Source organism: Sinohyriopsis cumingii, chromosome 1, assembly GCF_028554795.1.
Source record: "Sinohyriopsis cumingii isolate HCF-2022 chromosome 1, ASM2855479v2, whole genome shotgun sequence".
Classification (NCBI taxonomy): Eukaryota; Metazoa; Mollusca; class Bivalvia; order Unionida; family Unionidae; genus Sinohyriopsis; species Sinohyriopsis cumingii.
The window spans coordinates 95551489-95662725 of NC_142961.1; the positions used below are offsets into that span (position 1 = coordinate 95551489).

Genomic DNA, 111237 nt, shown 5'->3' on the forward strand with positions numbered 1-111237 from the left:
AGACAGTCCACGTTTCACAGCCATACAAGAGACACGTGAGGACAACTACATTGTACACTTTCATCTTTGTTGACAGGCGTATGTCCTTGTGCTGCTAGACCTTGGAATGGAGACGTCCGAGTGATTCACTGGCTTTTTGGATCCTCGCAGTGATCAGTTTGTACAGGGAGCAATCACTGGATATTGTGCTGCCAAGGTATTTGAAACTGTCCACATTCTTCAGCTGCGTGTCGCCAATGGTGATGCAGGGTTGTGAAGGTACAGTGTTTGGGGAGGGCTGGAAGAGGACTTCTGTCTTTCCCAGGCTAATTGTGAGTCCAAATATTTTGGAGGCTTCAGAGAACCTGTCCACGATTGCCTGTAGGTGAGTCTCTTCATAAGCCATGAGGGCACAATCATCTGCAAAGGATGCTTTAGTGATAACTCTTTCTAGCGTCTTGGTTTTTTCAGCTATGCCACTTAGATCAAACACTGATCCATCCAGGCAATATCTAATGTAGATACCAAGGTCAATGTCACGGATGGCATAGAGCAGTACCTGTGTGAAGAAGATGTTGAAGAGTATCGGAGAGAGAGTACACAACCCTGCTTGACACCGCTAGATATGGGGGATTTCTCAGAGGTTCACGGTCTGAGAGAATCTCTCCAGTCATGTCATCGTGGAAGAGCCGGATGAAGTTGGTAAACTTCTAAGCTTCTTGAGTACTTCCCACAGTGCGTCTCTGTTGTCTGTATCGAAAGCCTTTATCAGGTCCACAAAAACGGCATACAGATTCATGTTCTACTCAATGCACTTCTCTTGCACTTGTCTCACTGCGAAGATCATGTCAAGGGTGCTGAGGTCTGGGTGCTTTGTTCTTTCTGGCAAGCAGATGTTCTGACACTGCCGCAATAAACCTGTTGAGAATGATGCGAGCAAGTGTTTTACCAGCTATGGAGAGCAAGGAGATGCCTATGTAGTTACTGCAGTCTGCACGTGTGCCTTTATTCTCCTCTTCCGTCCAGATGCTGATTATCCAGAGTCTGTTCACTGAGAACCTTGTACACCTCCGCTGGGATACCATCCTTTCCAGGTGCCCTGCCAGAGCTCATTTGTTTAATGGCCGTCCTCAACTCCTGTATCGTTGGCGGAACATCCATTTGGTCGTGCGTTGGTTGTTGAGGTATTTGGTCAAGAACAGATTGGCTGACCCACGAGGGCAGGTTAATGAGCTGACTAAAGTGTTCCTTCCATCTGTCGTTAATGCCAGCCTTGTCCTTTGTTAGTGTAATGCTATCTGCGGCAAGTAAGGGGGCAGAGCCAGACTTTGAAGGGCTGAAGATTGACTTGATGGCGTTATAGAACTCTTTGGAGTTGTTAGTGTCGGCATAGCGTTGCAATTCGTCAGCTTTTCTTTTCCACCAAAGGTCATGCATCTTGCGGATTTCTCTCCGAGCCTCAGCTTAATAGGATTTGAAGCGGTCTTTTTTGGGGATGAAGTTTGTGTCATTCTGCCAATCTATGAATGCTTTGTTCTTTCTGGCAAGCAGATCTTCGATGGTACCGTTGTTCTCGTCGAACCCGTCCTGATGGGTTCGCTTCTTGGGACCCAGAGTCACCAAAGCTGCTTCTCTTATCGTGTCCTTGCGCTTGTTTCATTTCTAGGTGTTTCCACGTATATGTCCGTTGGTGGACAGCTTGTCATCAAGGCTCTTCGGAACATTGAGCTCGGTGGAAGGCAGCTCAAGTTTGACAATGTTGAATGATATGCGCACAAGCTTAGGACGCCTTGGGTGATGTGGGACAATGCGTAGCTTTAGGGTAGTTCAGACAAGTCTGTGGTCTGTCCAGGATTCTGCTCCTTGCATGGCCTTGGTGATGAGGAAATCCTGGTCATCGCGCCGACATAGTTAAGAAGTGCCATTAGCGAGATCTGGTGTGCTTCCAGTTGTGCTTTTGTTTGTCATTCTGAACATTGAGTTTGTGGTTAGAATGTCAAATTATGTGCATTTACTGAGCATAAGCAGGCCGTTGTTGTTCATCTTGCCGACATCGTACTTTCCACGCAAACTTTTATGTCGTCCATAATCGCAGCCAACACGGGTGTTGAAGTTCCCCAGTAGTATGATCTTGTCGTCAGCTGGAGCTGCGTTAAGTACAGAGCTGAGGTCCTTATAGAACTAATCAATGGATTCCGCTGAGCTCGAGAGGGTAGTGGCGTAGGTGTTGAGGATTGTTGCGTGGCGTTTGTGGCTGATAGGTAGTCGCAGTTTCTTTAGAGTCTCATTGATACCAACAGGCAGGTCTGAAAGCTGCTTCAGAAGACTTGATTTGATAGCAAGGCCGACTCCGTGGATCATGCCCTCGTTTTGGGCTTTTACTTTCTAGTAGAAGTTGTAGCCGCTTGCTAGCCAAGTCAGAGAACCCTCCTCTGCGAATCTGGTTTCACTCAAGGCTGCAATATCGATATTGTAGTGTGAAAGCTCCTTAGCAACTAGGGCTGTTCTCCTGTGAGGTCTTGCTACGTTCTCTTTGTCCATGAGAGTACGGATGTTCCATGTTCCAATAATAAGTGTTTTTCTTTGATGGTTTCAACCGCAAATATGGATGATCTTGCCAGCCGGGTAATGCTGGCCAGATTATGAAGGGCATGCTATTTTTAAGCCACCGATTCTATGCCTCTTCCTATGCAGAGTGAGAAGCGCTGTCCTGAAAAGGTCTGCTCAGTCACCTTGGATGCTGACGAACTGCTCTGCCTCCCTGGGTACAAAGCACAGCGACCACGTGTCCAAGGGCCGCCTACGTGCAGGTCTCTGACTACAACTCCCAGTGGTCATCTCCGCTTATTATGTCGACAGTCGCCCATCGCCGTAGAACTTTTTATAGGTACAAGTAAGGAACGATGAGTGTGATGATGATAAATGATAGGTGCACACCATAACCTGTGCGTGAAGGTGATTAAATTGAAACAGCCTCTGCACATAGACAGCCTCACTCTCTCGGCCTTGGTAGTTGGAACTCAGTGGTACGAAGATTCGTCACGGCTGAGGACTACTAAGGTTGCATTGGATGGCCATGACGCCTTCAGTGCCTTGTCATGCCATACGCTCTCCACAAAGCGTTTGCAGATTCGCCTTCGTGGCCGTTGGATCACTCAGTTGATCTCTTCCGCCCAGTCTGTCGAAGCTGGCTTTGCATACAAGGATAGGCAAGCTCCTAAGTCACAAAGAGTTTGAGGTCCGTGTGCTACCCGCGATCCTTTTTAGATGGCCAGTCGATGCCGTTGCCCGTGGTATTGCCGCTGCGCATGCTACAGCTGTTTGGAGCCACAGGCGAGAGCTGTGCGCCTGGTGGGGATCAAAAGTGGACAAGCTACTCCCGAAGGAGCACGACGTGTCCCCCACCCACCCACCAGAGATACTACCCCTTCCAGAGCACCCCAAACATCACAACAATACGAAAAACACTCCGGAACTATTTGTGTACTTCCAGTGATAACAGGATTTCCGGAAGTAACGTACTGTCGGGAAGTCCCTCAAGTATAGCATTTGTGGTGATGGCTGAATATAGAGAAGATTCAAGCGAATTTACGGTAAATCTGTGATGCTCGTATTGGTCGTGTGAGTAAGGTGAACTCCTAGGACGTAATGAATCTTTAAGAAAATTCTGCTCGCTTAGGTTAGACAGAACCAATTTAAGCCTGAACGAGGCGAGAACGTGGACTAGGACCCTAAAGAGAGCATGGAGCATAATGAGGCTGAGTAGCGCTTGGGCTATTCATTCTGGTAATTATTACTATCATTATTATTATTATTATTATTATTATTATTATTATTATTATTATTATTATTATTATTCATAATGAAAAGAGAAGGGCACGAATTTGGGCGAAAGTTGGATGTCTTCAGAGCAAATTGTCATGTGGGCGTGGTTCATCAGTAACTAGTGGTGTTAGAAGTGAAACACTTAGACACAGACTGTGAGAGGTGTAGAAATAAATATTTTATGAACTTTATGACAAGTTTGTTCTTTTTAACTGTGATGAAATGCAGACCCCGAAAGTACTTTGGTGTGATTGTTTACTACCCTCTATATATTGTAAAATGTAAGAATTTTATTAAAAAGAAAACGTAATCATAGACTTGGTGTATCCAGATGTTCCGCAAGCATATATTTTCTCTGTGGGTCTTGGTGTATAATACTAGTGGCAAAGGAAGTATACATATTTAAGGGGAAACAAATCTTGATATATATAAATTTTTAACATGCAATAACTTCTTATAATTTTACCCGCAACGTTTGCTCTCGAACACAATAATGAATGATGGAATGTATTTACCATGTATATTGGTGTACCTGTGGAAATTGCTGTAGTAAATAAGTAGTCGATAAGTGTCGATGCTGTAAAGGTATTTAATTTTGAATAAGACTGAGGAGGTCAGGGTGGACTGTATTATTGATCATCCAAGATTTCATACAGTTTTCTTGGATGAATATGTACTGCAAGCAGCATACTGTATCTACATTCAAAAATATGGAAATTGCAAGGAAATCCTGTCCTAGTACACGCATACTTGTAGGACAAATATTTTTTTACAGTAGTTATGGTGCCACGATCATGGTCAATTTTGGAACAAGTGATTGCTTTATATGCTTAAAATTCCTTTTAATAAAATCTTTCCTTTATTAACAAAATGTATGAGTACTATCACTTTACTTGAGTGTGGAATTTTTATCCAAACCTTTCATTTTGATAATAGATCGTGCTAAACTCATTCATCCATTATCTTGGAAATTGTCATGAAAATTGTTTTAATCTTCTATATGTCATGTTTGCTCATCCACGTTCGTAAGTCGTGTATAAACTAAGGTATTATTATTGTAAGCCATGTTTGATGTCCGAACATGCCGCAGGCTAGAGTTAATCTCTTACACAAGTTTACCGTGACCAGAGAGACGATCCGACACTTGGATCGACATAGGCGTTAGATCGAGCGACTTTCCACCTAGGTGTTACAGCTTTGTCCAAGATCAGACCCAGGCATGTTCTACATCCGTCCCCACGTGGACAGACAACAAGAAGGACATTGTCCGCTAATTTGACTGGACCGAATCAAAGCGACATCCACTCGGAACTGTGTGATAAAAATTTCGACCTGAATTATAACTTCTAACTAGCAAGCAAAAATGTAGCTTTTCTGGGAAGATTGCTGAGCAAATAGGATTTCTGCGAGAAAGCCACTCGTAATTTGGCGGCAAAACTTAGAGAGGAGATTCTAAGGAAAGACAAAGTTTCGTAAAGAAAGCTTTTTGGGGGACAGAACTTCCGGTTCAGTGAGTCCCGAGTTTCATAGAGGGGAGACGGAAGTAAAACTAGAAGAGCAGTCAGAGTCGACAAGTCTAGTCGGTATAGAGTTGAGGAGGAGGAATAGGAGTCGAGGTGGAGAAAGTGTAGAAGGAGGGGGAGTAACGAGGAGTCCGCGGAGAGAAGGAATTTGGAGAAAGTCGGGAGGGAGAGGAAGAGGAATTGGAGGAATAGGAAAGAAGAATACACAGATGAGTAGAATATAAGGACAGGTGGAAAGCTATCTGACACTACAAATCAAATGATGCAATAGAATATCACAGGGTCGAGCGGAAGGAGAGTACTTGGGAAAGTTTAATCATTTAAATATTGAATTGTCATTAATTTATTAGTTGAATTTCACTTTTTTGTATATTCAATCATTTCACCGTCGGCATTGCTTACTGGTGGCTCGGAGCTTTACATCTATTTTTCACTAATTTAACTTCCAACCAAAATCGATCCTGGGTGGGACTTCTATAATAATTTAAATAAATATTGGAAGCATTCCACCCCACACCTACGACAGTGTCGGCATAACAAGTTCCCCGACACGCTACAGTGGGCGCTTCGTTCGGGATCTGAATTAGACATACATATTATATTTACGACCTAAAGTTTTATTTGTTAGGAAGTATTAGTGAACAGTTGTGAGATATTTTCTATGCTGTGTATTTTGAAGTTTGATTTTTCAACTTGTGTATGTTATATTTTTAAATTTGCATGCTTGGTAGATTTCAGTTACTTGCAGTAATTGTGAAGCAAGTATCGGGCAAAATATATTACCTGAGCGAAGTTATTTATTGTCAACAGGTAAGTATTGGGTTAAGAACGTGTAACACCTGTCCATTGTTCAGTACGTCGAGACAGGGAATCACTTACTGTTAATATCATCATAAAATGGCTACAGAAAGACAGATGATTAAAGAGTATCGCGCCATGGGCTCAGAAGATCTATGGTACGTGGGAGATCGCCTAGCAGCGTTCACAGAGGAGAGAATCAAAGAATGTAGGGCCGAAAAAGTAGCCGAAAGATAGTCACAGAAAGAGCTGGCCAGGATGACCGAAAAATCAGCCGAAAGAGAGCTGGAGCTGGCCAAGATAGCAGCGGTCAGAGAAACACAGAAAGAGCTGCAGCTGGCCAGGATATCAGCGAACGTGAAAGAAAGAGAGATCGCTCGTGCTCTCTAAATGCAGAAATTAAGGGTAGAAGCTAGGACCACAGATAGAGACGACTCCAGTAGGAGTTCTGGGGAAAGCTTACGACCGATTATCGACCACCGAATGGTACAGATAAGTACGCCACGGTTCAATGACAAGATAGAGTCCATTGACGATTGCCTCATGCAATTTGAGAAACTCGTGTGCGTTCATAAAATTCAGTACACGAACAGCGCGCGTGATTCGTTGCCAGTGGCTCTCATTGACCTCGATTCACCCTACGTGAAGGGGAAATTTAAGCTGCGTGCTTGGATGGACTATCACATGACGTCATACTGGGATGTCGTTATATGTTACCACAACCGAATCCCTAAATCTGCACACCGACACCGGTGAGTGCTGTGGAAACCTGGTCCAAGAACCGAAAGGCAGAATCAAGGCCGACGGATGTTACGCCGACACCGGTCAGTAACGTACATCCGGCCGAATTGAGGAAGCTTCAGCAGAAAGACGCAACTCTTGGGCAGTTACATAAACACGCTGCAGAAGGAACGATGAAAGAAACTCCGAATGGCGCGGTGAAGTTCGTATACAAGAATGGGATCTTATATCACCATGCCAGGAAAGGACACGAACACTTCATGCAAGTTGTCGTGCCAAAGGAGAAGCGTTGAAACTCACGCATGAGAGTCTATTGGGAGAACGCATGGGAATTACGAAGACGCATGACCGTCTTTTCAAGGAATTCTATTTGCCAGGGGTCCATGGAAATGTTAAGCGGTGCTGTCTCTCCTGTGACAAGCGTCAGATAATGGCACCGAAAACGGGTCATGGACCCGTCCCCTTGGGGAGTACACCCCGTATCACTGAACCATTTCGACGAATCGAGAAGGATTTGATTGGATCGATGAAACCCACGCTGGCACAAAGAAATTGGTAGAATTCAACGGTTGTAGACCACGCTGCACGCTCTCCATAGGTTGTCGTGTCGCGTACGGCAGTCGGAACTACTCCATATCGGAGAGGGAATGCCTCGGAATCGTGTTCGGGATATCACCGTTCGAGCGGTATTTATACGGGCGGAAGTTCGTATTGGAGACTGATCACCAGCCCCTCGCCTATCTCTCGCAGGCGAAATTGTTGAATGGACGCTTGATGCGATGGTCGCCGTTCTTACAGCAGTACCAGATGCAGATCAGATACGTGAAAGAAACCGGGAACGTAGGCGCTGATCTCATGAACAGGAGCGCTGAAATGGCATGGATCGCTCTGTAGATGACTAAATGTTGTGCTGGATATTCGTGTCCGTGCTTATCGTGTAGCGTCGTTATGATTTTGTTTCTTTTTTGCGTGCAGTAACGCACATTTGCATTTTGGAGCAATTTGGGGGAAACAAAATCCCGATTTTATTCTCAAGCGTGGGTGTGTGTGCCACGTTTGCTCAACCCCGTTCGTAAGTCGTTTATACACTAAAGAATTATTATTGAAAGCCATGTTTGATGTCTGAATCAGGTAATCTCTTACGCAAGGTTACTGTGACCAGGGATACGATCCGACACTTGGAGCGACTTCCCACCTATTTGTTACAGCTTTGTCCAAGTTCAGAGGAACCGCGAGGGAACCGGGGCGTGTTCTATATCCGACCCCACGTGGACAGACAGCGAGAAGGACATTGTCCGCTAAGTTGATTGGATCGAATCAAAGCTAGAAAGCCACTCGTAATTTAGCGGGAAAGCTTAGAGAGGAGATTCTGAGGAAAGACAAAGCTTCGTAAAGGAAGCTTTTTGGGGGACAGTACTTCCGGTTTAGTGAGCCCCGAGTCTCCAAGAGAGGAGACGGAAGTAAAACTAGCAGAGCAGTCGGAGTCGACAAGTCTAGTCGGTATAGAGTCGAGGTGGAGGAAGAAAAGGAGTCGAGGTGGAGAAAGTGGCTTTTGCTGACTGGGGACTCGGAGCTTTCACTACTTCAACTTCCAACCAAAATCGATCCTGGGTGGGACTTCTATAATAATTTAAATAAATATTGGAAGCACCCCACAGCACACCTACAATAGTGTCGGCATAACAACCCCGACACGCCACACTCTGTAATTTCATTTCTTGGACCGATTCTATACTATGACATTAAAACACATATTGCTGTCTATGGTCACAATTAATTCTTTAGCTTCTAACACTGGTTTTAGTAAAATATAAATTTATGCTAAAGGTATTGACTCTGAAAACATGAAATAAGTATCAGAAAAACGGGATACATGAAATAACATTAACTTTATTCAAGTGTAAAAATTTGCTGTATATTCTATTTTCAATCATAATAGATACATGGCTGCATAGAGATGGCAATATCTATCAACTGACTACGGTTTCAAACCACATCCTCCGGATCCATCACTGCCGTCAATTCTTCATTACAGTCTGAAGAAGAAAAAATTGTTACACCAGTAATTCAAGAAACTGAAAAATGCCATTCACTGCTTATATTCATATTGACAATTTACCAAAGAGAATTAATGGAACTGGAAACAAGACTTAATTAGTATTCAGTTTAACATACATATAAAACATTGGTTTAATGAATGAATGAATGGTTAATAATAATAATAATAATAATAATAATAATAATAATAATATTTGCGCTATATGATTTTGAATATGTGCTACAAAAAAAATCCGTGTTAGCTTTGTTTTGATTGAAATATTTCAAGTTCGATTTGCTTTTCTTTAGTTAGTTTCTCCCTTCTGTGTGTGTATGTACAGGGCTGGGGAGGAGGGGGCTCACTGTATTCCTAGTGATATATTCTCTCCAACTGTAATAGAACTTTGAAACGGTATCATTTAGTGCAGTTAAAATTGCAATATCTACATACCTTTGGCTACATATCACACATCATAATAGTGTGTGGCTCTCATATTCTCTCTGATCCATTTCTGTTCTGAATATGCCTGTCTGTAGTAATAGTGTCCACCTCCACACTGTGGTTCTGCAGTTTTTTTATGGCTCTAGAAAGTTGCTCTTTCTCTGAGTGGTAACTACTCTTCACTTCATTGATCTGAAGAAAAGAGAAAAAAATTAACAATACTTCTATTTCTTGAAATGTGACACCATCTGTACATAGCTTAAATGTGTTTACAACAGTTTAAAAATGGACTTATGCATAAGTAACATTGAAAAAGTATGCTCATTTTTTTGCATGAGTGTCATGTATGAATGCTGACAATTACATAAAAGTTTGCAACGCCTTTGCTCATTCTCTTTCCTTGCTGGACATTTACTTTACAACGTGTGTAGTAGGTGAAATTTTAGACGTGTATTCTGATCATCGTCGTTTTCACACAGATGGGGATTTCTCATGAATATATGTGTCATTTAAAGTGTATCATTGCTAAATAATAACAAGTTCACAAGTGCTTGGTCTACCGAGTCAAATGCTTACATAATCATACTGAGTTTAGTTAATACAATGTTATATGTTTCGTTTGCTTGTTTGTTTTTTCTTAAGTATCCTATCACATAATCAGTCTGACTTTGAACAGCAACACTGCATGATGGTGTATCTAGTTCCTGTAATAAGAGTATGGAAAATGTGTTTCATGCCTTTGCAGTAGATATGGTAGGCGCACATGAAGTCTTTTGCATGGCTGAACAATAGTTGACAAATACACCAAACCTTTTTGCTTACTTTTGCAACTAAGGTTTTAACATAAAGTTTGACATATAACCAATACATTGTAGTTCTTCTGCAATAAAAAAATACATAACTTAATTATTGACTCATACGCTGACACAATTTGTGAGGCCTTAGGAATCCATATCAACTATGAGGCTATACAAACCATGTTAATAGGGAATGAATGGAAAGTTCACTGTGACATCAAAATGCACCACAGGATATGTCACACCATCTACTGTCTTTCTCAGTAGTGCAATATCTTCCTGGTGCTGGTTCTCAAAATTCTCATTCAGTACCTATATATATATATATATATATATATATATATATATATATATATATATATATATATATATATATATATATATATATATATATATATATATATATATATATATATATTCCTTTTAACTATGGTTCTGTACATATTGAGAATAATAATACTGTACTCTCCACATTGAACCGACATTAGTATTCACACTCATAAACAATGGGTTGTGGGTTTGACTCTGACCTAGACCGTCATCCATTGACACATTTGTGTATATTCTGGCAAACGTGGTAATTTACTCCCAGTGCCCCAACATGAAGGGAGGTAATTAGCCTTTACAGTTAAACACAACCAATACATCAAGTATTCACAACATTTTGGCTTTAGCAGGAAACTTGTTTTGTCATTTTTATTATTGTTGAACTGGCATGAAATAACCATGGGCATGCAATTTTTTTAAAAAATTTTTTTTGGGGGGGTAATAAAGGGGGAGTGGGCAAAACTAAAATTCAAAGGTCACACACACTCGCGCTCGTCATAGTAAAGCAGGATTCATTTTGGGAGTAGGGGTGGGGCTATTGTAGTTTGCAAACACTCTCCCACTAAAATCGCCCTCTTCGATTGATTTTTCCCGCAAGTACCTTGACAAACACACTGGCACTGGACTTTGCATTGTGCAATTCAGTGCAATTTGGTGCATATTGTCTGCTACCAGCCAAGGTAAGTTTAAATAACAAATGCGACTCAGGTATACGTAAACAGCAACCTTTTTATTAAGTATTTACCGACTTTCCATGGATAAATATTTGTAAATGACGATCAGCTTCACCCATGCATGAAACATGTCGATACCACACTGATCGTGTAAACATCTTTTGAAGAAACTTTTCAAACACCACATTAAGTACATTTTATTCCAAGGGACCGACATTTGATATTCAGGTGTGGCGGGGTTCGAATTTTGTTTCCAAAATGGATATATCTTTTTCGTCACCAGCTATTTTCTTTAAGTAATATGATGCATAAAAATAGTTTAATTTTATACAAACCACAGCAAGAGTATTAAGCTATAAGGGAGCCGGAACTTTTTTTCTCCCAAAACGCCCACCCACCCTCATGCAGTGATAGCTCTCTAACGGTAACTGGGCATAGGGCGGCAAATTAATGTCTTAATAGACTGTGAAATCCCATAATTAGGATATAATGGGAAGGCTATATCATAATCAGAACAGAACAATTTACTTATGTACACAAATCATGAATATGACGAAAACATGCTAAAGGTGTTCACAAATTTACAATAAATGATTATGGTAAGTAGTATCACAATGGGGCTTTTAGATTTCCATTACTAACCTAGATTAAAGCCTTCTATAATCTATCACTTTACTAATGTTCTCCTTCCCGCCACATGCGAGTGTAAAGTGCTACAGCTACAGACTGAGGAAGTAAACACAGGATATCGATGTCTTTTTTTTAGCAGATATAAGGAATAAAAAGAAGTTATGAAATTGTACTTCAATTTTAAGACAGCGAACTCCTGGAAATTTAGGTTGTACCTATGTTTCAATTGTAAGCATATTTTTCATATAAAAATGAAAATATTTTCATCACTTTTAACATATTTCTTGCGTGGATTCATACAGTCAGCATTGCTGGGATGGAGGTATCTGTAAGAACATGACTGAATGGTACAAAAGACTTCAGAAAGTAACATCATTAAGCAACATATTTTAATAATTGTGAGCTTTCTTGTTTCTGTGTTAGTTTTACATTTTGTTTATTTCCACATTCTGAGGTGAATTGTTCTGTGTTGACAAGTTTGCAGTTATTTCATGTAACAGACGCAGGCCAGATTGATTTTCCGGGGCAACCAACAGGTGGCCATTTGTACCCACTGCTGAACGACCAGCAAAGCCTCCTTGCAGAGCATTTGTGCGAAAGAAATTTCAAGTTGTTCCCATGAATACAATATTAACATCAAGACTTATTCTCAAGTCGTAAGTTGATTCATAATTATATTGTGCCCGTACGTGTAGGTGGTGACAACATCGGGGATTACCCACAGCTTGGTGGCATGCGTGCTTAAACTCTCCTTGGTGTATCGGTATACACCATGAAATGTTACAGCGACAGAATACGATTTTCTCTGTGCATGAATTCATACCACTCGCGTAGCAAACACATTTTGGGGCGCAGTCCCACATATTCCTCTTTGGGCTTACCTACGCACTCGTCCTTAAACTTACCAATAACTTTTTAGGTGGTATTGCTAAACAGCGAAAGATCTATTGGATACTCACTTGTGACAAATTCATCTAATAATCATGGTTCAGACGTGCCCGCATGAACGTCAACGGTTATTATGTACATCAACAACGAGTATATGTCCGTGTACAAGATTTTGATATTATCACCTTACCAAGATTTAATCTTATCATAATAGAACTCGAACATCAAGAGTTTGGAAAGACCTAGCACTATCCCGCCAACGTGCATAGGCTTGTCAGCTTCAGTTAGAACTTTTTTATTACTATGAAAGCAGTGAATCAACCGTCAAATGGCTTGCGTGACTGACACGTGCGGTCGCCAAACAAACCTGCGAGGTGTATATTGCTTACTGTCCCAAACAAAGTCAACACTGATTAGCTTTCCAAAGTTTTTCAAAGTTTACGGCATTATTCAAAAGCTTGAAGAAATTCTTTCCAGACTCATTTGTGGCTCCTGTTCGCAGATCTGTATTCATTTTAATGTATGGAGCCATCTACGCACATTGAGGAATTCTGAGCACCCTATAAATTGGCGACATGCTCATTCCTAATCGTACATATAACTGCAAACTGCATATGTCGAATATGCAGTTTAGCTTGGTTTTAGATTCAGGAGAACCTAGGAACATTCTATAAATTGCGTCCGGAGTCATAAAAGGTTCCGCACTGGAACGGTCACCCATGGGATATCACCAACTTTTCCAACGAATAATTGTTGTGTGTGTGGTGAAGTTCATACGGGTATTCCAGGTCAACTTCATAAATATACCCAACATCGCTGTTATGATCGCACCCACACGTCTGTTTTTGTATATCTACAGCTGTATGACCAGTTCACTGAAATTCTTCAGCCCCGGGCTGCATCATTGTCCATCCACATAAAATTTAAATGTCAAGATACATAATGTATATGTTTGGGAACGCCAGATCATATCCATCAACTATCAGATTGTTAGTGCGAGCGTCATGATGGCTCGCCATGGATTCTCTCGTTCAATAAAGAGATGCTCATAAAGATCTATAAGCAATTCAAGCCCCGTTTTCTTTTTTTTTCTTTTTTTTTTTTTGCGAAGGCGCATGTCAAGCCAGTCTCGGGGAAGAAAATTATGTGCAGGATCAAGTTTTTAAACCCTCATAGTGGTATCACGGAAAATCTCAAACACATCAGCAACATATCCAAAAACAGATACAGATTGTGATAGTCGCCAAAGTTTTGATAAACAAGTAAAACACGGAGCATACGTCTTTTGCATGTTCATGATCTTGTTCTGTGATTGGTGGAAAATGGGTCTCGTCAAACTCAACCCAGTCACCCAAAAACTCATCTGGATAAATTCCTTTGCGGGTGAGTGACTTGAACGATTCAGTTTCACACTCCCTGTCTCAGTTAGTAATTTTGATAAGGTCCCCGCCATTTTCTGGGTTGGAATTCAGAAATTTCAGCGAATAAATTAACTGCCGTTGTCCCAGCCGAACTGTCATGTATTATTTGCATATTGTTGGGGATTACACTTATTGGTACATTCGATGGCGTTGCAACTCCAAGCATGGCCAGATTACTATCCCAATTACGCACGTTTAAAGCAATCACGCAGGTTATAAAGCACAGCAGCATTCACTTTTACACTGACGTAAACGAAGAACTAAAACCAAAGAGGGGTACAGAGATGAAAATTGATGACATGATCAATGAAGCCGTTGCAAAGGTTGAACAAGAGCTTGGTAAATTGGCAAGATGGTAGACACACTACATGAAGTATATAAGTATTTGCATGTCCAACACAAAGAATTCTGGTTAAGTTTCACGGCTTTACGAAGTTGTTAAAAGATCAGAAAGCATGCATACATGAAAAGAATAAGTATTATATATGCTTTTTAAGTGGTTGAAAGTGTTTTAAATTTATTAAGGCTCATGTGGGTCGCCCTGAATGAAAGTGAAAATTCAGAAAGAACTTACGTATTTTGAATTAAATCCCAAACAGTTCCAAAAGTTATATCACAAGTCCAAATGCATAGAATTTCGAATGAATTCCAATGGCGTTCAGAATGAATTCCGAATTTAAATCTGCTGATGAGCCAATAGCCTCGAATGTATTAATGTGCCAACAGTCTTGATGTATTAATGTGATATAATACTAAATGAGCTTTAATGAATTCACAGTAAGCCCATAATATTTATTTAGTCCAAAAACACTGTGCACTTTTTGATTTCAATGAATAATTTAAATACTCTCAAAAAAACACAACAAACACAAAAATAAGACTGATTCAACTTCGGATATTATAGTAGGAATAAGTAATTTCTGATGTAAATTTGATATACCTCTCCACTTGACCTATGTAGCAACTACCATTTTCTGAAAATACTCTTGTCATCTTAGTGGAAAAATACTTCAAACTGTAAAAAAAAAGAGAATCAAAATCGAGGTTGTATCTAAAACTCAAATATGAAGTAAACATGTATGCAATTGATAATTATCTTAATGCATAACCAACAGTGATAGACAAATATTAATTATGTGAATACCTACAAAATAAATGTCACTAGTTCAAATTGAGTATACATAATAAAAGATAAAGATATACAAAATCGTGGATAATTTTGTTCGGTTATATTAGTTTTTCCCTTTAATTGATGAAGACGAAAAGAAATTTATATTTCACTTACAGAAACTAAAACTTCTTTAATATCGAAAATAAGTCTTGCTCTGTGAAGACGAAACAAACTGGAACAAGCCACTGCAGATAACTTATTTATATTTCTCGTTGCCATATTTAAGTCAACTTTTGTTCTCTTTTGCAATGCTCAGTTTCCAATTCCCCACTTTTCTCAGCATTACTTCGAATACTTGGATGATAATTCAGACCAAATCTTGAAATGTAGGACCATTTATATGTTCAGAGAAAATCAGTGGGGTTGCAAAACTATTGCCTGGTAAAAACACAATTTCAGGCAGAATTGATTTTACTAATAATGGCCAGTAATTAATCTATTACTAACGGTCAATAATTTCGAATTAGTCTTGCTCGAGTGTGTCCTGTATGAGTTTCGTCTTCTGAGTGCATCTGCTGAGTGTAATCGCTGATTGCGAATAGATTCCATATTCTTAATTATACAAGTATGTTATTACGCATGATGTTGTAAATATCATCACAACAAATTATTGCAAACCAAAACCCTGCAGATATAGTACGTCGTTTCCTTGGTGTGTCAGAATAGCTAAAAAAAATGTAAACACAACTTATAAAAAGATAGGGTAGAACTCGCTAATATATATATATATATATATATATATATATATATATATATATATATATATATATATATATATATATATATATATATATATATATATATATATATATATATATATTCCCGTATTTGTTAGTTATTTCAAGCAGAAAGGATTATTAAAAAGAATAGTTAAAGCAGATAGTAACAACAGCAAAAGCAACTAAACCGCTCCGGTGGCCTAGTGGTTAGAGCGTCCGCCTCGGATGCGGGAGGTCGCAGGTTCGATCACTGGCCGAGTCATACGAAAGAATTATAAAAGTGGTACTAACATCTGCCTCGCTAGGCGCTCAGCATTATGAGGTTAGTGTCAGGACTGGTCGGCCTGGTGTCAAGATAATGTGACTGGGTGGGCCATCATGCTACATGTCTGCGGCATGATGCCCCAGCGCTAGACATCACTATAAACTGCCACACTGCAGTCATCGTAGCGATATGACTGAACATTGTTAAAGCTACGTTAAAAATCCAAATCACTCACACACACACAAGCAACTATAACAACAACAAAATTGCTTTGAATTTCAAATCCCAAATAAACATCTCATATTTCGTATGCATAAATCAATGTATGTAAATCCAAACATTTTGGCCATGAAAGAGAAGAAAGTATTACGGCCAATTAAAAAAAAAATCTGCCTTAACTTTCCCTTAAAGCAGCATGTGTACAGCCTTTACTCTGCTCGACTAGTTCATGTAGGTTAAGTTCCAGGTGAAGGTCAGTAAACAATGGTATTTTTATACACCTGAAGACAGCATAGTGGCAGGTGACTTTCGTCGATGCTATAGATAAGGATCCCGGATCGATTTTTGTCGAAAGTTCAGAAGAGTTTCTTCTCAAGCACTTCTATTTTGGTGCAGATTATGCTCAGCTTTTTAATGATTGACGAAATTCTTGATGAAGAGATATGCCTAAGAAACGGGTAGCACTATACCGGGAAATTGATAATACTGGGAAAATAATGACAGACATGTGTATAAAAAATGATCTTATTATATTAAATGGAAGATGTGGTGACGATATGTGTTACTGACTAATGCTTTGAAGGGTTAATAATGTTTGCATACATGAATTTGACCCATTGTATAATGATGGTCACTCATTATTAATCACTACTTTTTATTTCACCACAAAACTAAACAATTTTTACTTGATGCATAAAAAATATCATCACAAAAACCTAGATGACGAAAAAATAGAAAGGGTGATTTTATTAAAAATATTGATACCTGTAAACTTAAAGAGGTAGTGAAAAGGACTCAGGATGCACATAATTATATGGAATACATATAGAAATATTACATCAACGGTCTATATTCGTCAATATCATCATTATTTAACGGTACTGCTTCAGAATGCTTCTTTTTAAATAACATCAATCAAATTTGTCTTAAAAGTAAAAAACGATGCATTGAAACTAAATGCCGAAAGGCCTTGAGAAAATATCACCTAGCAAGAAAAATACAAACCAAACACGTAGACGTAGGACGTATCTAGTGAACGCAAGATAAATATGCACACACACAAAAACCCAATGAATTTCGACATAACCAGGGAAAACAATTTAACCCAAGAAGTCAAAAGCCAATGGATTATTCGAAAATACAACCACAAAAAAACAACAACCAGGAAATGGGCCAGAGGATAAAACTTTTAAACTCCAAGAAAAATAAATTTTGTATCAATAAGAATATTGACAATTAAATTTTGTAGAAATTGATTCTGAAGATGATATTATTATTAAAATAGATGAGAATGATGAAGTTCTTACATATGAAATTACTGATTCAGAATTTTTTAATTGTAGTAAAAGTCTTAAGAATAGCAAAATTCCATCGTACGATGTTGTATTAAACAAACGTATAAAATAAACTTATAATATGTTGAGGCCCTTATATGTCTCTTTGTTTTTTCAACATAATATTTGACACCGGTCTGATTCCTTACCCATGGCTTGCAGGAACCATCATATTTAAGTAGAATGGGAACCAAGATTACCGGATGATTATAGACCTAATACGAATTTGAACTGATTCACATCTGTACCTGAAAAAAAAAGACTTGACAAGTTACTAGATTTATACGATGTACTTAAAAGAAACCATTCCGGATGCAGACCAGGCTGTTCAACTACAGATCATGTATTTTGTCTTCATCTTCACGGTCTTAATGAATATTTTTTTTTTAAATTGCTCCAATAAACTAGTTAGTACCTTTATTGATTTTAGTAGTGCTTTGGAGGATAGGGCTGCGTATGAAATTATTAGGCAACTATATCAATGGAAATTTATTTAGAATAATATACCACCATGTCGGCCTATTCTGCGCGTCGGGTAATTTTGAGCAACGATACGTCATTTTTGTCAACATTTAATCACGTGTTATTTTGGGTAAAAAATCCATTTTGTATCAAAAACGTACGGTCGTACTTTAATTAAGAAAAGTGGTATTCATAAACTGTATAAAAATATCCCGCATTTTGACTCAAAATGCATATGAAAATGTGATTTCTAAATGCCAACATGAAGACCCAATCCATGACCTTCTTGAACCTGTAACCCAAAAATCCTATTTGCTATGTATCTTTTAGAATCGTACATATAAATACATTATTTAAAAGATGGAAATTTATACCTTGAAAGAATTCTGCATTTGAATCCAAGTTTCCAAGTTTGCAAGACGTTGTTCTACACGTACAAATTCGTCTGCTACCTAACGTGTCAACTTGCCGCAAAAACAGGATTTTCACGAAATTCCCCGGCGTTATACCCTGTTTCTAAATTCTTTAATAATTGTTCCCCATAAACAAGACGTTGTAAACACATTATACCTTTTCATTGCTGTTTCTCTTACACATAATTGCTTCTTTTTTAAATAAAATTTTGAACTTCACAAAAAAAAATTTGCAAGATCAATTAGTTGGCTTAATATTGTTTGCCATTTATTACGTTGAATTTTGTAAAACTAGCTATAAACCTGGCCTAATTACTAGACTGAACTGCTGACAGAAACAGTCCAAAGTAATGTATTGCATTTCTGTAGCCCGATGGATAAATGTTACATCTTTTCAAAGCTGTGCGCAGAATAGGCCGACATATTGCGAGTCATGAAAACACGGGAGTGGTATCCTTGGTGTCCAAAATTAATATTATTTTGAACGGAATATTCTGGTGACAATTGCCTCTTTTCAAATGGTAAGCATTGCAGTATTATATTTTCGTCAATCGGTCGTATTCGGTATGCCTTTTGCTTCGGCATTGGTGACGGAAACCTTAGGTGCGCAGAAATGCCCGACAGTATTGTATATTATTATGCTCATTTATTTTCTCCGTTAAATTTACATTGTCAGAATCGTTCAGTATCTTACGATATTGAAGTCGCGCTCACTTCATATTGCACTCATAAAGAAACTACTTTCTATTGTAAACAAGCAAAGGACGCAGACGCAGCACTTTTGATTTGTAAACAAATCATGTACACTCACGTAGTAGGCGCTTTACGTTTTGGTTGATTAAATTTGTTTCTGATTGAACTAAAGCAGATGTTTCATGGACTGCCACATACCAGGTTTTTTGCTACACTCCGCGTTAAATTTTTTGTTTCGGATTTAGGCGGCGATAGACGCAAGATTTCATAAAATTGCTGGGTGCCTACAAATAACATGCAAGTGACAAGGAACAAACTGCCTTCTTTAGCTGGTAATAAGAATCGCCAAAAAATATACTTGCAGTTTAACTTCATGAATTTCCTCAAAATGTACTTTCATATTTCTGCAAATCCGAATTATATGAGCCACTTCATGGGTTCTCAAGCTTGATTACACATTTCGAAATTGCACTGTAATTTCGACTATATTCCAAATGCAATTACATCCTCCTTACTGCACTCAAAATGAAATAAACATTATATTCCATAGCGTCTTTTTGATAACTGCAATTGAAAGACTTCATATTTTCCCCACATTATGATTTCAAACATTTAATGACATAACAGAAACACACTTGCAGATGTCAACACGCTGTTGAAATCCGATGCACTTCATTAGTAGAATTGGCACAGATAAATCCATTCCATAATCACGAAATTTAGCAGAAACTACAAAAATACCTAAATCTATTAATTCCAGATGAAATGGAAAACTTGTCGCAATGTGCATTCATTCACAATATGACTCCACATTTCAATTTTAAGCAGACCAAAACGCCATTTTCTTTCGAAAGTTATGTCTAGCGCGCGACTATGTTCAATTTATCTGGGCGGAGTTATGTGCGCATTAATAATGTTGTTGTGCAATGACGAATCTGCGCTTGTATATTTAGTTTGGAATACGGCATACATTCAGTTACTTTGTTTCATGTAGCGTATTTTTGTTTACATAATTAAGCCTTAAGTAAAATAAGAAAATGAGCATATAGTTTAAAGGTTACTTCATTTTTATGGGAAAATATTAACTCGTTTTGTCGGATGGATATATTACACTCCCAATGTCGTGCAGTATTTCCATCTGAAAGACTCCTTCATATTTTCCCATACAAATGCAGTAACCTATAAATATGTGCCAAAAAAGTCCAATCTTGTGTTAGATCTACGGGGTAGTAATCCGTTTCCTTTCAGTATAGTAAGGGTGTGAGGCAAGGTGAAAATCCTTCGCCGATTTTATTTATCTTTATTTAATTGACATAGAGAAAAATACTACATGCATGTCATACATGTATCTTAGTAATTATTTAAACCAGAACAAAATTAAATCGGGAACACAAGAACACTGAATAAAAGGTTTCATGCAGAAATCTTTTTTTTTAAATTTATCATACAGCTAAATGACTTAGAAAAGTATCTGTTAGAAACTGCGAAGTTATAATTTTCTGATCGCCCTACGGCCTTTTTTCCACTTTTATACAGCTTTATGCTGATGACTCTGAAATTGCTGGTATTGACAAGAAGTCTTTCCAAAATAATTTAGATATGTTTTAAGAACATTTAGAGCTGTTGAAACTGAGTATCAATTTCGCAAAGACAAATATTTTTAATTTTTGGTACGCTTAAAGATGATGCATATAGATTTAAAATTGGTATCAATCTAATAGAAACGTGTGCTAAATTTAAATATTTACTTGTTATGTTTTCTAAAATTCGATGGATTGTTAAGTCAATTGGTCAACAGCGTTGCCGGTAACTCTACATAGGCCCTTTATCGACTCTGCCAAAATATTAGATTGTTCAGTCATCTCATAGATTTGCAGTGACATCGTTTCGATCATATTATATGACCTATTTTAGTTTATAGGTGTGAAGTTTAAGGATTTGAAAGTATCACAAGTATTGAAAATTTGCAGATCAAATTTTTAAGAATCATTTTAAATCTGAGGAAACGTACTCCCACTTTTATGCTTTATTCCGAACTAGGAATGAAAACGATTGAAATAATTGTCAGATTACAATTATTGGAGTTTATATCTCTGTCATCAATGGTAAAGATTCACTGGTAAATGGGCTAGACTATCCAGACTCTTTTGTCAAATGCTTTTTTTAACGAGACTAATGCTAGTGCTAATACTCATAAATGAATTAATAGCATAAGGCACACTTTGATAATTGTTGGGACACCTATATCATGAATTTATTAATAATCCGGTAGAAACAAAACACATGATAAAAGAAACTTTAAAAGAAATTTACATACAGGAATGGCGTTGCCGGTAACTCTGTCGTGTAGGGGAAAATTTCTACTAATATTTAAAACAAGATTTTAATATGGTAAACTACTTCTTTTGCTACCTAGGAAACTGTATTAACAATTTATACAGTTTAGTACTTTCATTCATATCGACTCCCGGTTGAAAATGGTCGTTTGATCAATGCAGTGTTTGAAAAAAGATGTAATCATTGTGATAAAAAAAAAAAACATCGGAGACGAATCGTATTATTTATTGATTTGTTCCAAATTGCATAAAGAAAGAAGTTACTAAAACCGTTTTATTAATGCAAACCCTCTATTACAAAATTACAACTTTATTTGCAACCAATAATTGCAAAATTCTCCAAAATCTTGCCACGTTTCTTACTCATATAATGAATACAGGATCATAAAGTTTGTACTATTTGTGGGATTGGAAGTTTTTCACAATTCATAATTATATTCTATTGTTTTTCTTCTAATTTACAACTTTTATATACTCCAGGATTGTTATTGTTATCTGCCCTAATAATGTTTTGTTATATATATATATATATATATATATATATATATATATATATATATATATATATATATATATATATATATATATATATATATATATATATAGAGAGAGAGAGAGAGAGAGAGAGAGAGAGAGAGAGAATTAAATGATCATGTTGGGTGTTTATCGAGGTTGGGTATTTATCGATGTGTAAATTTTACCTAATCACTCACAAAGCCGATTCATACCAAAGACTTATAAAAATAGTACAGCTGCCTCGCTAAGCGCTCAGCATTATATACCCAAATAATATATTTATGTACCCAAATGTTATGATCTTGAGTAACCTTTCGCCGCGTCGGAGCTATTTTTCTTCCGCGACAAAAGTACCATAAAGACGTTTGTCAGCAAAGAAAACAATAACTGGTCAGGAGCCATTTCCCCTTCTATGCTAAAATACATATAACGTTTTCGAAGAGGCTTCCCCGTTCTCCGATCCCCGTTTCTGTTTACCCCATCCCCCGTGAAAAAACCCATCACTTATACCATAACCACCACCACCATTCCAAGATTCTAATGTAAATTCTTTCTTTCCCGAACGAAAACGAAAACTACACTAGAATTAGAGTTGGGTTGCTTTTTTCCTTGGGAAAAGTGGCCCTGGGACTGTTCCACATCCATACTGTACATGCTTCCCTTTCTTGGAAGCTATTTACTTTACATGCATTGTTTACTCTCTTATCCACTGCAGATACATCTATACAACCATACACACCACCAATCATTCAAAATTTCATTACAGAACCTACCGAATGGTTCCGATGTTTTGATTGTTCAGACACACGGATGGATGGTCCAAGCGGCTAGTGGGCAGGGAACTAGACTATATCATTGTCTCCCCATCAGCAGAGCTTTTGTATATTAAGGGTATTGAACAGTGTTTAGTATGTGATTTTTTAAATGTAATTACACTAAATCATTCGAACTTTCGAATTATTTCAGACAAGGACGAATCCCATAAGACAGCTTTTACGGGGTCTGTCAATCGACACATGCGAAAGCCCTGCCCTTGTCGCCGTTGCAATCATCAAGTTGCTACAACTCCATGGTCTAAAACAAGTAACAGAAAAACCGATACTAACAATTTTCGTAAAATTCAGATTTATTTCCATAGAATACAAGAAAACACTTACAGTATTGTGAATTAAATCCCAAATAATCCAAAATGTCCTTCAACAAATTCACAAAAATCTGCAAATAATGCTTTAGCCCAGACAATGAGCACTTCAGCAATTCTAATGAATGATTTAAATAATTCCTCTAAACACAGCAGTAAATAATTCATCTGAACACAACGGTAAATAATTCCAGAGACTGAACTTAAAACAGGAATGAATAAATGTTTATCTGTTCTCCTTTGTATTCAGACTATCGCTGACTTATGACGCAATAGTATTTTGAGAAAAAATAATGTGTTAATGGTGTGATTTGTGATTTAGATTTTTAACGTACTTTTACAATTTTTCAGTCATATCGCTACGATATCTGTAGTGTGGCAGTTTATAGTGCTGTCTTGCACTGGGACATCACGATGTACCACCCAGTCACATTATTCTGACACCAGGCCGACCAGTTCTAACACTGGCCTCTTAATACTGAGCGCCAAGCGAGGCAGCTATTAGTACCATTTTTATAAGTCTTTGTATGACTCGGCGGGGGTTCGAACCCGCCACCTCCTTCATCCGAGGCGAACGCTCTAACCGCTAGGCCACCAGAGTGGTCAATGATTTAATGGAAAACTTCACTAACGTGTAAACAAGGTCAAGCCTTAAACTTAAATTCAGGTAAACTCATGACAGTGATCAATAAGACACAACCCTCATCCAATATAATAATCAGGTAGACCAAAACTACACCCTCAATCACGGACAAAGGTTAAGCACAGACTATACATTAAATATACATAACAGAAATCAGAACCATAATAATTGATTTGCGTTACTGGCAGCATCATGCATGTGGATAATGTTCTACACTACTATTTAATAGCAGTTTCTTCAATAAATGCTACATCCATAAGTGTACTGCAAAGACTAGTTTCTTCAGCAAATTTCTACAGCAGATCGTTAATAGTATAAGCATATCTAATGACATGATGAATCACTAATGATATAAATGATTCAATAGAATACTAGGTATAACCCTTGAAGATATACTAGTTACATTCGGAGGCATTAGGAATAACGACTTTTAATGATACAATTGTGTCATCCGGAATTATTATCGTATGTTGCAACCCCTGATGAATCATGTCCTATTAACAAGGAAATCCCCAAAAGTCAGTCAATAACATCAATAACTTCAACAAAAATAACAGTCGGGATATAATATTTTTATTTTCTGCATTTCGATTGTATTGAACGCTGCAGAAATCATGCTACAAAAGTCCACATTAAGTGACAGTAGCTTTAAATTTGGACGTGATGACCTCAAAAGAAATTATAATCCACCCTTTACTGTAGAAATTCTGCATAGCTCGGTAGGCGTTTCATCAAACAACCTGGCATGAATTCGACGCTATACTGTGAAAACAGGCTGCGATGACTGTTCTTCACACCGGCGCACGTGCTATCGCAGTTCTCGGCCCTTGAAGTCAACCACATTATAACCGGAACGGCGCTCTCATGTCAAGAACCTACGTATCCTTTTTACAAGTGTGAGCTTGTAACAAAATGGCCGAGAAGAAAGATATGTAATTAATGCGACAAAAAATAGTTTTCCTTGTTACTATTTATTGTTTCTATCGTTCAAGATAATATGAGAATAACTAGGAAGGGCCACGTTCCTTTCGATCATTTTCATAAAGAAATGTCCTAGTTCAGAACCTTGCGTTTTGTAATAACGTTTAAGAAATTTTCTTGAGTACGCACGAGTTTTCATCTTGATGTTTGAAAAAAAGTCAATTAGTCAATCAATAAAAACCAGTCATTTACATAAGAATACATGCACAGATTCTGTCATAGTTTAGTACATTCTACTAGTTCGTGATCGATGTTCCTATTGTTCAATATAGCCAGTAATATGATCTTCTTGATCAGGATTTCAAGAATGCGTCCTAAGTGTATATAATTATGTGTGATGCAGACTGAAATTTGGCCCTTGTGACCCTAAATAAATAGCAATACACCCTAACTCCTTGAGGCCCTAAATTCCAAGCTTACCGTTGATTCAGAAATCATATAAAAATTGGATTGCAAGAACTGAAGCATGCATAGAAGGACACTTCCGGGGGGGGGTGGCATTTAATTCCCAAACTTTTATGCTTAAGGAATATGAACGACACGGAGAGGAAAGATACCTAAAGCCAGATATGGTATATTATATTTCTAAGGTTACGCTCCACATTTAAAAAAAAACAAAAAAACTGGCACTTTTTGACAAGTGTGTTGTCTGCTTGAGATTCAATCATTCAGATGAAGTTGCGGGAAATGTTTTTTTTTCAACTCGTATGACCCCCACCCCCATATCTTCATCAGTATAGGTAGTGGTTTATTGTATTTTAAGGTCATAATTATTATGCAACCTTTCAAATGCGGCTGCTGAGTTAACAAAATGCTTTTAAAAAGTAGAAATTGGGCATTTTGTACTTGCCCTGTTATACTACCATGGTTACACTACCGTTAATCCCTCTTGGAGATTTAGATACCTGAATTTGCCTTTTTCTACGTTAAATTTGAAGAAAACATTACCCATTTTACTATTTTAATTTAATCTCGAAAATTCTATTCAGATCAATGTTTTCCGAAACTGGAAGTGTACTCTGAGCGCATAGTTTCGCATTCGTTCCTGTGATAAGCTAGGTGATCGATCCAATAATCAATTTTGTTGGACACTTTCTTCTTCTGGTACACACTAAATGTTTAATCCACGACAATATAAGCTTTATGGGATTTTTTCTTTAAATAACAATTAGAACCACGACTCAAATATCGGAATTAGCTTTATTATTAAAAATTCCACCTAGTGCAATAGACGAATTAGACGCAATAGAGGAAACTGCGGAGTGAAACTGGTAAGTACTGTGAGAATCGCCATTTGACGTGCAAGGAAAGTATGTACACTAGATTTGTTTTACTTTCAGTAAAAAAATAAACTCCACATTCACGCATTGCCCTTCGACTCAGGCGATATCAAATACGTTATGTACATGGTTTACCGGCACGTGCGCGCACTTTTTGCTACACACTGCCTGTTAAAGGTTAAGTTATAAAAATGTACTGATAAACATTACAAGAACATAAATGTTTCGACTACGATGCTGAGGCTGCGAGCAAAATGTTGTCAAAAAAGTTGATCTCGCAGTAAGGTGACTGCATACAAAGCCCTAATGCAACAGGTTTTGCTATATAAGTAGGGACTATATCTTGTGGACATTCCTTAAATGAACGTACAACTCAGTATAGCTTGTGAACATTCATTAAAGATAATGTTTGACAAACATTAGAAACACAGCAGCATCGATCTCCAGCAAGTGTCTCATTTATCTCGCCTTTCCCACTATCCTCACCCGTAAGTCTTGTACGTCTTTGAAATACAGAATTGGAAGACTGCTTTGCATGTCTAATCATATTCAAATCTCCGTCTTTAAGGTTACTGGTAACACTAATAAGCTTAACAGGGTGGGTTAGTATGATATAGCTAAATATAACGTATTATAAGGAATAAATGAAAATGTTCAGGTACGATCTTGCGAGAAATGGATTTATATCAGCTAAAATTGACAAACTGATATTCACGCGCAATAGATAATGGCAATGATACAATTATCTTGCTGCATGAAAGATGCAGATGCAACGAGCGTTACAAATTTCGCATATGTTGGGCACTGCGTACGAAGCACGTGGAAAACACCGCGATGCCATGTAAAGGATGCTGCCATATTGAACATTCCAGTCAATCCGGTCCCTTGCCTGGCAATCAAATTACGCGCATACATGTAACCCGATGGCTATCAACTTTTCATATTGAAAGTATTGTTAGGGTATGTACAAATAATAGTGAAGAGAATTCCGAAACGTTCATGAAATGCATACTATAAAATGATTTATTTGCTTGTTTACAGTTTACTTCTTTTCATCTCTTTTTCCACCGCATGTACTTCTCTAACACGAATCCACTCCAAGTGTATATCTTTGGGTATCACCCGCCCTTCGTTCTTAACATCCGACTAAAGATACTAGAAAAGTACTAGTCATTAGCTACCTATCCTAAATTAACCTTATATATATGCACAAATGAGATATATATTGAATTTGCTTGTAAGTATGATACATATTCTAGTTGTGGTATGCGTTTCCGCTTGTGTCCGAGAAGGCACTTTCCGCAAAAAGAAAGAGTGTGATTCAAATTAACAAAAATACAAATTTAAACAAAATTGCAAACTGTCCCGGTAAGATATATGATCAATTACATACTTTAGAAGAAGTTACTTCGTTCAGTTCTTTTGGCTGTCACGATGGTCACTAATAGTAAATGTTAAAGTAGGTATAGCGCAGCATACTAAGTCATGATGAATGTGACATTGTATACATATATATGTCGATGTGCTTTTCTACAATGAATTCTACAGTGTGACGAGTATGCTACGTATGGGGAAAGAGTTGACAATATTTTATACAATTAGTTAAATACAAATTAGTCGTACCAATTAGTGACGTTATTTTCTGTATTTGTGATAATTAGTTATCTTTTGTTGTTTTGTGTATGATAATTGAACACAAAGTAAATTAGTTTTATTGTTGTACAATATAGCCATGTGCAAAGACATGTGGTGCATTTGTAAGCAGGATACAAGGAGGCAGTTTAATATGGCCAGTGATCTACAAATAGGGGAAATGTTAGACCCAAGTCCTGTATTCTGTATATTTTGTCATGAACCCATTATTAGGATACCAAAAAAGTGGTTATAGATTTTAACTCAAGATTCATTAATTAATAAAGTATGGAAAAACTGAATTACTAATTGTGATACAATACATATATAGATGTACAGAAAGACACCTGAGCAGGGAACATGAAAATATTCCATACTGTTCATTTGTGGATCTTCATAATATTTTGAACTAAAAATTGTGCCAGTATGATTTCAATTGCAAAAAAAAATATAAGTAGAATTGTGTTATTGACTTCATTATAAAATACTACCTAAGGCCAAATACAGACCTTCCTACCTTTTTTAGGAACAACTGTCGATGTTGGGCTACAGTCATTTTAATTTGCAAACAGTAAATGCAGAAAAACGGCACATGTTCATGTTCTTCAAGTTTTATACAAATTCCACTTGTCCTTGTCATTTAATTAATTATTCATGAGTGTCAGAGACAGTTCATTTCGCTACGTACAGACTCCTTACTGAGATACCATGCATCAAAGTCTGTGGACAAAAAGGTATGTTTTTTATTTTATAAGTTATATTCCTTCACACAATCATTGCTAAATGTTGCAGGATACTTTATTGAAAGAAATGAGACATCACTATTACATATTTGTTGCCATTTCTCAACAATAAGAATACCATCACCTACCCACCTGCACTGAATTGTGCATTATCAATAGCCCTTAAACGGAATAACGCGAACTTTTGTGAAACATTATAGATGCATGGACAACAAGTGAGCGCTGCAAAATCAGCATCGCACAGGCCAAATGCCGTGTTCAAAAAGGGTGGGATCTAATACAAATTTTAAAGAATAGATCGGGCGTATTATTTCCAAACATTACTGCTTAAAAAATTACCTCAATTTAGTTAAAATTTTGGGAAAGGCAGAAACAGACGTCTTTTGTCCATCATTATACCAGGAGTCAGTTTTCGGTTGCATGTGTCGGTCTTTGATTTGCCTCTAACCCATAATAGGTTTGGTTAATTGCGCATGCGTATTTTTTTAAAGCATTTTTCCTTATACCTCGGATCCGTTGTTACAACTTTTACAGTGTTTATATGTTTCAGTTTAGATTAACAGTGAGTTGGTGAGTGTGTTTTTATTCTTTTAGCAACTGAATTTTACGAACACGACACCATAAAAACAAAAACAAAAGTTTAAAAGAAAATTTTGAACTCAGAATGAGAGCTCGTTGAACGTGAATCCCGTGCTATCACAGCCTTCATCGCCTATCTATTTCACGTCGAATGTTATCTAAAATTTTCACTATGCTTTATATCCCCGTATGATTATCCCTCTCACGCCCTTCCCCATGTTTACCATCTAAAATTTTCACAATATTCAAGTTGCGTTGTCAGACAACCACAACAAGCTTGAGCATATAATTTGAAAATCGCACACACAGACAATATTCAAGAGACGTTGAACGTTATAGCATCCAGTGTGGCTCGTACAGATCGCCAGGTCGACACAATCATGGACAGAATTGGAGAAGTATAGCAGAATCTTGTACATGTAAGGGTGATCTCGGGAACAAAAGAGGTCAAATTATAGTTGTAATATAATCACGAGTTTTCGTGATCATCTCGATGATCTCAGTATCAGACGATGAGGAACATTTTATATTTATACGGGTATATATGAGAACCCATTTCCAGGATCCCAGTCAGATGACAATCAAAATGCATGGCAAGTTAGTATTTCCAATGTGACAAAAGCGAAAAAAGAACCTGTTGACTGTTTTGGAAGGCCAAAGAGAGGCAGATATCATGCCGTTAAAGCCAAATTTTAATTGATATCCAATGGCAGGCCAAATTGTTCAAAATCGATAACTGGACGATCTTAGTATGACCTGGAGTAATCCTAGGGTGAGCTGGAGAAGGCGAAACGCAGATATCGTAGGGTGAACTGCAGTAACCTTAAGGTGAGATGGAGTAATCTTGTGGTGATCTTGGAGAGATCGTAGGGTGAAATGAAGTAATCGCAGGGCGAGCTTGGAGAGACCGTAGGGTGAGCTGAAGTAATCATAGGGTGAGCTGATATTATCGTAGGGTGAGCTGGAGTAATCGTTGGTTGAGCATGGGGAGATCGTAGGGCGAGCCTAGGTAATCGTAGGGTAAGCTAAAGTTATCGTAGGGTAAAGCATGGGGAGGGGGTTGTAGGGTAAGCATGGGGGGGAGGTTGTAGTGTGAACTGAAGTTATCCTTGGGTGAGCTGAAGTAATCGTAGGGTCAGCATGGAGAGAACGTATAAAGGGAGAAACTATACGAAAACAGTGTTAGTTGATATTAGGTTTAAAGCGCTTATCTACAAGGTCCTACCTTTTAATCAAGCCTTTTTAACACTGAAATAGAATTCAAACCCTAGCTACAATATTGGAACCAATATTCATATTTCAAAAGAAAACTAACAAAATTCTTTTTATTATGTAAACCTGGATGTTTTCTGCATGCCCAGTAGTTTTAATTCTTCTTGCATTCCTCAGGATGCTAAATCAAATATTTGTGAATACTGATGGTTTGGAGAGTTTAAGTGAGACTAACTTACATAAATTCTGATGGAAGAGACCAAGTCACATAAATTCTGATGGTAGAGACTAAATTACATACATTCGGATAGAAAGAGACTAAATTACATAAATTCGGATGGCATACACTAAGTTGCATAAAGTCCGATGGCATACACTAAGTTGCATAAATTCGGATGGCATACGCTAAGTTGCATAAATTCGGATGACCTACACTAAATTGCATAAATTTCGATGGCATACAATAAGTTGCATAAATTCTGATGGCATACACTAAGTTGCATAAGGTCTGATGGAAGAACAGAACTATAGAGATATTGCTATTCATGGACCTTTTGTATCGTCATTAACATCCTGCTCTAAATATCTTTGTAATATTTTTGTTGAAGTTTCTTTTCTGTATATGTCACTAGAGAATTTTAAATTAACATTTGAAACATTAGACAAGAAATAAATGTTCTGCTATTATTTTAAGTATTACCACAGGTTAAACAATATCCAAGGGTGATACCTATGTGCAGGTCTAAGCATTTACCCATCAAGGCAACCTCAGCCTTTCCTGTCAAGCCAGAATAAATACATTGGATGTACCAAGCAGACTGATTTCACATTTTGGATGATAAACAAAAATTGAAACAGCATCAAATGCTTGCACCACAAAGTAGTACAGTCAGTGAACTGCTTTCTGCCACGTACAGGTCAACGGTATAGATAAAATGAGAGCACATTGTGACTTTCATTTTAGATTTTAGATTTATTTGAAAAATGACGGTTTGACAAAAGATGGCAAATTGATTTGAATGCTAAGTCCCCCCCCCCCCCAACACTAATGTATAATCTGCTTACTTTTGCCATGTTTGTAATATACCCCTATATTATAAGGAAATTTAACATTTCATTGTTTCGTAAGTGTCAATGTCCAAAACATTATTGATAACGGAACTTGGCACCAAATAACTCGTCCCTTTTGAGAATGCAAACAGTACAATTTGACATCTATCTTACGCTTTGAATACAATTACTTAAATACATTTGGGCATTTAGATCACAAATGTAAACTTTATTTATTTATTTATTTAACGTCTATTACAAAGTACGTTTCTTCATCTTATCCGAAGCCATCTCGATGGCTCAGATTTCGTTACGATGACATCAGTATCCTGGACATTTTGAGGACTAAAGAAACTCCAGTTTAAGCTCAAGATCCGAATTCTTAAAACATACTGAAAGTGCAACTTAAGTATATTAAAAAATTTAGCAAGTTACTGGAGACATCAAAGTAAAGCATATCCGTCAAGTTCCATGATATTATTTTATTTTTGAGTTCCATATCTAGTTGCTTCCTTAAAGAATTTGGATAATACATTATAGGGTCTTTAATGTGGAGGAAGGTAAAAGAACTGCAAGGAACCCGTCGGTGTATGGTTGTCCACCACAAACTTTCAACGTGTCGAAACCAGAGAATCGACCAAACAACTGCAGGATTGCACTGTGAGTGTGTTGCCTCCGCACATCTGGTCGCAAATGAGATGAAAAACCCAAAGTTGTAAAAGATTGATAATGTATATTTCAAGTGAAAAAGACTCTAGCGGAATATATGAAATAGTCCAAGAATTGTAAACAATAAACTACTCTATAGAAAGTTTCTTGGTAAAAAGTAAAAACCATCAGCAAACGTTACTTCTAACCAGAGTCGTATGCAGGTAACATAACCCTCGGCTTCCACTCATGTAATAACTTAACGTTTCATGTATTAACTGACAAAAAGGCTGACAAATGATGGCAAATACATGAAATGGTAGATTATTCACCTCGTTTCCTTTTGCCTTTATCGTCGGGGGTGGGGTGGTTAATGGCATATTAAAAAATATTACAAAATGGAAATGTTAGCCATGAAAGTCACTTCTGTACAACTTAGATAACATTATTATCTGAATAAAAACTGTCCAAATAAGTTCTGCATAAAATAACATATTTGGTGATATTGTTTGTTTGTTTGAATTTTTTGTAATTAGCTTTAAACTTTTAGTCATATCGCTACGATGTCTGCACTGTGGCACTTTATAGTGATGTCTAGCACTGGGGCATCATGCCGCATAGACGTAGCATCATGTCCCACCCAGTCACATTATCCTGACACCAGGCCAACCAGTCCCAACACTAACCTCTTCATGATGAGCGCTAAGCGAGGCAGCTGCGAGTACCGTTTTTCCAAGTCTTTTTGGGGACCCCGAGTGGCCGAGTGGTCAAAAGCTCTCACCGTTCCGGATCACTGCAATTTTCACCTCTGTCTGCGTTGGTTCGAGTCTCAGGCTCGGCTAACGTGGGTACGTGAGAAAGCTTGCCAGTACCTTCTCGTGGGTCCGTGGTTCTTCCCGGGGTTTCCCAGGGTTCGTCCTCTGCCAGTAATACTGGCCGCCATGTATAGCCTATCTTGTGCTGAAAATGGACTTAAACCCTACAACAGCAACAAGTCTTTTTTATGACTCGGCGGGGGTTCGAACCCATGACCTCCCACACCACTTAGGCCACAGTGGCGGTTTCATTTTTGATGATAGTTTTTTTCCATTTGAAATACGTATTGATAATGTTTAGCAAGGTGAACTACCACCATCTTCTCAAAAGGTCTCAAGCAGTGAAGGGGGATAGATTAGCGTCAATGGGAATTAGCATTAAAAACACCCCTGGGACAGATTAGCGTCAATGGAAATTTAACATGGAGAAAAATCGTGGGTCAGATTAGCGTCAAGGGGAATTAACATGGGAATAAATCGTGGGACTGTTGAGCGACAAGGGAATGAACATGGAGAAAAATCGTGGGACTGTTGAGCGTCAAGGGGAATTGAACATGGGAATAGAGTGTGGGTCTATCTAGGGACTAGGGGAATTTAACATATGGAAATTGAACATGGTGGGTCTGTATAGCGTCAAGGGGAATTGAACATGGTGGGATTGTCTAGGGACAATGATGGTAGAGGGTCAAACACAACAGAGACAGAAACATACATACACTAGTACAAGCGTGAGATTTATATATAAAGCATTACCAAGACCTGAAATCTTGCTGGGGTGTTCAAAAATTTGCATAATTGTAATGATGCTATAAATAGCTATAATCAAGGAAATGCTCAACGACAAAATGGATGTGACTAAAAGTAACGTTAAAATGACGAAATTGTCCCAGAATTTAAAGGAAAATAAACATATCCCCGAAAATTAAGTTACAATGGTTTAGACTAAAATGGATAAAATTATTAACTACTTACAATATCAACTTCTGTGACGATCGTGAATAAATACCTATGTATCTATAATCAGCTGAAATTCCTATGAAATCCCACTATCTATTTATAGCTCCAACTTGTGGGTTTTTCCTTTGGAAAATCCCACTATCTTTTTATAGCCTCAGCTTGAGTGACGTTCCTGCTTATGAATTCTAGTATATATGTATAGCTACAAAATGTGGAAATCCCCAAGTCGATATTTATAGTCTCAAAATTTCCAGCGTCAGTGACGTCACTGTACTGAACACTAGGGGATAAATGGCAACAGTGTTGCAAGTGGCTGACCTGAATACGCGCTACTGTAGGTAGGTAGGTAGAGTGTATCTGATAGGGATAAAGTGAGTTTTATAGGGACAAACAGAGACCAATACACACACACTCTCTCTCTCACACACACACACACACACACACACACACACACACACACACACAGAGGGAAGAGGAAAAAACAAACCCCAAATATACTATCAACACAGAAGGGAGATAAAGCAAACCCCAAATAAACTATCCACACAAACGTACGTGAACGCATACAAACCCCAAATATACTATCAACACAGAGTGAAGAAGAAAAAGTTTTTTGAAAGCACCTAAGCCCTCACCTGCAGTTACAAACTCTACCAAACACCTACACCCCACCCTCCCCACCCCCACTCCCAACACTACAAAACCCATTTAACCCGTTATTTTATGGCATCAGTGTGTGATTTAGGAAACATCAAGACACAAAATGATGGATGAAGAGACTGACTATTGTTTACCGACTTGCATGCCTAAAGAGCGTGCGTGAAGGAAAACATCCTTCCATTTCAATTCTAACTAAAACATGATCCAGAGGGATAGAGAGAGGTGAAAGAGCACAATTTCATAAAGTGTGAGTAAAAAACAAAACACGCCATCCTTATTATACAATGTCAAGACCAAGAGACACTTACGTTTTCTTTCTGGTCTATTCTCTTTTAGAAGGTAGTATGAAATTTCACATCAGGGCCAACGCATCGGCTCACATTGTCAATTTTTCCATTTCCATGTCTTTACTGGCACAAGTTCTTCATCATCTTCAATTTCTTCTTCTTCTGAATCCCTCTTCTCTGTTTCGTCTTGTTTTTGTTTCTTCTCTTTTCTCGTAGGGCACTCTGAATTCCAGTGTCCTTTCTCCTGACAAAGATATTAGGTATCTTGACTTTTGTCTCTCTTTCTTAGACGAAGCAGGTATTCTGGAGACAAATACCCATTTACCTTTGCAGATATAGCAAACTTCATTAGCACTTACACACTTTCGTTTGACTCTCATCAAATCAACGCCCAGAAGAGTAAGTTTTGTTGCCACTTTCGCATGTGAATTATGCTTTCGTATGACTTTTAGCAAATATTTGACCAGCAGGTCGATCTGTGCTGACTCTTCCATCTTCTTGATCGTTTGAGAGCGGAATGAATACTCTGACGCTAAGACACTCTCCTTATATACAGAGACCTGCCGCGTATGTAACCTAGTCAAAGTAATTTTGCAATAAGATGAAACGATTTCATTGAGGAAGTAAAAGGCAATGATGTACCATATCGCCTCACACAAAACCTGAAGTGTTAGTTCAAATCCGTGTCAGCGATTTCGAAGACGACATAACTGGGCTTTAATCAATGCTCTCCAATTATGCCACAAAACCACGAGTCCTGATTCACGACAAAAGAAATTTCGTTCGGTCCATAAAAAATAGTATCACATCTGAGAAACGCAAAAACGAACTTCCAGAAAACTGAGAACGACGGCTTACACCTACAACGTAAATGTATGAGTTCAAGTAGTGCGTAAAACTTAGTCAAATTAAATTTTTATAGTCAAGACGAAACGATCTCTTTTCGAAGAAGAAAGCAGACACCAAACGACAATGGCGATCCGTGTCACACAACACTTTTCAAAATGTGTATGATCAGAGGTTTGTTCTAGCGATCTGCACGGTTAAATTAAATGTTGATGTATTTTGCAATAAGACGGACACAATTTCCATGGGATCGCCCATGGTACGATTGTTCGTGCACTAGTTTAATTTTTACAAATATTTTTTTATATAAATCGTCTATAGGATAGACCCAGTAAAGCATGGCCATTCTCGTCACTGTCTGAATAGCTACTCAAGTCAATTCGAAGCGAACGCGATAAGAAAATAAGTATAGCCAATGAAATGGCTTGCAACGGGTGATGCATTGTTTTGTTCTAGGACTGTGTGGCATAATAATCCCTATGTTCTTGCGTTGTTACCATTACAGTGCAGACACTGAAATATGAACTTACAAGCCCTCTTTGTGTGTGTGTGTGTTGTACCATTTCCTCTTACCACATCAAAATACTGAGCGTCACAGTATTGGTTCGCGTTTTCAAGCTGGCTATTTTTTTATATCTCACTTAAACATTTCGACATAAACACTCACACTCACATCGGTAGAGTCAGAACAGACGTGTTACAGTATTGAGGGGCATGTTATCTTTTTTTTTCAAACTAATAAATTTGGGGTTTGTATGAAGTAAAGAAACCAAAGTACAGTGAAACTCAAGGATGATGACCTAATCTGTCTGTCTATTGATGCGTGTATTTACTTAAGAAGAAATATGACCTCTAAAACACAAAGAGATACGGCAAGCATGATTAGATTAAACACAACGATGTTTTTTCCTTCACGCCCGTGTAATTTAGAGTTTCAATCGTCTTTGAAGACAAACTTGGTCTCCTTTTGTAGGGCTTGAAATAATAAAAAAAGCTGAAAAATCTTAAGCACTTTGCTATAGATAATTTCATCAACAGACTAAACAACATAAATACCGTTACAACAATAGAAAGCCTTAAATCTTCTATCAAAAAGAAATGCATGAAAAAAATTAAAGATTAACGATAACTAACCAATGAAACCGAATTTAACAAAGGCAATGACATGTGAAGAAATGCCTCTCACTTTGGAAAGGTAGGCGAATGTACTCTGCCATGCACCATCAACTTGAAAAAAATTATAAACAGAGAGAAACCTGAATTCAAAATTCAGTTGTTTTTTTTTCTTCAAAATTATTTCGTTTCTTTTTTTCTTTTTTTTTTTTGGAACAAATCTAAGCACTAATATAGAGTGGAAAAGGGAAAATGCACATACAAGCTTTGATATTTCTGAAAAAATGAGGGGATATTCCTAACGTTCATAACCACCTATATATGCTTGGACTTGTCTGTGACTTGTCCACAAAACAAGATGTACATATTTCTGGTCAAGCTGCAAGTGTGTGCGTGTTTTTGAAAATGGTAAAACTTGGATATACAATTTTCTCGTGACACTTATAAAGTGAAGAGTCTGTGCAAGTGTCAAAAGCCAAAGTCATATAAGTTTTGTATTTTGTACGGCTTGTAAAGATTTCCACTTAGGAAATGTGAAGTATCACAAGTTATTATCACAAACAGAAGTGGAACATAGGGGCTTGCAAGAAAGAAAATAACCCAGACAGTTGGTGTCATCAAGAGTGCTAGAGACGGTACCCGAACTTGCTTGCTTGCTTACTTGAATTAAAGTGATTTTCGCTCTAATGGAGCATGTATCACTGGTTTAATAACGCACCGCGTGATTTTTAATTACTCCTGGGAAGGAAAGAGAGCCTCATCCCCCAGGCTTTTATGTACTCACAGACTATTTTTAAATTTAGCCACTCAGGTGTAGGACTAACTAGTCCTTAACAACCTGACTGAAAGGCTTTACACATGAGTGGGAATTGTCTCACCACACACTCATTTTTCTGTCCGAGCGTGGTAAAGGAGGAAAAAAGGTGCTCAGCAAGACAGCCATGGATGTTAAGTACTCACCAAAACGCTAGCCCGTACTTATTTCAAATCAAGTCCCGTTTTTTGCTAATCGACAATAATAAGTACCAATAATGTGTTAACCACCTGTGCAATTAGTTCAAATCTAACGAGTCTGTTAAATTTCCTAACATATCTGTCTAATATTAGTACTTAGTGTACATAAAAATAGCCATGCTGATCTTTTTTAAATTATTATGTCTAAGCGACATATACCAGTTTGGTCACTGTTAGGTTTAAAAAGTTAAGTTTGTTGCAGTGTTCCAATGGGTCAAGTTTGTTTCGAGAATAGTTTAGTCAAGGAGGGATACCAAGCCAAATATGGTTCCCTATTTAATAAAAAGCAATCTTTTGGAGCCCTAAAAAAAGTCTGTTTTTTCTGTTAGAAGGTAACACGTCTCTCTTTTGCTTTCACGTTCTTTCCCGCACTCCAAGTCTCATGATTCTTGATATCAGGAAATGCGTAGCCATGATGGGCGGTAATGTAAGCAGCGGCTTCTACCAGTTGACTGAGGGGGTATCCAGTGTAGGTTTGTCTGTAGAATTGGGGAAGAACTCTGACCCCTAATCCCCATTGAGAAGGTCTTGGTTTAAAGGTGTCTAGAGATCTGTAGGCAACGTATTGTATGGCTCTAATAAACTGCCCTGCTATGTTGACGTCATACAATGCTTGATCTAGCCCCATTTCGGTGTACTTTTCAACGAGGGTCAGCATCCCCCTCCTCCTCCTCAACCGCCTCAATTTCCTTTTCTGGTTCTGATACTAATTCTTCAGTTGAGGTAGATAGTTTCAAATCCGCTGCTATGGTGTCTGTCGCTGTTATTGTTGTTGTGGTTGTTATTTCAGCTGAGATTGCCTGTAGTATCGGAGTGAGAAAAGAACGTAGTGCCTCCGATAATTACATTTGAGTTTGCCATACCGTTTGTCTAACATAATTGGCCCTTTGTTTTGCCACCACTCTTTCCGGGACGGGTTGTTTGTTAGGTATTGTCAGCTGTTGACTAGATGTTATTTGTGTTCTCGAGGTGGGTGGAGTGCTAACTGGCAGAAACCGTAAAGTGGGCAAACGACGTGTCAAAGAAGTCAAAGTACGTTGGAAAGGATATCCGACCAGTTATCATTCTTGGATCGACGTTTCGCACGTCATCGACTATAAAAAGAAGTGACCATCATTCCCTTTCACACAGATTCAGCTACTGCGATCACTCCTTCACCCAATTCTTCTCTGCAAGATTTACAAAAACAACCCTTGTGGGTGAGGTATAGAGAACGTGTGCCTAAAACACAAATCGTCTTTTTCTGCCAAATCTTCGTGGTGTATTGTGTCATCGGGGCAGCCATCGCCAATTTGAGTTTGCAACAAGGAGACAAACAATTGTGGACCATTGTATTGAGCAGTTACATCGGTTACCTGCTTCCTAATCCCTCCCTGAAATTCTCCTCGAACGAGAACCACGGGAACCTTGTGTCCAGTGTCAGTGCCGGCCACCACTCCAACAACAAATCCATTTTGGGCGGAGACACTCCTCTGACTTCCAGTATCGCCTCGGAGAGCCACAAAACTCTGGAATTATGAGCAATAACAACAAATTTTACTTAACCTTACCCAGTGACAGTTCCATGGAGGTGTTTCCCAACAACACGTTGTGCTGTTACACGGTCAAATTACCTCAGACCATCCAGTTAGATCACGAAGCCCATTGGGAAGTGGCTTTAGTGGAAATCATTCACCCATCACAAATCAAAAACATCACCGAAAAGCAAAACACTTTCGAGGTGGAAATCCTGAATGCCCAATTGGAGGAAGAAATCAACAAAATCGGGGTTTTAGGGGACACAAGAGCAGCCAGCAATCCAGCCTTCATTATCTACACCTTGAAAATTCCTTCAGGTTATTATTTTAGTGGTGAACATTGGTGGACACTATTGCGGACAGGTTCAACTTAGCCTTTGGCAAAGCACTGAACAGAGCCAAAAAAAGTGTGAAGATTGAGTACCATAAAGTGGCTCATCGTCTCGTGATCAAATTTCAAGATACGGACACATTGTCCCTCAGGTTCAATGGTAGTTTGTTTGAAATTTTGGGTGGACATGCACAAATGGTCGCAAACAATATGAGCCCCAAGATCAAAAGTAATATGGATTTTTACAGAGCTTTTGGAAACCCGGTAGAACTGAACCAAGGACTTAATTTGATCTTTGTGTATTCCGATGTGGTGGAGTACAACGTGGTGGCACACACCTCTGTGCCGTTACTGCGTGTCATTCCTTTCAAAGTGGATAGTACCACAAACAATGACCAGGAAGGTGCAAACACCTATCACGTACGCCGTGAATTTGTACATCCTCACTATTTACCCGTCAGTAAGTCGTATTTAGACACTGTCAACATTGCTATAAAAGGAGATCTGGGACAAAATATTCCCTTCTCCAAAGGGAAAGTTACAGTGAAACTCCATTTTCGAAAACGGTTCTCTAACGAATTGTAAGTCAAGACAGCTACGAGTGACATTTTCACCCTATAAAATCCGGCCAGATGCGTGTGGAATTTCAGTTTGCAGAAAATCTACGCGCAGATAATACGGTGAACGTCCTCCTGTATGCTGAATTGGACAATACGATATAAACCAACAGTTTGAGAGAAGTCATTCTACACTATTAGAAGTCATGGAAGACTTTTATCAATGTTTATATAGTAGGGATTCTTTGGACATGGAATGTGAAGATCCTGAGGAAGGAGAACCCCAAGACAAAGACGAAGAAGTCATCATGATGAAGTCTAGATGGCCAGAACAAGAATCACATATAGTTTCCTGTTATGCTATAGTCTTGACAGAAAAAAAATTAAGGAATTGATCAAGAAAGATTGCTATGGATGTCATAACGATCATCCCAGTCAAATTCAACACGATAAATGCCTAATGCTGAGTCAAGAAGAAAAATTGGACGAATATCTGGACGAAGCTTGGAGTCTCATCTCGGAAGAAGACGTGTTACAACAGTGGTATAAAGGCTTGCGTGAACATTATTGTCCTCCATTAACAACTCAAGAGATCCATCGCATCGAAGCTCTGTTGGATTAGAGTTGGGAGACAAGGCGAAGAAAACGGTTACTTGTCAGACATTTTCAAGCAGAAAGTCAGGATCGAATTGATGACTTAAGAAAAAAAACAAAAAATGGATACCTGAGAACTTTATTACCTTTTGAACCACAGTTCGTACACTGATTCTTGGAATCCTGTCGTCTGTGCTAAAGATGAACTCCCTCATCGCAAACCTCAAAACCATCAAGCTTACGACAGGAACCCACTGGGTAGCCGTTTGCTTTCCTCAAGAAGGATGTGTGAAATATTTCGATTCGTACGGATTGCCCCCTTTGGAAGACGATATCATTGACTTTATGAGAAGAAATGCTTAGACCACCCGATTCAATAATGTGAAATTACAAGGCACAGATTCCTTGGTGTGTGAACAGTACTGTGTGTATTTTCTGCATCATCGCAGCCTGGGCTATTCCTTAGAACATTTAGTGACTCATTTTGATCCTCGTTCTTCTTCAAGAAACGATGTGAAAGTAGATCGATGGTTTTGTGACCAGTATGCTTATCTTTTGTCTCTAACTAGGAAAGGTAGTGTCCATCAATGGCCTAATGACTTCCAACAGTGGAAATCACAATTTCATTCACAACGTTGTCAGCCCTGTTTAAAGTAGAGTGTGAATTGAAAAAAAAATGTTTGGTATTTGAAAAAATGTTTGATGTTATAGTGTTGGATTATTGTTAAAAAAATGTTAGAGTTGTTTGTTAGTATGAATAAAAAATGTTGTGTTTTGAAGAAAAAAATGCCTTTGTGGTTTGTTTGGCTATATGAATCTTGATTCATGCTCTTTGACTTCTCTCTATCCCTCCCATAACACTATTTGAACGTTCCGGCTCGAAAACCGTGTAGTAATGTTTTCCTTCACGTCCGCGCTTTGACCATAAAAACGGGGCAGTCTCCAGTCTGCCCATCCATTGTTAACTTATCTTCCTACGAAGATGTGCTCAAGATTAACCAAGTTGAACGAAGTCTATGTGAATTTGCATAGGGTCATGACAAGTCTGATACCGAGACCTGAAGAGATAGACAATATCATAATGTTGAAAGTCACTGAAGACCTGAAAGAAGATCTCTTCAAGGAGGAATTCAAGAAGGAGAAAGAAGAATGGATGGAGAAGTACAGACTTCATAAACGGCAGAGAGAGCAGCAACAGCAGCAGCATGAACCTGACAGAGGCTTTGTCGATTGTCGTATCGACACCAAAGAGTTCTTCTTCTCTTTTCCGAAGAAGCAGACCTTATCCTGTGAGAAAGCCTGTCATCAGAGGAGGCCGCCATCTTATAACCTAAGCGATCGCCATAGCGTCAAGTTCCCAAAAAAAAATTTCAGGGCTACCCCATACTCTCGAAAAGAAATAACATTCCATTGCCTATGATATGTTAGTCAGTTAGAAGAAAAAATACAGAAGTGAGTCTATCAGCACATGATTTCTTTATCTTGGTTAGAAAGTGTGACTCTAAGTTGTTCGTTTCCGTCGCTTATCATAATTTTACAAATAGTAATGTTCTGTAAAAAAAGTGAGTGAGTGTTTCTTTTAGGTCTGTGCGTTTTTGTTTTATTTTGTTGGTGATAATATGGATAATGTAAGTTCGGGTACAATGAAATTAAAAGAATTAAGCCCAGAACTCAGTGTGGAGGGAAGAAATATACGCAACAGCAGCGGGAGCAAGAAATGCAGACCTAGCCAGTTAGCATTGAGGCATTCTGCGTTTGACAATGCCTTTGATGTCGTACACGTCGTCTTTTTTTGGTGACACGACTTGATTTGAAATAAGTACGGGCTAGCGTTTTGGTGAGTACTTAACATCCATGGCTGTCTTGCTGAGCACCTTTTTTCCTCCTTTACCACGCTCGGACAGAAAAATGAGTGTGTGGTGAGACAATTCCCACTCATGTGTAAAGCCTTTCAGTCAGGTTGTTAAGGACTAGTTAGTCCTACACCTGAGTGGCTAAATTTAAAAATAGTCTGTGAGTACATAAAAGCCTGGGGGATGAGGCTCTCTTTCCTTCCCAGGAGTAATTAAAAATCACGCGGTGCGTTATTAAACCAGTGATACATGCTCCATTAGAGCGAAAATCACTTTAATTCAAGTAAGCAAGCAAGCAAGTTCGGGTACCGTCTCTAGCACTCTTGATGACACCAACTGTCTGGGTTATTTTCTTTCTTGCAAGCCCCTATGTTCCACTTCTGTTTGTGATAATAACTTGTGATACTTCACATTTCCTAAGTGGAAATCTTTACAAGCCGTACAAAATACAAAACTTATATGACTTTGGCTTTTGACACTTGCACAGACTCTTCACTTTATAAGTGTCACGAGAAAATTGTATATCCAAGTTTTACCATTTTCAAAAACACGCACACACTTGCAGCTTGACCAGAAATATGTACATCTTGTTTTGTGGACAAGTCACAGACAAGTCCAAGCATATATAGGTGGTTATGAACGTTAGGAATATCCCCTCATTTTTTCAGAAATATCAAAGCTTGTATGTGCATTTTCCCTTTTCCACTCTATATTAGTGCTTAGATTTGTTCCAAAAAAAAAAAAGAAAAAAAGAAACGAAATAATTTTGAAGAAAAAAAAACAACTGAATTTTGAATTCAGGTTTCTCTCTGTTTATAATTTTTTTCAAGTTGATGGTGCATGGCAGAGTACATTCGCCTACCTTTCCAAAGTGAGAGGCATTTCTTCACATGTCATTGCCTTTGTTAAATTCGGTTTCATTGGTTAGTTATCGTTAATCTTTAATTTTTTTCATGCATTTCTTTTTGATAGAAGATTTAAGGCTTTCTATTGTTGTAACGGTATTTATGTTGTTTAGTCTGTTGATGAAATTATCTATAGCAAAGTGCTTAAGATTTTTCAGCTTTTTTTATTATTTCAAGCCCTACAAAAGGAGACCAAGTTTGTCTTCAAAGACGATTGAAACTCTAAATTACACGGGCGTGAAGGAAAAAACATCGTTGTGTTTAATCTAATCATGCTTGCCGTATCTCTTTGTGTTTTAGAGGTCATATTTCTTCTTAAGTAAATACACGCATCAATAGACAGACAGATTAGGTCATCATCCTTGAGTTTCACTGTACTTTGGTTTCTTTACTTCATACAAACCCCAAATTTATTAGTTTGAAAAAAAAAGATAACATGCCCCTCAATACTGTAACACGTCTGTTCTGACTCTACCGATGTGAGTGTGAGTGTTTATGTCGAAATGTTTAAGTGAGATATAAAAAAATAGCCAGCTTGAAAACGCGAACCAATACTGTGACGCTCAGTATTTTGATGTGGTAAGAGGAAATGGTACAACACACACACACACAAAGAGGGCTTGTAAGTTCATATTTCAGTGTCTGCACTGTAATGGTAACAACGCAAGAACATAGGGATTATTATGCCACACAGTCCTAGAACAAAACAATGCATCACCCGTTGCAAGCCATTTCATTGGCTATACTTATTTTCTTATCGCGTTCGCTTCGAATTGACTTGAGTAGCTATTCAGACAGTGACGAGAATGGCCATGCTTTACTGGGTCTATCCTATAGACGATTTATATAAAAAAATATTTGTAAAAATTAAACTAGTGCACGAACAATCGTACCATGGGCGATCCCATGGAAATTGTGTCCGTCTTATTGCAAAATACATCAACATTTAATTTAACCGTGCAGATCGCTAGAACAAACCTCTGATCATACACATTTTGAAAAGTGTTGTGTGACACGGATCGCCATTGTCGTTTGGTGTCTGCTTTCTTCTTCGAAAAGAGATCGTTTCGTCTTGACTATAAAAATTTAATTTGACTAAGTTTTACGCACTACTTGAACTCATACATTTACGTTGTAGGTGTAAGCCGTCGTTCTCAGTTTTCTGGAAGTTCGTTTTTGCGTTTCTCAGATGTGATACTATTTTTTATGGACCGAACGAAATTTCTTTTGTCGTGAATCAGGACTCGTGGTTTTGTGGCATAATTGGAGAGCATTGATTAAAGCCCAGTTATGTCGTCTTCGAAATCGCTGACACGGATTTGAACTAACACTTCAGGTTTTGTGTGAGGCGATATGGTACATCATTGCCTTTTACTTCCTCAATGAAATCGTTTCATCTTATTGCAAAATTACTTTGACTAGGTTACATACGCGGCAGGTCTCTGTATATAAGGAGAGTGTCTTAGCGTCAGAGTATTCATTCCGCTCTCAAACGATCAAGAAGATGGAAGAGTCAGCACAGATCGACCTGCTGGTCAAATATTTGCTAAAAGTCATACGAAAGCATAATTCACATGCGAAAGTGGCAACAAAACTTACTCTTCTGGGCGTTGATTTGATGAGAGTCAAACGAAAGTGTGTAAGTGCTAATGAAGTTTGCTATATCTGCAAAGGTAAATGGGTATTTGTCTCCAGAATACCTGCTTCGTCTAAGAAAGAGAGACAAAAGTCAAGATACCTAATATCTTTGTCAGGAGAAAGGACACTGGAATTCAGAGTGCCCTACGAGAAAAGAGAAGAAACAAAAACAAGACGAAACAGAGAAGAGGGATTCAGAAGAAGAAGAAATTGAAGATGATGAAGAACTTGTGCCAGTAAAGACATGGAAATGGAAAAATTGACAATGTGAGCCGATGCGTTGGCCCTGATGTGAAATTTCATACTACCTTCTAAAAGAGAATAGACCAGAAAGAAAACGTAAGTGTCTCTTGGTCTTGACATTGTATAATAAGGATGGCGTGTTTTGTTTTTTACTCACACTTTATGAAATTGTGCTCTTTCACCTCTCTCTATCCCTCTGGATCATGTTTTAGTTAGAATTGAAATGGAAGGATGTTTTCCTTCACGCACGCTCTTTAGGCATGCAAGTCGGTAAACAATAGTCAGTCTCTTCATCCATCATTTTGTGTCTTGATGTTTCCTAAATCACACACTGATGCCATAAAATAACGGGTTAAATGGGTTTTGTAGTGTTGGGAGTGGGGGTGGGGAGGGTGGGGTGTAGGTGTTTGGTAGAGTTTGTAACTGCAGGTGAGGGCTTAGGTGCTTTCAAAAAACTTTTTCTTCTTCACTCTGTGTTGATAGTATATTTGGGGTTTGTATGCGTTCGCGTACGTTTGTGTGGATAGTTTATTTGGGGTTTGCATTATCTCCCTTCTGTGTTGATAGTATATTTGGGGTTTGTTTTTTCCTCTTCCCTCTGTGTGTGTGTGTGTGTGTGTGTGAGAGAGTGTGTGTGTGTGTATTGGTCTCTGTTTGTCCCTATAAAACTCACTTTATCCCTATCAGATACACTCTACCTACCTACCTACAGTAGCGCGTATTCAGGTCAGCCACTTGCAACACTGTTGCCATTTATCCCCTAGTGTTCAGTACAGTGACGTCACTGACGCTGGAAATTTTGAGACTATAAATATCGACTTGGGAATTTCCACATTTTGTAGCTATACATATATACTAGAATTCATAAACAGGAACGTCACTCAAGCTGAGGCTATAAAAAATAGTGGGATTTTCCAAAGGAAAAACCCACAAGTTGGAGCTATAAATAGATAGTGGGATTTCATAGGAATTTCAGCTGATTATAGATACATAGGTATTTATTCACGATCGTCACAGAAGTTGATATTGTAAGTAGTTAATAATTTTATCCATTTTAGTCTAAACCATTGTAACTTAATTTTCGGGGATATGTTTATTTTCCTTTAAATTCTGGGACAATTTCGTCATTTTAACGTTACTTTTAGTCACATCCATTTTGTCGTTGAGCATTTCCTTGATTATAGCTATTTATAGCATCATTACAATTATGCAAATTTTTGAACACCCCAGCAAGATTTCAGGTCTTGGTAATGCTTTATATATAAATCTCACGCTTGTACTAGTGTATGTATGTTTCTGTCTCTGTTGTGTTTGACCCTCTACCATCATTGTCCCTAGACAATCCCACCATGTTCAATTCCCCTTGACGCTATACAGACCCACCATGTTCAATTTCCATATGTTAAATTCCCCTAGTCCCTAGATAGACCCACACTCTATTCCCATGTTCAATTCCCCTTGACGCTCAACAGTCCCACGATTTTTCTCCATGTTCATTTCCCTTGTCGCTCAACAGTCCCACGATTTATTCCCATGTTAATTCCCCTTGACGCTAATCTGACCCACGATTTTTCTCCATGTTAAATTTCCATTGACGCTAATCTGTCCCAGGGGTGTTTTTAATGCTAATTCCCATTGACGCTAATCTATCCCCCTTCACTACTGTCTCATAACAATAGAAACTTGTGTCTCATCAGGTAATAATTTTGTACATTTTAAGTTTTTTGGGACACGTCAATAACCGTGCTCAATCCCTATGTGCTTTTGAATAAATTAATACAAATTGCCAATAACTGGCATCCACACTCATCGGATAGCTATATTCTTTGGTCATTATTGACCTGTTTGGGCTGTCTAGGGAACCCAGTATCAGTTTTGTTTTTATATCTCCAGCTCGCCTTTTCCAGCTCTCCTACGATTATTTCAGCTCACCATCCAAGTACTCCAGCTTAACCTAAGATCTCGCCAAGTTTATCCTACGATTACTCAGCTAACCCTACGGCTAATTCAGTTCATCCAACGATTTCTCCAAGTTCACGCTACGATTACTCCAGCTCACCTTACTATTACCTCAGTTCATCCTATGTTCTCTCCAAGCTCACCCTACGATTACTCCAGCTCATCCTATAAATACTGTAGTTCAAACTACGATTATTTCAGCTCACCCAACGATCTCTCCAAGCTCACCCTTCAAATACTCCAGCTCACCCTACCATCATTCCAGCTCACCTTATGATTCCTTCAGCTCACTCTACATTCTCTCCAAACTACCCCTACGATTACTCCAGCTCATACTACGATTACTTCAGTTCATTTTAACGATCTCTCTCTAGTTCGCATTATCCAGCTCACCCTTCAAATACTCCAGCTCACCCTACCATTATTCAAGCTCACCCTATGATTACTTCAATTCACCTTACGATCTCTCCAAGATCACCTTACGATTTCTGCAGCTCACCCTACGATTACTCCAGCTCACCCAAAGATCTCTCGAACCTCACCCTACGATTACTTCAATTCACCACATGATTACATCAGTTCGTCCTACGATCTCTCTAGTTTACCTTCTCCAGCTCACCCTACGATTACTCACTGTCATCCTACGATCGCTCCAGTTCATCCGTTTTGAACGATATGGAGGTCCATGCTATCCAGAGAGCGTGTTTCCGCAGCAGGAAAAGACAAATGGAAAGAAAGTCCTTATCTAGCATCGGCATAATTACCGTCTGATTTTTATAAAGGAAAAGGATCATGAAAAGCAAAACTGTGATGGCAAAAGGGAGAATAGAATTCTGGGCCTTTTGGTAAGGGAAGAATTTCTACATAGATGACGAGATTGTTCTTCCTCCCAAAGTACCTCCTTTCCAGCAAGAATAAGTGCCGGTAGACTTTTAATGGATCATGAGATTGGTAAATTTACCTACACATGTCCCTCTGAAGCGGGAGGTCGTGGGTTCGAACCCCAGCCGAGTCATACCAAAGACTTACAAAATGGTACTAACAGCTGCCTCGCTTGGCGCTCGGCATTAAGAGGTTAGTGTTAGGACTGATCGGCCTGGTGTCAGGATAATGTGACTAGGTGGGACATCATGCTACATGTCTGCGGCATGATGTCACAGTGATGGACATCACTATAAACTGCCACAGTGCAGACATTGTAGCGATATGACTAAAACATTGGTAAGGCTACGTTAAAAATCCTAATCACACACACACACACGTCTTTGTGGATGTAATTTTATAAACTATGTTATACTTATTGATACCAATGTTACATCACTTTTCCTTTTTACGCTCATATTACAAATTATTCCGAGAACTCACTAAAAATGGGATCTGCAATATGCTGCTGTATTTCTTCAAGACTTAGAAAACAATCATGACTCTCATGATAACTATATTGCAAATATATATGTATATATGTTCATGATCAACGGGAGTAGAGATGATATAGCTGTGAGAGTTTACGAATAATTTAAAACCGTATTTTGATATGCCCCATGCAGAAAAAAATCGGTGTACTTTAGTTTACCATCTAAACTAACCAAATCAGATAATGAATGATTTCATGCTTGTTTCTGTTGGTTTTAACGGCGCTTTAAACACTTTGGTGACCACATCGTATCGAGGAAATGAGAGCTATCCCGAAGGACACTCCGAGAGTAGTGAAGTGGGGCGATATAGGGTCTATGGGAATTAGCATTAAAAACACCCCTCTGTCACTATAGGGTCTATGTAAATTTAACATGGACAAAACCCCTGCGTCGATATAGGGTCTATGAGGAATTAGCATTACAGACTTCCCTGGGTCTGTATAGGGTCTATGTAAATTTAACATTAATTACCCTGGGTCTGTATAGGGTCTATGTAAATTTAACATGGACAAAAACCCCTGGGTCTGTATAGGGTCTATGTAAAATTGAAACAGGGAGGGGTCTCTATTTTTTTTAAAAAAATAAAAAAATAAAAAAAGGGGTAGGCAATTGAAAGTCTATCTCTTTTCGAGAGATGTGGGTGGCCCTGGAAAGGGCCTTTGGGTTTCTTCTTCTAATTTCTTCTATTTCTCCACCAGCTTCTTATTTTCTGTCCTACACTTTTCTATTCTTTTCTTTCTTTTCTTCCTCCTTTTTCTTCTTTTTCTCTTCTTTCTGCTTCTCCTCCTCTTCTTTCTTCCTCTTCTCATTTTCTTCTTCTTTTTCAATTTTTTCATTCCATGCTCTCATCCTTATCCTTTCCTCTTCATCCTCCTTCTCCTCCTTTATTTCTTTCAACAGATCACTGATGATTTCCTTTAGTTTTCGTAAGTTGTTAATCTCCATCTTCACTCGATGGGGACTATAAGAATAGTGATCCTCGTTTAGCCTAACTAACATTTGCTCCATCATGCCCAAATTGTCCAGGACGTCTTGCAATTTTTTCATTTTATCAAGGTGGTTCGAAGCCATCTTCTTTTTTATTCTTTGCAGAATGGTGTGAACGACGAACACTGTGGTTCTTATACGAAAAGCGCGGACGTGAAGGAAAACATCCCCCTAAGACCCAAAACTTAGTTAGTTAGTTGGGTTATAGTGGTTTTCGTTCTTTTGAACATGTACCACTTGTTTATTCACGCACTGCGTGATTTTTAATTACTCCTGGGGGAAGGAAAAGGAGCCTCATCCCCCAGGCTTTTATGTACTCAAAGAGTACTTTTTAATTTAGCCACTCAGGTGTAGGACTAACTAGTCCTTAACAACCTGACTGAAAGGCTAATAAACATGAGTGGGAATAGTCACACCACACACTCGTGTTTCTTAGTTGGATTGAAATGCCCCAGGTGTCAAACCAAGCAGTATGTGACTCCCGCTACGATTGGTCGGCAGCGATGACGTCACATTAGGACACCTGGTCTTGTGGCATTGACGAAGTGGCCCACTTTTTTGATATCATCAATTGCCTTTCCCAGTCCCATATTCCGGTAGACAGAGCCTTCCTTTTTTCCACTCTGTTTAGGTGGTGCAGGTTCATCAGCTTCATCGCCGCTGGATGATGATAATTCAAGAGCCGCTGTTAGCGTGGAAGTTTCAGATTCTTCAGGGTCGTCTGCCAACATTGCCTGGATTTGGCTGAGTATGTTTGTAGAAATAGCTGTGGAAGCTTGATTTAAAAGTTCAGCCAGATGTTGTTTTAGAGACAAGGAGACGGTTAGGAGTATTTTGTTTTCTTTTTCTTTTTTTTTTCTTCATGAATTCCTTATTTATTTGATTCCTTATCTTATTGGTTTGGAATGAAAACTTGTTTTATGGTTGTTTGTATGTTATTATGGAGTCCTGTTTGAATTAATTCCTATTTTCCTATTTAAATTTTTTGTGGCCTTAATTGGTTTTTATTATTCGGGCTATGAACGGCTGTGTCAGTTTATGAACCTACGAGACCTAGCAGGCCGTCATAATTCCCAAACAGTGATTTTGTAATATTCGTCCTTAACTGGTTTTTATTATTCGGGCTATGAACGGCTGTGTCAGTCTGTGAACCCACGAGACCGAGCCGGCCGTCATAATTCCCAAACAGTGATTTGTAATATTTTTAACTGATCTTTGATTTACTTTCTTAGATTTTTTTTGATTAGATTGGATTCGTGTATAAAACTTATGATATTTTTGAATGTTAGATTAATATTGGGGTTTGTGTTCATCAAGAATTCTGGGTATGTTGCAGGGGATCCAATATTATGCTGTTTAACTTTAAACTTAGCCCTTTCTTTTTCAGGTGTATGGCAGTTGTTAAAAATATGCTCTATGTCTTCTGGGACCCTGCAGTGGTAGCAGTTAGGGTTATTCAAAACTTATATTACCTAGATTATCACTTAAAATGCGCGGACGTGAAGGAAAACATCCCCTACTTTTCTCATTTCATATTATCTACTATTCACATACGCTAACCAGCAATAAACTAACCCAAAATCTACCATCCACACACGCAAAGCATTAAAATCAAATCCCAATAATCTACTATCCACACTAACCTATGCTAGCCCTTATAAACACACAATCATATACATAAACTCATACACTCACACTAGGAAAAAAAGAGTCAGTTTTTATATTCACACTACTCTACATACACATATTGGCAAATGGATTACTATTTCTTTTCTAAAGGTTTGGGTAGCCCTGAAAAGGGCTGTTTGTTTTGAACTCCAGGGCACCTGGTTAATGATGGCACCTTCCAGGCCTGGCACCACACACACATCTTCTACTCCAATCTCCTTTCACTCTTCTTTTGACTGGGAGCGCAGAGGGAGGATGATTGGCTTCAGCACCCCAATCCTCTGTCTCTGGAATTTTATACAACATCCTCTCTCCTATTTTCTTTTCCTCCTCTTCCCTCTGTCTTCTCTCCTCCTCTTCTTTCTTTACCCTTGCCTCTTCTACTATGGCCTCTGCAGCCAGCTCATTCACTATACGCCTGGCATATTCCAGGTGCATCTGGAGTTCTAGAAGCTTTACAGTTCTTGTATTCATCGTCTTGCTGTTAACAGGTCGACGATGGGTAGCCCAACTGACGATTAGTTTTCAATTTATACTAAAAGCGCGGACGTGAAGGAAAACATCCCCTTAAAACAAAATTTATATTACCTAGATCATGACCAAAACAACGCGCGGACCTAAAAGAAACACTCACTGACTTTTTTATACTACCTATTACTATTCTAAAAAATTTCATTAAACAAATAATATACTATCCACATACGCAAAGCAGTCAAATCAAACCCCAAATCTACTATCCACGCACGTCAAACAGCAAAAAAAAAAAAACATTATCATAATCTACTATCCACACAAACGTACTTGGGCGCTTACAATCACCCACACAAATAAACATATACAATCACACCAGAAAAGAGTGAGTGTTTATATTCACACTACTCTACATACACACATCGGCAAATCGATTGTTCTTTCTTTTCTAGAAATTGGGGTAGCCCTGAAAAGGGCTGTTTTTTTGTGTGCGAAGTTGAAGCTACGGCCATCTTTTAGTTTCTAAGAATGCGACGTCCTCTGACGATAGACTTTCTGACGATAGGTCTACTTCTTCGAAAAGAGAAGAAGAACTCTTTGGTGTCGATACGACAGTCGACAAAGCCTCTGTCAGGTTCAGGTTTCTGTTGCTGCTGTTGTTGTTGCTGTTGCTGCTCTCTCTTCTGCTTCTGAAGTCTGTACGTCTCTGTCCATTCTTCTTTCTCCCTGTTCATTTCTTCTCTGAAGAGCTCTTCTATCAGGTCTTCAGTGACTTTTAACATTCTCACATTCTCTATCTCTTCAGGCTTCGGTATCAGACTGTGTCTGACCCTATGCAAATTCACGTAGGCTTCGTTTAGCTTAGCTAGTTTGGAGCACATCTTCGTAGGAGGATGAGTCGACAATGGATGGTTAGACTGGAAACTACCCCGGTTTTTAAAGTCAAAGCGCGGACGTGAAGGAAAACATCCCCACACGGTTTTCGAGTCGGACCGTTCAATGAGTGTCATGAGAGGGATAGTAAGAAGTCAAAGAGCATGAATCAAGATTCCTATAGCCAAACAAACCACAAAGGCATTTTTTTCTTCAAAACACAACATTTTTTATTCAAAATCACTTAACACTAACAAACAACTCTAACATTTTTAACAATAACCCAACAATATAACATCAAACATTTTTTTCTAATCACAAACATTTTTTTTCAACTAACACATTATTTTGGACAGGGTTGACAACGTTGTGAATGAAATTGTGATTTCCACTTTTGGAAGTCATTAGGCCATTGATGGACACTACGTTTCCTAGCTTGAGACAAAAGATAAGCATAATGGTCACAAAACCATTGATTTACTTTCACATCGTTTCTAGAAGAAGAACGAGGATCAAAATGAGTCACTAAATGTTCTAAGGAATAGCCCAGGCTGCGATGATGCAGAAAATACACACAATATTGTCCACACACCAAGGAATCTGTGCCTTGTAATTTCACATTATTAAATCGGGTGGTCTGAGCATTTCTTCTCATAAAGTCGATGATATTGTCTTCCAAAGGGGGCAATCCATACGAATCGAAATATTCCACACATCCTTCTTGAGGAAAGTAGACGGCTACCCAGTGGGTTCCTGGGAGATGACTGTCGTCCGTGTTGATCACATAAGCTTGATGATCTTGAGGTTTGCGATGAGGGAGTTCATCTTTAGCACAGACGACAGGATTCCAAGAAGCAGTGTACGAGCTGTGGTTCAAAAGGTAATAAAGTTCCCAGGTATCCATGTTTTGTGTGGGTTTTTTTTCTTCTTCTTCACAGGTAATGATAAGTGATCAATTCGATCCTGACTTTTTGCTTGAAAATGTCTGACAAGTAAAAGGCGTTTAGATCCGACTTCTTACTCTGGTCAAAGAGAGATTCGATGCGACGGCACTCCAGAGACGTTAATGGAGGAGAAGAATGTTTATCCAAGCCTTTATACCACTCGTTCAACACGAATGCTATCTCGATGTGACCCCAAGCTTTGTCCAGATATTCGTCCAATTTTTCTTCTTGACTCAACATCAGACATTTGTCGTGTTGAATTTGACTGGGATGATCGTTGTGACATCCATAGCACTCTTCCTTGATCAGTTCTTTCATTATATCTGCCAGGACTGTAGTAAAACAGGAGACTAAATGGGCTTCTTGTTCTGGCCATCTTGACTTCATCTTGATGACTTCTTCGTCTTGGGATTCTTCTTCTTCTTCCACGGTCTCCTCACATTCCATCTTCAAAGTTTCTCCACTAGGTAAAGAGGGATAACAGTCTTCCATAGCTTCTAATAATCTAGAATGACTTCTCTCAAACTGTTGATTTCTATGGTATTGTCAAATTCTGCATACAGGATGACGTTCACTGTGTTCTCTGGGGGCAGTGCACTCGCAAACTGAATTTCCACATGAATCTGGCCGGATTTTATAGGGTGGAAATGTCCCTCGTCGCTGCCTTGGTCTGGAGTGAAATCGAAAGCCCACAAAGCATTGCCTCCTGCGTAATCGTCGTATGTAATGCCATGACTGGTGTTGGTTCCTAACTGTCCAGTAGCTTCGTACAGGGACAAGTACGATCTCAAATAATTCTTCGCGGCACCAAAGTTAGGCTCAAAGGGTCGGGTACACAAGGTCTTGCCATCGCGACTGACTTCAATCTTGGACACATTGTAATGTTGAAACTCAAAAGGATTTTCATGGTAGGCTCCGTTGAAGGCTGAATTATTGACGATACCAAGGATTAAACTTTTGGGTAACTGTCCTTGGAACAGATGATCTTCGATCATGGATCGCTGTCCAGCAGGAATGGTGAACGTTTTCACTTCCACTCTTCGTATCGGATACTTGGCGGTCGTTCTGCTCAACGTCTGACTGACGTCGTTTCCCACTTTAGGTAACACTTCCACACGACGCACGTAGAGTCTGGCTTCTTCGATTTTGGTTTTGTAAGTGGAACCATCAGCAGCCATCAAATGGAAAGCGGCACTGCTACGATTCACTCTCAAGCGGATATCCACCCCGTTCAGCAAATACTTTTCTTGTATGCACATGTCTAGATGCAAGCGATCCATCAGTTCTAAACTACGACTTAGATGAATTTTCGTTCGTCGTTCTACAAATCCCGTTGTATTTTGAGCATCCCCAGCAACTGTAATGCTGTTGAACTTAGTCGCTTTGTCAGGTTTCCATACCACGCAAGCATCCAGATGAGTGTTCTTGGCTTCTTTTCCGTACGTCAAGAGATTTTCCAGGTACGCTCGGTAAGGGTAAGTATCCATGCTGCTGCTGACCAGTTTGTTATTCAAGTACAAGTCCACTTCGCTAAACAAGGAATGCATGAAATTATTGACGGGAGCTACTACATCATCATTGTCTATGTTAGCGTTGGGTGGTTCGATCACTTTCACTTTCAAGTACACGTAACTGCTATTCAGATCGATGTAATCTTCGGGCTGTCCTTTGATTTCAAACTCGATGGGAGCGGAATCCGTCAAAGAGGAGACGGGATGAAATTCCACCCACTGGGATTCTTGCATGGTCATCATGGTGGGGGGGGGCATGGCAAACAGATGCAGTTCCGACTTGGAACAGGCGCAAGACTCTCGGTGCATCATTTTTTTTTCTGTTTTTCAATAATCGAAAACGTCTAAGTCTCGAACGGTTCTTCTTTTCTTTGTCTTTCTAGCTTTAGACGTGTGAAGTCTGGTGAAAGGGTGCTTTCTTCGTCGTCTCTTTCTGCCTTGTCCTTGCTGAATGCCTGACTCGGTAGCGTGCAGGGCATTTATAGGTGTTTCTCGTCGGCCCAAAAGGTCTTTACCCGTTTGCAGCAAGACATTTTTGCCTGCCCTCAAGAAGGCTTCTTTGCGGTTTTGTTTGTCGATGATGACATTTTGGAGATATTCTTTGCCTTGCGTCAGTGCGGCATCTTTCAAGGCGTGCAATCCGCGTGTCACCATCGGTTTCAACACCGGAGCCACCGAACGAAAAGCCGATTTTAACATATCTCCTAAACCGTATCCTCGCTGTCGAGCAACCCCTCGGTACACTGGATACATGACTTACGAGTCGTGAGAGAACCGTTTTCGAAAATGGAGTTTCACTGTAACTTTTCCTTTGGTGAATGAAATATTTTGTCCCAGATCTCCTTTTATAGCAATGTTGACCGTGTCCAAATAAGACTTACTGACAGGCAAATAGTGAGGATGTACAAATTCGCGGTGAACGTGGTAAGTGTTTCCACCTTCCTCGTCAGCGTTCGTGGCAGAATCCACTTTGAAAGGAATGACACGCAGTAACGGCACAGAGGTGTGTCCCACCACGTTGTACTCCACCACATCGGAGTACACAAAGATCAAATTCAGTCCTTGGTTCAGTTCTACTGGGGAACGAAATAGCTTGGCAAAAGAATCGTTGTCGGAAATGACTGCAATTCGTTCTTCTTGAGCATGGCCATCCTCATGTCCATGTCTCCGCCCAACATGCCAAACAAATCAGGACAAAATAAAATGGACATGATTTAACCCCCCTCAGGAAATTTCATCAAGAAGCGACGAGCTACTTTGTGGTATTCCATGGTGACACTTTTTTTGACACTCTCCAAAGCTTTCATAAACACGACATTAAACCTGGAGGCTATGGTGCTCACCAAATGTTGACCACTAAAATAATAGCCTGCGGTAATGGACAAGTGATAGGTGGTGTACTTTTGATTTTTTGTGCCAGGGTTTTTTATGTTATATTTGCCATAGGTATCCAAGTACTGTTGCAATGGTTCGTCATGAACTTCCACATCAAAAAAAGTTTGATTGGGAAGGACACTGAGGACTTGGGTTGGGTGAATGATTTCTACTAAAGCCACTTCCCTGGGTAAGGTTAAGTAAAATTGGTTGTTATTTTTCATAATTCCAGAGTTCTGTGGCTGTCCGAGGGGTTACTGGACGTCAGAGGCGTGTCTCCGTCCAAAATGGCGTTGTTGTTGTTGTTGGAGTGGTGACTGACACTGGCACTGGACACACGGTTACCGTTGTTCCCGTTCGAGGAGAATTTCCGTGAGGGATTGGGAAGCAGGTAACCGATGCAACTGCTGAATAAAATGGTCCACAATTGTTTATCTCCTTGTTGCAAACTCAAATTGGCGATGGCTGCCCCGATGACACAGTACACCACGAAGATTTGGCAGAAAAAGACGATCTGTGTTTTAGGCACACGTTCTCCGAACCACACCCACAAGGGTTGTTTTTGTAAATCTTGCAGAGAAGAACTGGGTGAAGGAGTGGTAGCAGTAGTAGCTGCGTCTGTGTGAAAGGGCATGATGGTCACTTCTTTTTATAGTCGATGACTTGCGAAGCGTCGATCCAAGAATCAAAACTGGGTGGATATCCTTTCCAACGTACCTTGACTTCTTTGACACGTCGTTTGCCCACTTTACGGGTTCTGCGTTCGAGAATGCTTTCGATGTCGTACACGTCGTCTTCTTTTTTCGTGACACGTTGTAACTCGGGCAAATAAAATGTTCCTTTGAGCACTTCTCCGTTCATGTCTTCCAATTTATAGACGGCAGGATGACGGCCATGCACTCGTCCAGTTACACGAAACAATTCGGTCGTCCAGTTAGGTAAGTAACCTTTGTCGAAAGTGCGTTTGGTTTTGTCAATGCGTACCCAATCTCCTACGGCCAACACTCCACTTTTCTTGGGGACAGCCCTCGTCGGGGACGTACCAAACAGGCGCTCAAACACCAACACTTCGTTGTCGGTAGTCACCTCTTGCGGGGCACGTCGAATTCTTCGATGGTAAGATTGGTTGTACGCTTGCACCAGGTGCGGTAAGATGTCGATGTACTTCAGAGTGTGGTGATGCGTAAAATATTTGCACATGCGTTCTTTCAAAGTGCGTTGAAAACGCTCTACGATGCTGGCTTTGGTTTCGGGATTCTCGGTGGTAAAATAATGAATGTCACGTTTCTTTAATTCTTTTTGGAACGCTTGGTTCAGAAATTCGGTGCCTTTGTCCGTTTGCCATCGAAGAGGGTGACGACCGCTTTGTTTCAACACTCGTTGCAGGGCTCGCACTAACTCACTGCTCGATTTGGAAGTCAAGGGTACGATCCAGGCAAATTTGGAAAAGACGTCAATGACACAAAACAAATATTTGTAGCCACGATTGTAGCTGGCCAAATAAGAGACATCGGCTAAATCGGCTTGCCATTGATGATCGATGCCTTCCACTCGGGTGCGACTTCTGGAAAACTTGCGTCGAATGGGTTTGTGTAAAGTGTAGGTAGCTTGTTCTTGTAACCATCGTTGCACTTAAGATAAACGGAGACTTTTCAGTCGCGTTTTGGCAGCACGATACAATTTTTGAACTCCTCCGTAACCTGCAGGATGGGAGGGATCGTAGTAAATGCTGGCTAACACTTTTTCCATTTTTTGTTTGTTTGTTTGTTTGTTAATAAAACACCCACTCTTAAAGGATGCTACTCTTTTTCTCTTGGGGTATTTTCTTGGATTGCAATGCTTTGCGTGTGCGACCGGCAATAGGTGTCGAGGAGGAGGATGTCTGAACAGGGGATATCGGTTCTTGTTTCACTTCTGTCTTCACCTTCTTTTTCTCTTCTGATGAAGAAGGAGTGGTCATCATCATTTTAATCCATCCAATTCTGGAGGTAGGTGGTGTTGTTAACTTACGTACTTTTTCTGGAGGAGTTTGAAACCCTTCTTCTTCTTCTCCTTTTTCTGTCTTGGTCACTGGTGGTGGTTGTAGAGGTGATGGTGCTGGACTTTTCATCAAGGTCTTAAACTCTTTCAGAGTGGGAAGAGCTGTTTCGTCTGAGGCTTTCTGGTGAAAGAGTTGCAGTCGTTGCAAGAGTTGACCATACTTTTGCGATTTTTCTGTTTCGGACAAATCTTGGCGATCCATCAAGGACTGCAATTTGTGTTGTAACTGGGATATCTCGCTCAAATTGGGACTGGGAGGTAAATGCGGGGTGCGTTGTTCTTGCCAACGATGGTATTCCATCCATCGTTTGTAAGGCACTAAAGCTAGTTTTCGTCCTTCCATGGGGTTGACAGGGGTCGATTCTGAGATCTTGGGACTTCAGAGGTCCCTTTTATCTTGCTCCCACCAGTCCTCCCAACATGGTTCCCAAGACTCCTTTCAGCAATGGGCCTAACAAGAGGGGTAAAATTCCTCCACGTTGGACCAACATCTTTTTCTTTTGACGAATGGGGATTTTCTTTTGAACCATTTGGCGAAGAACGTGACGATGTTTGCCTAAGCATTGTTTCTGGTATTTGGACAAAGGGATCGTTCCTTTCAAGATGTTCAAACAACATTCGCATACGGTATCGATGACCTCTTTGGAGGCTGATTGAATGAGTTTTTTTCGTAGGGGTGGAGAAGCTTTGGACAGGACAGATAACATGTCCCCATGTTTGACTAAACGGGGAGGCAGTCCTTTCCTTTTCTTTCCTTGGGTTTTAGAAGAGGGATGTTTTCTGGAGGATGACATCTTTGAGTCTTCAGTACCAAAAAACACTGATACCCTTACTTAGTCACAGGTCTTTTTTATACTGGAACGCGTCGCCACTGATTGTCTTTACGTCGTATCATCTTCAGGACAGGCATGACACGTCGTGCAGGGGTACGCAACGGACTAAATCGAGCCAGTTCTTGCTTGGACAAATCTAGTAAACTTTGTAACATGCCCGATCTCTCTTGGACTTTGATTTTGGGAGAAGGTACTTTGTGAGCAGCGGCCAGTACCACTAAATTGGAGGGTCCTGCCACTGGGGAAGTTCTTGGGGTTATCAACGGAGAAGTTCTTGGTGTGATCAACGTCTCCAAGTACTCTTCAGTTCTTGGTGTCATCAACGGAGAAGTGAATGAACCTGAGACTACCGGAGACGCGGTCACCGCCGTTGCAGGTCGTGGTTTGCGAGTGTAAGGTTGCGTCCTGGCTGAAGTGCCTCTCTTGCGACTAGTTTTCTTCTGTGGACTTTTCTTTTTCTGGGGACTTTTTCTCTGCTTCTTTTTCTGGGGGCTTTTCTTTTTCCGGGGTAGTGTCTGGGAAGAGGAGGGTCCCGCCACTGGAGAAGTTCTTGGAGACACGGGTCTCCTTGGGGACTTGGTCTTGACACCGTGGCTCTTTTTCTTCTTCTTGGAGCTTCGTTTGACTTTTTTCTTGGGGAGAAGTTTGGGAGCATTAGGATCCCATCTTAAGAGAGAGCGAATGATGACCCCTCCTAGAGTACCGCTCCCTCCAGGTTTCAAAATGATTTGTTTTTTGGTTTGAGTGTCGATGCGAGGATCGGCCAGTTGGGTCAAAGCGACTTTGTTTCGATCAAAGAAGCGTTTGGTTTGATGAGGAATCTGAATGATCCCTTGTAGTAATTGACGTGCTGTCACCGTGAACCATCGTAAGACTTCTCTGAGACTAGCTTCTAAGACACGAGCTCGTATTTGTGGATTTTTTTCCCGACTGATGCCATACAAAGCACGAATCAATTTGACGGGAAGATGCGACTGAAGGGACGTCATGTTCAAACTGTGTGAGACAGACGAAAAGTGTCTGAGGTTTTTATAGATTTTTTTGTTGAGTGAAATTAAGTCGAGGACGGAGACGTGTACAGGACAGGCCCTCCGTCTTGGCACCAGTGGTGAAACTATTGGGTACGAAATCGCAAATCATCGGGGGTCGTAGGTTTCAAATCGACGAGTAAATAGGCGTGTGGAGTTTGAGTGGCATCGTCGTACGCACGCCTGAATCAGCCAAGGCGTTCCTAACTGTTTAGCTTGCACTTGCGATTTATCTCGTCATACACGTCTTCGGTAGCTAAAAGTTGACGAATCTTTTTTTCCGTAGACGTCGAGAAGTATCCAGATGAAAACGCAAGGCTTTGAGCAGAAGGAGTCTTTCGTGACCATTTAAGGCCATTTGGGTGGTAAGTACTGTTCGTAAAGAGTCCACAAGGAATCGGGTGGCAAACGAAATCCCAGAAAACAAGTCACTAAGACACACACCACTTGTCGACCCAAATTGATTGGATACAGTTCTTGTAATAATTGATGGTAATGATCCACGGTTTGAATATGGTCATTGAGTTCCTTCCACGGAATCTGTTCAATCACATGTGATAAAAGTCGTGGCATGGCAGCCTGTTTTTATACTCTCTTTGTTTCGGAAACAATACACGTACTTTCTACCCAGAGATCAAACTTCGATTAGAAGTTTCCTCTTCCGCTAAGTAGATTCCACGTAAAATATGTTGGTAATCCTTTAACTTGTCTTCCTCAATGAATTGCACTAGGTGAATCTCGAAGTAACCAAAATTATCAACACGTGGATCATCGGTGGCTTGGAAGTATTGAACATGGCCTGACCATTGAAACAATTTCTGACGAATCAGTTCTCTTATACCATTCAGGTACCAGTGGTTAAAGATCTGGTGACGTAACGGATGCAACTGTTCTTTACGTTTGACTTGTATTTTGACCAGCTCTCGGTAAATGCCTTCTCTCAACTCCACAGGCAAAGCACGAATGTTCTCTTGTAAAGTATCTATGAATAGGTCATACTAAGTCCTGTTTCTGAGACAAGAAATGTACCGTTTGCACAGACATGGTTTTACTTCAGTGTCGAATTTAAATCGTTTAATCACTAATTTACACATTACAATTCGTTCAGAAGTTTCCTCTTTCACTAAGTTGACATTGTGTAAAAGATGTTGGTAATTCGTTAACTCTTCCTCTGGAATTCGATGCAGTAAGTTTACAATGTAGTAGATAGAATCATCAATAGCAAACCAATCCGTTTTAAAACCAGGGGGTCGTTGATCAATGTCTGTCCAATAGAACACTTTCAACTGAATCAGTCCTTGTATAGCATTCAGGTACCAGTGGTTTAAACACCGGTGACGTAACGGATGCAACTGTTCTTTACGTTTGACTTGTATTTTGACCAGTTCTCGGTAAATGCGTTCTCTCAACTCCACAGGCAAAGCAAGAATGTTCTCTTGTAAAGTATCCATGAATAGGTCAGTCCGTACAATTCACAATCTTCTCCTAGAGCAAAAGTAATCAACATAGTGAGTAATTTCTGACCACTGCCATTCAGGGTAATGTTCAAGAATCTCATTGAACTCTTTTGATGTAAACGGTTTAGAGTAATATAATAGGATGAATGCACCCTTGACCCAGAGAAATCTAACGCATTGATTGACTTTTTTCACTTTCCTCTTGTGAATTTCTCGGCACAAAAGTTCTACAGTCACCCATTGAGATTTCACTCTGGCAAGTCCCTTCCAAACTTCCTTGTAAATCTTCTCTTGCAGTTCTTTAGGTAATGATTCAATATCGTTTTTGAAATGGAGTTAAAATACTGGTCTCGGTGATGTCCAACTTTTGACCCCTAGCCAATCTGGTTTCTTCTTCGTCAACGACATGGTAAGTTACTTCAATGTCTCGGTCCCACTAAGGGTAAGTAATGACAATTCGGTGACCATCGAGCATGTTCTAGGTAGGCCGAATCTTGTGGTTCCCAGTGGTGAAGTGACACACCGCAACTGAAGCACTTGACTTTATCCCCTTCGCCCAAGTAGAAAAATCCGGCTCTGGCTAATTCTTCGGGGGTCGGTCCTCCCAGATACTTAGGCCATTTTCCTTTGAACGATTGAAGACGATTTTCAAAGTCGCAGTATTCCGACAAACGCACAGGAAACGAATATTCGTCTTTCACAGGTTCGTTTCGATGAGGGTTGGGTGACATGGACATGAGTTTGCTCAGGGCTGGATGACATCCGTAGGGAGGTAGACGTGAAGGTGGACATCCACGTTTAAAACGAAACCCAGTAAAGTGTCCAAGAGGACGAGCGGCATCGCTTTCGCATCCCTCAGGTTTGACACGCACAGCATCACTTTCCATGATAGGGGTAGTGAGAACAAAGTTCCCATGATGCTTTACGGCATCGCTAAGGTCACAGCGTACAGCATCGTTCCCATCGCAAGGCTCACAATCGCATTCCACTTCAGAAGCCCCAAACTTGAACTGTGCTTGTCTGAACTTGTTTTGTGTTTCTCTGAAAGTATTCATCTTGTTCGTTTGGTCTTGGTAGTCACAATGAACTATCGATCTTGCCTAGGGTTCCTTTTTATATACAGACCAATACCGACGTGTCCATACGGTAAGGTGAAATGATTGGGAAGTCGCACTCGCTTCTGGTACACGATCTGATAGACTTTTTCCAAGGGTCGACTGACGATGTGGTGAGTGGGTTAACGTACAATCTTGTTGGGTTGGTGAGTGGTCACTTTAAAGTTTCCATCCTCTCCAGATTGCAAGGCTTCTTTCAATACCCCAAAGTTGACCACACGACTGGTACGATAATTCAGAGTCAATCCTTTCACTTTACACTTCGTGTGCACTTCTCCTTGTTTGTCCCGATATTCGTAGCCGTAATTTTTTGGACCGCCACTGACGAAACTTAGAATCTTGACGGCGGGATGCTCGTCTGTCCAGGCTCCTAAACGGTCTCCTTCGATGTCAGGGTGATGTTGACTCGGGTGATGGATGTAAATGCAACTGTCCGTGTCAAAGTACAGAACACGTTCCCCTAACAGTTCTAAAGCTTCGTACAATTTTAAGCGAGCATGAGCTGTCACGTAAGCCGCAATGATAACATTTCCAAAGGGGTCGTCTTGTACAAAGTCCAGATCTTCTCCGTAATTGACCAAGATCAAATTCTCGCGAACGACGTCCACGTGTTTCATGAATTTGGTTTTGTCGTGAATCATCTGGAAATAGCGGGAAGGTTCGGTCAAATATTCCGTCTTGGGTAAACACGGTCGTTGTGCCATTTTACCCCACAAGCAATTTAAACATCACTTTGGCAAACGATCGCCTGCCTTCGTTTTTCTTGATGTGATATAAAGTGATGCCTTCTTGTGCCCAGTATTTCTCTTTGAATGTCTTTTGGTCTTCGGGAGTGTGACACCAGGACGGATAGCCACTGGCTTCTTGCTTCAGTTTCAAAAAGGGATCCACGTAGTCTGCGAAAATGCCTTTCTGCTTGGGGTCACCCTTGTGGTACTGTTGTTCTCTTGGGAAAGTGGCAAATTTCGTACACTTCTAACAGTTGGTATCCCATGTCCAGAGCTTTGAACAATTCTACGCTGACCCACGTCCCCGTCAAGGCCCGTTCTTCCTTGGTGTGATGACAAGGTTGATCTTGGTTGCACGTTTCGGCACAAGTACGGCACAAAGGAAACATCACTTTGCCTTGACAATGGTGAGGTAGCACGGGATGGTACAAGTCCGTGGGAGGCAAAACTTTGCACTTGATCAAGCCTTCGTATTGTCGAATGTTTTTCAGGTCGATGTGTTCCGTGAACAATTGCGGGTGCCCTACAGGAAAGCGACAATATTTGCACACGTAGGGATACAGTCCAAGTATTTGATTTCTTCTCCTTTCTCTTCGTCGGCTTGGTACAGCAAACAGGTGGCATTGGTCCTTCCTCCGTACAAACTATTCCTCGGGTTCAGGGGGTCCATTAACTGGTAGCTTTCCACGAGGCGTTTAAACTCGGGATCGGTTTTCAAACGGTGATCGTATTCGTGTTCCCACATTTCCACCACTTGGTATCCTTCCAGTTCTAACTTTAGGCATCGCTGACAAGTGGCCTGGTACAAGTCTTCCATGGTTCGTTGTAAAAACTGATTTTTAGTGCAGCGGTCAGGGTAACAGACGGGACATCCGTGAAATAAGCAACCGTTAAACTCGTACACGATGTTGGGGTTTTCTAAGTCCCAGCCATCGACCGAATGCGTTCCGATGGTCTTTTCGCCTCCTCCGTTGCGGGCATGCTGAATCCACTTGTCTTCCTTGTCGCACAAGTAATGTAACCAGCGTAGGGCTTTGACCGAGTATTGACGTTTGACATAGTTGGTCGTTTGAGGACTGATGACAGCCACAGTGTTTTCAGACATGAATCGTTGTCTGTACACTAAGGAACACGCTTTGGCAATGGTGCAAGCTTCTTTCAAAGGATCGACCCCTCCGTGTTCCATGAACAGTTCTCGAAATTTTCCACAGCAACGCCGTAAAATGTCCACGTCGGAACGACAATACTTTAGCATTTCTTCCTGAAAGTCGAAAGGGTCGGAGGCGTGAGCCTGATACCAAGCGTAGAAATCTTCTCGTTGTTCGGTACGCATGTTGTCGGGGTCGTAATAGTGAGCCTCATGTAAATGGGGTAGAACGGCGTGTTGATTGGCTTCCGTATTGAAAAAGTGTGGAAAGTACCCTTTAGCTATTTCTGTCATTCCAAACGTTTTAGGCATTCGGCTCAAAGGCATGGCCAAGTAACTCATCGAATCTTTAAACTGTACTTCTCCCACTTGCATGAAAATGATTTTGGCTCCGTTCAAAGTCACTTTAGGACGCTCGGTGCCTTGTTCCGTATAGTATCTCTAAAGATACTGTCCATCGTATCCGGAGAAATTGTGAGCCATCACCGTGGCATGACGATGACAATCTCGGTAACGTTCGATGTCCTCTTGGCTCCACGTCTTGTCGATGAGGTCTAAGACCCATCGGGCGAAATCGGCTAGCGTGTTCGGTCCCCGAAAGATTTTTTCACGTCCTCCAGGAATCTTGCTGCAGTGAGGGCAATGACTCAAGATAGGTTCTTGAATGCACTTTTCGCACGCTCGATGAGCCACGCAGAAATTAGGAATGTGAATACCGGTCTCTTGCATGCATTCGAAATCGAAAAAGATGAAATTGCCTTTCTTCTTGTGTCCATCCTCTTTCTCTGTTTGGGATTGGTATTTTTGCACGTAGCATTGATGTTTCAAGTCCACGATGTGGTGACAAATGTGACATTTTTTCTTTCCTGAACATACGTGTGCCTTGGCATTATTGGTACGTATGCCTTGGCCACACGTAGGGCACAATCTCAGGAGTTGACAAGCACATTTCTTCTATGAACCTTGCGTCTTCAAATGTTGTTGGTAACAGGCAGGGCTGACAAACGTGCGCTGACAAGTTGAACAATGCACTGGTTCTTGCCCTTCGCTCAGACAGGGTGGAGAGGCCAAACATGCTGAGCATTTCGATCCACAATGCTTGTGTTGCTCTCGATTGTTATAGCCATAGTCACATTTCTCGCAATAATAAACATATCCCAGGAATCCGGTGATAGTGGTAATGGTATCGAAATGGTCATCGTGATGATAGACATGAATGTATTTTCCATCCTTAAAGTCTTTTCCTCGAAACAACAGAGGCCCACGCATTTCTTGAGGTTGCACTTTCAAGGTGTAGCGTGGAGCTAAAATATCTTGCAATGTTTGCACCTCAGGAATGCCACAGGGTGTGTCTGTGGACAGGCCGGTTTGTTGTAACAGGAGTTCTGCTTCACTTCGTTGTTTGGCTCGGTCCGATTGTCGAATGTTCTCCCAGTCTCTTTTCCATTCTACCGTGTCGTTCTTGTTGGCATAGGTTCGTCCCACCACGATAGCCCTGGCTAAACACATCTGGTCTTGAGAATTGTGAATTTGGACTAGGCTACGCTTAATGCTGCGAAGGTCGTTCACCAATAACATCTTTTTGCGTTGTCCGGTCCCTTGAGGAGGAGAGACGTGGGTCATAAACAGTGTGGCTTTTCTGTCGGTGATGTCAAACTGGTCATTGGATTTTTGTACACTCGATCCAAACAGGGGATTTCAAGCCGTCGTGTTGTACGGAAAGTCTCAAGCGATCGTCTTCTTTGGCTTGATATTGTCGCTTGAGTGTGGTGAGCAAAGAATCCCACATCTCGGTGATGAACCCTTCTGCTTTTTCTAACGGTACGTCGGACTTGAAATTTTTAAACTTCACCCTGTACGTGTAAGCCGTGGTTCTAAATTTTCTAGAGGAGCGCTTTTCTGTCTGTCGAATGGAATAGTACTTTTCAGGGTTGACTAATGGTGGTGAACTTTTTTTAGAGGAAGACTCTCTGGGCTTGAATTCTGGTTCACTCACGTCCTCTTCAAAATCACAGGCATGAATTTGTGCCAAGACTTCAGCCCTGGTACGAGGCGATAGATCACGTTTCTGCCTCTTACTTTCTTCTTCTTTCTTCTCAAATGAATTGGATCGTTTCATCTTGATAGCAAAACGTCAAATGCCTAAAGTTTAAACACCATGGACTAATTTATAGTCCTAGCAGACCGGCGTATATAAAGGGTATGTGTCTTGTCCTTTCACTATTCATTTCACTCTCAAACCGAGCACAACGATGGAAGAGACTACACAGATCGAACATTTCATCAGAGCGTTGCGAGGGGTCATTAGAAAATTTTCTTCAGACCAGCCGACGGACTACTCTCCTTCCTTTCGAGATAAAAGTCAAGATACTTGCTATACCTGTCAGAAGAAAGGGCATTGGTCTTCAGAGTGTCCAGACCGTCAAAAAAGAAAAAAAGGGGCTAGAAAAGACAAAAGTCAAGATACCTGTTATTATTGTCAAGAAAAAGGACATTGGTCTCCAGATTGCCCAAAACAGAAACAAGAAGAGTCAGAAGAAGAGAGGGATTCTTCAGAGGAAGAAGAGGAAGAAGAGGAAGAAAAAAGACAGGTGAAGAAAAAGAAACAGGAGAAGAAAAGAAGAAGGAAAGAAAGTGAGGAGAAAGAGGAGGAAAAGACTGTGACTGTGAAGAAATTGAAAAAACAGAGAGACTAAACAATGAGACAGAAGAAGTGTATGAACTTTTTAAAGTGTTATGTTGTGAATTGTGAATTGAATTGTAAAACTTGTACCAGAATAGAAAGTCTACAAAACGTAAGTGTCTTTGAGTTTTGATTTTAAAACAAGAACCTACACTCACGCACACTCATACACACGTTATATAGGGGTAAAATGTTTTTTTTTTAGTTATTGGCAATTGAAAGTGTATCTCTTTTCGAGAGACGTGGGTGGCCCTGAAAAGGGCCTTTATTTGGTGTAGGGGTGAGTTTAAGCAATCAACTTTAACTGTCTTAAGCCTTTGCCACGGCCAAAGCCTACTTCTGGACTGCGTACTGTTGATGATGATTTGGTTGAAATCACTAAGGGTGGCACGATAGGCTTAGTCACAGGGTTGGAGTGTTTAGCTCGGGAAGGTCGTATTCTCTTTGGTCGTGATAAAGAAGTCTGATACATTTGTTTCAGACTTCTTAACTCCGCTAAAATGTCCAACAGTACCGTGACCGTTTGATTTTCACACCCTTGTTTCTTTGCTGCTGCTTCTTCTTGTTGCTGTTTTTTTCTTACCTCTTCTTCTTGCTGTTGTTGCTGTAGAAGAAAAGCTTGTTCCGCTTCCTTTTGCTGTTGTATAAATTTCTCCAATTCTTCTTTCTGTCTCTGTCTAAAATTTTCCACGTGCGGTAATGAAGAAGGTGACGAAGGTTCCGGAACAAATTCTTGCGAGGTAAGAAAATCCACAAAATCCCAATTTACCTCTTCTGAAAGTAAGTCCGGGTTCCCTTGGGCGGTCTCCACTGCTGGTGCACCCCAATTTATCGTTTTCTGAGTTTCCGTCATGTTGAATAACTGTCGCATGAATTGACTGCGCACAGGCGCTAGCGAATCTATATAGACCACGTGACGTCACAGACTGTTCTCTTCGGATTGGATGCGGGCTGACTGAATTATGTAACGCGTGTTTGGATTGGTCAACGAACTCAATCCGTTTCAATCCTTTCTCTTGCCTATAAATAAGTGCAGTTCACTGCATTCATTCACCTGTTCTCGGCGCCTCAACATGTGGACCGATGTGCAATCTTCTACGCTTGTGTCAACGATGATGTTCAGGACGGACATACCGATGTATGTCCGATCCAAGTGGACAGTTGTCCATAGGACCGACACCAGCCTATGGATACGAAGAGTCTATGTGGAAAGGCAAGGATGCCTCAAAAGAGTACTAATCTATGGCCCTACAGTGAGGCGAAGCTTAAGAAGAAGAAGAAGATGTCACAGATGCCCTTTATGTTAAGGGTGTATTAACATAAACCAAAGGCCCTTTTCAGGGCCACCCACATCTCTCGAAAAGAGATAGACTTTCAATTGCCTACCCCTTTTTTTTAATTTTTTTTTATAAAAAAAATAGAGACCCCTCCCTGTTTAAATTTTACATAGACCCTATACAGACCCAGGGGTTTTTGTCCATGTTAAATTTACATAGACCCTATACAGACCCAGGGAAGTCTGTAATGCTAATTCTTCATAGACCCTATATCGACCCAGGGGTTTTGTCCATGTTAAATTTACATAGACCCTATAGTGACCCAGGGGTGTTTTTAATGCTAATTCCCATAGATCCTATATCGCCCCACTTCACTACTTCCGAGGCAGTCTGAGCATTGGTTCCATAAAGAATGTATGGATAGTTTTAAACATTACGTAAATCAATTAGCAATGTACGGAAAACTGAGCGTAACAGGTATGTTAATAATATTTGGAACAAAAATATAAGAAATGCCTGAAACAAAAGACAAAGTTCAAATACAAAAGTAAATTACTGCATGAGCTATTTATTTGAGATGTTCTAATTAAAGGAAATTTTGGACTTTCTTAACCAAAAGCGTGAATGTAACCTCTGCTGAAAGTATTCTTCGGAAAACTTTTTCAGTTATTTAGCACTTTGCATAATCAAAACAAACGTCTTTTTAAACGAGGAAATTAATCATTTTATACGAAATAACTATGAATCTGGAGTATTGGATCCAAGGACAAATGTTAAAGAACTAGATAACCAAATAACCGATTATGGAATTTCAGAAGCGATAAGAAACTCAAAATGTTATGAAAAAAATGGCAATGTTATCTTTTTGACAGAGTATTACAAGAACAGACAGAAGTATCTTATATCCTATATATAAAATAGTTCATTCAGTAGTGGTCATTTTCCTACGCAATGCGGGAGTTGGTAATTTAATCTTTTTTTCAAAGTCTGATGATGTTTGTAATTCGGGGAATTATAAAGCTAATACTCTACGAAGTTGCTTTTCAAATCTTTTTGACCAGTATTTTACGTGAAAGACCTCTAAATTGTTCGAAGAAGAAGGACAAAACAATCGAATACACAATTTGGTTTAACCGATTCGGCCCCGATCCCGTCTGTAGGCGTCATGAGGCTGTACCCTACTTCCAAGCTCTGCAGCGTCAAGGTCATTTAAGATACACCAACGTGGGTGGTATTAAAAAAAGCAGACAGATATAGCTCTAAAATGATATCAAATAATCTGGAAGTTGTAGTTGCACTACAAAATACAGAGAGAAAAACCTCATTTATTGGACCCGGTTTTTTTTCACTCAAAATTCGCTCGAGATCGGAATGCAATTTTGTGTCCGGATTTTAGACCTTTTGGCCTCACATCTAAGGCATACCGGTCTTAACTGCACACAGACAGGTGAACCTTTGCAAAAACTAGGATAAGGTGGGCATTTGGAATAAATTGCCGTCTCCATACGAAAATGATGGGTCCATTAAGCAAAAAAAAAGTTAAAAATTTAAAACAAAGAACTCCAACTTGTACCCTTCTGCTCATGCGTAAGCAAAATAACCAATGGAAAATGATGTTTCTAATACAACTAGGCATTAGTCTCATGGAAAATCTGTTGAAAGCCGATGTATTACGATGTATTCAGAAATAGCCCCCCAAATGTATTTCCTACGCACATTTCAGACAAAAACGACAAAAACCTCTGGGGCCGAATGAGTTAAAGAAAGGGTTATTAACTACTGGCGCTATTTTTAGTTTACATTGTTTATATTTACGCATGGTTAAAGCTTGTGCGCAGCTATTGCTGATTTTAAAAAGGTATTTGGTATTGTTTATAGAAATGGTTAGTTGTTAAAGAAATTTAGAAAAGATGTAAACCACAAAATGGTCCATGTTTCTTAAGTACCGCTGTTAAATCGTATGTTTGACAATGCAGGCGTCGTAGTACATTAACCTTTTTTAAATATGAAATAGTTTTGATAGAAGTAAAATTTTATCACCGATACAAGATTCGTGTTTTTGTTGAAGCTCTGAAAATGTTATAATGAACGGAAAATGTCTGTTTAGAGTTAAACGAGTTATCTTTGGTTTTGTTACTTTTGATGACTATTTAGTTCTATTTTAAGAAAGCAATGAGGATTTACAAAAACTTACGGATAATTTGCACGATTGCGGTAGTACATGGATGGAAACAAATATTAACCTTGGTAAAGTTATGGTCTTTAGAAAAGATGGTTCATTCAGACAAGACCAGGTATGCAATATGGCTGGAAATAAAATATTATTGTGATGGACAGTTATCTTGCTCTTCTTTACTCCAGCATTGAAAAATTCCACAAAGCTTCATAAATATTGGTTCCTAAGGTTTTAAAGACAGCATGTGTGCTTATTTGTAATCCGAAGAAGAAGAAAACTATTTTCCTTAAATCATAATGTCTGAAACTTGTTAATAGATGTATGTTGTCCGAGTTTATAACTATGTATGAGGTATTGAGTTTCACAACTCTGAAGCTTTTCGACCTCCACAGCGAAAGATGTAATCTATTTTCTAAATGTAAAAAGCATATCTCGATATCTAGTTCTGACGTCGATGCATGCAGTAAACTTAGAAATTACGCTTAAATACATAAGTTCAGTTTAGTTAGTTAAGTATTTGTTTAGAATTTAAAATTCAGTAAATATATTATCATTTTTACAAATATCAAACCCACGACCCGTGGGTTACGAGTAACACGCGCAATTGTATCTCCCTTTACATTTGGAAAGAAAGATAGCAAACGATAAGTGTTTCACAGGCTGCAAGCATGTAAAGACTGCAAGTATAAATGTAAGGAATACTTAATTATGTTACCCTAGCTGCACTGATAAAATTCTTGAATTTTGGCCGGAGTGCCATCATGTGCTGCATGCTTATGTCTACCTATTTACCAAGATTTATTCAAGAAAGTCGTATCGTAGCCATGTTATGCTTACAAAATACATGTTTGCAATGATTGGTTTGTGTCCTTCTTATTCTTAGATGGAAGCTCTAATGTATACGTTAACATTTGTTGAAATTAAGTAGAGCGAGTGAACTAATCTCAACTTCAACTATAGTCTTGAAGTCAGTATATCCACATAATACACCGGAGAAATAAGACCAGGTAACCAGTCCGCAGGCTATTTTTACTAAAATCCTTATCGCATTGATGTCTCAAACTGAATGGACTTATTTTAATGACACGTCGTTACAACTTGAATGCAAGTGGGCAACAACTTAAGCTTGCAAGCCGCACGAGTCATTAATTTGGATTGTAAAATAATAGACCTCAAAAAAGGGAGATTTCATTCAGGTTTCCACTTTTTTCCCGTGTGTCTGAACTAAAGGAACCTTGGGTAAGTGATGCATTTTTGATTTTGTGTGAACCAGCTAATTCCTTTGGGGGGGGGGGGGGTATTTTGTATGTCGAATTCCGATCAGTCATGCAACGTGGATGACTTCTCGTACGTTATGAAAGCAGTCATGGGGGGGGGGCGGGATTAGCCACAACAGTTAATTACCATGATGAAAAATACACACACACACACACACAAACATACATACATACATACATACATACATACATACATAGGAATACACATATCAATATGTCAACATTCCTACAGAGCTGAAGAATAAATGAAGAATGAAAAAATAACAACAACAAAACTCGTGACTTTTGATTGCACAGCCATGGGTACAAATAACGTATTGGAATAGATATATTGGATACTGCATACATATAAGGACACACTCACATTATATCTGAACAAAAAAGTAACATTCCGTTTGGGGAGGCTTCGATACATAATTACAACTGGTCAAAAAGGATTTTTTAAAAATGACCTTTCAATTAAAGAAAGGGAATTCTAATGACATATCAACAGAGAGAGCGAATTCCAAGAACGTAGGTGCTGATACAGTGAAAGAGGTTTTGAAATGGGTAGTTCTCAAACTCAAAATCTGAAATTCGTGGTATGTGGTAGATCTGAGATTACACTGAGTTTTTGATGATCTCAGTTTAATTAGCACAGAGATATAATCTGGAGAAACGTTGTTAAGACACGTGTGTGTCATGATTCCTTGAAAATAAACAATACCTTTTTGTATTGATAGTCACGTCGTCGCATGCAAAGGGCGATAATTCGCATATTCTTCTTCGTCACTCGTTGCTACCTGTGTTGAGATTTCATATTTTGGAGGGAGCATGCATAAAAAAATACGCCATCAACAACACGGCGTAATAATGACGCATCAATGACTGCTTGGAAGAGACAGTCTGACTGTCTTAGCGTGAAAAGTCATGTTTGGTCAGATGGTGAGGAAAATATACTCACGCTCGCTGTAACTTGTTTAACAGGTCAATGCATTGTTTATCAAAAGCGAGACAAGTTCCACGGGCAATGAAGGGACATAGCTGATTACCACCAGTGGCTTGCGACGATGTGTTAGCTATTGTGAACGTGCGAACAAAAAGAAGCGGGGGGGGGGGGTCAACAAGGAAGTTTCATAATTATTCGTGCTACCGTTTTCTTGAGTTTATCAATCATCATATACGTAGTGTAGGTGTTTCCCCATAAGGTACAGACCTAGTCTATTATTTGTAGTATGCATCCCCATAGTACATCGCTAGTCTCTCAGTTGTGGTATGTATCCCCATATAGTACAACCCTAGTCTATCAATTATAGCACATATCCCCATATTTCAATCCTAGTCTATCAGTTATGGTATGTATCCCTATATGTTATAGTCCTATCAGTTATGTTATTTATCCTCATAAAGTACAGCCCAAGTCTATAATTATAGTATGTATCCCCATATAGCACAGTCCTAGTCTATCAGTTATGGTATGTATACCCATAGTACATCCCTGTCTATCAGTTATGGTATGCATTCCCATAGTACATCCCTAGTCTATCAGTTATGGTATGTATTCCCATAGTACAGCCCATGTCTATCATTTATGGTATGTAACCCCAAAATACATCCCTAGTCTATCAGTTATGGTATGTGTCCCCATATAGTACAGTCCTAGTCTGTCAGTTGTGGTGTGTGTCCCCATATAGTACAGCCCTAGTCTATCAGTTGTGGTATGTGTCCCCATATAGTACAGCCCCAGTCTCTCGGTTATGGTATGTATCCCCATATAGTACAGTCCTAGTCTATCAGTTGTGGTATGTGTCCCCATATAGTACAGCCCTAGTCTATCAGTTGTGGTATGTGTCCCCATATAGTACAGCCCCAGTCTATCGGTTATGGTATGTATCCCTATAGTACATTCCTAGTCTTTTCGCTATGGTATGTATATTATGTATCCAGAAAAATAAAGCTGACGTGACGACTGATGTTTAAATTTGGAGAATAATTTTAGGATATTCATTTTTTAGACGTCAATCGTACATAGGTGACAGTTATGTCAATTCCAATGAATGTGTTCATCTATGTAAATATCAATAATTTTGTCTTTAACACTTGGCAGATCTGAGACATTTTGATTGAGAAGTTTGTAAATCTCAATGGATGTGCGCTTTCTTATTCCGACTGTCATTCATTTCGTTTTAGATGCATTAATATACATCCTGTTTTATTTACACCAGACAGCTAAATTGAGAGATATGATTTAGCGCGATATAATTCAACCAGTAATCTGAATTTGAAGACAAATTGGCGACTGATCATTTCTTAATGATTAAATCGAATGTTTTTTTTTTTTGAAAAACCAGCAACGTAGCCGATTATAATCACTAGTAGCCACTAGTTTGTAAGTTTCGTCACAAAAGTCTGTCATGAATGCATTTTTCAGAAACCTGGTTGTGATTTATGGCGGAACTAGTACTTCTGGAGGAGCTGGTACATATGGAGGAGTTAGTACTTAGGGGAAGTTTGGAGGCTTACTAGAAATTGTTTCCAGTGTTGTTTTTTTTTCAAGTGCAGGTTGAGTATACATGGGTCAGTAGTCGGATGGGTCATTCTTTTTATTTTTCTTATTAATTTCGAATACGTTGGCTAATTTCAATTACATTGGAAATTTTCAGGAAATGGGCAGAGAGTGACAGGGCTGAAATTTTCAGAATTTTGGTGTGCATTCCATCTGGATCTGTCGACTTGTTAATGTCAATTTTTGTGATATTGTCAGTAGTGTCAGTGATTGAATTTGGAGGATGCTGAAACTATAATGATAGATTTTTTATTATTTTGGGATTAACGCCATTTTTCATGACGTCTAATGGCTTAACATTAACGGCTAGTATACTAGCAGAGGAAGAACCCGGGAAAACCCATGAAAGAACCACCGACCCACGAGAAGCTACTGACAAGCTTTCTCACATACCCACATTGGCCGAATCCGACTCGAACCCACGCAGACAGAGGTAAGATGGCAGTGATCCGTAACGGAGAGCGCTTTAGACCACTCGGCCACTCGTGGTCCCCCCCCCCCGCCCCAGGCGGACAGAGGTGAGATGATAGGGTTCAGTAAAGGCGAGCTCGTTAGATCACTCGGCCATCAGGGGCTCAGAAAGTAATATGATAGGGTACCCTTTAATTCACAAAGGTAGTAAGTTTATTAGGCTCTATAAATTTTGACATATCAGGCGTTTGAGAAATATTCGTAAAGAAAACAGCAAAGAGGTTCAGTTGCTATGCAGTATTGTGATCGTCCGTGAAACAAGTGCCACTGATCATAAATTCACGTGGACTTGTATGTACTGGTTTCATAGAATTTACTTCAGGTAATTCTAGATGCATCTGCTCTCAGAGTATCAGGCAAGGGTTTATTAACAATCGGGGTTTTGGCTTTGTTAGGCCATTCGCAATACTGCTGAAAATCTTTACATTTATGATACTAGTCTCACTTACATGCATACATACATACAACAAAATAAGCTGTAAAATAAATTTCGACTAATATGAATTTACGAATGCTTGTATTTAAGGATGGATGGATGTGAACTTGCTTATTTGTACGTACATTACATTTTACAACAAGTCGCACAACTTTTTACAAGAAGGTCATGGTTGGAAATTGTCCTCAGCCAGAGACACACAGTATCCTGCGAAGGCTAGTGGTGTGGAATGATGAGAGCTGCGCAAGATCACACTCTGTCTTACGCCAGCACTCCGATCTTTACAGTAGCGTTGATAAGACGCAGCTCTGGTACAGCTAAGTTTGGTTCAGATACCACGCAGTGTTGATCTCCATACACTGATCAGACTTTGGAATACATTTCTAGCCTTGCTTAGTCTGCTATAGATTCGTTCTTTGTGCCTCCATCCTGTCGGATGATTATATGCAAAGTGCGGGTCTTCCAGTGTGGAAAACGGTGTCCATCTGATGTCCCTTGACGTGGCTTCTATTGTTATCCGCATAATTCAGTCAATTACTAGTTTGAAGAGTAATGTAGACACGACTCATCCCTGTCAGACCCCAGTCTTGACATCAAAACACAAGTTGCAGAATCCCACGCTTCACGTGAAATTATTGTAAAAACTCTTGATGAGCTGAATCATTTATATGGGGAATTCCGTAAGTCCCAGAATGCTCCAAACGCTTTTTTCTGTGGATGCTGTCAAATTCCTTCTCAAAATCAACAACGTTAATGTACATCTGACTCTGTCTCTCTGTGCACTGTTTGTTGCCAGCATCTGATATCCGATTGATGATAACCTTGGCAAAGATCTTAATGGGTATGGATAGTTAGGTGATGTCACGTCAATTATAACAGTCGCTGAGTGCTCTTTTCTTATGGATCTTGACGATAGCTCGTGTGGTCCAGTCCTTGGCCACTTGTTGTTCTTCTAAAAGTGATGTAAACACTGGCTGGAGAATGGAGGCTGCAACTTCTGGGTCTGTTTTAAACATCTCCGCATTCGGGTTATAATGACCTGGAAATCTGTCATTTCTGAGAGATCTGACAGTTGCAGTGGTTTTTCTTTTCTCTTGTGGAGCAATGTCAATCTTAAGGTCTTCCAAAGCTTCTTGGATGTCCGCTTCTTCAGTTGGTGATCTGTTCAGAACTTCCCTGAAATGCTCTGTCCTGCTTGTGTCCTGCTTGTGTCCTGCTCATTCTCTGTTGTCACTACCAGTCATTGTTTATCCTTGATAGGGGCACTTGTCCTGCTACTGTACTTGCCACAAACGAGCTTTGTAATTATGTATACATTTCCCTGTTCTCCACCACATGCTGCATTTTCAGCTTGCGTTGCAACGTCTTCCATGAAAGTTCGTTTGTCTGTTCTTACATGTTTCTTCACTTTCCGGTCTGCCTCTCTGAATTGCTGTTTGAATCTTTCTTGAAGTGTGTCTGATTTGGCAACTGCTAGTCTCTTCTTTATGTCACGTCTCTCGTTAATGACTTTATATGTGTCAGACTTGATCCGCTCCGTACTCTTTTTCTTTTCGTTGCAACCCAACAAACTTCATTGCTCTTTTTGTAGACTGATGCAGTTTGTTCCCATGATGAATTGAGTCTATTTGTGTTACTGGTAGATGCGTCTTTTCCTAATTCTTGTAAAGCTTGGAATCCGTTTCTCGCTTTAGTGGTGAATGCAGTCTTCACGGTGATATCATGTAGATTCACAGCATTGAAAGTCTGCACCATGGATCAAAGTACTCAGAATACTTATGATTTAGACAGCTGGGAAATACGGTACAATAACAAGATCAAAGAGATAAACATAAACTGGGAAATATTGATCAGCATTTCCTATTCATGATCATAAGTAAATGCCAAGATCCCTCTAAAAATATGAAGTGTGAATGTTCAATGTTTGAGTCTTTTCTCATTATTATTTCTTAAGTTCTAAAATACTGTAATAAAAACTTGTATACGTTTTTGTTATTGAAATGATTCAACATATAAGTTTTAAAACAATACCGAGTAATGATCATTTCCTCTTTGGATTCAAAGTTGAGTTCTGTCTCGTTACACAGCTAGGCTCACTTTTAGAACTAATAATAAAAAATGCATATTATTAAAATTACAAACTATTTTTAGTAACCGACAGTAGACAATATGCCATAAGCTTGAAAGGGATAAATCCGTCAAAGTAAAAAAAAAAAAAAAAGAAACCACGAAAAATGTAGGGATCCAAATAAGTATAACTACACTTTTCAGCACATGCGGCCATAAAAAAAACAAATGAAATTATTCCCCGTCCATTGTAAATGCCCATAACTTAATGATTCTTTTCATATTCCATTATAAATGTCATTGACTAAGTGATCTAGATCGTCAGTCTAAACTGATAGCTATAATATGGGCATAAGTCCTGGAATAAATGGTTGGAGCGCGCACTACAGTTACATTTATATTAAAGCCTTGTAGGGGAAAAAATAACAATAGTAAGGGAAAAATGTCTTAAGTAGGGTTCCCTATCGATTCTTAGATAGGGTGTTTATAAACATATTTACCTTTGGGGACCGGCCTATCTCAGAAGAAGGTGATGGCTGGTGTCTCATGCTTGTCTTCTCTTTTTTTGGGGGGTGGGGGTGGTATTTTCATACGGATTTATTTCACTGCAAAAAAAAACACAAAAAAAAACATACGGGTTACATAAGCCGGTGTTTTCTCTAAAAGAGTGTCGTTTAAAGCTGAAAAACAGACTATGGTAGAAACCTACTTTATCACAGACTGTGGTAAATACTTTTTCATAGACAGTGATAAATTTTTCTTCCTAGAGAGTGGTAAATAATTTGTCATGCATAAAGAAAGCGTATCTGGTTTTAGGATGATTTTTCTTTCTTATAAAGTGACCGCTCCGGTGGCCTAGTGATTAGAGCGTCCGCCTCGGATGTGGGAGGTCGTGAGTTCGATCCCCGGCCGAGTCATGCCAAAGACTTACAAAAATTGTACTAACAGCTGCCTCGCTAGGGGCTCAGCATTAAGAGGTTAGTATTAGGACTTGTCTGCCTGGTGTCAGGATAATGTTACTGGGTGGGACATCATGCTACATGTCTGCGGCATGCTGTCCCCGTGCTAGAAGACATCACTATAAACTGCAACACTACAGACATCGTAGCGATATGACTGAAAAATTGTTAAAGCTACGTTCAAATTCCAAATCACGCACACACACACCTTCTTTTGAAGAACTATTTAGAGCGGCATAAACATCCAAATTTGTCGATACACCTACATTATAGCTTTCGCTCAAACTGCAATTTGAGGGGTATGCCGCTGTTCCTATTCTAAGGGCCCTGGTATTCAGTTCAGTAACAATAAAATCGACAGGCATAGTCTAAAATCTAGATCAGCTCATTTCTTTTCATGAGTTAAGCACTTGAAAAGTTGCCGATTATTATTATGATCGGTTTATAGATAACCGAAATCTCGTACTTGTTTCAGTTCATAAAGTAAATATATCCTCTTTGTGACGTTTGTTAAGAATCGATTCGACGAAAATTTTCGGACAAAAACCTGATAGATGACACCACATTAAACGAAATAAGTTATACCGGATGCCTCCTGAGTGGGTGTACACTATGCAATTAATTTTTTTAAACAAATAGTAACTTGTACAGGTAAATTGGGTGGTACTTTATAAGGAAGGCAATTGTTTGGAGTAGAAACATTTACTTGCGGGCTGCTATACTTTATATTAGGTAAGAGAAGACTGCACGACCACCATTACTAACATGCAATCTCTCTCTCTCTCTCTCTCTCTCTCTCTGCATATAGATGCAGAGATGTTACACAAACGTACCTGTTTATCTTTCCAAACACATTTTTTCTGGGCTGGACAATAAAATAAATGCTGAAAATGCCATTAAATCTCCAAAAGTCAACCACCTAACTAAATGTACCATTTGTGAAGTGGGGTGAGAGTTTATTTGTATTTGCATTAGTTATTTTCATACGCTTTTTATATGCATTAAAGAGTATAATGCACTGTTCGCTTTTAACATGTTCAAGGACTGGAAATCAATATCTCGCCCCCAATGAAGCTATATGCATGCATTAATTTTATCGCGTACATTTATAGAAATTGAAAATTTCTATCCGTATACATTTAAAGCAGTTTACATGATACTATAAATAAACATCGTTTGGTTTGACACAGAAATATAGGAAAAGAAGTTTCAGGTCTATATATTAACACCTATTGAAACCTCCTTCATAATAATATAAACAAGGAAAATATGTGAAACTAAACAAAATGGCAAGTACAAACGTGTGTGCGTATGTGTGTCTAGTTCGAAAAATATATTTACAGAACGAGATTATTTTTGGCTTTTGTACAAAATGTATATTTTATATTTTTACGACCCAATGGTCTTAAACTAAGTAACAGAAAAGTGTGAAAAGTTGAAAAGAACTTACAGTATTGTGAATTAAATCCCAAACAGTCCCAAATGTTTTATCACAAGTCCTAAAGTACAGAGTATTCCGAATAAATTCCAAACATTGAATGTTTTGATGTACCAATAGCATGGAATAGTACTTATTTTTTATTATTAGATTTACAGTATGATTGACCAGACTGTTTTAAAATACAAATTCGATGCATTGACAGCTTATAAGCTAATTCTTATTTGACAAATAACCTAGGTTGAACGAACGGCAGATATTGGCACACATTCAATGTAGAAATGTAACTTTAATATTGACCTCGAAATTGCGAATGTATCCTCAAATTGAGAATTACATTCTGAAGCAAGAATAAAGAGGCGTAAAGATGGCGGAACATGCCACACGCGATCCGCAATATTTTTCTGTTTTAAGGTTAGTTCTAAACTTTAGAGAATCAACAGCATTGACACATCATAAGATCTATTCATTCTGATGGTGAGATAGAGGGATAAAGTGGGAGAGAGAGATAGAAGGAAAATATAAAACCCAAATTTCATCAATATTTGCCTTGACATCAGTAGGCTTGACAGTGTCCACACTTTTAGGCTGGGGCCCCGGGTGGCTGAGCAGTCTAAAGTGCTCGCCTTGACCGATTACTGCCATATCAGCTCTTTCCTTGTGGATTCGAGTCTCAGGTTCGGCTAAAATGGGTTTGCGAGAAAGCTTACAAATTGCTTCCCGCGGGCCTGTGGTACTTATGGGGATTTTAACCGGGACCTTCCTCCACCAGTTATACTTGACGCCATATATAGGATATCATGTGCTGAAAAATGGCGTTAAACCCATGACAGCTCTCTAGAGTCCCAAACGTATTAGAGATCAATAGGATCGTCAGATTCGCTGGGAAATCTACTTGATTCTTTAATCTTCTCTATGCTTGGTTAAGAGAATGCATTTCTATTGGCGCTAGGGGTTTGTAGGTCTTTTGATGGATTGGATTTAAGCGGTTTGCTCTCAAGGCCCCTCGGTGTTATTAGATTTTCCTATGACGCTCATACACTCTGTCTTCCGAGATTCTATTGAAGTACTCTTCCACACCGTATATATTCCTGCCTCCTCCCTCGTCATCAACGACCTGTTCTAAAGCTCCGGCATCATTGATATATGGACTAAAAAGGAAGACTCTACTTGCAAATTACTTCCGGACCACCCCGATGGTCAGGTGGTTAGAGCGTCCGCCTCGGATGCGTGAGGTCGTGGGTTCGAACCCCGGCCGAGTCATACCAATGACTTATAAAAATGGCACTAACTGCTGACTCGCTAGGCGCTCAGCATAAAGAGGTTAGTGTTAGGACTGGCCAGCCAGATGTCAGAATAATGTGACTGGGTGGGATATCATGCTATAGTTCTGCGGCACGATGCTCAAGTGCTAGATATCACTATAAACTCTCACTGCCACACTGCAGACATAGTAGCAATATGACTGAAAAATTGTTAAAGCTACGTCAAAAATCCAAATCACACACACACACACACACACACACACACACACACACATTTCTTTCCCATCTGGCAGATTTACTTATATTTTGGGTTGCTAACATCGTTAATTACGAGACACAAGCGTCAACCGTCTCTTTTTCTAAAAAAGACACCTTCCCCAAAACTTAGTCGACGGTTCTACAAGTCCTACACCACAAGCAATCGATATAGATATCGTAGATTTGGGGATGACAATGCCATGTTCGTAAGCATGGATTGGAAGTGTTTTAACGAAACACAGCAGTTTGTTCGCAGTGTCGTTGCCGTGTGCTCTATGTTTGCTCTAGTATCTATGTCGATCTTTAAACAGGCGGAAAACAATTTATCTTCTCCCATCCCGAATCCCACAGAACACGTGTGGGAGCCTGTTTCCAGAATAGCTCGCGTCTGAAACAGATCTGCCGAACATACCCTGGTCAATGCTGTAACAGCAGCTACGAGCTTAAAACTGGCGGCACGAGATGCATTGCTCTCTATTTCAACTTTTCTTGAAGACCACCAAGCTACGTTTGCAGCCTTTTATCATATAATTTCCTCTTTAATGGTCAGGTTGACGAAATTTGCAAACAAGTCAAGGAGACCAATTTCCCTCCCTCAGAGTCCGCTATGGCAGAGGAATCATCAAGGAAAAAGCCACTGAGAAGTAGTCCTACAAATCTACAGCCGTTGAAAATCGTAGTTCGCCCAAACAAAAGTGGACAAGAGGCAGAATGAGGATGTCGTGTTCGAATTCATCTTGTCCATGTAATTGATTAAATTGTTTTATTTTAAACACGGGGGCTCGTGTTATAGTAAATATATATCTCTGCTCAGATCTAAATAGGACGGGAGTTCTCAGTCTGTCCAACAACTCTACGATAATGACTTATATCATGCGGCAAGGTGGAACCAAATCCCCAGACCTTTTCATTCTTGTTTGGGATTTTCTAAAGTGTTGGTTTCAAGAACATATCCAAGTGTAAGGTCATCATATTCCATGCCGACTAAATGTATTAGTGTACTTTTTGTCCCAGATTTCTTTATCCCTTGATTTTCAATCGGATCTGTGCCCGATAGGTTCGACCAATGGTGGACCTATTGTGAAAATGTAGAATGCCAAGCTCAAAATCTTTATCTCATCAGTACTAAATTCGAAAGTAAGGGCAGTCGATGGTCTTTCTATAGACTGGAACAGCCTGGATATATACACTTACCCTCCAACGCCTCTGATTTCAAAGGTAACACAGAAGGCGAGAGAACGGGAGTGTCGCCTCATCCCGACTTCACTACTCAGAATGGAAAATCGTGGACCTCGTCAGTCTCGCAACAGAAAACCCTTGGAAAATAAAAAATACTCCATCATTTGCTGAAACAACCACGACGTCAAGTATTTCATCAAATCCACAGTTGAAGAGCCTGCACGTTTGGACCATATTGAACAAGCCCTCAGGAATAAAAAGTTATCACAACCAGTGGTGGTGAGAATTGCTCAAGCGAGACTGCTCTCAGCTTTAAAAGCGTACGAGGACAAATAAAAACTCTTCACACAATGGTTTGCCCAAGAATGCATTATACCACTGCAGACATCTTTACATCGGATAGCTATCTTCGTACTATGGCTCTTGACGAGAAACGGTTAGCATCAATTACAATCAAAGATTACCGTTCCATGGTCTCTGGCACACGTCATCATCATTGAAAAGAGGGTATCAGACAAAATCTATACCTATCCGATCTCCTGCCCAATTTTGAGTACACACCAACTAAGACGTTGGCAATGTGCTCAGAGTATAATCTATAATCTACCTCATATAAAACCTGCTTAATCACCGCATTCGCGACGTCAGACAGAATCAGCGAAATACATGCTCTATCAGAGGACCGGAACTACTTGCATTTCCAACAAGATTGGTCAGAATCACTCATGACAGCCACTGTTGTCATTGCCAAGAACAGATCCTGTTGTCATTGCCTGTTCGTGAGGAATCAGACTTTTGTAGTGAAATCCCTGTCTACGTTTGACACATTGTCTCATTTTTGTCTACAGGACCCAGTGCGAGATTTTCAGTGTTACTTAAAAAAGACCGAACCGACGTGTCGAGGGCGATCACTCCTCTTCCCCTCAAGGAGGGAAAGGACGATATATAGGAGATGACACTTTCGTCCTGGTTAACTGGGTTATTCTTTCCACACATCGGGTAATAACCGCAAATCAAATGAACTTTTTGCACATTTCGGTTAACGAAGTTAGGGCATTCGCCACAATCATTGTATTTGAGAGAAACTGTTCGCTACCTGACATTATCCTATTCTGGGATGGAGATCAGAGTCTACTTTCGCGAGCTTTCATTTCATATCTTCCATCACAAAAGGCTAAACTCTTCCTGGTGGGACCTATAACAGTGAAGCAACAGGTTACCTTCCTATGTCGTTCGACAGCTACATAAAGAGGCGGCTTCGTGACTTCGCTGGATTTGCGGGAGGGAAAAACTGTTCCCTTTCGAAGCCGTTCCTCGACACATGGAGACTATTCTCCAGTCAAATTATCTAGAAGCTGTCCCATATACCTCTGGGGACTAAATGGCCTCTCCGGGGTAAAGAGATGTATCTTCCTCCACCTCTTTCATATTCTCCTACGGTATTATAATCGAGTAATGTATCTCAAAAACATAAAATTATAGCAAACTGTGTTTATTTTTCTTATCCTCCCAGCCTCCTCATCGTTACATCCATACAGAGAGCATGCCTTCCGCTCAAGTAGTAAATGAAGTAATCTCGGGACTTAGCGCCAATTCCTGTGTCAAGAGGAGATCAATCTAACTGTCAGTTATGTGGACAGAATTTTTTTAAAACTTATTAGCTTAAACAATTTAGCGTCAGAAATCTGGATTTGCAAAGTAGTAGTAGTAGTTCTCCTAAAATATTATGATCGGGTAAATATTATCGAAGAACTATATTATTTGAATACAGTTGGTTTGTTTTACTGTTTTCGCAGAACAACATTTTATTGGTATTTTTCCAACTGTCAAATGTAAATAAAGCTTCCTACCTTTAATATAATTCCCCAACAGTGAAATATTACCTGATCATCGGGTATTTCTGACCACTGAGAGAACCGCCAGGGCTAGAAATAAATTGACAAAAAGCAGACTGAAATAAAATCTTTTAAAAAAATTATGTCTTAGAACAACCCTCGGTTTTGTTGCATGAGCGTGTTTTAGTGATCACATGAAATCGACATTTTCCAAACAGTCTTTAAAAAATAACAAAATGAGTAAAGAAGCAAAGGTGAGGGCGATATAAATGCCCAGATTTGAAAGTATGTAATACTGTAGTCTTATATTTACAAATAATGTCCTGAAAGTATGTTGACATCAAGAGACATTATTTCGGCTTGAGATTAGCAGTAATAATTGCTGAACGAATGACGTCACGCTAAGAACGGTAACTCCACTAGTCTTGAACGATACGCGGGTGCGCTTTACTCGCGGGGTAAGCTGTCACTGTTTTAAGTTGTAATGAAACTGATATTTTATGTTTAAAAAACCATACGAAAAATTAGACATTTTCATTTGATACTTTTATTGTTATTTTATAGCAAAGTTTACTTCGTTAAATTGTACAAAACTATAAGATTTAGCAAAGCTGCGAATAGTTGACCGCAACCTTTTAACACTATTGGACGTTAAATTTCAAACGGGATGTAATTCACAGTATAATGACGTTTATAAATTTGTTTTACAATAGCCTGAAGATAAAAGGGTCAAGAATAATCCATGTACTAATGTCGTTAATGATTATTGTTATGTATATTTAATTGTTTGTTTTTTTAAGGTTTTTTAATTAAAATAAACATTATTTCATTACATGCTTTTGTAATGTAACATTGTATCCTGGACTTGACCTTGTCCAAAACTGAGTTTATTTCTGTTTGATCTGATTGACATTTTTAATTTTATTTTGTGTAAACAGCTAATACTTAGCTAAAGTATTCTGTCTGTATATGGGCTTAATATCAGGACTATTATTAATAGAAGAAGTACATATGTTTATTTAGGTCTAAGTTTAGGAATTTCCTTGGTGTAATCCATGTTATGGTTTTCATTTTGTAAACATCAGGATCATTCTAGTAGGTTTTTTCCATTAGGTAATGGATTTTTTTGTTATAGAAAATTCTAACTGTGACCCTGAGGTCAAGTATGGAACTGTATAATCTTGCAATTGTGAGGTCATTCGTGCTTTAACATCTAGCACCTTCAAAGTGTATATTATATGTTGTGACCAGTTGTTTGGGCTGGAATCTTTTTTGTTCAAATTATTGAATTCAAGTGATTATTTTCTCTGGAAATAAAAAATTATCTCTAATGAAATTCTTGGATAAAGACATTCACTGGAATTTATAGTGTATTCAGTCCTGGAATTACATTTTTAGGATTCAAAAAAAAGACTATTGCCACATCAACACTCTATAAGCTATAACAGACACGTCATCGCCTTCAGTTTTTTTTTTTATTTCTTTGGGACTTGTACTGAGTTTTATTTAGGACTTTAAATTATTAGGACTTGTGTCTATAATTCGTGGATTATTTTGGGATTTAATTCGCAATACCATAAGTTCTTTTTTCTCATTTTCACTTTGTATTGTAAGGAAATAAATTATTTGGTAATTTTACAAAGCTTATTGTCTTTCACTCTTTTCTGTTACTTATTTTGAGAGCATCTACTCGTAAAAAATGACGTCTGCTCCGAGAAATTGGCAAATTAATCGGTTTGAAAAACATATTCCAAACACCGACTCCGCATAATTAATAGATAGACTCGACAAATTACATTATTAAATGAGATCTTTACATTATTAAATGAGATCTTTGTGACAATACAAATGTAAATCTTCTCATTAATTGGCGAGTTAAGAATTTCATCATCATTGTCTACGCTTATTGTCTATTTCCATTATCGACAAAAAATAAAATCATCTGGTCGTTTAAGATCTCCATATTTTCATAGTGAACTGTTTAATGTTTGGGTTGTTATTGTATCATTGATTTTAATTTGTGAAGAATATAATTTTGATTATGTTCCTTAAGTTTTGCTTGAGTTATATCATTCAATTTATTGATAATTTCGAAATATCATCACAGGCATTCAACCAAATAAACACCATTATCTGTCTCGGTTTATCATTTTACTTAGTTGTAATGTTTTAACCGACGTCCGAAGAAATATTTTTCTTGCCGAATCATTGAATCGTCTAGATATTGCTTCACATATAGCAAAATAACAATTGATAGGAATCGCAATCATTAAGTCTAAAACACCTGTTGATAGGCAAGTCATTGGGCTGAATTGTATGGAAGCATGGATTACATACACCACTCCTGTCTCATTATAATTCAAGAAACTTCAGTTTATACTCCCTCTCTCGCACCCCCACCCCCGCCGCTCTCGCTCTCTCTCTCTCTCTCTCACACACGCACGCACGCACGCACGCACACACACACTTACATACATACATACATACATACATACATACATACATACATATATGGTATGACAGTATTTTTTGTCTTTTAGGTGTCAACGGACGCATCTATTTGATATCTTTGCTAACTTAAAAGGTTCCAGCTATCATATGAATAGCCCTCTTGGCTGGCAACAGTGATGTCGTCTGCACCAACGATGAGCGGTAGCAACCTCTTAATCGAGTAATCTTGCAGCTATATCCACCAAGCAGTCTTCCATTAGAATCTTGCAGCTATACCCACCAATCAGTCTTCCATTAGAATCTTGCAGCTATACCCACCAATCAGTCTTCCATTAGTCTTAAGTGTGTGTTTTATCCTAAAAAACGTAATCGATGATAGAGATTCAGAGTGGACCAGATTAACCATACGATGGGACACAATGCACACAACATCAAGATGGGACACATGAACCACAGCAGTATGGGACACAATAATTACAACATCATGGGAGACATTGGATACATGAATCAAACTAATATTGGACACAGGTTACATATGAACCAAAGCAACATGGGAAGTATGGGACACATGAACCACAGCGACATGGAACATATGGGACACATGAACCACAGCGACATGGAACATATGGGACACATGAACCACAGCGACATGGAACATATAGGACACGTGAACCAGAGAGAGATGGAGCGTATGGGGCATGAACACGTGGGTCATATGGATCATGATATGCATGACATGGGCTACAAGGTAGATTTAGCATTCTGAAGCATAGCTATATTGTCTTGAAGCGTTTCAATTATACATTCCCTCCATCATCTCCTACCCCTTTCCGCGAAAGGTTGAAAATGCTAAAGTTTTGTTCGTTTACGTAATCATGGCTTGGTGTGATATTTAATTTCGCATGAACATCTGAGAGGTGATCTCGTGTCGAGATACTTCGAATAAAGCGCAGTGCCAAGAGAAACACGACGGCGATGGACCCAACCTGTTTTCTGCGTTATTTGCACCGACACTTATCTGATCACGAGTCTCGCAAGCAAACCATTGACCATCGTTGCTGCCTAAATCATTATGTAATGCTTTGATTGTGTTTCTCTATCGCTGTAGAAGAATCTGCACTACATCACCAACTAACGCAAATGTATGCATATATGAAGGAACAGAATCAAATAAGTTTCACACTCCAGTTTGTTTGATTCCATTTTTCAGTCACAAAGTTATGCTGCATTTTCACTTGTACAAACACTCCGCATGCCTGCTGAGTATGTGTTTTGCATGCTTTAACATAATCTGTACTGAAGTCAACATATTATTGCTATCTTCTTTTCTATTCGAATATGTTTCTCTCCTTATTGAATTTATTCACAAATCTTGTTTAACATCAGGTGAAGGGGAGGGGAGTGGTCTAAGCCCCTAATCACCACACATAACGAAACTCTTGATATCACACATGCATGGTTTTGTTTCACATTTGTGTGATTTACCATTAAGCCTTTCCATGCCAAATATGAGTACTTCGTGCAATACAAAATTCTACCCATATACCTAATACAAAAAAATCATTCCTCTCTCAAATTACTGGACAAATACACCTTATATATCCAGATAATTCTCTATGTTAAGAAATTGGGGAGTGTCTATCATAAAGTCTCGCGATTATTGTAATTATGACGTCTGCTCCGAGAAATTTGCAAATTAATCGGTTTGAAAAACATATTCCAAACACCGACTCCGCATAATCAATAGATAGACTCGACAAATCGAATGAAACTATAATTGGAGATATCAACACAAATAGCACATACCCTATGTCTATTATTATTTTGCCGGAAAACACACACACACACACACTGCTTTCAGAATTTAAACCCGTTATCGTTATGTACTCATGGTTCTGAAATAGCGTACCTGTTGTGATCACTCTCGCTCGATAGGTGTAGAGATCAGATTGCAAGGAAGGCTTCATATTCTCTTTGAAAATATGAACTCCCACGCGACCTCCACCCCTCTCAACGGAGGATAAGCCCAGGATCTGAAAGGTTTGTTATTTACTAATCTTTTTAATAACACCATGCTGTATACGGTTACTCTCCTTCTATCAGCGTGTATCCCGTTTATGCAACAAGGATATTTGTAACGGACGGATGGATATATTTCTCTAAAATTTTATATGATATTTTGGTAAAGTCGATGAAATATCTTTGAAATAGATATGTTATAACTCGGGCTTTCCCGGATTCCTTATTTACTTACAAAGATGAACGACCTGACCAGCTGAACTGAGCATGTGACAATTCTTCTTGAGGTGACAGGATGACTGACGTTCGAATAAAATCATTGTAAGACCTAAACGTACTGTTATTATTATAAATCTAGCATAAAATAATTTTAGTTGGACCTTAAGACTTTATTTAGTGTCTCGTAGACTACATGTGATATCTGATATATTTTATTACCTTCTTATAAATTGTGTCAGATGATCAGATATATATGTTTAGCTTTATGCATACAAATTGATCAGATAATTTTGTAGAAAATGCTAAATAGGTTTATACTATGTATAATTTACAATATATCGTTTAAACTTTTTGAAAGCTATCTGATATGCTAGTATTTAAAGATTGAAAATAGATAAACAATTTCATGTACACGCCTAGTAAAAATTATAGGTTGTCTTAAACATTTACTGAAATATCTTGCAGGGCTTTATGGCCGGACTTTTTCTAAATAAATTTAAATTTTTGTTGCCGAAATTACAACATTTTTAAATCTAGTCAACGGCGAAATTAAAAGACCTCGGTAAAAAACATTGAAAAGTGATATAATCTATAGGATGTAATTGTTATTTATTTTCTTAAGTTTCAGTGTATTATGATCTTTCAAAATTATCCAAAATTTCGCAGTTTCTCCTCAAAATGACATTTTTCCATTAAATCAACTATGCCATACATTCGTCCGAAATACTGAAATCTAGCTTGGATTGAATATAAGACACCAGTCGATTGTTATGAAGTCGCTCAGCTTAATTCTTGACAAATGAAAATAAAATCAACGTGATTTGATGAACATTAACATGTCCTCAAAGAAATACAAAAATGAACATAGAATTTAGACGTACATTTTAATTTCTAGACTCCATGAGAGAAAAGATACAAAATAAAGAAACAAAATTGCACTTAAAACAGATTGGCACAGGTCAGAATTTGCAGCCACGAAACAAATTATCATAAGTGGCACATGGGAGAAAAGTAAATATTTATATTAAAAAATTTCGAGAAATTATTTAATCACTTGTTGAAGCCCCATGTAGTTTAACGTATCATTTTCAGCCATTCTTTACCACCAAGACTAATGCTGCGATGTTTTTGCATCAATGGCCCACCGACACTCAAGTTGGTAAGTAGACGTGAGAGAGAGAGAGAGAGAGAGAGAGATCTTTAACGTAGCTTTCAAAAAAATTTCAATCACATCTCTACAATGTCTGCAGTGTGGCAGTTTATTGTGATATCTAGCACTGGAGTATCATGTCTCAAACATGTTGCATGTTGTCCCACTAAGTCACATTATCCTGACACCAGGCCGACCAGTCCTAACACTAACCACTTAATGCTGAGCGCCAAGCAAGGCAGTTGTTTTTCTCCATTTTTATGTCTTTGGTATGACTCGGCCGGGGTTCTAACCCGCGACCTCCCGCATCCGAAACGGACGCTCTAACCACTAAGCCACCGGAACGGTCTGGTAAGTAGACCCGATTTTGATTTGCTTCATTAAAATCGATTGGGAAAAAAATATTACCCTGAAATAACTAAAATATGGAGACTCACAACACTATGAAGGAAACTGAATATTGCAGAAATATAAATTATTCAACTCCATTCAAACAACTATCGAAGGCTAGTTGATAAATTTACGGGGTTGGGTGTTTGTTTTGTTTTTTCATGTAAACGAATTGTTTAAACAGTAAGTGCTACTTTTTAAATAATACGTTTCCTTTCATGTATTCATCATTAACGAGCCATACTTCATGTATCTTGACTTTGAGTTATTTAATTGTCAGTTTCTGTGAAATATCAGTCTTGTCACCTACTAAAGATATTTTACGTAATGTCTAGTGAGATCACAAATATCAGTTACAGGTAACAGCATAAACTCCTAAAGGACTATATTTGCTAACATTTCTTTCCATTTAGGTTACGCTTATGTAATAACATAGTTCTCATCTGAGCAGCAAGAGTCCTGGATAGTGCAAGAAGTAATGCGCTAGCTTTACACTTACGTGATCCCAGGTTTAATCCTTGGTTCTACTGCTTCCAAGTCTGGTTTTTTCGAATTTCCTCCACTAATACAAGAATATCAAAGCCTTCGAGAGCGTTATGAATAAGCTTACAGAATTTCATTTTTATCTGAGCAACAAACCAACAAAACTCCATACACAAATATATAGTAGATTTATGTTGTTGTTTTGGATAAGTATAAAAGTAGGTTAACGTACATATGTGTAGGCACAAATAACAATTGTGACAAAAAGCACTATATATTTTACCAACGCTGGCAACCTCGTCATATGGATTTGAAGTATGTAGCTAAACTTCATGCATAATAATCTCCTTTGTTTACTCTTTGAATGACATGCAAGAAGGACACGAAACTCTGTGAAATCAATCAGAAAATGTATATGCAATCTGCAATCAGCATCTGATCTGTACTTTGCATTTAAAACTCAATATATCAATTATCAAGAAGGTGTTGTTAGTTATCTTCATAACCACACGCGTCTGACACGATCATAAGTTGAAACTAATCGCGGAAAAATAGATGCGGAAGAAAAGACAAACTAAAGAATACGTCTCTAAAGGGATAGCTAGCTATGCATCGATTTTGATATTTGCTAGACCCTACATAATCAGTATCCTGTTTTGGCATTACAGTGTTAGTCAAAAATACAAAAACTAAGAAAATGTTTTCAGTTAGCTAAACAAAATAAATTTATTTTCTCCACAGTCTGCATCTAGACATACCTTCCTTGCGTACATGGGCGAGATATTTGCCCATGAGCTCGTTGCCATTCATGCAGAGAGCGATATCAGCACAACTCGATGCTTGTACCTGTTTTAGTGCCTGAGTAAGATTATTTTTTGTTAAAAAGGATGCAAATATGACAAATGAAGATCAGTTATTAACCACTTATTTTATTTTTGTTGAATTTCACAGGGATTGTCACCGCCTTGATAGCGTCTGTAATAATTGCCGTCGCATTGGAATGTCTACAGGAATACAGCAGAATTGTATTTCTGAGAATTAGTACACGAAGAACTGGGTAAATATTTTTCAGTTCCTTGTATTTCTTCCTGTTGCCAACTCCCTCCTGTTATTGCTCCTCCTCTCCTTTAATTTATTCCTAGGTCTTCACGTTTTCTTAAAATAAGCAGTTTGGTTGACTGGATGTTTGAAATATAGTATTCCCATATAGATAATCTGTGCAAAGCAAATAGTTGTGAACCGTACTGGTTCCTCCCCTTTACAGAAGATAGAGTAGCATTTTAAATATTAGTTCGCTATGCAACAAAGTTCATTGTTAGTGAACGGTACGTATCAAAGTACCCCCATGCATCTCCACATACTTTCGCAGTCAGCTTATCCCATGCACCTCCACATACTTTCGCAGTCTGATTATCCTGATGTTAAATGCCATTCGCTTGTTGGTAGCGGCCCCGTGTGGACGAGTGGTTTAAAGCGCTCGCCTTTACTGATAACTGCCATCTCACCTCCGTCCGCATGGGTTTGATTCACGGGTTCGTTCAGTGTGGGTATTGAGAAAGCGGCCAGTAGCTTCCTGTGGGCCGGTGTTTCGTTTCCCAGTTTCTTCGTCCAACAGTATGAAATAGAGTTAAACACCAAAACAACAACTTTTTGGTAAGTTTGTTCATACACTGGAAAACTGAACTTGGAACAGCATGGCGGCTTTCGGATAGCCTGCTGAGTAACAAATCTTTTCATAACGAGATTAAGCCAGAAATCACCCGAAGCTATATCAAGGAGGAATGGGGGATGTGGCGATATTAGGATGCTGAGCTCCGTCAGGATATCTGTCACTATTGGGAATTCATACGGTGTGCATTCATAGATTATGTGGATATCTCGGGTATCTGTGCGCGGACGGGTGATTCCATGGTGTTTCACAAATTGTTTTTACTATCCTTAAGACGGTGTCAGGAGTAGGGTTCCTTTTATTCACTGTTTACAAAAAAAGAACTGCTCAAAATCTATGTATAACAACGACGTATGTAATTTCTTAGTATTAAAGCCTTAGAATTGACAAGTAAGCGTGTACTTAACTTCGTACGCCTGAAGATTTCAAGCGAGAGAGAAATAAAGAGAAGAGGCGGAGGAGGAGAATATAATAGTTGGTAGATGGTACTATCATTTCTCTTCACTTAATGGAAAATATAAAATAAAACATTAGTTTCTGCGATCATCATCAAGTTGCTACATTTTTAAAAAAGTTGTATTACAGTATACCCATATATCTCTCTCTCTCTCTCTCGCATGCCTACATATATATCGTGTGCAAGAAAATGAAAGTTATTTTTTGAAAGTCGACACTTCATTCAGCAATCACATGTTGAACAAAAAGACATACGATATATATTCTACTCCACCTTTATAGTTACTGCTCTTTTTCCTTAAAAATGTTTTCATATGATTCCATTTTATAAATAGCGTTTGTGCTTAGCATCCCCTAAATTAGACATTAACATAAATTTTATTTGAAATATCAAATCTTGCATAATTTTGTTTCAAAGTATCGATCTAAATATAACAGATTTTGCTAGCAGCAATACTAGAATATAAAACGTGACTGGCAAAATGCATTGGCATAATAAAATTTGATTTCGGAAATCTCAAAATCTACTCCAATCTAGGTTCTACAAAAGCCGACACCAAAATCATTTCATAGCAACACATTTGTAAAATAAATGTCTCATCGTTTCTTCTTCACTATTACCGAAAGAACACCTTTTATCAGCTTTAAAAAAATTGAATGAGAAACAATTTTGTAATAGGTATGTTGTTGTTAATTCAAAACCGGAGCTACCATAATTTTGTATCCTAAGTAATTTTATACGGAATCAAATATGCTTTATTGCAGCAACCTATATCTTTTCGAAAGTTCCATTTCCTTGAAAGAAAGCTTTCTTGATCTTTGGGACACTGAAAAAATAAATTCACTCAACTGTTAGGACTATATATCTCTGTGCATCCTTGTCCTCAGTAGACCTTCTATATTCTTCGGAAAAGAAAAGAGACAAATTTTTTTCTCATCGTGAAAATTTAATATTTTTTTAAGTATAACCTGATTGCACTTATGATACCACAAAACTGTGTAATCTGTGTTGAAAATTCATATAACCCGAAAAACCTTTGATAAAATAACTATAAATTTTGCTCATCAAGGAAATTATATATAAATATTACCCCACTTCGCCAACCACGATCGATACGTTGTATATTTTTCCAGACACGCTATTGTGAAATTTCAAAACAAGTTTGTATCTTTTTCGATGGTCATTAATTCTGCCTATGTTACCATACAATCTTCCAAACACTTTTTTAAAATTTAATTTCGGATATTTGCAATATTTGCAAATCATTTAATTGAAAAAAAGTGTAATACAATAACTCATATCTATATTGAGAATAATTAATCTGCAAACTCTGTACCAAAGATATTTTAAAAGATTATACAAAAGATACTAAATGTTACATATGCAATCCACTTTCTTCTAACGAATTAATATGGGATGTTCTGTTTATTTTATCAGGAACGTTATTCCACATAAATCTATAAAACGGTATTTTTTTCAATTTGCTTTTCGATTCGGTAACATTAAGAATAAATTTGTCGGTTTAGATATAGCCATTCTTTTCCCATATATTGTTTATTTACATTGTTTCCATTCCTGTAAAGGTTTTTGTATATCTCATTTTTCGTTTTCAAAACTAATTTCTGGAAAATGTAGGCACCCCTTTAGATCCTAAATTTGCACACGTATTTGTCCGGGAATTTATTAATACCCCTATTTTATCAGTTTTATTTTGTTGATATTTACTTTTGATCTCGACATCGATGCAGTCAAGTTTGTTTCTACCTGGCGTTCAAAGAGCTTTGTGATCCGTCTAAAAAGACAATGATGTGTCATTACTATATCGTGTCAGTTTCTTTTATATCCATTTATGCATATCCATTTAAACCGCTCCGGTGGCATAGTGGTTAGAGCGTCCGCCTCGGATGCGGAAGATCGCGGGTTCGACCCCTCCCGAGTCATACCAAAGAGTTTTTATAAAAAAAGGTACTAACACCTGCCTCGCTAGGCGCTCAGCATTAAGATGTTAATGTTACCACTAGTGGGTGTATGGATAATGTGACTGGGTGGAACATCATGATACATGTCTGCGGCATGATGCCACAGTGCTAGACATCACTATATACTGCCACACTGCAGACATCGTAGCTATAAGACTGATTTTTTTTAAAGCTACGTAAAAAATCTAAATCACACACACACACACACACACACACACACACACACACACACACACAAATGACTTTAGTATTGATTGTTCCTAACCATACTTTCACAACCTTCTGCTACTGATGACAATCACGTCCAGTATCAAAAACTGCGATTGAAATCCCTTGTTAAATTGTGCACATCGAAAGTTGAATATCGTCGAGGAATGGTTAGACCTATAGCTGGGACATATGTATGTATTCTTACCTTCAACAAAACTTAAACTTTCTTCATTATCAAGTAAAATCTAAACGTTCCATTTTAAAAGGATTGCTCAGAATCCAGTAAACTTTTCAATCTCAAAATTTTAAATTCTCCACGGATCACAAAGATGCAGTTCTTTTTCAGATCCTTTCCCCTATCCATTGCATTCCGCTTTTTTATTGTTCTGTATCTGTATTGTTACGACTGTAGATCTTAAACTATGTAACAGACCGAAGCGAAACCAATAAGTTCAGTAAAACTAGCAAATAATTTATTTATTTACGTTACAGAGTGAATATTTAAAAGACACAGTATTGTGAATTAAATCTCAAATAATCCTAGATGTCCTATCACAAGTACAAAAGAACCGATTGTTCCGAATAAATTCAAATAGTCTTGAATGTCCTGATATACCATATGATAAAACCCAGACTGTCTGTGAGCGACCTCTCAGTAATTCTACAGCAGTGTTTTAATCCAAAAAGACAATGAGTATTTTGCAATTCTAATGAATAATTTTAAATAAACTGTGATCATAGATTCCCAAAGACTGATCTGAACGTAGGAGTGAAGATTTTAATTACAAAACCTCTGTTGATGTAAAAACTGTCACCTGAGCTATGAAGCAACAGAATGTTCTGGAAAACTAATCGTTTCTAATGGAAAAATTCACGAATTCGTAAACAATGTCAGACTTAAGCTTAAATTTTAATTATAATAGGCCAAATAGGTCAAATTGGTCCATGCAGCGAAATCAGTCCACTATACTACTAAGATCATGGAAAGTTCCAGCTGCAAAGAGCTCTTCGAGATTACTAACAAGCTGATGTCAAGGAACAAATCTATACCACTTCCAACTACCTTCTCTCCAGTTGACATTCCGGACCTGTTTGCAAATTTTTTCCGTGACAAAGTGCAAACTATTAGAGATAAGCTTGACACCACAATTTCAATTGACTCGTCGTCACCATACAGTTGGGATACATAATTTGAGCGGCAACCATTAGCAGCATTTGAACCTGTCTCTATGGATTTTGTTGTTGTTGTTGTGGGGTTTAACGCCATTTTTCAGCACGATAGGCTATACATGGCGGCCAGTATTAATGGTGGAGGAAGAACCCGGAAAACCCCGGAAAGAACCACCGACCCACGAGAAGCTACTGGCAAGCTTTCTCACATGCCCACATTGGCTGAATCTTTGACTCGAACCGCCGCAGACAGAGGTGAGATGGCAGTGATCCGTAACGAAGAGCGCTTTAGACCACTCGGCCACTCGGGGCCCATCTCTATGGATTTTGTACGTACAATCCTGATGAAGAGTGCACCAAAGTCATGTGAACTTGATCCAATTCCAACATCACTGCTGCTTGAGTGCTTAGATCCAGTATTGCCTTCACTAACTGATGTTATTAATACGTCTCTCTCATCACGGGAATTCCCATCATTTTTCAAAACTGCCATTGTAAGGCCTCTGCTGAAGAAATCAACACTAGACCATAACGATTTAAAGAACTACCGCCCAGTTTCTAATCTCCCATTCATATAAAAAATCTTAGAAAAGGTTGTTCTATCCCAGCTTGTATCTCATCTAAATTCAAACAGTCTTTTAGCAATGTACAATCTGCATGTCGCCCTCGCCACAGTACTGAAACTACTCTTCTAAAAGTAGTTAATGACATTCTCTCGGCGTTGGATAGCGGAAAGATTACAGTTCTCACCCTCCCTGATTTGTCTGCAGCATTTGACACAATAGACCATGATATATTACTTCACCGTCTCCAGCATGTATTTGGCATTCATGATACAGCCTTACTGTGGTTCAAGTCCTACATGGTCACCAGGACACAAATTGTATCTGCAAATGGAATACACTCCAGCCAAGTTGATCTATGTTGTGGTGTTCTCTTCATTCTGTACACTCATTCGCTCTCAAGTGTCATAGATCATCATCCAGTGTCTCACCAATTGTACGCTGATGACACCCAAATATATAAATTTATATATATATAAACGTTAATTATTGGTAATTGACTCAACTGCTTCACAACATATTGGTGAATTTTCATTTGGGCAATACATATTAGTAAGCGTTATTTATTGATTGTTAATTTTCTTAGAAATAGTAATTTTATTTCTTTTCCTGTCTCGAAATATGTTTGTGCCAAAACTAAAAACAATATTTATATCCTAAATCTGTTCAGTATATGTTTCTGTGAAATGAATATCTTGAATGGGGAATTTTTTTCTTAAAAATTCATACTCACCTTTCGTTTTTGCCTCTGTTTTAGTCCCTGTGTATTTCAAGAGAAAATACTAACCATTTTCAAATAAGTGTAAAATAAAAGTAAATTTAAAAAAATATATTCGTACAATATAAATTGCAGATATAGCAATAAAGATTTATATGCCCGTAAAAGATTCCTGAAAAAATCTTAAAATGTTTACGTAGAAAAAGAGAAAGACAAGTAAAGGTGTACACCTTAAGATTATAGGAAGAAAAGATACACAAATCATAATCAAATCAAAGTTTGCTTCAAGTTTTTAATGTAGCTCACTGTCAGTTTTATTTAAAATCTTTTGATTTGCAATAATCCATCTAAGAAATTACATTTATGCCCTATTCACTTTTATGATTAAAAGCTAAAATACTGAAATTTAATTATCACTCCAGTAATAACGCATGAATCACCATACAGGATTACTGTAAGCTATGTTAGTGTTTGTAATTAACCATTGTTTGTGTGTATCCTGTACAAATAAATAAAGCAATAAACGAAGAGACATTATGCTACTTATTTTAGCGTCTTTACAAACGGTACTTGTTAACAGCACATTTCAGATCAGGGAAATTAATTTTCGAAGTTTGATATACCTGGAACGGACACGTGTGGCCTTAATAAACAAAATGTCTGAACCAACTCAAGCAGGAACAAAGTGAAAAAAATATACCCCACTGCCCAATTTTTCATAAATATTTTACGAAAGAATTTCTTCACTAGCTTTTATATGAAGATTTGTTTCGTAAACTCTAAGTCAATCTGTTTCTCAAACCCGAGAGAGAGAGAGAGAGAGAGAAGAGAAAAGAAAGGAAGTTCAATCCTCTTGGAAGAGGTGTCACTTGATGATGTTGAAAATACAGCTACATGTTTGAGAATCTTGGCTTGCGAGGGTAGGGGATCGAGCTGTAAAGACAAAAGTCTGTTTGAGCTTCTGGCCAGCAAAACTTTATTGAAATACTCAGCATATAAAATTACATTCCAATATCAAACTACAACAAGCTCAATTTGCGGATATAAGAAATACATATAAACTACGATATTCTTTCACTTACCATCATCATACTTGTATAATAACTGCCGTTTAGAATGTAATACTGATAATTAAATGTCGAATAAATTCACGATAGCAAAAGAATCTAAAATTCAATATTTCAGACTAATACTGTAATTGAAATATATTTTACTGAATTTATTCCAAAAAGTCAACATATTAAACTATATTATTTAAAGAGTATTTTATTTCTAAATTAACTATTCATGAGTATGAAGTTTGTAGCGAACTTTGCTTTTTACTATAATCAATAATATAATTACAAGCAAATACAAGTTCTTCAAACAAATTAACTTTCTAATAGATTATGTTAAATAATAGTAAAGAAATATTAAAATAATCTAATATTTAAACATACTGATGTTAGGTTAACATCTTAACGCTAAACATTCTTATAACACTAAAAAGTCTTATACTATGAAAAATTGTTCATAGATCATAATCTTACCTGTAAAGACAAAAGTCTGTTTGAGCTTCTGGCCAGCAAAACTGGTGTCGGCCGGTGGCTGGGGCTTTATATACCAGTTTCTTAAGACAACGCCAAATATGGCGTGCTCCTAGTTCTTGCGATGGCCAGAATCTCAAAGTGAGGCTTCGTAGTCTCTTACAGATTATTGTCTAGGTCTATGTACATTATTACGTAGGTACTTCTGCAAGATCAGCACATTTGCCCTCTATATGAATCTTTGGAATCTGTCTAGTTCATCTATTTACGTAACCTAATGAATGTACTTTTTTTCTGAGTCTGAGATACAAGCACTGTGTGTATAAGACGGTTCGTACTTGATCATAATAGCGTAATCATTGTTGAATAGTAGTATATAATTGTAACAACGAATAAATGGATTCAATCTCAATATATTTTAATAGAAATTTACTTTCAATATAATTTATCAACTTACGTTTAATACAATTTAGAGAAAAATTCAATCTTATTACTTGTACTAAAAAATTCTGTCCTAATAAATATATCACTTTACAAAATATTGCGTCAGATATCCATGAAAAAAAAAATCCCGTAAAACAGATCATACAGTTATACAGTTGTAAAGGTATGTACCAATATGCCGAAATAGATAATTCTGATATACCCACAAAAACTGTCTGACCTGTTAATAGAAAGTCTTTATACCTATCTTTCCATCCGTCCAAGTTCGATGAATACCAGGAACCACTTGCATCATCACTTTACTTACTAGTCCATTAATCACAGGTGCATCATACCAAACTTCAGTATACAGTTATGTATCTGCTCTTTCGTGAAGCACAATATGCAAAGCACATACACCTCACTGTTTCTTACGAAATTATGATTTTTACATATTAACTATAATTTTTAATGTAATTTTGAATCTTCACGAAATAATTTAAATGACTACTTTGCCCCATGGTTGCTAAATCTGTTGCAATGGTTACTCACATTCTTATATCGTTCTGCAATTTTACGAACACCTTGCAATCATATCCTCATAAACTTTCTACATAGTTTGTTTTTCCTTCTATCTCTCTTAAAAGGATTCCGGATCCCTTAAATGCTTTCCTTTTCTGTAGTACCTTCAGTTTGTTCATAAGCCTCATGAATCGGCAAATTGTCAGTCTATTTGCGTTTTCATCACATTGACCCAGTCGGTGAGCTATACTAATACAATTTTGTCCACTCTTGATGTTTAGCTGATTTACATAAATAATGTATGACTTTCTCCGTATTCGGTTAGGGGTTTCTTCCTTATCTGAGTATTCTATCCAGTCAATAGCGGCATGAATTGGAGGGGAGCGCCGTCGTGAGCTCGTTTTTAGCTGAAATTTCATGATACTTCACCTCAGTTTAGTGTAATTGGGACAATTCTTGACAAAACTTTGTATTTTACAAGGGAAGGGAGGTTCGCAAGCGACATAAACTGTTCTCTGTAATGAAGCAGGGGCGCCACTAAAGAACATTGCCCAGAGCGCCTCAGTACGGGTACCACTAAAAATATAACCCGCGGTCGACTCTAACCAATGCGCCGCCACTGCGTACAGTTAATGATTTTATTCCGGGTTTATTGATTCAAGTCATCTAATCTCTTCTTCAGTGAAGCATTCGCAACACACTTTCCATCGTTTTCCTGCCTGATTATTTTATTTTCTGTCTCATGCCAATCGAATATTTCTGTGAAGAACTTGTTCTCCTGCCTAGCTTAAACAAATTCTCCACATAAATTGTCCAAATCATTCCGCACATCCCCAATCGCTTTTGAAATGTTCATTTGATGCCGCTTTTCTAGAGCTTTGAAGACGGCGTCCAATTTTAGGATGCATTTTTGCTCAAGTTCATCTATTTTCCAAAATTAAGCGATTATGCCTTGGTAAATGAACATTCACTGTCACATTATACATGTATAATGCGCACTTCATTGCAGGTAAAAAGCTATTAAGTTTTCCAGCAATATGGTCCTTTTAAATTTTTAACAATATATAAAATGCAAACTGTTTGTGTACATTTTAAATTGGCACATAAATGATGAAGATATATTATGACATGTTAATCAGTGACATTGCTACTCACACCATTGGGGCCATGAATATCCGAGTGGGCTAAAGCGCTCGCATTTACCGATCACTGCCATCTCACCCAGGTCAATGTATATTTGAATCTCGGGCTCCGTCAATATCAGGATGTGAGAAAGCTTGCCAGTCCCACGGGTTGGTGGTTCTTACCGGGGTTTTTGGGGTTCTTCCTCCACCAGTTGTATTGGTCACCATGTATAGCCTGTGGTGTGCTGAAAATGGCGTTAAACCCACAACAACGCACACTCATACCCGTGCTTCACGTCCTCGAAATGAATGACCGACTCAGATTGGTGAAAAATACATGTTCCGAAAAATCCTTCTTTCAGATTGAATTATCATTAACTGGAGAAAGAAAAAAAACAATCTTAACATGTTCGTGGCGATCTTGACGTCTCCAAGACTTTGGACGCACAAAATGTAGTGACGCTAGCTGAAATCAGGCACAGGTACCTGGGCGACTGGGTCATTTACACCGAAAATGTGTATAAAACTATATTGACAGTCTTTTTTTGTCTCTAGAGGAAACGACCTGACCCAATCTTATATAAACGTTTCTGGTCACTCATTTCATATTGGCAAGTAGCTGTTGGGCGATTTCATCTCGAGTCTGTTTTGATCAGCTTTCAACAAATGCGTGTTCCATCTTGCACAAACCTTTCTGAGCTTCAACCCGGTTCATCAGCATCTTAGAAACTGCTGACGAATTAACGTATCGAGCACCTTCAGTTTATCAAAGTCGGCCTTCATTTCAGTGAGAGAGTACCCCACAAGCGCCCTGGTCTTTGTATGCTTTTTATACAGTAAGAGAATTGTTCTCCTTCTCCGACAACACCCACTAGTTCAGATTGTTAGCACTTGAAAAGCTCGTCATGCCAGGTTGGAAATGTCGATTTTGTATTTCAGTTGTTCCTGGGTTGTGCACTCTTAACCTCGCAATGTTAGTTCTTTAAAAGAATGCCTTTCAGGTTTGAAACATAGAGTCTGTACTGTACTAAATCCTTGATTATGCTCCCACAAATTCAAAATGTTAGTTCTGCAGGGATTTGTTTTTCCGACCAGACTGATTGGTCTGTAAAAACATGAGACCTGAATACAAGGCAAAAGATGAGAAACGGTAATACAGATAACAAATTCATGTAATTAGTGAAATAACCAATCATATGCAAATAATAACAGTTGTGATGTGCTGTTTAAAAGAAAAAGATTCCTTGCAGTTCATTTGTTGGAGTGGATGTTGGCATGCCTTGTCATATAGCTTCAATCTTGAACCATCCAAAAGTCTGGAGTGTAAAATCCACTAGTTTATCAGTGTGCGTAAAGCAGGATGATATGGAGGACGGACCTAAGATTGCATGGTTTAGGATGAAAATACAACACAGCCGGGATTAATCGGCTTATGTTTGCATTATACCACAGGGTATGACTGGGACTTGCTGTAGTTGCATGTCAACAGAGTCAAATGTTAAATGTTTGCTACAAAATATAAATGGTATTATACTGCTTGACTCATATCTTTACTACAGTTTTCAAGTTGTTTTCATACTACGTGATTCGTATGTTTACTACTTTTCAAAATAGTTTCGTACCACTTTAATCGTTAATCGTATGTTTATTATAATTATCAAGATGGTCTTGTGCTACTTATCTCATATTTATTACTGTTATCAAGTTTCGAGTCTCGGACTTGGCTGATGTGGGTATGTGAGAAAACATAACAGTAGCTTTTCATGTGTTGGTGGTTCGTACTGGGGTTCTCCGCATTCTTCCTCCACAGGTTATACTGGCCGCCATGTATAACTTTTCATGTGCTTAAAAATGGCGTTAAATCAACAACAACAACCGCAACTACAGTTATCAAGTTGGTCTTGTAAAACCCGATTTTCATTTTGCACCCATACATCATGGTATGCAACTGTTGCAAACTTAATTAATTCAGTTATTCTTGCGCCATATTGAGCAAATTAATGGTTTTTAGTACCCACCTGACGCTCGTTACGGTTACTGTTTGACCTTTATACTGGCTGAACTCAATAGCTTAGGTCTTTGAGACTAAAGGAATAAACGACACCACTTCTCCATAACCAATCTTACGCTTTGTGTGTGTGTGATTAGGATTTTTAACGTGGCTTTAACAATTTTTCAGTTATATTGCTACGATGTCTGCAGTGTGGCAGTTTATAGTGATGTCTAGCACTGGGGCATCATGCTGCAGACATGTAGTATGATGTCCCACCCAGTCACATTATTCTGACACCAGGCCGACCAGTCCTAACACTAACCTCTTAATGTTGAGCGTCTAGCGAGGCAGCTGTTAGTACCATTTTTGTAAGTCTTTGGTATGACTCGGCCTGGGTTCGAACCCACGACCTCCCGCTTCCGAGGCGGACGCTCTAACCACTAGGCCACCTAAGCGGTACACATTGCGTAAATACTCTTGAAAGATTTGACAGAATCAAGACTTGAAATTAGGATTGTTCTCACTGATCAACAGGATCAGGACTTTAAATCAAGAGAAGAGACGATAAGAATTCTTTATTTCAGACTGCATAGTCCATACATCTAAATTCAGATATAAAATAAATGTATTTTGAACATTAAAGATCATAAGTGCAAATATACAGAAACATCTACTACTTCAGAATGTGTCCGGCATTGTTTACAATGAAATTATGTAATACAATTAATGCGTAATTTGTTCCATCTATCTACAATCTGAGAAAACACACACTTTTTAATGACTTTAACACTGAATACAGTATAGTTTACAAACATGTTAGTGGCACTGTTCCATCTTGGAAGGCTTTAGTAGAAACCCAAGGGTATTATTATTATTATTATTATTATTATGACCAGTAACTTGTTTTCTAAACTTTGTCAACAGAGGAACGCAATACATTGCGCAGCAATAAGATTTGAAATATCTAACTGTGATACTCAAAGACAGACTTAGGATTGTTCTCAATGATCCACAGGATCACCATAATTAGATAATAACTGGCCCTATATAAATTTCACTAATCTCGATAATAGTAACCCGCGCACTTTCCTATTTATAATCAGTGATCAGCATCACATTCATTTCTTGGCCATAGATGAACAAATTGTATTCGTTTTTTGCAGACTTTTTGGTATACTCACTTTTTTTTTACTTGATTATATTTACTATCGTGTTTTTTTTATTGTCTTCTAATTGGACACTTCGGTGGCGGCTGCGCACATTGCAAGAACTTTCACATCGTTCCAGTTATCACCTTAAACGGAAATGTGAATGTTTATCAACAATGTTCTATACTAAAACCTGTCATGTACAATTCAGCATTATTCCATAAGCTGGCCAACACGACCTTTTCGGATTTGCCACGTTTGGAGCTAGCCCGACACCTTGATGATTTTTTATCATCAGTATTGAAGTTATTGTATTGGTTAGGGTACCAGGATTGTTGACAATAGCACCCTTTTGTACATGATGCATGGTCATTTCATGTTTCAAGCAATCATACGTCATCAAGTGCGGTCTGGGCGGGTACCCAGATCACGCAACAAACAGATCACTTAACCATGAAAGTGAATACCATTCCATATTTATAGCCGACACAAGACCACTTGTTAAGTTATGATAGCGACCGGCGGAGATTCTAACTGATTTGACGGATTTGTTTGGGTTTTAGTGATCCGTCAAGAACATCTACTGTATAGAATTGGCGCCCCAGTGACTGTGGTTTCTTGTTGGTAGAGGTAATTTGTTCGATGTTATTGCCATTACTGGCAGAACGGACCATGAAGATAATGGTATAACATTGAAACGAAACGATGTTGTTTCTGAAATTGTTGGTATATTAACTTTCATGTGTAAGGTGAAAGTACATATGTAATGTATCTTTGCATCATTTGTTGACGATTTTATAAAACGTTCAAAGATTTTGAGCATTTCTTACCCTGACAGGATCATGCTAGCCTGATTCAAAATTGATGCTGACTGTTTAATTAAAGTCGTGTGCAGCCATTCGACCATGAACTTTTACTCATTCTTGTTTCTTGCAGGTCTGGTAGATTCGGTTCTGATCTGTATGATTTTGTTGAGAAGCTTTTCATGAGCGTCTTGATGATGATTAGGGTGATAGCTGGATATCTCCTAATGTTGTCAGTCATGACCATGAACGTTTGGATTATGATATGCGTATGTTTGGGCGCCACACTTGGGTACGGACTCGGAAAACCAATCGTAGCTTTGGTTGTATACAAACAGAAGCCATTACCTGCAAAGCAGAAGGAACTCGAAAGTATATTACTTAAAGATACGAAAGGTGAAATGTTAAGTCCTTCACCAGAAGTGAGATACAAATCGACCAGCAAAGTGATCTCAGAAACGGGCTTCAATGAAGAGAGCATGCTTATGGTGCAGTAGAAAAGCCCTCTGCATTAGTTAATTAAAGCCACTTATGAAATTAATTAAAACAAAAAAATTCACAGCGAAGGAGAGTTCTAAGAACTAAAAAACACTGATGGAAAAGAGAATCTCAGTGTCGATGTATTTATTTAAAACTTGAATATGCATGTGCACATATTATTAAAGTATTATTGGGCAGAAAATACAAGTAAACAAAACATAACGAAGAATGACATTTAAATCACGATCGGCGCAGCTTCTGCTTCTTCCGTCAAACCAAAGTAAACAGCACAAACATATTGCTCAGTGAAATACGCAGCCTACGCAGACTAAATAATATGTGGATTAAATGTATTCAAACTAATATATGCATTATTCGCTGAAAGTAGTTTCTTAATCATATTTTTAATGACCCAGTGAACCAATGCTTTATTTTCACATACGCAGACACGTAGTATTTCGTCAAGTGATCCCGTGGTTTCATTGTGAATTCGCTCAGTGTTTAGCGTGACAAATTCGCGACGGTAGTGATCAAGTTCGAATCGGCTACTAAAGTGTATCTCTGGGCAAGATACCGTGCGTAGATCAGTTTGCAGAGCGTCAGACATTTAATCCTAGGGTAGCATGTTCGTCACCTGCCCAGACCAGTCTGGGTCGTCTACCTCGTAGTGATTTTGGGAAAGGTACTCGTCTTCCATTCCTGGACCTGATATAGCTTATAATGTGATCGAAGTGCCGTTAAAAACCAGCCAGCCAAGCAAATGTATCAGAACTAAGTAACCTTCATCTGTTTCTGTAAAGTAAAGCATCAAACCAAACCAAACCAAACCATTTCATGGTTATTCATGGTCACTTGCACGGCTAGGAGAAAGAAAATGCAAACAAGCAGCAACAAAAAACCAAGCAAACGGCAATTTAACCTACACGTAATGTTGTATCCCTTGTAATTGTTGACACGTGAACAAAACTTTTGTGAAGTACCGAACACTTTACTTGAATCTACCTGATTTGATTATTGTGTATATTATACTTGCTTCACTTCCTTCTTTTACTGAATGACGTAGTAACGTATCTGTACATGTATACCATACACCAATCAACGTAAACCTAAATATGTCACCTAAATGTCATTTCATGATTCCTAGGCAGACCTGGGCCAAGGATGTTAAATATACTTTGATTTAAATGAACTGTGTAGATTCTGATTTCTCGGCGAGTTTTTAATATAGCAGACCTGTTTCTATGTTGTTGGCGGTAGAGAGTATATTTAATCGGGTCAATACGGTTAGCGAGATACCATTGACACGAACCATTTCTGTGGAGGAGAAACGAATAATTTAAGTATTCATGAGATTGCATGAATGTATCATATTGCATCTTTTATGTAATTTTATATTTTATTTGTATTTCGTTTCATTTCTGTATTAATAGTTGGTAATCACGTATGTAAACGATATATTTCCAATTTATTTGTTTTCTTTTTATTGGGTTTGAATGCAGAGCTTGGGGTGGGGAGGTCCAAAGATTTGAAATAGTATGTCACTAAGTTCAAACTATAATTACAATTATTGCTGCATAATTTTTCATGTTTATGTTTAATAAAATCTTAATCTTTTGTAGACATGATTGAGATATATTTTTTTCAAATGCCGCAGTGCTTCAACATGCTTCATGTGATGGAAGATCAGGGTCTGTTTTGTTTGCAGTTTGACTCGACTTATAAACAGTTTGACTCGAATAAACAGTTTGACTCGACTTATAAACAAGTATATACTGAGAAAAAAAATAAGTGTTTAAACGCCAAGCCATATATCTTGCTGCTCCTTTTCAACGCCCCATCTGCCATTGTAGACTAGGCCATGAAACTAGCTGCCCCTCTTCAAGGCCCCACCTGCCATTATAGACTAGGTCAGGAAGCTAGCTGCACCTTCTCAGGTCCTATCTGCCATTGCAGACTAGGTCATAAAACTAGCTGCACCATTTCAAGGCCCCCTTTGGCATTGCAGACTAGGTCATGAAGCTAGCTGCCCTTCTTCAAGACCTCATCTCCCTTGACAGACTAGGCCTTGAAACCAGCTGCCCCCTTTTCAACGGCTCACCTGCCATGCAGATTATCAAAGTTAATATGCACATAATATATCGGGTGATTAATCTTAAACAAACTTGCACTTGTGTCGATCTCTGGATTCGTCTGTTGTAATTATGTACACCTTCAAAATATGATCTCTTTGTTTATAAATATAAAGTGGAAATATATATCTTTATCAGAGTGATGAAAACTCAATAAATGCATCATTAATTAACATGTATATTAAAAGTTAATTGACAGCTGATGTAATAGATAAAGCAACATCAAAATGAACAAAGACCTTCCATTAAGTTGCACAATGCTTCTCTCGGAGCAGATATATTGTGACCGTCCTCCCGTACGAATCTATTATATATATATATATATATATATATATATATATATATATATATATATATATATATATATATATATATCCGCTCCGGTGGCCTTGTGGCAGCAGCAGGGAGGGCGAACAGACCAAGGAAATCGACGGACCAAAAACATCTCCACGGAAATCTAATCCGGAGAAAGATTCTATTCACCGAATAGATGCTTCCTGAAAGAGTTACATCGCTATTGATCCTCAATCAAATAAACAACACTTAGTTCGGAAGATCTAGCTGCAGAATAATATGTTCATTGATTTTATTTTATTTTGATTACATTTTGACGACAGACCATATTGAGACGCCCTCCCTGCTGCTGTCGTATTTAAATGAATTTTTGAGATTTTCGTCGTTAAAATAAAATAAAATAAAATAAAATAAAAATAGAATTTTAATTTCAAGATACAAAATGAAAATAAAATAACATGGATGTTGGAGAATCACTTAGTGCAAAAATAGCACGAGAACGATTAAAAGCAATCGAAGAATATTTGCCAGTGCAAAAATAAGTCAAAAAGAAAATACAAACTATCAAAAGAGCAAAGGAAGGATTTGCCGAGACAACGCAGGAATTATTCAAACCAGTTACCAAAGCAACTGAAAAGGCCTTCATAGGTGACATAAAAGATCCTGAAGTAGCTAAAGAAGTAACAAAGGAAGGAATCCTACCTTTGTTGAAAAGAATTGAAAAACAAACTATCGCGAAGACTTCTCACACTGACAAATTCAAGGATGATGAAGTAACAAGAATAAGAGCAATAGCGGATATTGATGCTCTTGCTGAATTCGCTCATAAATCATTCAATGATCGAAAAAATATATTGAAACCTGAACATGCTAATAGCGCCCCTGGTCGCGACAAATGGTACAAATTACTCTACTATGTGTATCGCAATATCAGCAGAATTGAGGGTGATTATGTCGATTATATCAATAAAGCAAAAAGATTGGCGTTGATAGAGCATCGAGCGGCAAAACCTCAACCTGTGGCACCTCAACCTCTGGCACAACCTCAACCTGTACAACCACGTAAACCTAAACCACATGAATTATTTACTGATGATACTCTTCAAGATATCAAAGATCCAAATAAATTGATCAATATAGCTAGGAATTATGATGATCGACAAAAATACGTGAATCCTGAATTCATTACCACATTTAAATTTACAGAAAGGAATTGGCCACAATTGTTATATGCTGCATCCAAGAGATCGGAAACGGTAAACCCAAAGGATCCAGATTATAAAAACTTTATTGATGCAGTATCTCAACCTGTACAACAACCCGCGCAGGTAGATATTCCAGTTGATCAATCAACAATGCAAGGGATAAATCCTAAAGGGTTTTTCTACGCTGCTGCCTTAAAAGAAATTGGTGATATAACCAAAATAGGTCGTATTGCTGCATTTGGATATAACGAAAACGACAGATATTTGCAACAAAAATATCGAGACAAAATTGCTGATGCTGATTGGATTCCTGTTGTATTTTTCGCTGGAAAAGATACCAAAATCGATCTATCCGATAAAGAATACATGGAATTCAGAAAAAAATATATACAGATACAGACAACCTTCATCGGTACAACCCACACGACCACAATCACCGGAGGAAGAATTTCAGGATGCACCTGAAACACAAAAAACAGGTAGTGGATATATCATTTGTCCGGATAGTGTTGTTAACGATGTATCTCGACTGGAGGTTCTTTTTGGAGGAAAACGAGCTGGAAATAACTCACTCGAAATAATTAACGAAGCAACTGATATATGTCGAAGATTGTTTCAAGGAAAAGTCATTGATGTACATATTTATCGCGATCTTATTAATGAGCTTGTGTATGATTATCACAGCGATTGAATAATTACACTATAAATAAAATGATTGTTCACAAGAGTCATCAGAGAGCGATACAGGTTCGTATCGCAAACTCTAGATTACCCATATACAAATTTAGATACGGATTAGGGATAGGTGATTCTATTATTAAATTTTTCACGCGAATAGCTCCTAAGGTTGGCTCGCTAAGTAAGCAGCTGCCATCGAAAGCTATAGGACTTATTCGCGATAAAATCATACGTCCCGTTGGTACCGCATACGATACCATCAAAGAGCGAATACTGAAATTGGTAAGCGGAAAACCTAATTTACCAATCACCGCCGAGATGCCCCGGGCTATCAGTAAAATCATAAATGACGCAGCTGATCAAAAACTAAAATCGTTAACACTAGGACAAACACAACCCTTACAACAGTTCAGTCCAATACAACAAGAGACCGGCGGTACCTCTGCATTCGGAGGGCGTCTTCGTTTTAGACGATAAAGATATTTTATAAAAAACATGTTCTCGTGGACAACCAATGAAGTTTTCAAAATGGATGAGCCAGTAGAGAGAGATGATTCAGTACGAGATTA

At 38.6% G+C, this 111237-nt stretch overlaps 2 protein-coding genes across 3 annotated transcripts; one reads left to right on the forward strand and one right to left on the reverse strand.

Annotated features, from left to right (window-relative positions):
* Window positions 1–8738: 8738 nt before the first annotated feature.
* On the reverse strand, window positions 8739–76880 carry LOC149807377 (uncharacterized). The gene is made up of 5 exons (XM_089954230.1): window positions 76742–76880; window positions 73356–73470; window positions 15023–15097; window positions 9355–9537; window positions 8739–8902 (listed from the first exon to the last, which is right to left on the reverse strand). The coding sequence occupies exons 1-4, from the start codon at window positions 76878–76880 to the stop codon at window positions 9525–9527; spliced, it is 342 nt and encodes a 113-aa protein (XP_089810356.1). The 3' UTR covers window positions 8739–8902; window positions 9355–9524.
* On the forward strand, window positions 72190–107980 carry LOC149807378 (uncharacterized). 2 transcript variants are annotated; one of them, XM_089965963.1, is made up of 5 exons: window positions 72190–72374; window positions 87406–88064; window positions 90647–90713; window positions 92529–92634; window positions 106016–107980. In XM_089965963.1, exons 2-5 carry the CDS (start codon window positions 87726–87728, stop codon window positions 106377–106379), a joined length of 876 nt encoding a protein of 291 aa, XP_089822089.1. In that variant the 5' UTR covers window positions 72190–72374; window positions 87406–87725; the 3' UTR covers window positions 106380–107980. The 2 variants fall into 2 exon arrangements, with proteins under 2 accessions (XP_089822089.1, XP_089822096.1); XM_089965970.1 differs by lacking the exon at window positions 72190–72374 and adding an exon at window positions 73191–73336.
* Window positions 107981–111237: the final 3257 nt, after the last annotated feature.

Bases quoted from the DNA above. Each gene is read 5' to 3' on its own strand.
- LOC149807377 (XM_089954230.1), bottom strand. From the start codon at position 76,880: ATGTTTAAAACAGACCCAGAAGTTGCAGCCTCCATTCTCCAGCCAGTG. The intron at 73,471-76,741 runs GTTATAATTGAC...CGTTCACAATAG, and splicing joins GAAAAGAGCACTCAGCGACT to CTAACACATCGTCGCAAGCC. The intron at 15,098-73,355 runs GTGAGTATATTT...TTTTTTTTACAG, and splicing joins TTAAACAAGTTACAGCGAGC to TTTGAAGTATTTTTCCACTA.
- LOC149807378 (XM_089965963.1), top strand. From the start codon at position 87,726: ATGGGACACAATGCACACAACATCAAGATGGGACACATGAACCACAGC. The intron at 88,065-90,646 runs GTAGATTTAGCA...TATCATTTTCAG, and splicing joins TGCATGACATGGGCTACAAG to CCATTCTTTACCACCAAGAC. The intron at 92,635-106,015 runs GTAAATATTTTT...TGTTTCTTGCAG, and splicing joins ATTAGTACACGAAGAACTGG to GTCTGGTAGATTCGGTTCTG.